Source organism: Hylobates moloch, unplaced genomic scaffold, assembly GCF_009828535.3.
Source record: "Hylobates moloch isolate HMO894 unplaced genomic scaffold, HMol_V3 SCAFFOLD_8, whole genome shotgun sequence".
NCBI lineage: Eukaryota > Metazoa > Chordata > Mammalia > Primates > Hylobatidae > Hylobates > Hylobates moloch.
Genome location: NW_026652283.1, coordinates 34,188,184 through 34,328,477, shown reverse-complemented (window position 1 = coordinate 34,328,477; position 140,294 = coordinate 34,188,184). Strand labels below are relative to the sequence as shown.

The 140,294-nt window shown below is 49.0% G+C and overlaps 6 protein-coding genes, 1 long non-coding RNA gene and 1 pseudogene across 13 annotated transcripts in view; 4 read left to right on the top strand and 4 right to left on the bottom strand.

Moving 5' to 3' along the window:
* ZBTB8B (zinc finger and BTB domain containing 8B) overlaps nt 1–11,243 on the bottom strand; it is a 21,871-nt gene extending 10,628 nt beyond the window's left edge. Inside the window, exons 1-2 of the mRNA XM_032159055.2 lie at nt 11,140–11,243; nt 4,767–5,798 (exon numbers count right to left, since the gene is read on the bottom strand). Of these exons, the coding sequence (XP_032014946.1) occupies nt 4,767–5,757 (991 nt within the window). The 5' untranslated portion in view covers nt 5,758–5,798; nt 11,140–11,243. The remainder of the gene's footprint in view (nt 1–4,766; nt 5,799–11,139) is intronic.
* Nucleotides 11,244–11,681: 438 nt separating this feature from the next.
* LOC131384109 (uncharacterized) lies at nt 11,682–13,989 on the bottom strand. Its single transcript, XR_009214637.1, has 3 exons — nt 13,705–13,989; nt 12,593–12,683; nt 11,682–12,180 (listed from the first exon to the last, which is right to left on the bottom strand). It is a non-coding gene; the product is annotated as an uncharacterized LOC131384109 (long non-coding RNA).
* Nucleotides 13,990–37,322: 23,333 nt separating this feature from the next.
* Nucleotides 37,323–39,825, top strand: LOC116472883 (glyceraldehyde-3-phosphate dehydrogenase-like; annotated as a pseudogene).
* Nucleotides 39,826–47,837: 8,012 nt separating this feature from the next.
* Nucleotides 47,838–76,067, top strand: BSDC1 (BSD domain containing 1). Of its 5 annotated transcripts, none has more exons than XM_032160087.2 (11): nt 48,160–48,197; nt 48,461–48,521; nt 55,663–55,779; nt 58,559–58,726; nt 61,265–61,319; nt 63,671–63,786; nt 64,226–64,294; nt 64,461–64,539; nt 65,776–66,255; nt 72,652–72,755; nt 74,526–76,067. In XM_032160087.2, exons 1-11 carry the CDS (start codon nt 48,187–48,189, stop codon nt 74,556–74,558), a joined length of 1,293 nt encoding a protein of 430 aa, XP_032015978.1. In that variant the 5' UTR covers nt 48,160–48,186; the 3' UTR covers nt 74,559–76,067. The 5 variants fall into 5 exon arrangements, with proteins under 5 accessions (XP_058299256.1, XP_032015978.1, XP_058299255.1 ...); XM_058443272.1 differs by having other exon boundaries at nt 58,508–58,726; XM_058443273.1 differs by lacking the exons at nt 48,160–48,197; nt 74,526–76,067 and adding an exon at nt 47,838–47,920 and having other exon boundaries at nt 58,508–58,726; nt 72,652–74,517.
* Nucleotides 76,068–76,863: 796 nt separating this feature from the next.
* Nucleotides 76,864–78,480, bottom strand: TSSK3 (testis specific serine kinase 3). Its single transcript, XM_058443279.1, has 2 exons — nt 78,323–78,480; nt 76,864–77,581 (listed from the first exon to the last, which is right to left on the bottom strand). Exons 1-2 carry the CDS (start codon nt 78,465–78,467, stop codon nt 76,917–76,919), a joined length of 810 nt encoding a protein of 269 aa, XP_058299262.1. The 5' UTR covers nt 78,468–78,480; the 3' UTR covers nt 76,864–76,916.
* Nucleotides 78,481–78,939: 459 nt separating this feature from the next.
* FAM229A (family with sequence similarity 229 member A) lies at nt 78,940–79,889 on the top strand. The gene is made up of 3 exons (XM_032160085.3): nt 78,940–79,211; nt 79,293–79,439; nt 79,634–79,889. The coding sequence occupies exons 1-3, from the start codon at nt 79,078–79,080 to the stop codon at nt 79,734–79,736; spliced, it is 384 nt and encodes a 127-aa protein (XP_032015976.1). The 5' UTR covers nt 78,940–79,077; the 3' UTR covers nt 79,737–79,889.
* Nucleotides 79,890–104,540: 24,651 nt separating this feature from the next.
* Nucleotides 104,541–106,963, top strand: MARCKSL1 (MARCKS like 1). Its single transcript, XM_032160083.2, has 2 exons — nt 104,541–104,844; nt 105,689–106,963. The coding sequence occupies exons 1-2, from the start codon at nt 104,758–104,760 to the stop codon at nt 106,187–106,189; spliced, it is 588 nt and encodes a 195-aa protein (XP_032015974.1). The 5' UTR covers nt 104,541–104,757; the 3' UTR covers nt 106,190–106,963.
* A 98-nt stretch (nt 106,964–107,061) lies between these two features.
* HDAC1 (histone deacetylase 1) overlaps nt 107,062–140,294 on the bottom strand; it is a 41,991-nt gene continuing 8,758 nt past the window's right edge. For 2 of the 3 annotated variants that reach the window (XM_032160082.2, XM_058442989.1), the window contains exons 2-14: nt 139,278–139,390; nt 124,581–124,698; nt 116,080–116,154; nt 113,622–113,760; nt 113,022–113,163; nt 111,532–111,624; nt 110,005–110,113; nt 109,783–109,923; nt 109,109–109,217; nt 108,885–109,015; nt 108,447–108,599; nt 107,940–107,988; nt 107,062–107,674 (exon numbers count right to left, since the gene is read on the bottom strand). In XM_032160082.2, coding sequence (XP_032015973.1) covers nt 107,647–107,674; nt 107,940–107,988; nt 108,447–108,599; nt 108,885–109,015; nt 109,109–109,217; nt 109,783–109,923; nt 110,005–110,113; nt 111,532–111,624; nt 113,022–113,163; nt 113,622–113,760; nt 116,080–116,154; nt 124,581–124,698; nt 139,278–139,390 — 1,400 coding nt within the window. In that variant the 3' untranslated portion in view covers nt 107,062–107,646. The remainder of the gene's footprint in view (nt 107,675–107,939; nt 107,989–108,446; nt 108,600–108,884; nt 109,016–109,108; nt 109,218–109,782; nt 109,924–110,004; nt 110,114–111,531; nt 111,625–113,021; nt 113,164–113,621; nt 113,761–116,079; nt 116,155–124,580; nt 124,699–139,277; nt 139,391–140,294) is intronic. The other variant, XM_058442990.1, reaches the window with a different exon arrangement.

The following is a 140,294-nucleotide window of genomic DNA, read 5'->3' as shown; positions in this document are numbered from 1 at the left end:
GTCTCGCTCTGTCACCCAGGCTGGAGTGCAGTGGCGCGATCTCGGCTCACTGCAAGCTCCACCTCCCAGGTTCACGCCATTCTCCTGCCTCAGCCTCTCCGAGTAGCTGGGACTACAGGCGCCCGCCACCACGCCCGGCTAATTTTTTGTATTTTTAATAGAGACGGGGTTTCACCCTGGTCTCGATCTCCTGACCTCGTGATCCGCCCGCCTCGGCCTCCCAAAGTGCTGGGATTACAAGCGTGAGCCACCGCGCCCGGCCTTTTTTTTTTTTTTTGAGACAGTCTCGCTTTGTTGCCCAGGCTGGAGTGCAGTGGTGCGATCTTGGCTCGCTGCAACCTCCGCCTCCCGGGTTCAAGCAATTCTCCTGCCTCAGCCTCCTGAGCAGCTGGGATCACAGGCACTCGCCACCACGCCTGGCTAATTTGTTTTTGTATTTTTAGTAGAGATGGGGTTTCACCACGTTGGCCAGGCTAGTCTCGAACTCCTGACCCCAAGTGATCCACCTGCCTCGGTCTCCCAAAGTGCTGTGATTATAGGCGTGAGCGACTGAGCCTGGCCCACATTTGTGTCTTATCTCCTATATGACACCATCAGTTTTTTGAGGGCTGCATCCATGTCCAACTTATCTTTATGTCTTCACACAAAAGGTACTCAAATATTTGAACAAATAAATGAATAACCAAACAAATCAGTCCTACTGTGTGCCTTAGCACTTGGAAAAACTATACCCTGGAGCCATATGAATGAAATAAAAACATGGTAGACAACAGGCATGGCCAGGGGCCAGGGCAGCTGCCTTGCCACACCACAGCACCTTATAGCAAGAACCCTGACTTTCCAGACCAATAAGGACAGAACCTGAATATATTATAAGTGGCACAGAGTCAAATGCCTATTTCATGATACTTCTTGTGCTTACATGCAGAGGGGTTCAAAGAAAAAAATCATTGAACTGAAATCCTCTACCTACTGGTGTTGCTTTCACTGTTTGTTTAATGAATGAAAGAAGCCACTCCAGGTTTCTGGTTTTAGCTGGGCCACTTACTACTGCATTCTTACGAAACTCACTAAACCCTTCTGGGTCGCAGTTTCTCCATATTTCCTCTGCCAAACGCATGGGGCATCATGAGAGTCTTGTGGATGTGAAAGGGTGACCAGTCTGTGAAATGCCATTTACATACAGCAATGAGAATTTCAACAAGTTCCCATGGTGTGTTCATGGAAGCGGCCACTATCTTCCCAATGCTGGTGAAGCCAGTGTCTCTGAGAACCAGAAACAGCATTTTCAAGTGTTTTTTTTTTCTTCTTTTTTTTTTTTTTTGAGACAAGGTCTCACTCTGTCATCAAGGCTGGAGTGCAGTGGCACAATCACAGCTCACAGCAGCCTCGACCTCCCAGGGTCAGGTGATCCTCCCACCTCAGCCTCCTGAGTGACTGGGACTACAGGTGCATGCAACGACGCCTGGCTAGCTTTTCAATTTTTTTTTTTTTTTTTGTAGAGATGGGGTTTTGCCATCTTGCCCGGGCTGGTCTCGAACTCCTGGGCTCAAGTGATCTTCCCACCTTGACCTCTCAAAATGCTGGGATTATAGGTGTGAGCCACTGCACCTGGACATTTTCAAGTTTTTCAAGTCTTGTTTTAATCAGACATACTGAGTGCTCTTGCTTTTAAAAAAATGAAATTTGAAGCCGGGCACAGTGGCTCACCCCTGTAATCATAGCACTTTGGGAGGCCGAGGCAGGGGGATCACCTGAGGTCAGTAGTTCGAGACCAGCCTGGCCAACATGGTGAAACCTCATCTCTACTAAAACTACAAAAACTAGCTGGGCATGGTGGCACGTGCCTGTGATCCCAGCTCCTCGGGAGGCTGAGGCAGGAGACACGCTTGAACCCAGGTGGCAGAGGTTGCAGTGAGCTGAGATCACACCACTGCACTCCAGCCTGGGCAACAGAGTGAGACTCTGCCTCAAAAAAAAAAAAAAAACCCAGAAATCAGAAAGTTTCAAGACAGGCCAGGCACAAGGGCTCACACCTGTAATCCTAGCACTTTGAGAGGCTGAGGTGGGAGGATCGCTTGAGCCCAGGAGTTTGAGACCAACCTGAGCGACATAGGGAGACCTCGTCTCATTATAAATCAAACATACAAAAAATTAGCTGGGTGTGGTGGTGTATGCCCGTAGTCACAGCTACTTGGGATGCTGAAGTGGGAGATCACTTGGGCTTGGGAGGTCAAGGCTGCAGTGAGCTGTGATTATGCCCCTGCACTCTAGTCTGGGCAACAGAGTGAGACCCTGTCTCAAAAAAAAAAAGAAAAAGTCTCAAGACAGCCATTTAGTAATGAATAAAAATAGCTGATCTCCCTTTATTTAAAAGACTTTCACTTCAACCAGAGAATTCGCAGCTAAAAAAAGGAAAAGACTTTCACGACTCAATATTTCACTACTAGACTGCAATTCATTAATTTCTTGGCTTGAGGTTCTGGTTTTTTTTTCCTTTTCTTTTCTTTCTTTCTTTCTTTCTTTTTTTTTTTTTTGAGAAGGAGTCTTGCTCTGTCACCCAGGCTGGAGTGTGGTGGCACGATCTTGGCTCACTGCAAGCTCCGCCTCCTAGGTTCAAGCTATTCTCCTGCCTTAGCCTCCCGAGTAACTGGGATTACAGGCACGTGCCGCTGCGCCCAGCCTTGGCTTGAGGTTCTGGAAGCCACGTTTCGTCAGTAAGTTGACAGCCAAGTTTATTTTTGTCTCCTATAAGACACCTTGCAACACAATTACCTCACCTGTTAAGAGGAGTTAACCATATTAACTCAACTCTCAGAACTGTTCAAAGAAACAATCAGCTTCTCTTAAAACGCAAAAGCCTACCAAAGGATGTAAAAAATTAGCTCACATAAAGTCAAATACTGGCTCTAAAATAGTCTCAAGTCAGCCAGGCGCAGTGGCTCACGCCTATAATCCCAGCACTTTGGGAGGCTGAGGCAGGAGGATCACTTGAGGTCAGGAGTTTGAGACTAGCCTGGCCAACATGGTGAAACCTTGTCTCTACTGAAAATACAAAAATTAGCTGGGCGTGCTGGTATGCGCCTACGGTAATCCCAGCTATTTGGGAGGCTGAGGCAGAGGAATCACTGGAACCTGAGAGGCAGAGGTTGCAGTGAGCCGAGATCGCACCGTTGCACTCCAGCCTGGGTGACAGAGCGAGACTCTGTCTCAATCAATCAATCAATCAAATAGTCTCAAGTAGATGGCATCATCAAGCATGCCAGGCTGGGTGCCTACTCTATGTCAAGCACCTTGGCTGACATAGAGAAGTATAAATCTTTGGAGCGTATATCTCTGGACATCACTTCAATCACATTCTCCCCACACAAAACCGACCTCCCAGAATAAAGGAAATCTAAGATGACATGTGAGAAAAAGTTCTGAAAACTCTCATTTGGTCCCCACAACAAACCTGTGAGAGAGGCAGGGCAGGGATGATTATTCTCATTTTACAGATGACAAAACAGACTCAAAGAGATTCAATGATTTAACCAAAGTCCCACTGCCGGTTAATGGAAGAGAGTGGGTTCCTCTCATGTCTCCAAATTGCCCCCAACACACTTACATTCCAGTTGTAGAGGTAAAACACAAACATGTGAAGAAACAGTGCCCTGCATACAGCAGGTGCTCAATTAATGCATATTGGTGGTGGTGGTGGTGGTGGTGGTGGCAATAATGGTGACTGATGATGATCGTAATGAGATGGTGATACTGGTGATGATGGTAATGATTGTAATGATGATACTGGTGATGATGGTAGTGGTGACGATGGTACTGGTGATGATGGTAATGATGATACTGGTAATGATGGTACTAGTGATGGTAGTGATGATGATGGTACTTTGATGATGGTAATGATGATGGTGATACTGGAGATGATGGTAATGATGATGATGGTACTGGTGATGATGGTAGTGATGATGATGGTACTGGTGATGATGGTAGTGATGATGGTACTGGTGATAGTAATGATGATGGTACTGGTGATGATGGTGGTAATGATGATGATACTGGTGATGATGGTACTGGTGATGATGGTGGTAATGACGATACTGGTGATGATGGTACTGGTGATGATGGTGGTAATGATGATGATACTGGTGATGATGGTACTGGTGATGATGGTGGTAATGATGACGATACTGGTGATGATGGTAGTGATGATGGTACTGGTGATGATAATGATGATGGTACTGGTGATGATGGTGGTAATGATGACGATACCGGTGATGATGGTACTGATGATGATGGTAGTGATGATGATGGTAATGATGATGGTACTGGTGATGATGGTACTAGTGATGGTAGTGATGATGATGGTGATACTGGAGATGATGGTAATGATGATGATGGTACTGGTGATGATGGTAATGATGATGGTACTGGTGATGATGGTGGTAATGATGACGATACTGGTGATGATGGTACTGATGATGATGGTACTGGTGATGATGGTAATGATGATGGTACTGGTGATGATGGTAATGATGATGGTACTGGTGATGATGGTGGTAATGATGACGATACTGGTGATGATGGTACTGATGACGATGGTAGTGATGATGATGGTACTGGTGATGATGGTAATGATGATGGTACTGGTGATGATGGTACTGATAATGTTGGTAGTGACAATGATGATGGTGATAATGATCATGATGATGGGAGAACAGACAGTGTATACTAAATGACTGGCAGGGCTGATGATTGCTACGGGAGCTCACCTGAGTCCTCTCCATACCAGTCAGCCTGGACATCCATCATGGAACTCATAGCTACTCCTGCACCTTCTGGTCTTCCCTCCAAACTCCGAGAAAAGTGATGGTCCGCATCATCCTTGCTCGGGGCAGCGCCGTTGCGCAAGAGCGCCTCCAGGAACTGCTTCACGTGGTAGTTGCTGTAAGCCAAGTCAACCGCCTGGCCGCTTGGCAAGGCCTCCTCCACGTGGGCCAGGTTCAGCGGGGCAGCATACTGCTGCAGCTGTTCACCAACGTCCACCTCCACTTCATCAGCATCAAATTCCACCTTGGGCTCTATCCGTTTGGGTGGAGTAAAGAGGTCGCTGTCAGCCGAGCCACCGCCAAGGTTGTCTTTCACCACCAGTTCCAAGGGGTGGCAGTCTCCGCAGTCACCGCAAGGGGACTCTCTCAGGCAGTCCACGCTCTTTTCTCCCTCGGCTGGAGAGGAGACCAAGCTCTTGGTACCACAGGAGGTCCCCTCCCGGCCTGAACTGGGGCTTGCACTGTCAACCTGATGAGCCGCCGCTGCCGCCGCCGCTGCAGCCGCCGCCGCTGCTGCCGCCACTGCTGCAGCCACAGCAGCCTCCTTCTCCATCTTTCGACAAATGTCGAGGGATGACCTAATGTATGTCTTGCAGAAGTTCACCACGTCATTCATCTGCAGGTAGCTGGCAGCCGACATCACTTCAATCACATTCTCCCCACACAAATCCAACTTCCCAGAATAGAGGAAATCTAAGATGATGGAGAAGGCATCAGAGGTGACAATGTCCAAGGAGGCGGTGCTATGCCGCCCGCTGTCCTGGATATAGTGAATGAGCAGGGCTCGGAAGTAGCCGCTGTTAGCAAACAAAATGTTCCTGTGGGCCTTGAAGATCCGCCCTTCCACAATGATGCTGCAGTCACAGAAAAAGTCCCTCTTCCTCTGTTCATTCAGCTCCCCCAAGAGCTTGGTATAATAGGATTGCATCTCCATTGCTCCGCCAGCTGCTGCTGCTCCAGAGGAAACCTGTATCTCTGCCAAGATTTTTCGTGAGTTAATTCACAAATCCCAACCTTTACAAATAAGATTTATTTTTTATTTTTTATTTTTTTTTGAGTCGGAGTCTCGCTCTGTCTCCCAGGCTGGAGTGCAGTGGCACGATCTCAGCTCACTGAAAGCTCCGCCTCCCGGGTTCACGCCATTCTCCTGCCTCAGCCTCCCGAGTAGCTGGGACTACAGGCGCCCGTCACCATGCCCGGCTAATATTTTGTATATTTAGTAGAGACGGGGTTTCACCGTGTTAGCCAGGATGGTCTCGATCTCCTGACCTCGTCATCTGCCCGCCTCGGCCTCCCAAAGGGCTGGGATTACAGGCGTGAGCCACCGCGCCCGGCCAATAAGATTTCTTTTAAAAATTTTAAACAATTTTTCCAAAACCAGTGGTCCAATAGTGTCTTTAGGATATGGGCTTCCCAGCACTTTGGGAGTGCAGGCAGATCACTTGAAATCAGGAGTTTGAGACCAGCCTGCCCAACATGGTGAAACCCCTTCTCTGCGAAAAATACAAAACTTAGCCGGGCCTGTAATCTCAGCTACTAGGGAAGCTGAGGTGGGAGAATCGCTTGAACCCAGGAGGGTGTAGGCTGCAGTGAAACAAGACTGTGCCACTGCACTCCAGCCTGGGTGACAGAGCAAGATTCTGTGTCAAAATAATAATAATAATATGGTCTGCTTTGGATCTAATAAAAATAAGAGGTTATCCAACTAGGTTAATTTATGAAAAAAAAAACTATAGCTAATTGCATGTGAGCACAGTGCTTACTGTTTTACATGAATTCTTTCAATGAATTTTTATAAAAACGTTGTAAGTAAATATTAATATTGTCTCCCTTGTTCTGATAAGGAAATTGAGGGTAGGAGATGACCCAGTTGTAACAGATCTGGGACTCAAAATCAGGTCTATTGGCCTCCAGAGCCAATGCTCTAATGTACTACATTCTTCTTTCTTCAAGCCTCAAACTATAGAAAATATCCACATCTAAGAATTATAGTTGAGGCCAGGCACGGTGGCTCACACCTGTAATCCTAGCACTCTGGGAGGCTGAGGTGGGCAGATCAGCTGAGGTCTGGAGTTTGAGACCAGCCTGGCCAACAGGGCAAAACCCCGTCTCTACTAAAACTACAAAAATTAGCCAGGCATGGTGGCGGGTACCTGAGTCCCAGCTACTCGGGAGGCTGAGGCAGGAGAATTGCTTGAACCCAGGAGGCAGAGATTGCAGTGAGCTGAGACTGTGCCACTACACTCCAGCCTGGGCAACAGAGTGAGATTCTGTCTCAAAAAAAAAAAAAATTATACTTGAGTCTTTAGTGTATCAATCTGAAACCGGTTTTCTTTTTTAGAGATAGGGTCTTGGTCTGTCGCCCAAGCCAGAGTGCAAATGGTGTGATCATAGCTCTCTACACCCTCAAACTCCTGGGCTCAAGCAACCCTCCTGCTTCAGCCTCCCAAGACCTAGGACTGCATGTGCATACCACTGCCATCCTGCCTCACCACCTAAGTCCTGAGATAAGCACCACACCCCACCTCAGTCCAATTCAAAATTTGAACTGGTCGTTTTTTGAGACAGAGTCTTGCTCTCTTGCCCAGGCTGGAGTGCAATGGCGCGATCTCGGCTCACTGCAACCTCCGCCTCCCAGGTTCAAGCGATTCTCCTGCCTCAGTCTCCCGAGTAGCTGGGATTACAGGTGTAAGCCACCACACCCAGCTAATTTTTTGTATTTTAGTAGAGATGGGGTTTCACCGTGTTACCCAGCTGGTCACGAACGAGGCTGGTCTCCTTTTATCATCATTACACTGAAGTATTTGGTGGATTCTTGGGCTAGCCAGCATGCATTCCCCATTCTTTTGGTTCTAGTGCCTTTTTCTGGCTTTGATGGAAGCGTCCTTCTCCCATTCTTGGCCAACATGCTTTGCATAAAGCTGGTGCCATCCTCAAGCACCAGGTGTGTAAGCTATAATGTAGGCTAATAAAATTAAGGCATCCCACCCTGTGACCACAGTGACAGGCTCGGAGATGGCCATGTAGTTTTCAGAGCCAATGAAAAGCAATGAAACATTTGCTAGAATTTCAAAAAAGAGCACTCTTTGCTCTGTGGGATGCAGGACGTGAGGGATGTTGCTGCCACACCACCAGGGAAGTCAGCCTAACAAAGATGACAGCCCAGCTCAGGCTGATGGAGCCTGGGGACGACATCGGAGCCCCGACTCAAGCAGTGCCAGAAGCCAATTAAGTTCCCTTTTGGTTTAGCTGGTCTGAGTTGGGTTTTCTTTTTTAAATATTTTTTTTTTTTGAGATGGGGGATGGGGTCTCACTCTGTCACCCAGCCTGGAGTGCAGTAGTATGATCTCGGCCCACTCTGACCTCCACCTCCCTGGCTAAAGTAATCTTATCCTACCTCAGCCTCCCAAGTAGCTGGGACTACAGGTACCCACCCCCATGCCAGTCTAATTTTTTTTGTATTTTTGGTAGAGACAGGGTTTTGCCATGTTGCCCAGGCTGGTCGCGAACTCCTGGACTCGAACTCCTGGCCTCAAGTGATCTTCCCCCTTCGGCCTCCTAAAGTGCTGGGGTTACAGGTGTGAGCCACCACAACTGACCTCTGAGTTGGGTTTTCTAGTTCATGCAACTGGGAGACTCCTAACTGACTGATTCCACTACCCTTGGTTAACTCCTGCTTGTTATTTATGTCCTGGCCCTTCTCTGTCAATGAACTACAAGCCCTTTGAAAGCATGCACCATGTCTTCTTCAATTTTATATCCCTTACAGTATCTGGCAGAGTGCTTTGGACAAAATAGATTTGTTAAGCAAAAAAGGAATACTCATTTCTTAATTGCTTAGTAGATAAACTATAAACCAAGTTTAAAATCCACTTGGGGCCGGGTATGGTGGCTCACACTTGTAATTCCAGCACTTAGGGAGGCCGAAGTGGGCAGATCACCTGGGGTCAGGAGTTCGAGACCAGCCTGGCCAACGTAGTGAAACCCTGTCTCTACTGAAAATACAAAAAAAATTAGCTGGGCATGGTGGCGGGCACCTGTAATCCCAGCTACTCAGGAGGCTGAGGCAGGAAAATCACTTGAACCCAGGAGGCAGTGGAGGTGGAGGTTGCAGTGAGCAGAGATTGTGCCACTGCACTCCAGCCTGGGCAATAGTGCGAGACTCCATCTCGAAAAAAAAAAAAAAAAGAAATGTGTGGAGGGATTTTCCTTTCATTTTAAACCTTTCTGATAGAATGTTTTACTATGTGCATGTATTGCTGTTCTTTTCTTTTGAGACAGGGTCTCACTTTGTTACCCAGGCTGGAGTGCAGTGGCATGATCACAGTTCACTGCAGCCTCGACCTCCCAGGCTCAAGCAATCCTCCTGCCTCAGCCTCCCGAGTAACTGTGACTACAGGCATGCAGCACCACACTCAGCTAATTCTGAAAACATTTTTTTGTAGAGATGGGGTCTCACTATGTTGCCCTGGCTGGTCTCAATGGTCTCAAACTCCTGGACTCAAGTGATCCTTCTGCCTTGGCTTTTTTCTTTGTTAACTAAGAAAAAAAGGAGGCAGGGCAGAGGGGTAAGGAGTTGGTAAGCCAGGTAGATAAATATATAAGTATGCACAACACTTCTTCACTTGTAGTATGGTCTGATCTACAGTGGCTCTTCCCAGGGCACTTCTGTCATTCACTGGAAGAGCCTCCTTTCCAGAAATAGCACCTAAAACCAATTTCTTTTGGCTTTCTTAAATTATTTTTTATTCTATTGCAATTATTTTTATTCTACTTCCTGACTTTGCAAAAGTCTATCCATATAGTATTTTTCTTCAAAATTTTCCCCAATCCTGTACTTGGTATGTATTGTGTAAATATTTATTTATATCACCCCCATTTGCCTGAATGTGCTCTGCTGCCCCGGGAAGTGCTGAGGATCACCACTTATCCCAGAAAAGCAGCTCTTAGGGCAGACTTCTCTCAGAAGCACATTTATCCGCACTCTGGCAGGGAACCTCCCAACCATCCCACAGTTCCAACTCAATTCAACGGTTACCGGCTACATACAATGCCTGACACAAGGAAGATGCCAGGAATAGAAACATGAACCAAGTATAGTGCCTGTCCTCCAGGAGACAGCAGATGCCAACACAACTACCTGCAATACAAACTCTCATATACCCTTGAGGGAGTCCTAGCCAGATCACACAACTGTCTCTGTTCAGAGGCCAAAGCAGCCTTGAATTCCACCCCCCCCAGACCCTTTCTGACAAGACTCCTCCAGTCCCACCAACCTGAGAATAACAAAAACCTGCTCCTCAATTTTAGTAAAATATTGAGCACTATTCCTTATAAAACACTGTACAAAGTACAAGAATATTCATTTTACTTTTTAAGTTAAATTTTTTAAAAGGCACGGTCTTGCTCGGTTGCCCAGGCTGGAGTGCACGATCCTACCTCAATGCAGCCTGGAACTCCCGGGCTCAAGAGATCCTCCCCACCTTAGCTTCCCGAGTAGCAGGGACTACAGGTGCGCGCCACCATGCCTGGCTTTTACAAGCACGTTAGTTTTCACCTCACAATAACCCAGTGCGACAGATACTCTAACTACATCCTCCTTTTCAGAGGAGGAACTGAGATTCAAAGATACAGATAACATCACCAAGTTAGGAATAGAAGAGAGAACTGACTCCCGGGTTGACATCCTTAACCACTACGCTAACCGGCCTCCCCAAATCCTCCAGGACACGATGCGACAGGTTGGGGAAGTCACTCCTTTCTTTTAGGCATGGATCGGAGAAGGACACTGGAGAAGTTTCCATTTCCACACGAAGAATTTCAGGGTCAGCTGCATCTAAATTGCTCGCAGGACAGACCCTCTCCTGTCTAGCACCAGACGACCTACAGAGGCCACCAGAACCAGCTACAGGGCACGACCCCGAGGGTGGGGCCCCGAGGCCTAGACCCTCCCATGGCCTCCCGCGGACAAAGTGGCCATCGCTGCCGCTGGCACTTCTCCAGTGTGGCCAAGCCCCCACGCCTGGGCACCATTCACCGTGGAAGTAGTCGGCGCCGCGACCCCCGGCTGGACGACGCGGAGGGCACCCAATGACAGGGAAGCTGGGGGCCCACGGCCGCGCCTGCCCCTCCCCACGCTGGAAGGGCTCGCGGGGCGGAGGTCCCAGGAGTTGCCAGGGCCAAGCGCTCTGAAGGAGGATGACTGAGTGGGAGCAACCCTGCCCGCTAACCCCAATCTCGGGCCAGCCTCCCCGGTGCTCGGAATCCTCCCCAAACCAACGAAAGCGGCAGCGCTAACCCGCTGCTTGGCGCTCACCTTCCAGCGGGTTCCAGCAGCGCAGCCACGGAGCTCCGCGCACCGACACGCCCCCCTTTCATTCACCTGGCGCCCTCCGATGAGAGACGGGGCGGCTGGCCAATCGCGGGAGCGCCTGGCCTCGGGAAGGCGGGCCCTTCGGCCAGCAGGGTGGTCAATGGCGCTGGTGCCCCTCGGAGGATGCGCTCTGAAGGCGCCGGTGCTCGCAGGGTGATGGGAGTTGTGGTCTCAGCGCTGGCTTTTCGGGTAAAGATAGAGTGGACAAAACTACAAGTACCAAGATGCCAAAAGGGGCGAGGACCAGTGCTAGCGAAAGGCTGCAGCTGGGTTCGGTCTTTTGAGTCCCACTTGAGGCACCTGCCAAGTACCGGTCTCTTTGTCTGGAGAGCGAAAAGCACGTCGTGGGTATTAATGCAGCCCAGGGAATAAGAGCTGTGACTCATCAGTCCTCACATATTGCACCTACTGGCGCTCTCCGCAAAAATCTGGAAATAAGTGAAATGGTTTAATCGATTCAACAGGTTTTTATTGCATACCCGCGGTTTCCTTCACTGGGTAGTTGTCACAAAAGATAAAAGATTCAGCTCTTCCCTTGACAGGCTCTCCCCTTCATACATACTAGTGAAACGGTTAAATGGCAGTACTAGGTGCTAAGTGACCGTACAGGCGTGTTCTGGGACAGCTGTGAGCAAGACAAGGCAGCTTACCGCTCCCAGGGAGCTTAGTTCTAATGGGGGTGTATTCGTTTGCTAGGGCTGCTGTACCTAAGTGTCACCAGCCGGGTGGCGTCAATAACAGATCTTATTGTCTCACAGTCTTGGGGGCATCTGAAAGCAAGATGTTGGCAGAGTTCGTTCCTTCTGAGCGCTGTGAGGAAACGGTCTCTTCCAGGCTTCTCTCCTGGGCTTGCATATGGCCATCTTCATGTTCACAGGGCATATTCCCTGTATATGTCTCCATGTCAAAACGTCTCATTTTGATTGCAGTGAGTCGAGATCGCGCCACTGCACTCCAGCCTGGGGCGACAGAGACAGACTCCGTCTCAAAAAAAAAAAAAAAAAAAGTAATTTTATGGCTATCCTCTCCACTGAGAGACCCTAATGAGGAGTAGTGAGCCATGCTAAGATAAAACAGAAAACCGGTTGGTACATATCTAAGAAACAGGAGGATGCCATTCGGTTGAGGAAGTGGATGGCAGGTAGACCAGCTTCATGGGCATGCAACCCATGCGGTGGCACAGGGCCGCACACTCAGAAAGGGCTGGTGCTTCCAGGTGAGGTTTTTTACTTAACAAAACAAAACAAAAAAAGAGCTAGGTGCGGTGGCTCACACCTGTAATCCCAGAACTTTGGGAGGCTGAGGAGGGCGGATCACTTGAGACCAGCCTGGCCAACATGGCAAAACCCAGTGTCTACTAAAAATACAAAAATTAGCTGGGCATGGTGACACATACCTGTAATCCCAGCTACTTGGGAGGCTGAGGCATCAGAATCACTTGAACTTGGAAGGTGGAGGTTGCAGTGAGCTGAGATTGTGCCACTGCACTGTTTCGAGGAGGAGGAGGAGGAGGAGGAGAGAGGGAAGAGGGAAGAAGAAGAAGAGGAAGAAGAGGAAGAGGAAGGAGAGGAAGGAGGAAGAGGAGGAGGAGGAGGAGGAGGAGAAGAAGAAGAAGAAGAAGAAGAAGAAGAAGAAGAAGAAGAAGAAGAAGAAGAAGAAGAAGAAGAAGAAGAAGAAGAAGAAGATGAAACTACTAACAAAAAGAAAATCTAATCTAAATAAAGATTTTTTTTTTTTTTTTTTTTTTTTGAGACGGAGTCTCGCTCTGTCACCCAGGCTGGAGTGCAGTGGCATGATCTCGGCTCACTGCAAGCTCCGCCTCCCGGGTTCACGCCATTCTCCTGCCTCAGCCTCTCCGAGTAGCTGGGACTACAGGCGCCTGCCACCACGCCCGGCTAATTTTTTGTATTTTTAGTAGAAACGGGGTTTCACCGTGGTCTGGATCTCCTGACCTCGTGATCCGCCCGCCTCGGCCTCCCAAAGTGCTGGGATTACAAGCGTGAGCCACCGTGCCCGGCCTTAAATAAAGATTTTAAAAATTAAAAAAAAGAAGAAAGGGCTGATGCCTGGTTTAATGCTCTGCCATTGCCCTCTTAAAATTCTTAATAGTTTTTGAACAAGGAGCTCTGCATTTTCATTTCGCACTGGGCCCCACAAATTATGTAGCCAGTCCTGGTGACAGGAAATATAAATGGAAAGAGAAGCAAAGGCCAGATTATGTAGGAATTTGTAGGCCACCTTAAGGAGTTTGGATTTTTTCTTATAAATGTGAAGGGACACCTTCGAAGGATCTTAAGCAGTGAAGAGATAAGATATGATCTCTCCCCTGCTGATAGATGCTGATAACTGGGGATAGGGTAGAGGTGGTAGAGATGGAGGGGTTTATTTAGGATATATTTTAGAGCTTGTCAAGAATGTAATTGGAGTTCACTCTAAGGTAACTTAATTTTAGGAGGTAAAATGTCAGCCAAACACCAATGTACTATCTATCAAAGAAAAGTAGTTTACCTATTTCTTGTAAAGCTGGATACCCAGAGAGGGACAGCAGCAGTCACATCTTTCCTGTTAGTGTGGCTGTCCTTGCCACCCAGTTTGAAGGCCAGCTCGGGTGCTGAGGACTTTTGATCATCATGGCAGCAGAGAAAGCATCAGAAGTGAGGAGCACCAAGCTTCTCTGGGCTCAGCCTTTTGTATCTTCTCACCTGGGAAGTCACGTCATTGATGCCTTCACCTTAATTATGACTGTACCTGGAACTCACCCTAGTATTCATTCCACATCTCCTGCATCCAGGCTCCAAGTTTCAGGTCCCAAATTTTATGACTATGGCACATGCCACCTGTGCTGGATGACCTAGTAACTTTCCAGACTGCTAACGTAAAAGGGCTTTTTGGGGTGGCCTGTACAGGACATGTGCCAGACAACCAGGCATAGGAAATATCTAGAGGCCTTATGATCTCTAGATCTGATGTGGTCTGCTGTGGGACTTACTCTCTCCACCTAGACCAGCACAACTTTTAGTGTTAGATGCTCTGAACTTCAGTATATTTTTCAAGGTTCAGTTAAAACCAACCTGGCTAGTTTAAGCAGAAAGCACCCTGGCTAGTTTAAACAGAAAAGAATTCATATAAGGAATTAAGTAATACAAATACAGAACGACTCTGCAGGGATGACTCCAAACTGTCCCACCAGGGTAGCTACCCATTTTTGCTGCAATCAGGAAGGTAAGAAATCAGGACATCATCACTGTACCTGTTAAGCTCAACAACGCACTGCCGTGGCTGTGATTCAGGGATTGGAAGTCACCATCACCATTGCTGCCCCTGAAACAGCCTCTCGACCCCTATATGGCTAGTGACTAGACCCTGCAACCTTGCTGCAGACACTCCTCATACCTCTGCTGCCATACTTCAGCAGCAAGCAGCAGGCGGGTGGCCTCCACCTCATTTCCAAATCCTGGCCATGACATTTTAACTGTCCACATTCTGCAGCACAGGAAGGGACACTAGAAGGAGATGGGAATGGATGTTGAGTGCTAATCGACAGTACCCAGCAGCATGAATGGCACAGCAACGTGTCACTGAATCTAAAACTTAGGACCTCCAGAGCAAAAAATAGAGAATTAAAAATTGCTGGCTGGGTGCAGTGGCTTATGCCTATAATCCCAGCACTGGGAGAATGAGGCAGGTGGATCACCTGAGGTCAGTAGTTCGAGACTAGCCTGGCCAACATTGCGAAACTACCGCCCTACTAAAAATACGAAAATTAGGCTAGGCGCGGTGGCTCACGCTTGCAATCCCAGCACTTTGGGAGACCAAGGAAGGCTGATCACCTGAGGTCAGGAGTTTGAGACCAGCCTGGCCAACACGAAACGCCTCTCTAATAAAAATACAAAAAAATTAGCCAGGCATGGTAGCACGCACTTTTAGTCCCAGCTACCCAGGAGGCTGAGGCACGAGAATCGCTTGAACCCAGGAGGCAGAGGTTACAGTGGGCAGAGATGGTGCCACTGCACTCCACCTTGGGTAACAGAGCAAGACTCCATCTCAAAATAATAAGTAAATAAAAATAAAAATACAAAAATTAGCTGGGTGTGGTAGCACACGACTGTAATCCCAGCTACTTGGGAGGCTGAAGCATGAGAATCACTTGAGCCTGGGAGGTGGAGGTTGCAGTGAGCTGAGATGGCACCACTGCACTCCAGCCTGGGTGACAAAGCAAGACTCTGTCAAAAAAAAAAAAAAAAAAATTCCTAAGGGATGACTTCCTGGAAAACAAGCAACCCTATCTTCCCAAAGGGAAATGAGAAAGCATTGCAGCAGGCACTATTTGTTTCCCTTGCCTCTTCCTTAATTGTTTTGATTTAAGATATCATAGAATATTTGGAGCTGTTTATTAGTTTCTACAATGCCAGAGTAATTGATTGAAGTATCAGGGTATAACTCCTTCTTGGTAACTGACACATTTTTGAGTACTGACTGATGTTGGGAGACAGCTTCTGTCAAGAAGTTGACCTTCTGGAGTGCTACAAAGGATATGTTTATGAAAACCTCTAGTGGTTAGGGACAAATTGTGAATACCCACAGGGTGACTTTTGCACTATAAGAAAGCAAAAAACAGGCTGGGTGCAATGGCTCACACCTGTAATACTAGTACTTTGAGAGGCTGAGGCGGGCAGTTCACTTGAGGTCAGGAGTTTGAGGCCACCCTGGCCAACAGGGCAAAACCCCATCTCTACTAAAAATACAAAAAAAAAAAAAAAAAAAAAAAGCCCCGTGTGGTGGTGCGTGTATGTAATCTCAGCTACTCAGGAGGCTGAGGCAGGAGAATTGCTTGAACCTGGGAGATGGAGGTTGCAGTAAGCCGGGATCATGCCACTGCACTCCAGCCTTGGTGACAGAGTGATATCCTGTCTCAAAAAAATAAATAAATAAACAAAAATTAAAAAGCAAAAACCAAGCTCCCTACCCCTAACACCAGGACATGTTCTGGCCTGACAGTGCCCTGTAGAAGCACTTGCTCTAACTAGGTAAAGGGACAGTGTTATGATGCCAGCAGGCTCCAAGTTCCTAATGGTACAAGTACCTGACCCAGGATAGGATACTATTGACTTATTTCTCACCAAACCACAACAGTCCTCCCACTAATATATGCACAGAGCCAAGAGCTGTGCTTGAGTAGGATGGGGAGCATGCTCCCTTTCATGGCAATGCTTTGTATGAAAATATAGCAGGAGAGTGATATGATTTGGCTGTGTGTCCTCACCCAAATTTCATCTTGAATTGTAGCTCCCATAACCCCCACGTGTTGTGAGAGGAACCCGGTGGGAGGTAATTGAATCATGGGAGCAGGGTGCTGTTCTCATGATAGTGATTAGGTCTCAGGAGATCTGATGGTTTTACAAAGAGCAGTTCCCCTTCACGCACCCTCTTGCCTGCTACCATGTAAGACATGCCTTTGCTCCTCCTTCACCTTCTACCATGATTATGAGGCCTCCCCAGTCATGTGGAACTGCAAGTTCATTAAACCTCTTCTTCTTTAAAATTACCCAGTCTTGGGTATGTCTTTATTAGCAGCATGAGGACAGACTAATACAGAGAGAAATGAGTATCGGGGGAACCTGCCCCCAATATTTCAACGTAGGTTCTTTCTATTTTCCTTAAGTGTCGGCCGGTCTGAGAAATAAAGAGAAAGAGTACAAAGAGAGGAATTTTACAGCTGGGCCTCTGGAGCTAACATCACATATTGGTAGGTCCATGATGTTCCCTGAGCCACAAAACCAGCAAGTTTTTATTAGGGATTTAAAAAGGGGGGGGGGGGAGTGTACGAACAGGGAGTAGGTCACAAAGATCACATGCTTCACAGGGCAATAAAGATCACGAGGCAAAGGCAAAATTAGAATTACTGATGAGGGTCTATGTCCCACTGTGCATGTATTGTCTTGATAAACATGTATTGTCTTGATAAACATCTTAACAGAAAACAGGGTTCGAGAGTACAGAACCAGTCTGAGCAAAATTTACCATGCTGGAATTTCCCAACCCTAGTAAGCCTCAGAGTACTGCAGGAGACCAGGGCGTATTTCAGTCCTTATCTCAACCACATAAGACAGACACTCCCAGAGCGGCCGTTTATAGACCTCCCCCAAGGAATGCATTCCTTCCTCAGGGTATTCCTTGCTGGGAAAAGAATTCAGCGATATCTCTCCTACTTGCATGTCCATTTATAGACTCTCTGCAAGAAGAAAAATATGGCTCTATTCTGCCCGACCCCGCAGGCAGTCAGACCTTGTGGTTATCTTCCCTTGTTCCCTGAAAATTGCTGTTATTCTGTTCTTTTTCAGGGTGCACTGATTTCATATTGTTCAAACACACGTTTTACAATCAAATTGTATAATAGTGGTCCTGAGGTGACGTACATTCTCAGCTTATGAAGATAACGGGATTAAGAGATTAAAGACAGGCATAAGAAATTATAAGAGCACTGCTGGGCACGGTGGCTCACGCCTGTAATCCCAGCACTTTGGGAGGCCGAGGCGGGCGGATCACGAGGTCAGGAGATCGAGACCATCCTGGCTAACACGGTGAAACCCCATCTCTACTAAAAATACAAAAAATCAGCCGGGCGTGTTGGCGGGCGCCTGTAATCCCAGCTACTTAGGAGGCTGAGGCAGGAGAATGGCGTGAACCCGGGAGGCAGAGCTTGCAGTGAGCCGAGATCGTGCCACTGCACTCCAGCTGGGGCGACAGAGTGAGACTCCATCTCAAAAAAAAAAAAAAAAAGAAATTATAAGAGTACTATTAGGGAAGTGATAAACGTCCATGAAATCTTCACAATTTACTCCTAGTGAGGAGTACTCAGAACAACAGAGAGCCACTTGAGGAACTACACACAATTCACCTCTTCTCAGGGGTTCCCTAAGTTTCCACTGAGGAGTGCTATATCTTTTGCAGCACCGAAACTTTATTTACAACAATTTGGGGGCTCATCTGGGATTACATTCCCCTCCGGGGGTGGTTTCTGGTTCTCTCTCCTGAGGAGGCGTGCCCCGCCCCCTAGTGGTGGCCTCAGGGGTGAGAAATCGAGACCCACTCAGTGCAAGGAATAACCCGAGCTCTCAGCAACATGGAAAAACAAAATGGCCAGCAACCTATCCTAAAGGATCCTCACACACTGCAGGGATGACTCTGTAGGGTCCAGCCCTAGAGGGCCTTTGGGCTTTCTCTTCATGTGCAGAGCCAAGAGATCATAGAAATAAAGACACAAGACAAAGAGAGAGAGAAAGACAGCTGGGCCTGGGGGCCACTACCACCAAGACACGGAGACTGGTAGTGGCCCCGAATGCCTGGCCGCGCTGCTATTTATTGTATACAAGGCAAGGGGGCAGGGTTAGGAGTGTGAGTCATATCCAAAGATAGGTAAGGTCATGCAAGTCACATGTCCACCGGACATGGGGCCCTTCCCTATTTGGTAGCCGAGGCGGAGAGAGAGAAGGGACCGCTTACGTCATCATTTCTTCTATACATTTCTCAGAAAGATCAGAGACTTTAACACTTTCACTAATTCTGCTACTGGTCTAGAGGGTGGAGCCAGGTGTACAGAGTGGACCAGGAGAGTGACCGCTGAAGCACAGCATCACAGGGAGACGTTTAGGCCTCCGGATGGCTGTGGGCAGGCCTAACTGATGTCAGGCTTTCCACAAGAGGTGGTGGAGAAGAGTGTTCTCTAACTCCCCCAGGGAAAGGGAGACTCCCTTTCCCGGTCTGCTAAGTAACAGGTGCCTTCTCAGGCACTGGCGTTACCACTAGACCAACGAGCCCTCTAGTGGCCCTGTCAAGGCGTGACAGAGGGCTCACACTCGCCTTCTGGTCACTTCTCACAGTGTCCCTTCAGCTCCTAACTCTGTATGGCCTGGGTTTCCTAAGTTATAATTGTAGAACAGAAGTTATTAATAAAAGAGTAATGCTACAAACTAATGATTAATAATATTCATATATAATCATGTCTATATTCTATTTCTAATATAACTATTCTTATTCTAATTATTTATTTTATTATACTGGAACAGTTCGTGCCTTCGGTCTCTTGCCTTGGCACCTGGGTGGCTTGCCGCCCACACAGACCAAGGAAGGAGAAGCCGCGGGAGCCAGTGAAGTATTTCCTTGGTGGTGGGAACTAAGGAAAAGGGCGGTAAAGCATTCCTTGGTTAGGACATACCAAGGAGAGAGAAACTGCAGGGGCGGTAAAGCATTCCTCAGTCAGGACTAGCGAAAGAAAGCTGTGGGGGGCGGTAAAGCATTCCTTAGTTGGGATGTCTTGGAGGTTAAAAAGAGGTGAGAAATCCCCATGAGTGGGGCTTGTACCCCAGAAAGAGGTGAGAAATCCCCATAGGGGGGGGGGGGGGGGTTGAACCTCACACAACCCCCCGCCTTTCCTTTCTTCTCAAGGGAAGAAAAAGTAGCTCCACTTCCACTGGTCCCTCCCCTAGGGGAAGGGGAAGGAGGGGGGAGAACAACAGCATAAGTGGCTGGCAGAGGCAGGGAAAGACCAGCAGAGAGGAAAGAGAGAAAAAGGGACAGAGAGAGGGAGAGATAAAGAGAGAGAGAGAAAGTCAGAGAAAGAAAGAGAGAAAAAGAGATAAAGGTGGTAAAGAGAAAACAGTGTACCCTATTCCTTTAAAAGCCAGGCTAAGTTTAAAACCTATAATTGATAATTAAAGGTCTCCTCCGTGACCCTGTAACACTCCAATATAACCTTGTTCTCAATGATAACAAGGGTGTAGCAGGAAAGCGCTAAGGGTCACTGACAACCTTTAGCCTTCCTATCAAAAATCCTTGGCCAGGCGCGGTGGCTCACGCCTGTAATCCCAGCACTTTGGGAGCCTGAGGTGGGCGGATCACCAGGTCAAGAGATGATTAGATCCCGGCTAACACGGTGAAACCCTATATCTATTAAAATTATCTGGGCATGGTGGCGGGCGCCTGTAGTCCCAGCTGCTTGGGAGGCTGAGGCAGGAGAATTACTTGAACCGGGGAGGCGGAGGTTGCAGTGAGCCGAGATCGTGCCACTGCACCCCAGCCTGATGACAGAGCGAGACTCCGTCTCAAAAAATATATACAAAAAATTAGTCGGGCGCGATGGCGGGCGCCTGTAGTCCCAGCTACTTGGGAGGCTGAGGCAGGAGAATGGCGTGAACCCGGAAGGCGGAGTTTGCAGTGAGCCGAGATCGCGCTACTGCACTCCAGCCTGGGCAACAGAGCAAGACTCGTCTCAAAAATAATAATAAATAAATAAAATAAAATAAAAATCCTTAACCCAGTGCATTCAATCTGTAGAGGCAACTGCTTTGCTAGCAAAAGAAAGTACAAAAATACCTTTTAGAGGAAACCTCATTGTGAGCACACCTCACCAGTTCAGAACTATCCTAAGAAAAAAAAAAAAAAGCAAAAATGTAGCTTACTAACTCAAAAATCTTAAAGTATGGGGCTATTCTGTAAGAAAAAGATGATTTCACATTAACCACTGATAATTCCCTTAAGCCAGCAGGTTTCCTAACAGGGGATCTAAATCTTAATTAATTACCATGCGAAGGCCCTACCAGACCTAGCAGGAACTCCCTTCAGGACAGGATGGTAGTTGGTTCCTCCCAGGTGATTGAGGGGAAAAAAAACACAATGGGTATTCAGTAATTGATAGGGAAACTCTTGTAGAAGCAGAGTTAGGAAAATTGCCTAATAACTGGTCTGCTCAAACGTGGGAGCTGTTTGCACTCAGCCAAGCGTTAAAGTACTTACAGAACCAGGAAGGAACCGTCTAAACCAATTCTAAGTTAATTTGGACTAAACAAGGTCTTATTAATAGCAAAGGATAATTGAAATCCCAAACTTGCAAGGTTTTCAACAAAAGTAAAATCTGCTAAAAGTTAACAATATAACATGTATTGTCCTAACTTCTAATCTTGTGACCTTAGGCAGTCTAGTCCACAGACATGAAGGAAATTTGCTTCGGAGAAAATTAAAAAAAAAAAAAAAAAAAGGAGGGGAAGAATTTACATAAAAAGAATGTTATATGGTAAATCCTTATCCTAAAATAAATTAACTGGCTATTTTAAAAAAAGGGATGTTTGCAACAAGTCAGAAGTTTGAGGCATGTCGAAGATTGTGAAAGTCGTAAAAGAAAAAAAGTTATAAAAGGGAATTTATGCAAGAAATGTTGTGTAATTTAGAAGTAATTAGGCCTCCTGAATGTAAAAATATTGAAGAAACAGTTTATATGCAAGGTGTATAAGGAAACTAAAATATAGTTTTGGTAAAAGGATTATAACGAGGCATAAAAATGTGAATTTTTACCTACATTAAAAGGTTAAAACATTTGTTTTACAGGTTTGAGCAAGTTTTAAAATGTTAATTGTAAAGGAAATTCTGTGTGTAAACATATTGGCTAAAGTTAAGGGAGTATCATCCAGTTTTTCGGTGAACTGGACATTAAAAGCACGACAGGTTTTTTTTTAAAGCACTAACCTGTTCTTTTTTTTTTTTTGAGATGGAGTCTCGCTCTGTCGCCCAGGCTGGAGTGCAGTGGCACAATCTTGGCTCACTGCAAGCTCTGCCTCCCGGGTTCATGCCATTCTCCTGCCTCAGCCTCTCGAGTAGCTGGGACTACAGGTGCCCGCCACCACGCCCAGCTAATTTTTTGTATTTTTAGTAGAGACGGGGTTTCACTGTGTTAGCCAGGATGGTCTCGATCTCCTGACCTTGTGATCCACCCGCCTCTGCCTCCCAAAGTGCTGGGATTACAGGCGTGAGCCACCGCGCCCGGCCCTAACCTGTTCTTTTAACAAAAATTATAAAAGATTTAAAAGAGCCTATAAAAATCTTACCTTATGGTCAGACATTAAAATTGAATAAATGTGTCTACAAGGTTTTATTAAAATTGAGTTTAACATTAATAACACACTAATATAAAGGTGAAATTTAGCTTATCTGGTATAAAAATCATACAGGAAGCATTGTCAAATATAAAATGGTGTTTGGCTTTCTTTGGTCTAAAAACTAATAAAAATAGGTGCTAAAGGAAATTTCTCAGTAAAAAGGCACCAGGGACAATAAAGTCCACTGCTGATGTCCCCACATTTAAAACAAAAGATCAATTTCTTAGAAATTATATTCTTGGTTTATCTTCCACTTTCCTTTCCCTCAAAACTAAAAGTCTTTTAGCACAGGTACCACCCCTAAAATTTCCAGTAAACCAGCACCAGCCTGAGAATCATGTTCTCATCAAAGGGTGAAAAGAAGGACTCTACCTTGTGCTGCTAACCACCGAGACTGCTGTTCGTTCAGCGGAAGGGGGATGGACTCATTACACCCGAGTCAAGAAAGTGCTGCCCCCTCCAGAGTCGTGGGCCATAGTCCCTAGGGAAAACCCTACCAAACTAAAGCTAAGAAAAATTTAACTCTCTTTCATCTAGTCTATTACTCTTTCTCCTTTCCTCGCTCTATTGCTGACCATCTAGTTATTAACATAACCAAGTCAATTTCACCTCAAACTATTGCATTTAATGCTTGCCTTGTTATGCCCTGTGGGGACTTGCCAAGTCAAAGATGGCTCTCTACTTCAGAAAAGTACCTCTGTCCCTCCTGACTCTTCTCAGACTGGGCAGTAGTGAATTGGGACCATTTAATCCGGGGAGATTTCAATAAAGACCCCAGTGTCAACCAGGAGTCTTGCTCCTTGATGTAGAGCTTTTATGCTGTAACTGGTCCAACATTCTGTGGACCACTAAAGAGCAAGGATGGACTTCTCCAACCGGTTTTTGTAATTTTCTAAAACCATACCTTCATTTTACTAGAAGGACAGCCCCCACCCCCCCGCCAAATGTCAGCTAAACCAGTGCAATCCTATAGAGGTTATTATCTCAAACCCTCAAAGTTCTTCCCCTCTTATAAGCCAGTACCCTTCTTTAAGCCGGTTTTATGGTATATGGGGGCTAAGGTTTCAGGGACAGACCCTATTGGATTCTTTGAAATGCATTTCTTTGCTCCCCCGCCACCTGCACCTTCCTCTAAGCCTTCTTCCAAAACCTCTCACAAACGGAACAATTGCTCCTCCTCCATCTAACGACAAGACCAAGTTAGCTATAGTAGAAGTTAAAGACTTAAAACAAACTTTGGCAATTAAGACAGGATACCAAGATGCAAATGCCTGGTTGGAATGGATCAAATATTCCATCCATATGTTAAAGAAAAGCAATTGTTATGCTTGTGCGCACGGCAGGCCAGAGGCCCAGATTGTCCCCTTTGCACTAGGGTGGTCCTCCAGTCGACTGGGCGTGGGCTTCATGGTGGCTCGTTTCCAGGATTCTACAGCTTGGAGTAATAAGTTGTGCCACACTCTCTCTCTGCTATATCCCGAAGTCCAGCACCTTGCGGGTCAGCCCCCGAGGGCCATCCAGCTTTCGTCTCCCAACACTAAGTTCATTTCGTGTCTCTCACAACAGGAAACTTAGCGTTCCTTGGAGACCTGAAGGGATGCAGTGAAGTTAAGAATTTTCAAGAGCTTATCAGTCAGCCCTTGTTCATCCCTTAGCAGATGTGTGGTGGTATTGTGGTGGACCTTTACTGGGCACTCTGCCGAATAACTGGAGTGCTTTAGTCCAATTGGCTATCCTTTTCACCCTGGCATTTCATCAACCAGAGGAAGGAAAAATAAGACATCATAAAGCGAGAGAAGCCCCTTATGGGTCTTTCGACTCTCACGTCTATTTAAACGCAACTGGAGTCCAACGGGTAATACCAAATCAACTTAAAGCCCGAAGTCAAATAGCTGCAGGATTTCAGTCAATATTTTGGTGGGTGGCAATTAATAAAAATGTAGATTGGAGAAACTACATCTACTAAAACCAACAGTGATTTATTAACTACACTAGAGATGCTGTTAAAGGAATAGCTGAGCAATTAAGGGCTACTAGCCAGATGGCTTGGGAAAATAGGATAGCCTTAGACATGATATTAACAGAAAGAGGAGGAGTTTGTGTCATGATTAAAACTCAGTGTTGTACCTTCATCCCAAACAACACTGCCCCTGATGGAAGCATAACAAAGGCATTGCAAGGTCTGACTGCTCTATCCAATTAGTTAGCCAACAACTCAGGGGTAAATGACCCCTTTACAGGATGGCTAGAAAAGTGGCTCAGTAAATGGAAAAGAATAATAGCCTCCATTCTTACTTCCCTCACAGCCGTAATGGGTGTACTTATTCTTGTCGGGTGCTGTGTCACACCATGCATCCACGGGTTAGTGCAGAGTTCATAAAAACAGCACTTACTAAAACCTCCCTTAACTATCCTCCACCTTATCCAGAGAAGCTTCTTCTTTTGGAAAATCAAGCAAAACAACTAAGCCAAGACATGTTAAAAAGAGTTTGAAAAGAAAGAGCTGTAAGGAAATGCAAGAGAAGGGGTTGTTAGATATGAGTTCTAAATTTCTTTTCAAAGAATCAATATGTCAGTACGTTCAATGCTTTGCCTTCTTTTTTTTTGAGATGGAGTCTCACTCTGTCTCCCAGGCTGGAGTGCAGTGGTGCAATCTTGGCTCACTGCAACCTCCGCCTCCCGGGATCAAGTGATTCTCCTGCCTCAGTCTCCCAAGTAGCTGGGACTACAGGCGCCTGCCACCATGCCCAGCTAATTTTTTTGTGTTTTTAGTAGAGACGGGGTTTCACCGTATTAGCCAGGATGGTCTCAATCTCCTGACCTCGTGATCCGCCCGCCTCGGCCTCCCAAAGTGCTGGGATTACAGGCTTGAGCCACCGCGCCCAGCCGCCTTCTACTTTTAAACTTAACTTCCTCATAAAGCAAACTTTTTCGATTACCTGCTCCACCCTGACTCATTCCGATTACCTGCTACCTGGTCCACCCTGACTCATTCGCCACCCTGCATAACCATTTTTCCCGCCAAACCACTCACCCTGTCACTTGCTTCAAATTAGCCAATCGGAATTACTTTAGCCTGTGCAGTCTAACCCCAGCCAATAGGGGAACAACACAGCAGCAGGGGCCATGTGCATCAGGGATAAAAACCCCTTCCCCTCTGTAGTCCAAGTGTGTGCTCACCATTGCTTTATCTGTAAGGCACCCTTCTATAGAAGTAACTTGCCTTGTTGAGAATTAAAAATAAAATTTTATATTCGAGTGCTATTTATTTTGCGGCACCAAAACTTTATTTATAACAAACAAAAAGACAAAAAATTTCGTTTGAAAATGGGCAAAAGACTTGATAGACATTTCTCAAAAGAAGATGTACAAACATCCAATACACATATGAAAAGATGCTCAACATCATTGGCAATTGAGAAAATGTAGGCTGGGCACGGTGGCTCATGCCTGTAATCCCAGCACTTTGGGAGGACAAGGCGGGCAGATCACGAGGTCAAGAGATGGAGACCATCCTGGCCAACATAGTGAAACCCTGTCTCCACTAAAAATACAAAAATTAGCTGGGCATGGTAGCATGCGCCTGTGGTTCCAGCTACTCAGGAGGCTGAGGCAGGAGAATAGTTTGAATCTAGGAGGCAGAGGTTGCAGTGAGCCGAGATCATGCCACTGCACTCCAGCCTGGTGACAGAGCGAGACTCTGTCTCCAAAAAAGAAAAAAAAAGAAAGAAAATGTAAATCAAAACCATAATGAGATACCACTTCACACCTTCACACCCAACAGGAGACCTTCATCAGAAAAACAGATCGGGCTTGATGGTTCATGCCTGTAATCCCAATACTTTGGGAGACCGGGGCAGGCCGATTGCCTGAGCGCAGTACAAGACCAGCCTGGGCAACATGGCGAAACCCTGTCTCTACAAAAAATACAAAAATTAGCCAAGTGCAGTGGCACGCTCCTGTGATCCCAGCTACTCAATAGGCTGAGGTGGGAGGATCACTTGAGCCTAGGAGGTGGAGGTTGCAGTGAACCGAGATTGTGCCAATGCACTCCATCCTGGGTGACAGAGTGAGACTCTGTCTCAAACAAAAACAAAAACATAAAAAGACAATAACAAGTATTGGCAAAGGTAGAGGACAAAGCAATTCTATTCTGGATGTTAATCTACCATGTTGACTTCTGATTAATCTCAGTTCCAGGAAAGCCTCTAAGATTTGTAGTTTATTGTTCCTTGTGTAAGATTACATTCTTCCCATAAATCCTGCCCTTAGGTCAAAATAACCTTCATGTTCTTGTACTTTCCATGAGATCTGCCTGTAAGCAATTGTCCTACACATCCCTTCTGAATTACATATGCCCTTTACCTGTGGTAAATAAGCCCTGGGTTTGGGGGGTAATAGCACAGGTAACAATTATCTCATCTCACTGCTGCTCAAGACACAGACGTGGCTTCTGTTTGTAAGTCCTTATTAAATGTCTTTTTTTTTTTTTTTTTGAGATGGAGTTTCACTCTTTGTTGCCCTAGCTGGAGTGCAGTGGAGTGATCTTGGCTCACTGCAACCTCCACCTCCCGGGTTCAAGTGATTCTCCTGTCTCAGTCTCCCGAGTAGCTGAGATTACAGGCACCTATCACCATGTCCAGCTAATTTTTTTATTTTTAGTAGAGACGGGGTTTCACCATGTTGGCCAGGCTGGTCTCGAACTCCTGACCTCAGGTGATGCACCCACCTCAGCCTCCCAAAGTGCTGGGATTACAGGCATAAGCTACCATGCCCAGCCCATACTTTTTGTCTTAAAAGAAAAAATTAAAATGGGCTGGGCACAGTGGCTCATGCCTGTAATCCCACCACTTTAGGAGGTCAAGGTGGGTGGAATGCTTGAGCTCAGGAGTTCAAGACCAGCCTGGGCAAAATGGTGAAACCCTGTCTCTATAAGAAATACAAAAAGTAGCCAGGCGCAGTAGCATGCACCCGTAGTCCTAGTTACTTGGGAGACAGAGATGGAAGGATCATTTGAGCCTGGGAGGTCAAGACTGCAGTGAGCCATGATCACACCACTGCACTCAAGCCTGGGTGACAGAGTGAGACGTTGTCTCAAAAAAATTAATTAATTAATTAAATAGTGTTGAGGTCTCACTATATTGCCCAAGCTGGTCTCAAACTCTTGAGCTCAAGTGAGCCTCCTGCCTCAGCCTCTGAAAGTGCTGGTATTATAAGTGTAAGCCACCATGCCCAGCCAAAAGGTCACATTTTGTATGATTTCTTTTATGTAATTTATTAGTTGAGATTCTCCAAAAAACAGAACCAAAAGGAGAGAGAAATTGATTTATTATGAGAAATTCCTCATGGTGAAACCACCTTTGCAAAAATTATGTCAGTGAGAAAATGATGACAGTGGGGGCCGGGCGTGGTGGCTCACGCTTGTAATCCCAGCACTTTGGGAGGCCGAGGCGGGTGGATCACGAGGTCAGGAGATCGAGACCACAGTGAAACCCCGTCTCTACTAAAAATACAAAAAGAAAAATTAGCCGGGCGTGGTGGCAGGCGCCTGTAGTCCCAGCTACTCGGAGAGGCTGAGGCAGGAGAATGGCGTGAACCCGGGAGGCGGAGCTTGCAGTGAGCCGAGATTGCGCCACTGCACTCCAGCCTGGGCGACAGAGCGAGACTCTGTCTCAAAAAAAAAAAAAAAAAAAAATGATGACAGTGGGGAAGACCTGATTTAGCCTAGCCAATCCCCTTTTACCTTTAGCCTTGCTTTGGGAGACGTTTAGGTTATAATGTAAATGATAATAGCCCTTCCCCAAAACTTAGCCACCTTTGTAAAGCTAATGAGAGACCACCAGGTTAGGAGGAAGACAGGAGCCTGAATTCTGCTAAGGTGTAGACATAAATGATTGCTAGCTATTATTTCAGAAGTCACAAGATATACAACTTTCCTAATTACTCCTGCAAATAACATCACTATTGTAGAACCCAAGACTGGCCTTGTGAGATATCTTTTCAGATTTTTTGCATGTCTGACACCTAGTTCCACCTGGACCCATCTGCTGATGGCTCCTGTGGCCCTACCCAGAAGCAATTTGGCAGGCAGGAGGATGATTTCCCACACCCCTATAATTACACCCCAACCAATCAGCAGCAAGCACGCATTTCCTAGCCACCCCTACCCCTTACCCCAAACTGCCTTTGAAAAATCCCTAACCTATGAGTTTTAGATGATATTGATTTGAGTAATAACTCCATCTCTTGCGTGACATGACCAGCTGGCATTAATTAAACTCTTTCTCTACTGCAATGGTGTAGTCTTCATTTGTGCAGCAGGCAGGAAGAACCCGTCAGGTTGTTACAATGGAATTATAAAGGCTTAGAAATCCATGATCTGCCATCTGTAAGCTGGAGACACAGAAAATCAATGGTGTAATTCAAGTCAAAGGCAGTAGAACCAGAAGAGATGAAGGTATAAATCCCAATTTAAGTGTAGCATAAAATAAGATGTCCCAGCTCGCGGGGTGCGGTAGCGCACGCCTGTAATCCCAGCACTTTGGGAGGCTGAGCCAGGCAGATCACCTGAGGTCAGAAGTTCGAGACCAGGCTGACCAACATGGAGAAATCCCACCTCTCCTAAAAATACAAAATTAGCCAGGCGTGGTGGCACATGCCTGTAATCCCAGCTACTTGGGAGGCTGAGGCAGGAGAATCGCTTGAACCTAGGAGGCGGGGGTTGCGTTGAGCTGAGATGGCACCATTGCACTCCAGCCTGGGCAACAAGAGGGAAACTCCGTCTCAAAAACAACAACAAAAAAAGATGTCCCAGCTCAAGCAGTAAGACAGAAAAGAAACTGTGGGCTGTGAACAGTGGTTCATGCCTGTAGTACCAGGACTTCAGGGGGCCAAGGTGGAAGGATTGTTTGAGGCCAAGAGTTGGAGACCAGCCTGGGCAATATAGCAAGACCCCTTCTCTACAAAAAATTTGAAAATTAGCTTAGCAAGGTGCTGCACACCTGTAGTCCCAGCTACTTGGAAGGCTCAGGCAGTGAGTTCAAGGTTGCAGTGAACTCTTGTCAATGAAGAGTCAAACTCTGTAAAATATTTGAAGAGATTTATTCTGAGCCAAATACGAGTGACTAATGGCCCATGCCCATGAGACACCCCCAGGAGATCCTGAAAACATGTGCCCAAGGTGGTTGTGCTACAGCTTGGTTTTATACATTTTAGGAAGATGTAAGACACCAGTCAATACATGTAAGATGCAAACTTTCTGGTTTGGTCCAGAAAGATGGGATAACTGGAGGTGGGGTGGTAAAGGGACTTCTAGGTCATAGGTGGATTCAAATATTTTCTTTTTTTTTTAATCCTATTCTGTTGGTCCTGAGGCTCCAAAAATATTCTAATTAGCAATTGGTTGAAAGAGTTTACCTGGAATCAATGGAAAGGAATGTCTGGGTTAAGATAAGGGGTTGTGAAGACCAGAGTTTTATCATGCAGATGAAGCCTCCAGGTAGCAGGCTTCAGAGAGAATCGATTGTGAATGTTTCTCATCAGATTTAGCCTGTTCTGCCAGTCTTAAGGTCTCTGCATTGATGTTAATCTGGCCAGCTGTGCCTGAATTCCAAAAGGGGGGAGGATACACTGAAGCATGTCAGACCCCCACTTCTCATCATGGCCTGAACTAGTTTTTCAGGTTAACTTTGGAATGCCCTTGGCCAAGAGGAGGGCTCACCCATCGGTTGCGGGTTTAGAATTTTATTTTTGGTTTACACTATCATTGTGCTGCTGCACTCCAGCATGGGTAACAGAACAAGACCCTGTCTGTGTTAAAAAAAAAAAAAAAAGAAAAGAAAAAAAGAAAGAAAAGAAGCCCTGACTTCCATGCACGTCCATGTGAAGAGACCACCAAGCAGGCTTGTGTGAGCAACATGGCTGTTTATTCCACCTGGGTGCAGGCGGGCTGAGTCCAAAAAGAGAGTCAGCAAAGGGAGATAAGGGTGGGGCCGTTTTATAGGATTTGGGTAGATAAAGGAAAATTACAGTCAAAAGGGGTTTGTTCTCTGGCGGGCAGGAGTGGGAGTCTCAAGGTGCTCAGTGGGGGCGCTTTTTGAGCCAGGATGAGCCAGGAAAAGGACTTTCACAAGGTAACGTCATCACTTAAGGCAAGGACCGGCCATTTACACTTCTTTTGTGGTGGAATATCACCAGTTAAGGCAAGGAACTGGCCATCTGGATGTGTACCTGCAGGTCACAGGGGATATGATGGCTTAGCTTGGGCTCAGAGGCCTGACACTGACTTCTTCCATCCTCTGACTTTTGTTCTATTTAGGCCCTCAACAAATTAGATTATGCCTACCCACACTGGGGAAGGCAAGCTGCTTGACTGAGTCCAGAGATTCAAATGCTAATCTCATCAGGAAACACCCTCAAAGACACACTCAGAAATAATGTCTAACCAGATGTCTGGGAATCCCCTGATCCAGTCAAGTTGACACATAAAATTAATGTCACACATGATATATCCAGAACAGGCAAATCCATAGAGATGGAAAGATGATTATCAGTTAACAAGGCATGGGAGAGGGGGAAATGAGCAATAATTACTTAATGGGGACGGGGTGTTTTTCTAGGGTAGTAAAAAATGTTGAAATGGGCCAGGCACAGTGGCTCACGCCTGTAATGCCAGCCCTTAGGGGGACTGAGGAGGGCAGATCACCTGAGGTCAAGAGTTTGAGATCAGCCTGGATAACATGATAAAACCCCATCTCTACTAGAAATACAAAAAATCAGCTGGGCATGGTGGCAGGCACCTGTCATCCCCATTACCTGGGAGGCCAAGGCAGGAGAATCGCTTGAACCTGGGAAGTGGATGTTGCAGTAAGCTGAGATTTCACCACTGCACTCCAGCCTGGGTGACCGAGCAAGACTCTGTCTCAAAAAACAAACAAACAAACAAAAAAGTTGAAACTAAGGAAAGTTGCTGGTGTACAACATTGTGAATACACTAAATGCCACTGAATTGTACACTTTAAAATAGTTAATTGTATGTTGCATGACTTTTACTTCAACTTTTTAAAAAAGCATAGAAAACCCTTTCCCTGCCGCTGTGTAGTGACGCGGAGGCAGACGCTTGCGTGCATGCAAGATTTGGCTTCACCTGTAACCCACCACCACAGCCGAGGAAGGCATTGCTGCAGGAGTTGTTGTGGACGTCAATACTGCTTTACGAGAGGCTCTGAAGATTGTCCCCAGCCACAACGTCCTGGCACATGGAATTTGTTTATTTATTTATTTATTTTATTTTTATTTATTTAGACAGGGTCTTACTCTGTTGCCCAGGCTGGAGTGCAGTGGCCCAGTCACGGCTCAGTGCAGCCTGGACCTCCTGGGCTCAAGCGATTCTTCTACTTCAGCCTCCCCAGTAGCCGGGGCTTCAGGTGTACCACCACATCTGGCTAATTTTTATATTTCTTGTAGAGACAAGGTTTTGCCATGTTGCCCAGGCTTGTCTTGTACTCCTGAGCTCAAGCAATCTACCCACCTCAGCCTCTCAAAGTCCTGGGATTACAGATGTGAGCCAATGTGCCCAGCCAAGACTAGGTTAGATTTCTTAGTGAGAATTGTCCACTGAGAGTAGAAATGCAACGAGAGAGTTGTCTACTGAGCCCTAAGAAAGTGTTCCCGGCCGGGTATGGTGGCTCACGCCTGTAATCCCAGCACTTTGGGAGGCCAAGGCAGGTGGATCACCTGAGGTCAGGAGACCGAGACCATCCTGGCTAACACGGTGAAACCCGGTCTCTACTAAAAATACAAAAAATTAGTAGGGTGTGGTGGCAGGCGCCTGTAGTCCCAGCTACTTGGGAGGCTGAGGCAGGAGAATGGCGTGAACCCAGGAGGCAGAGCTTGCAGTGAGCTGAGATGGCGCCACTGCACTCTAGCCTGGGCGACAGAGCGAGACTCCGTCTCAAAAATAAAAAAAGAAAGAAAGAACGTGTTTCCTTCACCTTTGCCTGAAGAATTTGCTGAAGAATTTGATCCTCCTTTAATTGGGAAAATTATCCTAATTGCTGGAGAAAACAGGTCCCTTTTTGCCCCTTAGCCAAACTAAAGTCCACACCTAGCATGTCCTAGGGGTTGAAAAGTAGACAAATACAGGGCAGAATAGGTCTTCCCAAATAAAAAAATTACAGAAATTTGCTACTTTATTTAATGAGAGGGCAGGGGACTATTTAAGGAGGTGGATTTGGAAGGTTCTCAACTAAGGAAAATCTGAATATAATTTTAGATCAAAATGAATTTATCGATTCGAGTGTACTTACTGGCGATTCTGCATCCGATGCTCTCCCACTGACAGCTGGCAACCATTATTGTAGAAATTCGAAGTGTTAGTTTATGCAAACCTGGATATGATTCCGGCCCATCATTAATTTGTACAACAGTGGAAGTCTCTTGACATAAATTAGAGGAAGAAATTTAAAGACCTCAGGAGGCAAGAATGATTTACTGAATCTATATATGTATCTTGCTGAGCAACCCAATAATTATATTCCTTGAAAAGGCCCAGAATTCACCTTCATTACCAAAGCTAGAGGACAATTGATGAAGAAGTGCCAAAATCATTAAAAAGCACTTTCCTGGCCGGGCGCGGTGGCTCACGCTTGTAATCCCAGCACTCTGGGAGGCCGAGGCGGGCGGATCACGAGGTCAGGAGATCGAGACCACGGTGAAACCCCGTCTCTACTAAAAATACAAAAAATTAGCCGGGCGTGGTGGCGGGCGCCTGTAGTCCCAGCTACTCGGAGAGGCTGAGGCAGGAGAATGGCGTGAACCCGGGAGGCGGAGCTTGCAGTGAGCCGAGATCACACCACTGCACTCCAGCCTGGGCGACAGAGCAAGACTCCGTCTCAAAAAAAAAAAAAAAAAAAAAAAAAAAAAAGCACTTTCCTGACCATCCTCTCTAAGCCCAGAATAGTAGTGGATGGGTTCACCATTGAAATGGCTCTGACCTCAAGGAGGATGGGAGGATTCTGGGTTGTTAGACGCCATGTGATGACAGTGAAGCAGCTACATCGTCTGGTGTATATACCCTGGGGTTCATTGTTGTATGCCAGGAAAATTTAGGACACGGACACACACAAGTTTAGGAGTGGAGGTTTAATAGGTAGAAGAGAAGAGAAAGAGAAACAGCTTCCTCCATGGAGGAAGGGGTCTCCAAGCGGAAAGGACTGGCTGTCGGTGAATGCACTGAGTTTTATAGTCCAGTTTGAGGAGGCGGTGTCTGATTTAGGTAGCGCTTAATTGGTTCAATCAGGTATGACATTTACATAGTGCACAGGGAAGACTGGTTGCCTCACCTTAATCTTATTATGCAAATGGGCTTTCCAGTTGATTGGCACCATCGTGTCTGCTCCTTTTACACGTGGCTGGCAGAGAAGGGAAGATGGAGCTGCCATCATTTTTTTTTTTTTTTTCTTGAGACGGAGTCTCGCTCTGTCGCCCAGGCTGGAGTGCAGTGGCGCAGTCTCGGCTCACTGCAAGCTCCGCCTCCCGGGTTCCCGCCATTCTCCTGCCTCAGCCTCTCCGACTAGCTGGGACTACAGGCGCCCGCCACCACGCCCGGCTAATTTTTTTTTTTATATATTTTTAGTAGAGACGGGGTTTCACCGTGGTCTCGATCTCCTGACCTCGTGATCCGCCCGCCTCGGCCTCCCAAAGTGCTGGGATTACAAGCGTGAGCCACCGCGCCCGGCCGGAGCTGCCATCTTAAACATGTCTAGTCCTTAGTTCCTGCCGGCATTCACCCATGCAAGCTCCCAGCTTGCAGGCTGCTCTTTGTTAGAAAATGATTTGGGGGGCCGGGCACAGTGGCTTACGCCTGTAATCCCAGCACTTTGGGAGGCTGAGGCCAGAAGATCACTTGAGGTCAGGAGTTCGAGACCAGCCTGGCCAACATGGTGAAACCCTGACTCTACTAAAATTACAAAAATTAGCCGGGCGCGGTGGCACACACCTGTAGTCCCAGCTACTCAGGAGGCTGAGGCATGAGAATCACTTGAACCTGGGAGGCGGAGGTTGCAGTGAGCTGAGATTGCACCACTGCACTCTAGCCTGGGCCACAGAGCGAGACTCTGTCTCAAAAAAAAAAAAAAAAAAAGGAAGAAAGTGATTTAATGATTTGGGGCTGCTCTTCATTAAAAAGAAAAGCCTTACCGAGGACTCCCATACCCTTACTATCTGCCTAAGTAATTTCTTCTTAACTCCTGTGTCATTCCCCCCTCTGTAGTGGTAACCCTAACTGCTGTTAGGGGGTGTTGGGCAATGACTCTTTCTGGCTACTTCCTTCTGAAAAGGGGCGTCGTGTGGGGAACAGCAGCTAGGACTCCTCTTGGGGTCTATCTAAGGGTCCTTGGAAGAAAGGTGTGCCCATGCATAGTTCAGTCTGCAGCAGCATTTGGAGTTTGATTGCTTCTAGGCAAGAGGAAATAACTTGAGTTAAAATATTGAACAGACGAGGTCACGTGAGCAAGAGAGGGCTTAATAACGGAGCTAACCAGTTCCACAAAGAAAACTGGAATTCATTAAAGAGGGATTGTAGCCATCCAGGGCTGGAGCCTGCATTTTCTCCTAACCTGTCAATGATTCTTACTTGATCTTTAAGCATCTGTAAGTTTTCTTCTACTTGACTAGAGGTGTTTATCCAGAAGCAGCATGTTTCATTTAAGACTGCACAGGGGACAAAAAATCAAACACCGCACGTTCTCACTCATAGGTGGGAATTGAACAATGAGAACGCATGGACACAGGAAGGGGAACATCACACTCCGGGGACTGTTGTGGGGTGGGGGGTGGGGGAGGGACAGCATTAGGAGATACACCTAATGTTAAATGACGAGTTAATGGGTGCAGCACACCAACATGGCACATGGATACATATGTAACAAACCTGCACATTGTGCACATGTACCCTAAAACCTAAAGTACAATTTAAAAAAAAGACTGCACAGGTACCCCACCTTTGCTGTAAGGACATCGAGGGCCAGTCCATTCTGTGTTACTACTGAGGCTAAAGAGTCTATGGATTGGTGTGCTTCCACAGCTCCTAATGTTGCCTTCCATCTTCGTCGCATCGTAAGGGGTGGAAATATTAAGTGCTGACCTTTCAAGGAGAGGAATACCAGCAAACCAGAAGAGGCCTCTGGTTATGGAATTCCCCATCCACGGTCTTTCTAAGATGAGATTGTCACGTGCATACCCTCCCAATCTTCTCTTTCAGTTAAATCTCCACATGAAGGCATGGAAATGATAGGTCTGTTTGTTCGGCGTATTCAAGATAGTGCAGTTTTTTTGTTTTTTTTTTTTGAGAATTACAATAGGTACCTTTTATTGAAAGCTGTTTGCAAAGCAGTGTACATTCATTATCAGATTAAATCATCAAAAAACCCTAAAAGGTAGGTATCAGTATCACCCGCACTTTGTGACTGTGCCAGACACTGAGCAATAAAATAAGTAAGAATGGCTGTGGGGGCAGCCAGCTGGGTTCCAGTTATAGCTGCATTTCAGGAAATTATTTAACATGCTGACTTTAACAACCTAAGCGTCTTCTCCATGTGTGCATATAGGGTAGACCTCTGAAGAGTGGCTGTAGCTTCTGGGGTAAAGGCTGTGTTAAGTCAAGGCAGGATGACAGTTCAGCCTCCTCCCAGGCTAGTGCAAAGGGCTATTCACTCGGATTAAGGCCTTCTCTCTCAGACTGAATTGCCCACCCCCCAAAACCCCTCCTACAGAAAACATGGAGTCCTCGCTTGTTCCCTGGCAGCCTGTACCTAACAGGGCGGTGAATTAATTATCGAACATGCAACAAAAGATATCGAAAGTTTAGCGAAAATGGCAACATTTTGAAATAAATGACCATAATGTGTGTTCTGCCCGCCACCCTAACTGGCGCAGATTTTGCAGGTCAGTTGTTTTCCCTGGAAGCCGTATTGGCCAAGAAGAGGAAGAGTATCTCTCGGATTTCAGCTTGGAGGAGAAAGAATTCAGGCTGCCAGAACTGGACTAGCACTTCTGAATATACCGAGGTGAGGTCCCGTGACTTCCTTGGGAAGCTCTGCCGCGCCTGCACCCCACCCCACCCCACCCCACCACCACCCCACCACCGCAATAGGCTGCCGGAGTCTTGGGACTCCAGCACAATATTGTTTCTGACCATGACAAGGTTTTGCCATGTTGCCCAGGCTAGTCTCGAACTCCTGGCCTCAAGCGATCCATCTGCTTCAGCCTCCCAAAGTGCTGGGATTACAGGTGTGAGCCACTGAGTCCGGCCCACGGTGAAACTTTTTGACGCACTCATAAGTTATTTGCTTCTTGACTGTATGACTGTAGGGAGGGGAGGTACGTTAAAAGCTTTTAGTGTCCAAGGGAGAAATGCCTCCATCAAGTGACACAATTTTTCAACAAATTGGAAGTTGAAATTGCCACTCAACCTTTTTGAGCATCTCCTGCCACTGAACAGACAGGCCAAAAAAAAAAAAAATCAAGATATTTTCTAGAATTTTAAACTCTAGCTACCAAGTGGAAATAGGTTGTTACCACTGAGTGGAGACAGGGAGGTTTAGTGATAGATTTTGGTGTATTTCCTAAGGATCCTACAACTACTGCAATATTCTGTGATCAAAGTCACTGCAAAACTACTGCAATTCTATACAAAAGGATCTTCTAGGCCACAGACAGTCAGGAATGAAGGGGTGGGTCTATCCTGTGGCTAAATAACTTGAACATCTGTTGCTGACCGAAGGCAGATGGAACCTAGAATAGATAGTAAAGAAGGAAAGTCATAAATACAAGATCAGTCTTAGATTGCTTTATGGAGGGGGGATTATAGTCTCTACTTGAATTTCTTTCCTTGATGTAGATATTTACATATTTCAAATACTTTGCTTCTCTTTCTTCTCCCTTTCTGTGACTATGGTCTCTAGGTGGTTTCATAGGGAGATTAACATCACCATTCAGTGACGGATTGCAGATTCCTAAGCAGGAATTCTGAGAGAGCTGGAGGACAGTCGTCAAGGCTTTGGGATGCCTTCTTTGGAGAGTAATTAAAACTGTTTTTAATTACAGAAGAGGTAGCTACTTTATGCTAATTGGGAAGCAAGTGTAAGTTCAAAACACAGAGTATATGTGTTTGGCAGCAAATGGGGAACAGGACAGTTGATGTTCGGGCTCTCTGCATCCAAGCCCAGTCTCCCTTTTGGGAAAAAACCGTCGCTGTTGTAGTAAGAATACTCCACTTCCCGCCTCCCACCTCCCTTATACAAAAGCCAGAGGGAGCTAGATCTTTCCCCACTCCCAGAAATAGCCAAGAAGGAGGCTTACGGTGCGTGACTCCCAAAAACAATGCCGGAGGTGCCCGAAAGAATATTATTATTGACCGAACGCGGTGGCTCACGCCTGTAAGTTTAGCACTTTGAGAGGCTGAGGCGGGTGGACTGCTTAAGCCCAGGAGTTCAAGATCAGCCTAGGCAACACGGCAAAACCCTGTATCTATAAAAATACAAAAATTAGCCAGACATGGTGGCGTGTGCCTGTGGTCCCAACTACTTGGGAGGCTGAAGTGGGAGGGTGGCTTGAGCCCAGGAGGCAGAGGTTGCATTGAGCCGAGATCGTGCCACTACACTCCAGCCTGGAAGACAGAGTGAGACCCTGTCTTAAAATACATATATATTGCCGGGTGTGATGGCGCATGCCTCTAATCCCAGCTACTCAGGAGGCTGAGGCAGGAGAATCGCTTGAACCCAGGAGGCAGACTTTGCAGTGAGCTTAGATCACGCCATTGCACTCCAGCCTGGGCAACAAGGGCAAAACTCCATCACAGAAAATATATATATATATATATATAAAATCTATATAATATATATTACATATTTTGCTATATTTCCTCTGAGCCAGTCCACAGTGCCATCTTTTGGGAACTCTGGTAACAGAGCCACCCTGGAGACAAAGTTCTTTGCTCTTTGGGCTACAATATTCTACCCCTTGGGTAGTTCTAAGAATTCTATGAGACAACAGTGCCTAGCACACAAAGGATGCTCCCCTTTTGTCAATTATAAAGTGATACATAAATATATGGGAGTCTGGGGAGTACAGGGCTTTGCTCAAAATCACATAGGACATTAGGAGTACAATCAGGACCCTTGTATTCTGGTAAAAGTTTAACAACTGGCTTGGCGGAAGAGGGGGCATGATTTGTAGTGTTTGTGGATTTTAATGATTAAACACTCCCACCTTCATCAATTTTAAGGTGCCAATGTGACATCAATCACTGAATGCAGAGTTGAGGAGAGATATCTCCTATTAGGCCGGGCATGCTGGCTCATGCCTGTAATCCCAGCACTTTGGGAGGCTGAGGTCAGGAGTTCAAGACCAGCTTGACCAACATGGTGAAACTCTGTCTCTACTAAAAATACAAAAAAATTAGCCAGGCATGGTGGCGTGCACCTGTAACCCCAGCTACTCGGGAGGGGGAGGCAAAAGAATCGCTTGAACCCGGAAGGCAGAGGTTGCAGTGAACCAAGATAGTGCCACTGCACTCCAGCCTGGGCAACAAAAGTGAAACTCCGTCTCAAAAAAAAAAAAAAAAGTACATTATTATATAGTATTTTCACCATATAGATGCAATAAATGTAAGTTACTTCAAGAACACAGATGAGCCCTCTCCTCTTGCCATACAACATACAGACACATCTTCTCGTGTAGCACCAGCAGCAGCCTTGAGACATCATGGTGTGAGTGAAGGCCAGAGTAAACAGATTGGACCATATTCGAAGCCTGTTTACCAGGGCTGCTTTTAACTCTAGCAAAGTGGATAGTGTCACCATCTATGACCACTTCATTCAGGTCAACTCCATGGTCTACATGTTCCAGCATGATTCCACCCATGACAAGTTCCATGGCACCATTAAGGCTAAGAAAGAGAAGTTTGTCATCAATGGAAATCCCATCACCATCTTCCAGGAACAAAATCCCATCAAAATCAAATGGGCTGGTCCTGACGCTGATTATGTTGTGAAGTCCACTGGCATCTTCACTGCCTTGGAGAAGGCTGGGGCTCACTTAGAGGGTGCAACCAAAAGGGTCATCTCTGCTGTCTCTGTTGATGCCCCCATGTTTGTGATGGGCGTGAACCTTGAGAAGTATGAAAACAACCTGGTGATTGTCAACAATGCTTCCTGTACTACCAACTGCTTAGCTACCCTGCCCAACGTCATCCATGACAACTTTGGCATCATGAAGGGACTCATGGCCACAACTGGTGCCAACACTGCCACCCAGAAGACTGTGGATGGCCTCTCTGGGAAACTGTGGCGTGATGGCCACAGGACTCTCCAGGACATCATCCCTGCATTTACCCACTCTGCCAAAGCTGTGGGCAAGGCCATCCCTGAGCTTAATAGAAAGCCCACTGGCACGGCCTTCCATGTCTCCACTGCCAGCATGTGGGTTGTGGACCTGATCTGCCATCTGGAGAGAGCTGCCAAAGATGATGACATCAAGAAGGTGGTGAAGCTGGCATCGGAGGCCCCCCTCAAGGGCCTCCTGAGCTACACAGAGCACGAGGTTGCCTCCTCCAACTGTAACAGAGACACCCACCTTTTCCACCTTCAATGCTGGGAATGGCACTGCCCTCAAAGACCACTTTGTCAAGCTCATTTCCTGATATAACAATGAATTTCGCTACAGCAATAGAACGATATACCTTATGGTCTACATGGCCTCCTAGGAGTAACAGCCCTCTGAACCACCAGCCCCAGTGACAGCACGAGAGGAAGAGACGCCCTCAGCTGCTGGGGAGTCCCTGCCAAACTCAGTCCCCCACCACACTGAGAATCTCCCTCTCCTGAACACAGTTTCCACGTCAGGCTCCCTGAAGAATGGGAGGGGACTATGAGACCCCACTTTGTCATGTACCATCAATAAAGTCCCCTGTACCCAGCCAAAAAAAGGTGAGCATAAATGATAGTGAAATATATAAAAGTAATTACATAGTGATGAGTTTGGGTTATTTATTACCTTTGTTTTTATTTTATTTATTTATTTTTTAGAAATGAGCTCTTGCTCTGTCACCCAGGCTGGAGTACAACGGAGTAATCATACCTCGCTGTAACCTTGAACTCCTGGGCTCAAGCGATCATCCTGCTTCAGCCGCCTGAAAAGTTGCGATTATAGGTGTGAGCCACCACACCCAGCTCTATAACTTATTTAATGGTAAGTTTATAAAATTTAATTAAATAATGTCCGTGTTCAACAACCAGCTCTTAAAATTCCTTTTTTTCTTTTACTTTTTTTTTTTTTTTTGAGACAGGGTCTCCCTCTGTCACCGAGGGTGGAGTGCAGTGGCTCGATCCCTGCTCACTGCAACCTCTGCCTCTCAGGCTGAAGTGATTCTGCTGCCTCAGCCTCCCAGGTAGCTGAGACTACAGGCGTGAGCCAGCACACCTGGCCAAAATTCCTGAAATGTTAACAATCAGCTCTAGAGGGCTCAACTAGAATCATTCCGCGGGCTTCTGGGCATTCCCTGTGCTGCCTACATCAGCAGCTTAGCCATTTTCATCTTACACTGGCTTCTGCAAATTACGCAGCCAGTCCTCCTGCCAACTCTATGCTGGAATCTGCACAGCCAAACCAAGGGCGGGCTTGGGCCTTGGAAATTTCTGAAAGGCTTGAGTCACCTCCCAGGATTATCCCAGGCCTAGCAGCCTTCCACGGAGGAACGCCACCCTGTCCAGAGGAGCCAGAAGGCCTCTCCTAGGAGCCAGGTAGCCGGGAAGCCGGGGAGCTGGGGGAGCCAGCTTCCCATGAAGAATGAGTCCACAGCACCATCTGGTGGCACCTGGGTGTCAGGGCTCCCTGGGAGCAAAAGCCAGGATCCTGGGATAAGAATCACCTGCCAATTCTAATGGGGTGGGTAGGGGGAGTAGGAAAAAAATCATCTGCCAGAAGGGGTCCAGCAGTGTCAGAGGGGGGATTTGAGTCAAAGGAGGGTCTGAGGGTGCGGGATTTACCTGCATTCACACTTTGCCTAAGAGCTACAAGAGACTGTAGAGGCCCCAAGGACAGTGAAAAAACTGAATTTCAGAGAGAAAAAGTGACAACTGCCCATAAACCAGTATTAAAATCTAGTTCTGCTGAGTCCCAATCCAGTGTTCTTTCAACATACTGTTTAATTCAACAGATGCCCATTAGCCCTCTACCAGCGCCTAGCATTGTATTGGGCTCTGAGGACAGGGGCAAGGAGCTAAGACAATCATAATCCCCACATGAGGACTTTATGCCTTGCAGTGTGCTAGGTGTTTTACTTATTTTCTTCAGTCATCACAACAACCTGAATTAGTATCCCAATGTTAAGGATGAAGACATTGGCCGGGCACAGTGGCTTATGCCTGTAATCCCAACACTTTGGAAGGCCAAAGCAAGTGGATCGCTAGATCCCAGGGGTTCGTAGACCAGCCTAGGCAACATAGCAAGACTCCATCTCTACAAAAAAAAAAAAAAAAATTAAATTAGGCATGGTGGCACATGCCTGTGGTCCCAGCTACTCAGGAGGCTGAGGCGGGAGGCTCACTTGAGCCTAGAATGTTAAGGCTGCAGTGAGCCATGATCATGCCACTGCAGTCCAGCTGGGGTGACAGAGTGAAACCTGCCTCAAAAAAAAAAAAAAAAAAAAAGGATGAATATGTTTGATGCCAGAGGTTATGGCAGTGAAAGGAGCCAAGGGTCAAGGTATTGGGGTGAACAGATAAGGAAGACCAAAGAAACCCAAGCAAAGGGTCCCACTGAATCCACAGTCACTAGGGACATCACGGGCGAGCACTCTGCTGGGCCTGGGGGGTGAGGAATAAGATAAGGTGAAGATAATGAAGGACAGGATGCCTTCAGCTATCGTCTGGGTGGGGAGGCAGGACATAAGGTTGGAAGAAGTTAAGACTAGCATGAAATGCAAAGAAGCTTGATTTTATTAGACAGCCTTGGGTTCAAATCCGAGTTCTGCCATTTCCTAGCTGTGTTACCTTGAGAAAGTCACCCCATATCTCAGAATCTTCGCTTTTTCACTTTTATTTAAAAAAAAATTAGGCCGGGCGCAGTGGCTCATGCCTGTAATCCCAGCACTCTGGGAGGCTGAGGCGGGCGGATCACGAGGTCAGGAGATCGAGACCATCCTGGCTAACACGGTGAAACCCTGTCTCTACTAAAAATACAAAAAATTAGCCGGGCGTGGTGGCGGGGGCCTGTAGTCCCAGCTACTCAGGAGGCTGAGACAGGAGAATGGCATGAACCCGGGAGGCGGAGCTTGCAGTGAGCCAAGATCGCACCACTGCACTCCAGCCTGGGCGACAGAGTGAGACTCCGTCTCAAAAAAAAAATTAATAGAGGCTGGGCACAGTGGCTCATGCCTGTAATCCCAGCACTTTGGGAGGCTGAGGCAGGCAGATCACCTGAGGTCAGCAGTTCGAGACCAGCCAGGCCAACGTGGCGAAATCCTGTCTCTACTAAAAATACAAAAATTAGCTGGGTGTGGTGGTGCATGCCTGTAATCCCAGCTACTCAGGAGGTTGAGGCAGGAGAATCGCTTGAACCTGGGAGGCTGAGGTCGCAGTAAGCCAAGATTGTGCCACTGCACTCCAGCCTGGGCGACACAGTGAAACTGTCTCAAAATAATAATAATAATAATAGAGATAGGGTGTCATTAAGTTGCCCAGACTGGTCTCAAACTTCTGGGATCAAGCAATCCTTCTATCTCAGCCTCCCAAAATGCTGAGATTACATGAGTCACCATGCCTGGTCACCTTCTTCATTTATAAAATGTAGATTAAAAATAGTTCCCACTTCATTGAGCTTTTAGGAAGGTACACTGTATAAAGTGCTCACCCCACTGGCATCGGTAGACCTGTTAACAGTAGCATTCAATCATTGGATCACATTATCTTCACAACACAAGTCATTTCCTTATTCAAAACCTTTGGTGACTCTCCTCTGTCCATGAATTTTAGGTCCTGCAATCAAGGCTCTCAAGAATGGAGATGTTAATGACCTTTACAGCCTCACCTCCATCCTCTCTTTTCCTTTTTCTTTTTAGCTACTCCAGATTGCTCCAAATTAGTCCTGTCTTTGTTCTCACTCTCCTTGCATTTATTCTTTCATTCACTGAACAAATATTGAGTGTCTATTATGTACCAAACACTGTTGTAGGTGCTAGCCGTAGACAGGTGAACAAGACAGACAAAAATCCTGCCTTCACGGAGGTTGCATTTCTAGTCTGAAGGAGGCAAACATTTTTTTAAACAAAGCATAACATATAATATGTCAGAGAAGAGAAATGGGGGTGCTTGTATGCAACTTGTGATTTTAAATAATGTGGTCAGGGTGAGTAAGAATATTATATTTGAGTAAAGATCTGAATGAGGTGAAAGTTAGAAGCACGTAAATATCCGGAGGTAAGTGCAGTCTAAACAAAAGGAACAGCAAGTTGAAAGGCCCCAAGTCAGGAAAGTACCGGGAATTTTCAGGGAATATCAAAGTAGCCAATGTGTCTGGAGCAGAGTGACTAAGGGGGCCAGTAATGTGAGGTGAGATCAACTATACAGGGCCTTAAAGGAGACTGTGAGGACTTATTGGCTTTTTCTCTGAGTGAAATAAGAGGGCATTGCAGAACTTTGGGCAGAGGAAGGCTGTAATCTGGCATGTATATACATATATATATATATACACGTTTTTGTTTTAAAGACAAGGTCTCACTCCATTGCACAGGCAGTAATGTAGTGGCATGGTCACGGCTCACTGCAGCCTCAACCTCAAAAAATTAGCCAGGGCTGGGTATGGTAGCTCATACCTGTAATCCTAGCACTTTGGGAGGACGAGGTGGGTGGACTGCCCGAGGTCAGGAGTTCAAGACCAGCCTGACTAACATGGTGAAAACCTGTCTCCACTAAAAATACAAAAATTAGCTGGGCATGGTGGTGGGCACTTGTCATCCCAGCTACTTGGGAGGCTGAGGCAGGAGAATCGCTTGAACCCGGGAGGTGGAGGTTGCAGTGAGCCAAGATTGCTTGTCACTCCAGCTTGGGTGACAAGAGAGAAACTCCGTCTCAAAAAAAAAAATTAGCTGGGTGTGGTGGCACGTGCCTGTAGTTTCAGCTACTAGGGAGGCTAAGGCAGGAGAACCGCTTGAACCCGGGAGGGGGAGGTTGCAGTGAGCTGGGATCGTGCCATTGCACTCCAGCCTGGGTGACAAGAGCAAAACTCCATCTCAAAACAAACAAGCAAACAAACAAACAAACAAACACCAAATATCTGTTTGAGTACTTGCCTTCTGTTCTTTTGGATATATACTCAGAAGTGGAATGCTGGATGATATGGTAATTCTGTTTAATTTTTTTGAGGAAATGGCATATTGTATTCCATACCAGTTGCATTCCCAGTGACGTATGTCTTTTAAAAGATTACTTTCAGGCGAATGAAGACTAGACTTAAGGAAGGCAAGAGTGGATGCAGAAGTATTTGTTAAGAGGCTCTTGTAATTAACCATGAGATTGATTATGGTAGCTTGTATCTACATAGTAACAGTGGAGGTGGTGAGAAGCCACTAGGTTCTGGTTTTGTTTGAAAGGCAGAGCAAACTGGATTTGCTGACGGGATTAGTTTGGGAGTAGGAAAGAAAGCGAGAAAGCAAGGATGACTCCTAGGTTTTTGGCTTGAACACCTGGAATAATGAGGTTTCCATTTACAAATGTGGGAAAGTTTGCAGGAAGATGAGGTGGATAAATCAAAAGTTTGTTTTGGGACATGTTAAAAATAATACACCTATTATACATCCAAACAGACAAAATGAGCCTGATGTTCAGAGAAAATGTATGGGTTGGAGAGGAAATTTGAGAGCCATCAGCATATACATGGCATTTAAAAGCATGAGATTTGTAAGATGGCTCACGCCTGTAATCTCAGCACTTTAGGAAGCCAAGGTGGGTAGATCACTAGAGGTCAGGAGTTCGAGACCAGCCTGGGCAACATAGTGAAGCATTGCTAAAGAAAAATTAAAAGCAAGGCAACACAGGGAGACCTCATCCTTATTTAAGAAAATAATAATAGCTGGGCTTGATGGTGCATGCCTGTAGTCCCAGCTACTCAGGAGACTGAGGCAGGAGGATTGCTTGAGTCCAGGAAGTCAAGGCTGCAGTGAGCCATGATCGTGCCACTGCACTCCAGCCTGGGCAACTGATATGGTTTGGCTCTGTGTTCCCACCCAAGTCTCATCTTGTAGCTCCCATAATTCCCACATGTTGTGGAAGGGACCTGGTGAGAGATGATTGAATCATGGTGGGGGCGGGTCTTTCCCGTGCTTTTCTCCTGATAGTGAATGGTTCTCATGAGATCTGATGGTTTTAGAATCGGGAGTTTCCCTGCACAAGCTCTCTTCTCTTATCTGCCACCATGTGAGATGTGCCTTTCACCTTCTTCCATCATTGTGAGGTCTCCCTGGCCATGTGGAAACGTGAGTCTAGTAAAACTCTTTCTTTTGTAAATTGCCCCGTCTCAGGTATGTCTTTATTAGCAGTGTGAAAATGGACTAATATGGCAACAGAGTAAGATCCTGTCTTAAAAATAAAATAAAATGGGCCAGGCGCAGTGGCTCACGCCTGTACTCCCAGCACTTTCGGAGGCCGAGGTGGGTGGATCACCTGAGGCCAGGAGTTCAAGACCAGCCTGGCCAACATGGTGAAACCCCATCTCTACTAAAAATACAAAATTAGCTGGGCGTGGTGGTGGGCACTTATAATCCTAGCTACTCGGGAGGCTGAGGCAGGAGAGTCGTTTGAACCCAGGAGGCAGAGGTTGCAGTGAGCCAAGATCGTGCCACTGAACTCCAGCCTGGGCTGGAGACTCCATCTCAAAAAATTATTTTTGGCCGGGCGCGGTGGCTCACGCTTGTAATCCCAGCACTTTGGGAGGCCGAGGCGGGCGGATCACGAGGTCAGGAGATCGAGACCACGGTGAAACCCCGTCTCTACTAAAAATACAAAAAAATTAGCCGGGCGTGATGGCGGGCGCCTGTAGTCCCAGCTACTCGGAGAGGCTGAGGCAGGAGAATGGCGTGAACCCGGGAGGCGGAGCTTGCAGTGAGCCGAGATTGCGCCACTGCACTCCAGCCTGGGCGACAGAGCAAGACTCCGTCTCAAAAAAAAAAAAAAAAAAAAATTATTTTTTGAGTTCCACTGCGACCCACTGAGACTCCATCTCAAAAAATAATAATAAATAAAATCATGAGACTTTATGAGAATATCTGACGAATGACTATAAACATCAAAAAGGAGGAGGACACCAAGGGCTGAGCCCTCTCCCAGGGAATGTCCCATTCCAGCAACAAGAAGGCGGTGAGAAAACAGCAAAGAATACTGAAGAGATGCCAATGAACGGGGAAGAAGGTCAAGAGGGCGTGATGTCCTGGAAGCCAAATGAAGAAAATGGTCAACTATGTCAAATAAGATGCGGATGTAAAACAAGAACTGAAAAGTGGCCATTCCTCTTGGCGACCTTAAGAAAGTTATGTCAGGCTGGGCGCAGTGGTTCATGCCTATAATCCCAGCACATGGGGAGGCAGAGGCGGGCAGATCATCTGAAGTCAGGGGTTCGAGACTAGCCGGCCAACATAGTGAAACCCCGTCTCTACTAAATATACAAAAATTAGTCGGGCGTGGTGGTGCACAACTGTAATCCCAGATACTCGGGAGGCTGAGGCAGGAGAATCGCTTGAACCCGGGAGGCAGAGGTTGCAGTGAGCCGAGATCGCACCACTGCACTCCAGCCCGGGCGACAGAGCAAGACTCTGCCTCAAAAATAAATAAATAAAAAAAATAGATGTTTCTGTCTTCCACAGGGAGGACCTAAATAAATAAATAAATAAAAGAGATGTGTCCGTCTTCCACACGGAGGACGTGGGATGGTGGCGGAGCTGGCCGCAGCAGAGCTACAAATAAATATAAAATAAATAAATAAAAGAAAGTTATTTCAAAGGATTGTCTGAGAGGCAAAAACCTAACTGCAGTGAGTTCAAGAGAGAATGGGAGGAGAGGGGAGTTGCAGACTGTGAGTAGGCAACGCTTTTGCTGTAAAGGGGAGTAGAGAAACGGTGAGGGATCTAGAGAGGGTTGGTTTTTGTTTGCCTTTGAGATGGGAGAAACAGCAGTACGGATGATGACCAGGATAATGCAGTCATCAGAGGGAAAAGAGATGAAGGGGGGATTACTAGATCTATGTCCTTAAGCAAACAAGAGGCGATGGGATCTACCGCACACTTGGAGGGGTTGACCTTAACTAAGGTCCAAAGTATGTGGGCTGTGGAATCTCCCTTCCAATCGCAGTGGAACTCAATCCAGGCGGTCTCCGGATTTCTCCAGACCACCTCCAACTGGCGTTGTTCTGAGCTGGGCCACCGGAAGTTGAGATTACTGAATGTGTGTGTCTCCCATTAACCCGGGAGCCCTCCAAAGGCTACATCTAAGTCGCCTCTGAATTCTTCACATAAACTCTGGGCCACAGCCCCGCAATATGGGCTTATTGAATTAGCCCAAAGAGACACAAAGCAGCCTCTACGCTGCTGGTTTCACAAAGGGGGGCGGTCCTACCCTGCGCTCTGGGATCCTGACGTTCGAGCTATCTCTCCTCCTCCCCTCTGCTCCCAGCTCTCCGCAGTCCAGCTGGTCGGCTGATCATCGTCCATAGAGGCCACCGTACCCGACGTTTGCGGACAGTGACAAAGAGTGAGGCTCGGTGGAGGTGGAGCCTGAGGACAGGACTGAATGACGATTGAAGGGAGAGTTCAGGGGCGGAGTTTGAGGGAGAACTTGGGACGGAGACTGGACAGAGTTCAGGGAGGCGGGGCCTAATGATGGAGCAGGGAGGGGATTGGGCTGAGGGCGGTGCCGGCGCGAGGATTGGGCCGAGCGCCTCGGGGGCGGTCCTTGAGGGGGCGGTGCCGTGTCGGAAGTCAAAGGTCAGTAAATAGTGGTGATGTCATGCAGGCAAGATGGCGGAAGGGTGAGCCCGTCGTTTTGCTCCTAGGCGTTGGGGCCTGAATTCTCCCAGGGTTGGGGTGCTGGGCGAGAGTCCTGGTGGGGAACATGAGATCAGCGCGGGCGTGGACTGATCTAAAAGGGCAGAGTGGAGTCGCATTGTGAGGGGGTGGGCAAGCGGTCTGCGAAGCCTCGGCCCGCAGGGTACATCTGAGGGGGAAACAAACCGGATCCTTGGGCGGGCAGGAGTCGCACCGCGGTGCTGCCAGATGTGTCTGTCTTCCACAGGGAGGACGTGGGTTGGTGGCGGAGCTGGCTGCAGCAGAGCTACCAAGCAGTCAAAGAGAAGGTAAGCCGGGCCCGTGCCCTTCTTCCCTCACCAGGGCCCTGCGCCGCCTCAATGCAACCTGGTCCAACCAGCCCCGCCCAACTTTTGCGGGCGCTAAGTCTCAAGGATGAGGCTGACCTGGGCCTTTCTTTTAGCCTCTACCGGTCCACGGGAAGACAGACCTCGACGCAAACCAGTGTGATACTAGCCACAGTGAAATAAAGATGGTTTTAAAGGCTGGAGTTAACGAACGTTTTGTAGGAATCCATAGGAAGGAGCAATTTATTTCAGCTCAGGAAATTCAGTTTCTTCGTGAAAGAGAGAACATTTGATACAGGTCTTGAAGGAAAAGATTCTAGCAATAAAAAAAACTTACTCGTATAGTCATTCAAATATTAGAGTATATGCGACAACCAGCACTCTGATAGGTCTTCAGGATACAGACTTCAGCCAAACAGATATAATCCTGGGCCTTACAAAGCTCACAGTCTAGTGGGGAGACAGCCATTAACCGAGTAGCCAAATAGTTGTTTAGTTACCGTTGTGGTAAGTTCTGTGAAAGGAAAGTACAGGGGCACCATGTCTATTCTGGGTAGTCAGTAATTCACCAGGGAAGGCCTCTGTGGAGAAGGAACCTCATCAAGGCCAACCCTGCCTAGACAGGATGAAAAGCAAGAACCCAAGCCAGAGATGAGCATGAGCCATACACACTGGTGCCTGATAAGTTCTACGTAGGGGCTATGCAACGGGCAGTAGAGAGAGAGAGATTAATCACTAGAGGGTGGAAGGCCTTCTTGCTGAACAATCTCTGTGGGATGAGTGATATTTGGCTGTGCCAGTGGGTAATTTGCCAATGTGTATTCCTGTTTCATTTCATGCTTATTTGTCAAAATCAGCCCAACTGAATTGTGGGAAAAGTTGATTACTATTTACCTCAAGCAATTGGGATGAGTCCTGCTTCAGGGCCAACTCCAGGAAGCTTCTGACCTCACCTAAATAAGTCCCCTACTCTGGGAGTATTTTTGTTTTGTTTTGAGACAGAGTCTCTGTCACCTAGGCTGGAGTGCACAGGTGTGGTCTCAGCTCACTGCAACCTCTGCCTCCCAGGTTGAAGTGATTCTTGTGCCTCAGCCTCCCAAGTAGCTGGGATTACAGGCGTGTGCCACTACTCCTGGCTAATTTTTGTATTTTTAGTAGAGACAGGGTTTCACCATGTTGGCCAGGCTGGTCTTGAACTCCTCACCTCAGGTGAGCCACTTGCCTTGGCCTCCCAAAGTGCTGGGATTATAGGCGTGAGCCACCACACCCAGACATCTGGGAGCATTTTTATTCCTCCCGTATCCTGGGTACTCCTGGACAGCCTCTCAGCAGTAGCCCAGCAAATCTGAGAATGCCCTGAGCTGTTTATGTTGTTGATGAGGACTGAGAGGCTTGCACCCTAACATTTGATAGACCTGAAAGTAGCATGTTTCCTGTTGGGTAATTTCCAAGCAGGAAAGTCTGACATTCATTCAGCAGATGTTGCATGAGGGCCTTCTGTGTTTCTCTCAAGGTTGGTCTTATCATAACTTATGAAAAATAGATAGTTGGCCAACCTTCCATCTTCATTCTTGGAATTCCCAGTTAAAAGCTGGGGTGGGGGTGGAGGTGGGACTTGTTTATGCCTTTTTGGAAAGAAAAGACGTAATTTCCCTTTTTTTACTTTCTTACTCTTACATGTACTTGGGCAAGTGTTTTTTGTTTGTTTGTTTTTGAGACCGAGTCTGGCTCTGTTACCAGGCTGGAGTGCAGTGGCTCAATCTCGGCTCTGCAACTTCTGCCTCCCGAGTTCAAGTGATTTTCCTGCCTCGGCGCCCTGAGTAGCTGGGATTACAGGTGCGCGCCACCATGCCCAGCTAATTTTTGTATTTTCAGTAGAGACAGAGTTTCACCATGTTGGCCAGGCTGGTCTTGAACTCCTGACCTCAGGTGATCTGCCTGCCTCGGCCTCCCAAAGTGCTAGGATTATAGGCGTGAGCCACCACGCCTGTCCTCTTGGGCAAGTTTTTAACCTCTCTAGGCCTTAGTTCCTCATCTATAAAATGGGAATACTAACAATACCTACTTGATGAAATTGTGGTGATGGTTAAATGTTAATATATGTAAAACACTAAGAACAGTACCTAGCATACCGTAAGTGCTATATAAGCATTAGCTGTTATTAAGTGCTGAGGCTGATGGGAAAACCTCTTAGATACCACCCCCAGTTCGTTTTTCTTTCCATTTTTTTTCTTGGTCTTTTGGTGCTTTCCTATCTTTATGTCCCATTCTGGCTCCATCTGGACCACTCACTTCTCAGCACTCCTTAGAACACATTGCCCTGAAGACCACAGCTATGAGATGGTGCTATCATCTGCTTTCCTCTGCTGCTTACCTCCTCCTGTCCTGTCTTCCTGTGTGTTGTCAAGGGCAATATGACTGACAACAAATACTTGTGCATACACGTTGATAGAGAAGGGCATATCGTTGCTCTACATACTTACCAAAAAGAAGAAATTCAAAAGAGAAAGGCACCAAATGCTTTTTGGTTCCATCACAGATTCCCCAACCTCATCTGGGCCCACATACTCTTCAGTCTCCAATTTGCTTCTCCTCCCCTTAACTTCAGAAACTTTCCCAAAACGCAACTCTTCCCTTGGGTCCCCTATTCAGCCACTTTATCCCTTTCACTTCCCAGGAGACAACCTCATCTACTTTTTGAAACTTCAGGTCAACAAACAGCATCTTTAACTCCCTCCCCACCCTCAAAGCCACCACCTATAAACTTATCTTTACTCACAGCCAGCTTCACCTACCGCTTGCCAAATCCAGTGGGTGGTTTTCAGCCTTTTATCTTCCTGGACCATTCTGCTGCATTTGACACTAGTGATCACTCACTCTCTTGAAACACTACTCTCGGCTTTTGTGACATGATTCTTAAGTCTCCACTTACTTCTCCAGACGTTGCTTTTGTAACTGTCTCATGAGTTCCTCTTCCTCTGCTTGCCCCCTACAGGTAGTGTCTGAGGACACTTGTCCTCAGCCCATTGCTCTGTCCACTTTCCAAACTCTTCCTGGGTCACCTTCTCCACTTTCCTGTTAGGGCGACTCTTAGACCTTTTCCCTGAACTTTAGTGTTGTGTTTTGCTTTGTTTTGTGATGGGCTCTCGCTTTGTCACCCAAGCTGAAGTGCAGTGATGCAAACATGGTTCTCTGCAACCTCCACTTCCTGGATTCAAGCAATCCTCCCACCTCGGGCCCCCAAGTAGCTGGGACTATAGACGTGTACCACCACGCCCAACTAATTTTTGTATTTTTTGTAGAGGTGAGATCTCGCCATGTTGCCCAGGCTGATCTCAAACCCCTGGGCTCAAGCAATCTGCCCACCTTGGTCTCCCAAAGTGCTGGGACTACAGGCATGAGCCACCATGCCCAGCCAGCTTTAGTGTTTGAGGATAGCTATTGCTGGACAGCTGTCCTAGACAGCCCACAGTCATCTCAAGTTCTACGTGCCCAAAGTCATTGTTACCACCTTCTCTCTAGAACTGCTCCTCCTCCAGGATTTTCTCACTTAGCTGGCAGTACTGCATCTACACAGTCACCTATTTTAGCCGCCTGTGGTGCTTCCATGATTCTTTCCTAGCCCTCAGTCAACATACCTGTTCAGTCACCAAATCCACCTTCTTCTGCTTCCTGTATCTTGAACCAGTCTTATCCTCTCCATCTTTACTAGCTTTGTCCTTACTCACATTTTTCTATTTTCTTTCCTGGATTATTGCAGCAGCCTCCTGACTGGTCTTCCTTCTTCTTCTAATCTTCTCGCCTCTGGACCTTTCCTCCATCCCAGGCACTGGATTAATTTAGTGAAAAGGCAAATCTCATGTCCCACCCACTTCGAACCTTTGGTGGCTCCCCATCATCCATAGGGCTGACCAGGCTCTCCCTGGTTGCCCTTGGCAACCTCTCCAGCTTTATCCCTTACCACTGTCACTTCACATTTTATGTCCATCAGGACTGTAATGCTTGTAGACGTCACTAAACCCCATGTCAACACTTCTTAGCTGACTCCTGTTCTTTTTTTTTTGAGACAGGGTCTCACTCTGCTACCCATGACTGGAGTGCAGTGGCGTGATCACAGCCCACTACAGCCTCAAACCCCCGGGCTCAGGTGATTCTCCCACCTCAGCCTCCTGGGTAGCTGGGACTACAGGCGTGTGCCACCACCTCTGGCTAATTTTTTGTATTTTTGTGTGTGTGTGTGGAGACGGTTTTGCCATAGTGTCCAAACTGGTCTCAAATTCCTGGGCTCAAGCAATCCTCCTGCCTCGGCTTCCCAAAGTGCTGGGATTACAGGTGTCAGCCACCACACCTGGCCCACATCAATACGTCTTAATCAATTCCTGTTCATTCTTTAAGGGCCCATTCCAGGCTTCCGGTCACCACATCTTCCCAACCTCCCCATAGTACAGCAGCTACTGCTCTGCCCTTGCACATCAGCACTATCATGGGACCATTTTCCCCAGTAGACTGTGACCTGCTTGAGGGCAACGTATGCTCATGTTTGTCTGCTCAGAGCCCACAGTCTAGTGGGAAGACAACTGTTTAGTCACGCAAGTGGTTACATAATTGAAATTTCAGTGGTCCATGTAAATTTAACAAGCAAACATTTTTTGAGCACCTACTGTATGCTCTGTGTCAGATACTGGGGAACCATCAGGGAACAAAACACATAGGACCTGTGTTCACGCAACTCAGAGTTTATCCAGGAAGACAGATATTGAACAGGTCATCTTAAGACTAAAGTATGTTCAATGTTAAAAAAGAGAAAAATTGAGAGGCCGAGGCGGGCAAATCATGAGGTCAGGAGATTGAGACCATCCTGGCTAACACGGTGAAACCCTGTCTCTACTAAAAATACAAAAACTTAGCCGGGCATGGTGGCGGGCACCTGTAGTCCCAGCTACTCAGGAGGCTGAGGCAGGAGAATGGCGTGAACCGGGGAGGCAGAGGTTGCAGTGAGCACAGATCGCGCCACTGCCCTCCAGCCTGGGTAACAGAGGGAAACGCCATCTCAAAAAAAAAAAAAAAAAAAGAGATAAAGCAGGGAGAGCCAGCTGAGCCTGAAAAGGCAGCAGGAAGCTCCTCTAGGGAAATGAAGCATAGACTTTGAGGATGAACAAGAGTTTTCCAGATAAGAGGGTTCCTTCATTGTGTTTACAGGCTTGCTTGTTTTGAAGAGTTAGAACTCTGTATCAGGGAGAGGAAGCAATGCATTCAGATACCCTGAGGCAGGACAGATGCTAGGGCATTTTAGAAACTTGAGGACGGCCAGCTGGAGCTCAGTGAAGGGCACAGTGGTAGGGGATACCAGTCTGCCAGAGGCCAAGTTGTAAGGCCTTGTAAGTAAAGGTGGATTTTCAATTTGCTCTTAGGATAGTGTGTAAACTTAAAGAATGTAAAGCAGCACGGTCTGCCCTAACAGACAAAGTACCCACTGGGTGTCATAAGGAGAATGAAGTAAAGGTGGCTGAGACAACCTGGGAGGAATCCAGATGAAAGAATAAGTTGGCCTGGACTAAGGTGGTGGCAGTGTGGATAGAAAGAGTGAATCGGTAAATGACCCGGGGCACAATTTCATGGTGCCGTGAAATATTTTTTAAAATTTTAATAAAAGTAAATAAGTAAATGACCCCCTCCACCCCCAATTAAGGAGTCCTGAGTCGATACGGAGGCATGATTACCACCCCCAGAGAAGCCTGTAGCTGATATGTGAGACTGTGCCATTCAGAATCTTCCCAAGCTAATGAAAAGTGGGCAGGCCCTTCCAAGAAGAACAAACCACAGGAGTGCTCAAAAACATGCTTTAAAAAATGCAGGTGATTATCCCCATATAAAATGAAAGGGCTTGCAAGGGGAGTGGCCACTGAGATACTCCAGGAAGGCATCCTAGAGTTGGTGAGTCTGAAGCAAGACAGGGCAAGACCTAGAAGTGAGCTGAGGGTCTGCTTTCTCCAGTGAGGTCTGGGTGCAGGCTGAGACACAGATTGGTTTAGCAGGAGCAAATTTGCATTCTGCCCAAAGGAGCTTTGTATATGAATAGAACCTCGGGATGGTAGAACCAAGAAAGCCTCCGAGAGAAGCTGATCTAGTCTTTCTCTTGACCGCTTCCTCCTCTGTTGAATGTAAAAATCACATGCCTTTTTACTGATATTAAATTGTTAAGAATTACTCATGAAATAGTTTTCCAAGCTATTGCTGTTACTAATACAATTAGTAATTACTAATTTTTAAACCTGAAGGCAAATAACTTCACATACTGCCTCACGTTTCAACTCAATTTCCCTGTAGCAAAAAAAGTAAAAATAGAAACACTTTCCTTTGATAAAAAAATCACATGCCTTAGGCTGGATGGCTCATGTCTATAATCCCAACACTTTGGGAGGCCAGGGTGGGCGGATCACCTTAGGTTGGGAGTTCGAGACCAGCCTGACCAACATGGAGAAACCCCATCTCTACTAAAAATACAAAATTAGCTGGGCGTGGTGGCGCAGGCCTGTAATCCCAGCTACTCCAGAGGCTGAGGCAGAAGAACCGCTTGAACCCAGGAGGCGGAGGTTGTGGTGAGCCGAGATCGTGCCATTGCACTCCAGCCTGGGCAACAAGAGTGAAACTCTGTCTCAAGAAAAAAAAAAAAAAAAATCACATATCCTTTTTTCATGTTATTTGAAACTTGGTATGAATATCGTGATTTAAAGCATATCAGAGCAATTCATTAAAGTCAGTATTTTTTTCAGACTGTGCCGCCTCTTTTCCTGTTTGCTCTTGAGAATCTCTGATCTAGATCACCTCATTTTACAGGAGAAAACTGAGAACTAGATGAGACTTACTCATGGCCACATAGCTTGTGAGGGCCTAGGCTGAGACTCAGTCCTCATGCTCAGAGTAGCAAGAAATTCCCCTGCACTCTCTGCTCTCAGGTAATCCCAGATCATGGAATTGGGACAAATGAGCGTTGTTTCTGAGCCCAAGCTCCCCTGCCATTTGAGATTTCCATGTGTCTGTCTGGTACTGAAGAAACACAGGGAACAGGAACAAGGGGTGGTGGGGCCAGCTGGCCCTGGCATCCCTCTCTGTCTTCCCACAGTCCTCTGAAGCCTTGGAGTTTATGAAGCGGGACCTGACAGAGTTTACCCAGGTGGTGCAGCATGACACGGCCTGTACCATCGCAGCCACGGCCAGCGTGGTCAAGGAGAAGCTGGCTGTGAGTACCACCCAAATCCTCCCAAGTTACTGCCCCTCGCAACCTGTCCTGTCCTGGGCTCCCAACCTTTCTACCATTAAGTGATTATTTTTCCCTATGGGGAAAAATATGTGGATTATTTTTCCTCCCATTTTGAAAGAATTGTGTCTGGCAACCAAACAAGCTACATATTTTAAGTAATAATTAGTTTTCCCACTTCTGTATTGTTTTAGCAAATGCTTTCCATTAGCAAAGTATTCATGTTGACAATTTAGAAAATACAGACAAGTGAAAGAAAAGAGAAAGTGAAAGAAGGAAGAGAGCGCGAGAGAGAGAGAAAGACCTAGAGACATCCGTAACTCCATCTTCCAAAGATAGCTACTGTTAATATTTTGGGGATGTATCCCTTATGTACACTTCTTTTTCAAAACGGGTCAATTGAATACCATGTTTTGTAACCTATTTTTTTTGTTTTGTTTTGTTTTTTTTTGAGATGGAGTCTCCATCTGTCGCCCAGGCTTGAGTGCAGCGGCGCCATCTCGGCTCACTGCAAGCTCCGCCTCCCGGGTTCATGCTATTCTCCTGCCTCCGCCTTCCAAGTAGCTGGGACTACAGGCGCCCGCCACCACACCTGGCTAATTTTTTGTATTTTTTAGTAGAGACGGGGTTTCACCGTGTTAGCCAGGATGGTCTCGATCTCCTGACCTCGTGATCTGCCCGCCTCGATCTCCCAAAGTGCTGGGATTACGGGCGTGAGCCACTGCACCCAGCCCCCGTTTTTTTACTTAAACTGCAAACCTTGTTCTAGAGTGTAGTAAGTGGCATGGTATTCCACTACGTGGATTTAACCAGTTGCTGCTTTCCTATTTCAGTTTTTTTCCAATATTGTACACAGAGCTACAGTAAACATTCTGCTGAACTTTTACCCAGTGCCATAATACTTGCTTTATAATAAAATTGTGGAAGGTATCACAGAGTGGTTAGTTTAAGCCTTTTACTATCTACTCAAAACTGCCCTCCAGAAATGTTGTACCAACTTATTTTCTTACTGGTCCTGTTCTTTGTTGGGGGTGGTGGTTGTTTTGAGACGGGGTCTCACTCTTGTCACCCAGGCTGGAATGCAGTGGCATGATCTCAGCTCATTGCAACCTTTGCCTCCTGGGCTCAAGTGATTCCCCCACCTCAGCCTCCCGAATAGCTGGGACCACAGGTGCATGCCACCACACCCAGCTAATTTTTGTATTTTTTGTAGAGAGAGGGTTTCACTCTGTTGCCCAGGCTGGTCTCAAACTCCTGAGCTTAAGGCATCCACCCGCTTTGGCCTCCCGAAGTGTTGGGATTACAGGCGTGAGCCACTGTGCCTGGCTTGTTTATTGTTTTCTAATTTTAGATTCAGGGGATACATGCACAGGTTTGTTACGTGGGTATATTGTGTATATGCTGAGGTTTGGGCGTTTTAATGAACCCATCACTGACTAGTACCCCATAGGTAGTTTTTCAATCCTTGTCCCCCTCCCCCAATACTGTTTTTATTAATCATAAATGTACAGTGGGAACCTCTTATAAGATGGAAGTTAGATTCTAAAGTCAGTGTGAGAAGGAAAAATTGTGGTCAAAGATATCCCCGCAAAGTTCTGAAGTTTCCAGTGAGGTAAAGCATACTGTTTTTTATATTACAATTTTTCCTTTAGCATTGGAACAGATTGCAGCTTCTTAATTTAATCACCAGCTGAATCAATTATCTTGTAATTACTCATGTTATGAAAAATGAATTTTGGAATTTTTTTAGTCAAGCTTATTTTGCCAAATCCTCTTGTAAAATACCATCCACCTGCTAACCACAGCTACTGATGAGCATGAATGACAGGTTGTAACCCTGCTAAACTGCTATAAGTCTAGTCAGTAGCAGAGATATCACTTGTTTATTGCATTCATTTATTCTTTTTTCATTCAACAAATATTGTTACCTGTAACAATATGTGCCAGGCACTATGATAAGTTCTAGGTTTAAAATGCTTCAGCAGCTTAATCAAGAGTAAATATAATTTTCCATGAGGTTTTTAGACCCTGTTCTCAGCACCCTGCTGGATGGCATTCTGACCAGTGTGGTCTGTGTAGTGACCCTCAGTTGGTCCCAGGCAAGGCAAGGCTATCTGTTCTAATCCTGCCCATATGTTTCCAACCTTCTGTACAAAGTATTCTACTTCCTGAGCAATGATGATGATGAAATTGCGATATTACAATGCTGCAGTTTATTAAGTGTATGCTGTGTGCCAGGCATTGTACATGCCCTATCTTTTAATCTTCATGGTAACCCTATGAAGGATGTATACTTAACCCCATTTTATAATAAGGAAACTGAGGTTCAGAAAGGGTTTTGGTCTCATGACCAACAAGTGGTAGAGCAAGGATTCAAACTAGCTTTGTCTAACTCCAAAGCTAGTACCCTTTCCACCACTCTACCCATAGGCCCTCTTCCCCGCTGATATGTCTATGGCATGGACCTTCTCTGGCCAAGTTTTGACCAGCCTGACTGACCTTAAAATTTTGATGAAACAGCCAATCAAAGATCTCTGATCTACACAGGCCTACCATGGCCCTGTTCTGCAGCCCCACTTGGGGGATGGAGGACCCTTGCCTCCTCCCTCTCTTTCTGCAGCCCCAGAGATGGGTGAAGGGTCGTGAGCGCTTCCCTGGTCCCCCAACACACGGTACACCTTTGCCCCAATGTTTTACCCCCATACCCCAGATTGCAGCCTGTTCCCGGGGCGCTTGCTTCCTCTGCCCATTCTCTATACAGACGGAAGGCTCCTCAGGAGCAACGGAGAAGATGAAGAAAGGGTTATCTGACTTCCTAGGGGTGATCTCAGACACCTTTGCCCCCTCGCCAGACAAAACCATCGACTGCGATGTCATCACCCTGATGGGCACACCGTCTGGCACAGCTGAGCCCTATGATGGCACCAAGGTATTCACTGACAGTCTCCCCTGCAGATGCCTAACGTCTGTAACCTGGGCTTTAACTTCCAACCTGTACTCACAAAAGCAGCCCATGTTCAGGCCAAAAAATAAATACGGGTATATTATTAATAGTAAATCAGAAAATATCAGTAAGCAAGGACAAGATAATTATTTTTAAACTCGTAATTGCATCACCCAAAGAGAACCCCTGATTTCTTATTGGTATATAACCTTATATTTGTTTTTGTTTATAAACATAGGTAAAGATAGTTTGGTTTTTTCTTTTGAACAAAAAAGACATTTTATACATGCAGTTTTATAACCTACTTTTAAAAAACCAACAAACGTAGCATCTTTCCTAATCATCTTTTTTTTTTTTTTTTTTTAAATGAATCAGGCTCTCACTCTGTCACCCAAGCTCTCTCTGGGGCTCAGTGGCATCATCACGGCCCATTGCAGCCTCGACTTTCCAGGCTCAAGGGTCCTTCCACCTCAGTCTCCTGAGTAGCTGGGACCACCGGTGTGAACCACCACACCCAACTAATTTAAAAAAATTTTTTTGGTAGAAACGTGGTCTCACTATGTTGCCCAAGCTGGTCTCAAATGCCTGGGCTCAAGTAACTCCCAGCTTGGTCTCCCAAAGTGCTAGGATTAAAGGCGTGAGCTACTGTGCCCAGCCAGCCATAATTTTTAATGTCTTTAAATTCTTACAAGTGAATATGGCATTATTTATTCCATTATTTCCGTCATGTTGCATATTTGGATTCCTTTCAGCTTTCCAGCATAATAAGGAACGCTGTGGAGAGCATTTTTAGAGGCATAATCTCCACATTTGGGTTATTTAGACTAATTTCTAGTAATATATATATAGGTAAGGGGAGAGAGGTGTCTTCAATGCACTTAAAGCAACAGCCACAGCAACGTATTTTTGCTGCATTTTCTTTTCTTCTTTTTTTTTTTGAGACAGGGTCTCACTCTGTCACCCAGGCTGGAGTGCAGTGCCATGATCCCAGCTCACTGCAGCTTCAACTTCCTGAGCTCAAGTGTTCCTCCCACCTCAACCTCCCTAGTATCCCTAGTAGCGGGGACCACAGGCGTGCACCACCACGCCTGGCCTTTTTTTTTTTTTTTTTTTTGTGGAGATGAGGTCTCCGTATTCTGCTTAGGCTGGTCTCAAACCCCTGGGCTCAAGTGATCCTCCTACCTCAGCCGCCTAAAGTACTGAGATTACAGGCGTAAGCCACCGTGCCTGGCCACGTTGTATTTTCTATTTCGTGGAGTGTTTTCTTCTAAATTCACAATATAATGTCATGGCAGTTGGGCCCTCTTCGTAGTTTGTTTTTTGTTTTATTTTGTTTTAGAAATAGGGTCTCACTCTGTCCCCCAGGCTGGAGTGCAGTGGTGCGATCACAGCTCACGGCAGCCTCGATCTCCTAAGGTGCTCCTCCCACCTCAGCCTCCTGAGCAGCTGGGACTATAGGCACACATCACCACGCCCAGCTAATTTTTATGCTTGTAGAAACAGGGTTTCCCCATGTTGCCTAGGCTGGCTTCATAGCATTTTATCACATTGACCTTTTTTTTTTTGAGATGGAGTCTCTCTTTGTCGCCCAGACTGGAGTACAGTGGAGCGATCTCGGCTCACTGCAACCTCCACCTCCTGGGTGCAAGCGATTCTCCTGCCTCAGCATCTTGAGTAGCTGGGATTATAGGCGCGCACCACCGTGCCCGGCTAATTTTTGTATTTTTAGTAGAGACGGGGTTTCACCATGTTGGCCAGGCTGGTTTTGAACTCCAGACCTCCAGAGATCCACCTACCTCGGCCTCCCAGAGTGCTGGGATTACAGGCGTGAGCCACCGCACCCGGCCCACATTGAACTTCTGTTCCAAAAGTACTGATTTTTCAAGTATGTGTTTTAGCACTAGCATTAGCGCCACCACTTAGTGAACATGTGAGTGGAATTGTGAAAATGTTTGATAAGATTTTGAGCTATAACGACAGTGAATTATCACCAGACTGCTTACAGACAGCCCATGCATCCTCCAGTACTGAGGAAGAAAGGTGGACTTTGTCTTTGCCAGCTAAGTTTGCCACCCTGTGATCCTAGTGGGAACGTAACTTGGTAGAGACTGGCTATACAATTAATAAATTCTTGAATGGTTTTAATTTGAGGGAAATTGTGTTATTTTAAAATTTGTCCCTAAATTTTGACTTTATTAATATATTGGCACTAACATTTTTCAAATTTCACTTACTACGAAGCATTTTATACAAATAATTTTGTAGCCTGCTTATGCTGTATTTTCTTAGTTCCTGGGGTAGAATACTGGGTGAAAGGCCATTTTTCTGGGAACCCCAGTTTTGGATGCCTAGCCTAGTGCCCCACTCTCTGTGCCACAGTGCTAATTAACAAATGCCCTGGGGAGTATCCCAGCCAACAAGGGAGAAGCTGGGTTGTGGTTGACTGAGTATCCTGGCAGAGAAAGGGTGCTTTCTATGCCCAGTATCTCAGAATTTCTGTTTCCTCTTCTCCATTTCTTACAGGCTCGCCTCTATAGCCTGCAGTCGGACCCAGCAACCTACTGCAATGAACCAGATGGTGAGAGGGTAGCATTGAGGGGGTGGGCTTGTAGGGCAAGTAGACTAAGGGGGTCTGGGTTGTAGACTCTGTTTGTCTCAGGTAGCAGAGGCCAGGCATCCCCTATGTAGGGGGACCAGAGTGAGACTAGTGTGTACCTTATACTTTGTGGGGTGGGTCGATGTTCTCTTTTCTTTCCTGAACCTGAGCTGTCCTGCCCACCCTGCAGGGACTTGGCCCCTCTCATCCCTCATCCTCAGCTCAGCCTCCCTCCCAGCCCTGCTGCCCCCCTTGCCTTCTCTTCAGCTCCTGTTAGCTAAGCCCCTGCCATGCAGCAAACCCCGTTATGGGAACTGGAGATCAGAAATGAGCCAAACCCTCCACCTAGTCCAACCCTTCAGGAACTGGCAGTTAAGAGGGGGAAAGCAGAAACAGTCAGTAAAGTAGAAATACTTGAGAGCAGCATGACTGCTTCTGCAGAGCAGTGGGGCAGCAGGAGCCAGAGGAATGGCACCCCTCCTGGCCTGGGAACCAAGCGCGTGATGCTGGAGTTGGGTTTTGTTTGTTTGTTTTTCAGATGGAGTCTCACCCTGTCCCCCAGTCTGGAGTGCAATGGTGCAATCTCGGCTCACTGCAACCTCTGCCTCCCGGGTTCTAGCAATTCTCTTGCCTCAGCCTCCCGAGTAGCTGGGCTTACAGGCACCCGCCACCACATCTGGCTAATTTTTGTATTTTTAGTAGAGACAGGGTTTCACCATGTTGGTCAGGCTGGTCTCAAACTCCTGACCTCAGGTGATCCACCCGCCTCAGCCTCCTGAAATGCAGGGATTACAGGCATGAGCCACCGCGCCTGGATGGAGTTGGGGTTTTAAGGTTAAATTAGAAGTCAAGTAGTTTCACTATGAGAAGTGGGGAAGGGCATTCAGGCAAAGAGAGTGGGTAGAGAGAGCAGGGAGCACCCGCCTTTTAGTAACGCCGGGTTAAAGGGTGCGTATGAGGAAGTGAAGGCAGTGAGAGCAGCTGGTGGGAGCCAGATTGTGAAGGCCTTTGTGTGCCAGACCAGGCAGTTGGAATTTTGGCCTAAAAGGCTCACAGTAGTAGCTCTAGACCTCTTTTTAGTCACAAAGGCCTTTAAAAATCTATTGAAAATGGCAAGCCCTCTCTCCACAAAACTTTTTGTGCAATATGGGAATTCTTTGACCCTTTGAAGCCCATCTTGGACTCCAGCTTAAAAAGCCCTCCCATAGAGAGCCAATGAAAGGTTTTGAGGCCTGCGGTGATCAGAGTTTGCATTTTGTAAAGCAGCCCTCGGGGCAGCATTGTGAAGAATGAAATAGAAAGACAGAAGACAGGAAGACCAGTTAGGAGGCTAGGTAGGAATCCCGTGTCAGAGGTAAGGCCAGAACCTAGGAAGAGTCAGTTGGCATGAAGAGGACAGCGTGCGTTTAAAAGACACAAGTTAGCCAGGCGTGATGGCGTGCCCGTAGCCTCAGCTATTTGGAAGGTTGAGACAGGAGGATCACTTAGGCCCAGAAGTTAAAGCTTGCAGTGAGCCACAGTTGTGCCACCGCACTCCAGCCTGGTGATAGAGCGAGCCTCTATCTCTAAAAAATAAAAAAGAGACACTGAGGAAGTGTGATCCAGAGTGATTGGATAAGGGAGGAGATAGGATGGCCCCCAGGTTGGATAACCCTGTCAGATAACCAGATGGGAAGGAAAATGAGCGCACCGTGTGTTTGCAGGTGGAAGTATCAGGGGTACCTGGACCTCTGGATCTGGGGCCGAGAGAGTAGCCTGGGCTGCAAAGAGACACAGGAATTATCAGTGGGAGGATGAGGTTGAAACTTGTGGTTTAGTGGCAGTTATTTTGGGAAAAAAAATAAAAAGCCAGAGAGATATGGAAAGGAAAGGAAAACAAACCCACAGAGACTCAGATGGACTGACCAGAGAAGTGGAGGAAAATAACAAAGGAGTGAGAAACCAGGAGAGACGAGGGCTTCAGGAGAAAGGCAATGGCCCCCAGAGTCAGAGATGGTCACGCGAGGGAAGACAGAGAAATAGATGTGGGCTCTGGCAGCTGGGGTCATGTGACCTGAGAACAGCTGTTTCAGAGATGAGGAGATTCAGCAGCCAGGTGCCATGGGCTAAAAAGCCAGCAGGGATATGAGAAAATGGAGACTGCAGCCCCTTCTGGAGATCACTCAGGTGTGGCACCCGCCCCTTCACCCTGCCTGACCCCCTACCCTTGGCTAAGTGGCTTTGAACACTCAAGCTCTCTTCATTTTCCATGTCCAGCCTTAGGTATGTTCTGTAGGCCCAGTGTTCTTTTCCCAGACCAAGGCAACTGACCGTCAGCATCTGTCCCTCTGCAGGGCCCCCGGAATTATTTGATGCCTGGCTTTCCCAGTTCTGCTTGGAGGAGAAGAAGGGGGAGATCTCAGAGCTCCTTGTAGGCAGCCCCTCCATCCGGGCCCTCTACACCAAGATGGTGAGGACCCAACCTGCAGGGCCTCAGCCAGCTCCAGGCTTGAGGTGTCGGGAGGTGGGAGGGACATGTTCAGAGTCACTGCGGAGTCATCTGGCCCAGAGAGCACTGGGAGGCTCCATAGAGCCAGACCAGCCATGTCCTGAGCCAAGAACCCACATGAGAGAAGCTGGTTTGCCAGGCTTCTGGCAATTAGAGAATGGTGAGAAATGGAAGGGCCAGCAAAGCCTGATGGGAGTTCTTTTCTCCCTCCTTGGCCAACTCGACTAGGAAGGTGGGTCTGGCTGAAACTTTGGTGGGGGTGGAAGTACTCTGACTATCACTGCTAAGCCACTTACTGGGTCTGAAATCCAGACTGGCTGGGAATAGACTGATAAGGCTGGGGACACAGACCCCACACAAACACTCCCAAAGTCTCACCTCCATTTTCTCCTCCCTCCAGGTTCCAGCAGCTGTTTCCCATTCAGAATTCTGGCATCGGTATTTCTATAAAGTCCATCAGTTAGAGCAGGTATGCTGGTCTAGCATGGGGAGGTCCCCACTCAACCCTGGGGGAAGCAGGCTGGATTTATTGAGAGAAGAAAGGGATACAGGGTGCCAAGAGTTGTGGGATCAGGACCAGGGTCTAGGAAGAGGGTGCCCTGACTGCCTGTGGCCATCTGCTCCCCCACATTCAGGAGCAGGCCCGGAGGGACGCCCTGAAGCAGCGGGCGGAACAGAGCATCTCTGAAGAGCCCGGCTGGGAGGAGGAGGAAGGTAAGAGGCGTTGAGAGGTGAGGGGCAAGTGACACATCTGTGCGGGACACTGGGCTGGGCCATGCTCTGTGAAGCCTGGAGAGACTTGGTGCCCATCAGGGAAGAGTAGGGAACAAGCACATTGTATGTGTGAGGAGAGGCGGAGCTAACAAGGGGATATTGAACAAGGCTAGTGGAATTCCAATTTAGCTACAGGAATCATATGTGTCAGTTGGTATAGATTCCCCTGCCAGCCCATGAACCAGCTGCCGCTTAGTCACTGGGGAGCTTCTTGAAAATCCAGATTCCTTTCCCCACCTTCTAAAGAAGACTGTAAAGATGCGGCCAGACATGTATTTTAAACAAGCTCCCTGGCAATATTAATGCCCAGGCTGGTTTGGGAACCATTGAGTGAGGGAGGGAGCTGAGCATCTTCTACGTGTAGCTCAGCTTAGAACCACATGTTGAAGCTTTCTGGATGATATAATATTAACACATTTCTTAAGTGTTTACACCATATGTCCAGGCTGCCCTAAGAGCTCTACACAGAGTCCTTACCACAACCCCATTACCCCTCTTAAGGATAAAAGTAAGTTACGAGTAAGTTAAAAGTTAGGTGGCTTGCCCAATCATACACCTAGGACGTAGCAGAGCCCAACCTGAACCCAAAACTGACTCACTTCTGAGCCTTGGCTTTCTAATCCATAACAGCCCCTTGGACTGCATTGCTGGAAGCCCACCAGGCATTAGGCCCCAGGGCTAAGCAGGACTTTGACTAGCAGGGAGTGTCTGCAGAAGCGTTGTGATGGCGAAGGGGTGAGCTAAATGACACTATTGAGTCTTTTTTTTTTTTTTTTCGTTTTGAGACAGAGTCTCACTCTGTCATCCAGGCTGGAGTGCAGTGGCGCAATCTCTGCCCACTGCAACCACCGCCTCCTGGGTTCAAGTGATTCTCCTGCTTCAGCCTCCTGAGTAGCTGGGATTACAGGCACGTGCCACCACACCCAGCTAATATTTTTTGTATTTTTAGTAGAGATGGGGTTTCACCGTGTTGGCCAGGCTGGTCTCAAAAACTCCTGACCTCAGGTGATCCACCCGCCTCATCCTCCCAAAATGCTGGGATTACAGGCGTGAGCCACCATGCCCGGCTTGAGTCTTGATCAGAGTAAACTTTGGCAGGAACTTGAGAGCTCCAAGGTTGTCTTATGGCTGGCCGGGTTACATTTCCCTCTTGCCCCTGCCTTTCTCTCTCTACAGAGGAGCTCACGGGCATTTCACCCACATCTCCAAAAGAGGCAAAGGTTCCTGTGGCCAAAACTTCTACATTCCCTGAAGGAGGACCTGGCCCCCAGAGCCCCTGTGAAGAGAATCTGGTGACCTCAGTTGAGCCCCCAGCAGAGGTGACTCCATCAGAGAGCAGTGAGAGCATCTCCCTCGTGACACAGATCGCCAACCCGGCCACTGCACCTGAGGCACGAGTGCTGCCCAAGGACCTGTCCCAAAAGCTGCTAGAGGCATCTTTGGAGGAACAGGGCCTGGCTGTGGATGTGGGCGAGACTGGACCCCCACCCCCTATTCACTCCAAGCCCCTAACCCCTGCTGGCCACCCCAGCGGCCCAGAGCCCAGGCCTCCAGCCAGAGTAGAGACTCTGAGGGAGGAGGCGCCCACAGACTTACGGGTGTTTGAGCTGAACTCGGACAGTGGGAAGTCTACACCCTCTAACAATGGAAAGAAAGGTAGGTCTGGAGGTCCATGCCCAGAGGGTTGTGTGGGGTCAGGGCCACCTCCCAAGGCAGATTTGTCTCCTTGTCCCTTGTTAGGATACTACGAGCAGATTTTTTTCGTTTCTGATAATGATGACAGCTGCTATATATTGACTATTTGCTAACGTTTCATTAATTGTAAGTTGCACATAGTCTCTGAAATAAGAATGCATCTTTAATTGTTGGCATCTTAAGAGTCAACAAAACAAGTTTGATGCCAGATCCCATGCTAAATATGTTATATGGCACCTCATTTCTCAGTGTTATTGTCCTCATTTTACAAATGAAAAAAGTGAGGCCCAAAAATATTAAGTAACTTGCCCAAGTTCACATGGCCAGGAGGCCCAGATTCAGACCCAGGGCTGTCTGACTCCAAGCCCATGCCCTTAACTAGCACACTGTGCCAATTTCTATCTTTTTGGACAATTTAACCTTACCCTGGCTTGGGAATCCCAATGACATTGATGTTAAGGGTCTTCTTCCTGTGTAACCTTAGGAAAGTCATTCAGCTTCCCCAAGCCTTCATTATTATGAAATATATAAACAAAACTCGTACCTACAGTTTAAAGAAGAAATAATGAACACCCATGAACTTACAGTGACCCAGCTTGAGTAATGGAGCTTCAGTTTCTTATCTGTATAATGGAATTTTAGACTGGAGACTCTGAGTTTATGTCAAAGAGCAACCTCTGTAACTGCAGGAATTAAAGGGCAAGGATAGCCTTGGTGTCAGCCTTTTTGCCACATCCAAAACACCACTTCAGGGATGGCTGATTATCACTAAGAACCCCCCCGCCCCCAGTCCCCCCACCACCTGCACACTTCACGCACACATCCTCCTGTCTTTGCTAACACTCAGCACCAGCCACAGCCACAAAGCTTGCCCAGCCGGTAAGGCCTGGCCTGCAGGTGCAGTAAGGGACTGGTTTGCCACAGTGGATGGGAAATGGACCCCACCCCACCTCTAACCTATTCCCTGATGGAAACCATGGAGTTTCCAGTCTCCAACCCAGTGCCTCCCTTCTGACTCTGATGAGTGAGGTCATCCACTGGGCTCCTACCTGTTTTGTTTTTTGTTTGTTTATTTGTTTGTTTGTTTTTTTGAGGCAGAGTCTCACTCTCACCTAGGCTGGAGTGCAGTGGTGTGATCTCAGCTCACTGCAACCTCCACCTCCCGGGTTCGTGCCATTCTCCTGCCTCAGCCTCCCGAGTAGCTGGGACTATAGGCGCATGCTGCCACGCCTGGCTAATTTTTTGTATTTTTAGTAGAGACGGGGTTTCACTGTGTTAGCCAGGATGGTCTCGATCTCCTGACCTTGTGATATGCCTGCCTCGGCCTCCCAAAGTGCTGTGATTACAGGCGTGAGCCACCGTGCCCGGCCTGAGCTCCTACCTGTTCTTTATGAGACACTGAGTGGGAGAGGGGCAGAAGCCGCAGCCTTTGTGGGGAAGCATAAAGCAGGATGGGCCAGTCTGGTACTGGAGGAGTTCAGAGAAAAAAGGAATCTCTGGACATCTGCGGTGCTTCGCTGAGGAGACAAGCCTTGTATAGGAGAGTTGGCGAGTTCGGGGCGGGTGCAGGGGAGTGGTAGTCTAAGCTGAGGAGGCCTACAAAGACCAGCTGGCAAAGGGCATGGGGCATGTTTAAGGGGCGGTGACCTAAACCCACTCTTCTGTATTCTCTCCCAGGAGAAGGAGGTACAAGAAGGGTGAGTGGGTTGACTCAGAAATAGAACTTCAGAATGTAAAACCTTAAGCTGGATTCAGAAGGTTGGCCTTGGGGCCATAAAGCAGCAGAGCATGGATGCTAAGGGTGTGGGTTCTGGAGTTCAGACAGTTCTGGGTTCAAATCCCAACTTTGTTCATAAGTCATGTGACTTCAGAAAGATTACTAATCTTCTCTAAGCTTTTGTTTGCTCCTCCATAAACGGGATAATTGTTTCATGATAGATCCTCAATCAGAGCAGAATTCAAGTAGAGCCCTGCTTTGGGGAAATGATAATAGAGGTGACATTCTCTGAGCACTTCCTGTGTGTCTAGATCTGTGCTAAGCACTTGATGTGCATATTACTCAATCCTTACAAAAGCCCTGTGAGATCTGTGTACTTTCTCTCCTATTTCTAGAACCTGAGATCAGTGACCCACCCAGTAAATATTTCAGAGTGTGTGAAATAGTCCTGTAGGAGAGGGAAGAGTAGGTGATGGGCTTGACAGGTGTAATAGGGTTGCTGGGTGGATGGTCCCAGGGCCCACTGAGGTTGTGATTGTAGATTTTAAGTGAGACCATCAACCTGTTGTATTTTCGTTCAGCCACATTCAGTTGCTCAGGTGCAGGAACAGAGCAGATGGGGAGTTGGATCTAATTAGGTTCAAGTTTAGCCAGGTAAAATCAGTGGATGAAAAGAAGAAAGTCTGCTGGGCACAGTGGCTCACACCTATAATTGCAGTACTTAAGGGAGGCTGAGGCAGGTGGATCGCTTGAGCCCAGGAGTTTAAGACCAGCCCTGGCATTGTGGTGAAACCCCATCTCTACAGAAAATCCAAAAAATTAGCCAGATGTGGTGGCACGTGCCTGTAGTCCCAGCTACTTGGGAGGCTGAGGTGGGAGGATCACCTGAGTGGGGAGGTTGAGGCTGCAGTGAGTTGAGATCACTGCACTGCCCTCCAGCCTGGGTGACAGAGCTCAGACCCTGTCTCAAAAAAATAAAAAGGAGAGAAAAGAAAGTGTATGCAAGAAGCGATAAGAATGATGCCTCATGGAATCTGAGCTGAGTAAGGGAGAGAATGAGGGATAGTGAAACAGTTGGAAGGTTACAAATTATAGGTTTCATTTGGAATTGGGCTACAAAGGTGATCAGAAAAAATCAGTAGTGGTTGGAGACTGGACGGAATTGAAATTATAGGAGAGGTAAACATAAGCTCTTAACCACTCTGCTATGCTGCCTCTGCTGCCCTCGGGGCCTGTGAAAGGAGAGGCTGAGGATGTGCTACAGAAGACCCACAAGAAACAACTGTAGTCAGGTGGGAGGAAGCCAGAGTCTTGGACTAGGCTGGAACAGTGGGAACAGAGTAGAGGAAATAAATCTTAAAAGGAAGAATGGGGGCTTGGAGACAAAGTGACTCCTTTTTCCTATTGGGCCCACGTCCTAGGGTGACATAAGGCTTGGTCTCTGGGTATAGCAGAGTCTCTTGGGGTACCCTAGCCAAAGGGTTTTACTGGGTTCCAGGGTGATCCCTGTCATCGCAGAACTGCTTTCCACCTATGTTTTGTCACAGGATTCGTCTGTTCTGAGAGACTGGACTTCTTTCTGCAGAGGAGGGGAGGAGAGATTGGGGCAGGCCTGTGGCCTGGAAGGAGGCTGGAGGTTAAGACCTCACTTCATGACTGTGTGACCTAAGAGCAGTTTTGCCTCTATTTCTTAACTGGGGAAGCAGAGAGCTGATTAAACAGAATAAAATGAGCTGTGAGTGACAGCACTACAAAGTTAGCAATCACCTGAAAACTTCCATTTTCAAAACCAAACCAGTAGAACTCCATCCTGAAGTCTTGAATTGTAGCATAGGCCACCTCTCTGCCACATGCACATTGTAATGGAGATCTTAGTGCTCTCCTGTGTGACAGGACAGGACGGTGGAAGGAGGCAGATGGTAGGGAGAGCCCAGCTTCACAACTCCCTGCACCACCTGAAGCCTTCATTTCCTCATCTGTGTACTGGGACTATTAATACCCACCCAAGAGGTAGATGTGGAATATTCCAGAAATGTTAGTGGATACTCTGTTCTCTACCCTTGAAAGGGTCTGCCATAGCATTTAAGCCTGAAGAGACGGTTTCAAGTCCCTAGAGGGCAACCGGAGGTTAGGGAAAGCTGTCATGGCCACAACCAAAGCCCTGAAGTGAGGAAGCAGCCAAGAGTCCGGCTAACCCACAGGAAGCCTGTGGTGACAGCCAGATGAATGTTACCTAAGTGTCCTGAAGGAACAGAGAGATGTAGGTGCAGAGTCAGAAGAACTGGGTCTTGGCTGCCCTGACTTGCTGAGGTACCGTGTACAGAATGACTTAACTCTGAGACAAGGCCCTTAGAAGAAAGGCAGCAGCATTCATTACATAGCCATGTGTATATATGTAGTAGGCACTTTACATTCATACCTCTAATTCTAACACCGTTGTTTCTCAAACGGCAGGCCCAGGTCTACACAGAATCACACAGGTACCTGCTTATAATGCAGCCTTCCCAGCCACCAGCTAGCCCTGCTGAGTCTTAGTTGGGACTGGGGGTGGGCAGGGTAGGAGTCTGCATTTTAATACGCTTCTCCAGTGGTTCTTTGCAGAGGGTGCTTTTATCCATATTTTATAAATAGACTGAAGCCCACAATAATTTGCCCAAGACTACACAGTAAAGGAGTAGGTATTCAACCCAGGTCTGCCGGCCCCAGAGACCATGCTCTGGCTAGAAGAGAGGATGATGCAGGATACCATAGAAGGAACGTGGGAGCGGGGCTGAGGGGTAGGTCTCAGCACGGAGGCATCTGGTGAGGAGTAGGTCGGAGAAGAAAAAACGGAGATGTTTACTGGTCATGCCGTTGGAGGATCAGGGACACACTCTTTTTAAAGGTACTTTAAAAAAAAAAGACTACAGGCCGGGTGCGGTGGCTCACGCCCATAATCTCAGCACTTTGGGAGGTCGAAGCGGGCGGATCAACTAAGGTCAGGAGTTTGAGACCAGCCTGGCCAACATGGTGAAACCCCGTTTCTACTAAAAATACAAAAATTAGCCAGGCATGGTGGCGTGCACCTGTAATCTCAGCTACTAAGGAGGCTGAGGCAGGAGAATCACTTGAACCTGCGAGGCGGAGGTTGCAGTGAGCCAGGATCGCGCCACTGCACTCCAGCCTGGGCGACAGAGCGAGACTCCGTCTCAAATAATAAGTAAATAAGTAAAAATACAAAAAGTAGCTGGATGTGGTGGCAGGTGCCTGTAATCCCAGCTACTCAGGAGGCTGAGGCAAGAGAATCTCTTGAACCCAGGAGGCGGAGGTTGCAGTCAGCTGAGATTGTGCCACTGCACTCCAGCCTGGGTGACAGAGCGAGACTCTGTCTCAGAAAAAAAAAAAAAAAACTAGAGCAGAGTGAGGGTGATGATGGGTTGCTCTTTAAACTAGGATAGTCAGTGTAGGCCACATCTAGAAGGTACGATTTGAGCAGTGGCATGAAGGAGGTGAAAAGTTGGTCCTGTAGATATCTGAGGAGACGAGTTCCAGGTGCAGGGAACAGCCCATGAAAAGCCCTAAGTTGGGAATGCGCCTGGTGTGTTTCTGGAGGAACAAGATTAGTAATGGGCAGAATAGAGTGAGGAAGAAGAGGTCCACTGTTTGGGGGTTTGAGGGGAGGTTTTTTGTTTTCTTTAGAGACAGGGTTTTGCACTGTCCACAGGCTGGACTGCAGTGGCATGATCATAGCTCACTGCAGCCTTGAACTCCTGGGCTCAAGTGATTATCTCACCTCAGCCTCCTGAGTCGCTGGGACTCCTCAGGTGTGTCCTACCATGCCTGGCTAATTTTTAAATTTTTTTCTAGAGACAAGGTCTCAGTTCACTGTTGATTTCCTCTGGAAGATTTCTGTGACTCTCTTGGAGCCTCTGGGCCAAAGCGCTTCTCCATTGTTTAGTAACCTGCCTTTTCTGAGGTAATAGTTTAAGGCTGTTTGGCATGGATGTGAAGTCCTTCTCCAGCCTAACCTCTAACAGCCTACAGTGTTCCACCGTGTAACTCACCATTTACTTGTCTAATTCCCTGTCAGTGGACTTTGAGATTGTTTCTAGGTTTCCATCACTATGACAGCACTGCAGTGAACACTCTTTGCTAAATTTCTGACTGAATCCAAGATTTTTCCTTAGAATAGATTCTTAGAAGTGGGGACCAGGTGCGGTGGCTCACAACTATAATCCCAGCACCTTGGGAGGCCGAGGTGGCCAGATCATTGAGGTCAGGAGTTTGAAACCAGCCTGGCCAACATGGTGAAACCCCGTCTCTACTAAAAATACAAAAATTAGCCAGGTGTGGGGCTGGGAGCCTGTAGTCCCAGCTACTTGGGAGGCTGAGGCAGGAGAATCGCTTGAACCTGGGAAGCAGAGGTTGCAGTGGGCCAAGATCACACCGCTGCACTCCGGCCTGGGTGACAGAGCGAGACTCCATCTAAGAAAACAAAACAAAACAACAAAGTGGGATTGCTGCGCCAGAGTGAACACAGAATGTAAAGACTTGTGTATTTGTGAGACTCTTGTGAACCGTGCTATCTCCCCAGCTACACCCTCTTCAGGTGCCCCTTCCCTGCCTCCTCCTGCTTTTCACACTGTGGCTCATGGTTCTAGGCTCAAGCACGGACATCAGTGAGGACTGGGAGAAAGACTTTGACTTGGACATGACTGAAGAGGAGGTGCAGATGGCACTCTCCAAAGTGGATGCCTCCGGGGAGGTGAGTGGGCCTGGCGGGTCAGAGGGAAGCGAGCCTAATGGTCCTGGGTGTGAGCGCTCTCCCCAGCCAGCCCAGCTGTCCCCTCAGGAGGGTCCCTGCTCCTGTCTGAGGTGACAGGTTGTGGGAAAGGAGCTGGAGCTTCCTGCTCAGACCCACAACAGTGGTCATCAGCAGGCTGCACTTCCCCTCAGTTCCAGGGTGGATAGAGGGGAGAGTTCTTGACCTTAGCTGTGTATCAAAATTGCCTGAGAAACTGCTTAAGAAAACAGATGTCATGCTGAGTGCGGTAGCTCACACCTGTAATCCCAACACTTTGGGAGGCCAAGGTGGGAGGATTGCTTCAGACCAGGAGTTCAAGACCAGCCTGGCCAATATAGTGAGACCCCATTTCTATTTTTGCGAAAAAAAAAGAGAGAAAACAGACATCAAACCCTGCCTGACCTTCTGAGTTGTGGTCCCCAGGTATGAGGCTTGAGTATATACTTGGCCTTGGAGACAAAAGACCAGTGTGATCAAGGGCAAGTTACTTAACCTGAGCCCCTGGTTCCTCATCTAAAACATGGAACTGATCATTATAAGACCTGGCTTATAAGCTGTAATGAGGTGATCCATGTAGACACCTTAGGGCTATTGCCTGAGACATGGTGGCACTCAGGAGACATTAGTGATAAACCCCACAAAACCCATTCCAGTTATTAAACTCAAAGAGGCCTTAGTACTGTTATTCTTCACTACCTCTCAGAATCAAAAGTGGCTCATTTAATTGAGAGGTTGGAGCAGTCCAAAGCTCTCCCAGCTAATAAGTGACAGGATTGAGGCTGCAGCCCAGACATCTGATTCATGTCAGCGTTAGTTCCACTGTCACATAAGAACCACATGAGTCCTTCCATCGTGTAACTCATGAGCCTGTTAGAGGTGGACAGATGAGAGAGACATGTGAAGGGCCTCCTTTTTCATGATGGGAAACCGAAGCCTTGGTGGAGTATTTTACCTACTCAGGAGTATTTTGCACTTGTGACTACCTCACTATACCCAGGACAGAGAAGGCCTATAGTTCCCTGTCAGGCCACAGGGGCTTGCTGGCTTTTTGTGTCTTTGCAGCCCCCTTTAAAACCTGACGTGCAGTACACCTGAGCATTCTAGAACCTGCTATACCAGGGCTTAGCCAACAGCAGGCCAAGAGTAGGAACAAAGCAAGAAAAGGTTCCGTGGGGAGACTTGAGCTGGGAATTAGGGTGTTGGCGCCCCTAGTGAAGACCTAGTGGGCATCTGTAGGCCACTGCCACCCCTGCTTTTGACCACAGTGCCACTCAGGCAGTGGCCCCCATTCACCCAAAGACTAAGTAACTTGCCCTTGATTACACTGGTCTTTTGTGTCCAGGGCCAAGTATCTGCTCAGGCCTCCTAAGTTCTCTGCATCTCAGAGCCATGGCATTATCTGCTCAGCAGGAGGCAAGTTCTCCTTAACGGACTGAGGCTGACTTGGTTCCTGTAGGCAGCTATCACCTTGTGGTGTCTGGTGTTGATTGGGGGAAGTGTTTCCTTTAGGTCTGAAATAATCAGAGCAGCAGGCCCACCCCTCAGGCAGAGGGCAGCTCTGCCCCTCAGACACATTCCTTAAGACTAGAGGTTCACTCTCAGTGGGACCTCAGAGTATGGCCTAGGGTAGGGGATAGGAGGTGGCTCTGCTCAGCAAAGGGAGGTTAGGTCTGGGCCTGACTCAGGAGTAACTATGTGTTTGTGATCTCCATTGCCCCCTCCCATTTGCAGCTGGAAGATGTAGAGTGGGAGGACTGGGAGTGAGGGAGCCAGAGGGAGCAGCTCCCCAACCCATGGCATCTCTCGCCTCCCTCGCTCGTCTCAGCCCAGCCCTGGAAGACTGAGAATGTTCCCCCAAATCTCCTCTGCCAACCAGAGCTCTCGGCACAGATTCTGGTGGCTCCCTGCTGGCCCTCTGGGCCTCTGCTCACGCCTGGGAAGGGGCTCTCTAAATCCCGGCCAGGAACTCTGACTTGTGCCAACAATAGGATGACCCAAGGGAGAGGAAACCTATCCCCCTCACCAGAAGAGCCTGTGTTTTTCTGCTGAACACCCACTGTTCCTGAGGACTCCTGCTGGGAAGTCCCAAGGGATAGTTCTAGCCCCTCTGCCTGTGTAGACAGAAGCTAAACCACCAGTCTCTCGGAGGAAGCTGAGACAACATACTCTGTCCATACATCAGCAGCCAGGGAGGGCCATGCCACCTACCCTTGGCTAAATAGGGACAGCGAACACATTTTGGTTCCTATCCCAGTAGGTAAGAGGCACTTATCTCTGGGAAATTTGCCTCTCTTGGGAATCTCCCCCTCCCAGGCATTTTCCATTCCTGGAAAGGCTCCTTTGGGGTTCAGAATCCAGAGACCAAACCCTGACCCACCTCCTTCCTTTCCTCCAGCCCACGCTGGTCTGTCCCCATGCCTTCCCAGGGCTTCTTCATGTCAGATGCACCCAAGTCCTTAGCCCAGCTGTGCCACCTGCAGGAGTTCGCTCTTGCGTTTCTTCCCCTCCCCAAGAAGGGAGGGGGCCACTTCAGGCCCTTCTGTGTGTTGCCTGGCAGGATACCTTGTCCAACCAGCTACCCACCTCAACTCCCCTGTAGCTTAGGACACAAAACAGCTACCAGCGGTACAGAGCGGTGATCAAAGCCGAGTACTTACAACTCCGGTAAGCCTAGCTTCTCTGCCTCAGCCCTTCTGCTTCTGGAAGGGCTATCCTGGGGGTGAACTTGAAACTCTCATCAGGCTTCTGCAAAAGCTCTTCTTCCTGAAGACAGACCCAGCCTTTGTGCTCTCACCCTCCCCTCTGGTAAAGCTGCACCTCTGGGGGAATGAGGGGCTGCAGGAATTTCTGGAGAGCCTGGTGCTTCACGATGCTGCTCTGGTGATTCTTGTACCTAATCTGGTGTGCTCACCAATGAGTGAAAGGGATCGTGGGTCAGGGACACCGAGAGGGTGAGGTCACTTCCACTTCAAACCTTCAGTGAGGGGGTGGGATGGAGAGAATGCTGAATCTTTTTTTTGACGGGATGGGGTTTTTCTCTTTGTAATTATTTCTTTAGTTTAATTAACCTTTTGGTTGTTTGTGCAATATTATATATTTTAAATTATAATGCATCTCCCCAGAGTATTTTGTAGCTGGGAAAAGAAAAAAGGAAAAAAAGAAAAACAGATTCTAACAGCTGTTAGTTTTATAATTAAAAAAGAAAGAAAAAAGAACTTTGTCCTGAACCTTTTACAGACTTGCCGTTAACAGCATTAAAGTGATTCAACCGAAGCTGGAAGGTGTCTGGGGGTCTGTTTTCGTCCCCTTGGCAGCTGCACTGGGCCAGGGCAGGACTGGTTCCCACTTGGAGCCAGAGACAGGGTAGGGGGATAGCCTGGGTCCAGAGGACGTCCCTTGTCCTCATCCCAGATTCAGCTTTGCCTTTGGGATGAGAAAGGGTCAGGGCTCCCAGCAGGCCTCTCACTGGGACAAGGAGTCTGGAGGCCATCTCTGCACTCCCAGCGCCTCTGCTTTCCTTTGGAAAGGAAGTTGCAACCACAATGGCTTCAGTTGCTCTTGGTCATTTTTCTCCCGTCTTGCCCCTGTTTGTATATGATTCTTGGGTCTGTTTTAATTAACTTTAGTATGAAAATCACTTGTCAGGCCAAGCACGGTGGCTCACGCCTGTAATCCCAACATTTTGGGAGGCCAAGGTGGGTGGATCACTGAAGGTCAGGAGTTCCAGACCAGCCTGGCCAACATGGTGAAACCCCATCTCTACTAAAAATACATAAATAGCCAGGCGTGGTGGTAGGTGCCTGTAATCCCAGCTACTGGGGAGGCTGAGGCAGGAGAATCGCTTGAACCTGGGAAGCAGAGTTGCAGAGAGCTGGAATCGTGCCACTGCACTCCAGCCTGGGCGACAGAGCAAGACTCTTAAAAAAAAAAAGGAAGTCTGAATGAGGCCCTTTGATTCCATGAAGATCTCTAAAAGGAAAGAGTAGTAGTAAGGCTGGGGTAGATGTAGGTAAGTTTTAGGATAAGTAAACTTAAAGCGTAAAATATATATCACCATTTTAGAAGCGGGTTTTTGGGTTTGCTTTCTCCCCCTACTTTATTGGGGAGCACTTGCCATTGCTTTTATCGAGTGCTTGCTAGCCATGGATGCCAACTAACTTCTTCAATTGAAGGCCGGAGGGTCATGTCGGGTTCCAGGAGCCTCCTGAGCAGGTCCTGGCAATCGGCCGAGATGCTCAGATGAGTGGGGAAGGACACCCCCTTCTGCTGCTGCCACAGCATCTTAGGGATGTCTGTGTCGTCAAAAGGTAGGCTGGCACAGAGCATGACATACAGGACCACACCCATGCTCCAGACATCACCTTTCTTGCTATCGTGGGGAATACCCTGCAGCACCTCGGGGGCAGCATAGGCTGTACTGCCGCAGAAGGTCTGGCTCAGCTCCCGGCGTGACTTGGGCAACACCTTGGCAAAGCCAAAGTCAGTCAGCTTCAGGTTGAAGCCCTGCAACAAGGCGTTCTCGCACTTGAGGTCCCGGTGGGCCACACCACAGCCATGGCAGTAGCGGATGGCCTCAACCATCTGACGGAAGAGGGCCTTGGCCTGGCTTTCAGGCAGTGGCCCCCCATTCAGCACGCAGTCAAAGACATCCCCTCCCTCAGCCAGCTCCATCACCAGGTAGACTTTGCCGTCGGCAGACTCCAGCATCTCATACACCTGGATGATGTTCTTGTGGTCCAGGGTACGGACAATTTGGAGCTCCCGAGGCAGGAATCTCTGGATAAACTCTGAGGAAGTAAGGGGAGGAGAGATGGGCTGACAGATCAGAAAGGCTCACCTCCCCATGCCTGTCTCCTGCCTTCCAACTTCTGCCCACCTTGTCTGGGTCTTATTTCTTGGCTCCCTTAATGGTCTTAAATGTGTCTAGCTGCTTGGACTTTGCAAAGAATGTTCACTTCTGTTATTTTTGTTGTTAGTATATCATTCAAAAGAAGCACTCCCCACCAGCCTTGTGGACTGTTTTGAGCAGTCTGTGAGACTGGGTATCAGGTGCTTTAGGGACTTTTAGACAAAGCCACAGAATCACAAATTATAAGACCTGATTTGTCCACAGGGTGGTGAGCCAGCTCCTCCCGCCGCTGTCCCGACCCCACAATTCTTTCCGTGAGTCCTGTCTTCCTTTTTCCTATCTCCACAGGCCTCGGCACCAGCCCCTGTTCTCTACTAGCCCTGGCTGTGGCCTCTGCCAGTCTCTGTTTCCCTGCCGGAAAGGAAAGCCTGGCTCAGGTTTTGCCTCTGAGGATCCTTCACCTCATGCCACTTTCATCTTGCATTCTGGGGGCTGTAATGTTCCTGGACTCCCAGAACCCCTGTGTTCCCCGCTGACCCACTCCAGAGCTGCCATCGGGCTTGCTTGGTTCCAGGCTAGCGGGAGCAGGGAATGATCGAATGATCTTTCCAACAGGAGGAAGCACCCACCCACCTCAGCCAGCCCTCCCTCCTTCCCTCCAAAGGGGGCCCCGGCTTACCTTCTGGCCCTCCCATCTTGTCTATAACTTTAATTGCCACTTTTCTTTGGTGTTTTTTGGAAAATGCTTCTTTGACTTTTGAGTAGGTCCCTTCCCCAATGGTCTTGCCCAGCTGGTACCCATTGGAGAGCAGAAAGTCCTCCATGCTGTCTAGCGCTGCCTTCCTATCACCCTCTCAGCTCATGCTGCCTCTGCAAGGCAGCTCTACTCCACCATCGCCCTTGGCCTGCTCCTTTTCTCCCCAAGGACTTCATCCGCAGCCACCCCCAGCGTTAAAACATTTTCTGTCTGGACACAGCGGCGGGTGGTGGGGAGGGACAGGGCCAGACATTTTTAAACTCCGGTGCAATTGTGATGTAGATGCTGTGTGACCCTTGGCCAAAATGGGCAGTGCCCCTACCTGCCCTCACTACCACCACCAAACCGAGCCCGGATTAAGTCACCGCCGAGCCCGCCCCTGCGCCAGGCACTGAGTCGTAGCCCCGCCTGGGAGGGCGCTCCGCGGCGTCTGTGTGGGCCAGGAATGCCCGGCTCCTCGGCGTGGACGCCGCCTCGCGGCGGGTTGCCCTGGCCTGCTGCGCCCCCCTCGGGTGGCCCGGGTCTGCGCGACCCCGTCTCCAGGCGCCATGGCCAGAGCCCTCCAGTCCCCGGTTCTGGTCCGCGCTGAGTGCCAGGGGCGGCAGGGGGCACCGTTAGGGGTTCTCCACTGGGAGGAACGTGCTCTGTGAGGTCAGCGCGCCGCGGCCCAAGTCACAATGCTGCCCTCCTCGACGCCCGGGCCCGGGCACGCCGCAGAGACCTGCCCGGCTCCGCCTGGACCAGAGCGTTCTCCCGCGGCCAGGGCTCGGGCAGCTGCTTCTAGCCTGGGACCGGTCTCAGCCTCCGGGAGGTGAGCGACGGCCCAGGTGGCGGGCGCGAGGCGGCGGCGCACGGCGGCCCGGGAGAGGCCTGACCGCCACTCCCCGCGCAGAGCGCCCCGGGGCCTGGACATGAGCGCCCAGGAGCCCCCGCAGGGTCGGAGATTCCCCATTGAGGCCGGAGATTCCCGTGGCCTTGCCGCTGCCCCCGAGTCCCAGGACAGCCCGGAGGCGGTAGCGACGGAGCACAACCGCATCAGGTAAGCCCCGCGCCCCACGCCCCACTCTGGCCTTCCCGCGGCCCCGCCCTCCGTCCCACTTGGCGCCACCAGCAGTCATGTCCCCGCATCCACGTCCGGACCCCCGGGGACCCCAGGTGCACTCCCTGGATGCGCCCCACAGGATGGGCCAAGCCCCTGCCTCAGCGCCCCCTGTCGCGCCCCGCTTTCCCCAGGCCGCTTCGTCGCTGCCCTGGATGCCACTGCCTGACGCTGCCGCACGTGCCCATCGATGTCTACCGGGCCATGGGCGGGAGCCCCCGGGCCCGCGCCACGTGAGTGCGCCTGCTCCCTGCGGCTCCGCGGGAGCTGGGCGGGAACGAGGCCCCCTGCGGGCCACCACGCTGAGGTCGCATGCGCCGAGCACGAGACGATGCACATTTTAAAATAAAAGAATGATGCACATTTTAATAAAGCACAGCATAAACCGTTCTTTCCACTCTGGGCTGGCAATGTATGTCTATCCGTCGGGCCCACCGGCTGCTCTGCCCAGTCCAATAACACTTTCGCTTCCGCGGCCTCCTCGTTGGGACCCAGCCCTTCCGCCTTTCAACCTATGCCACTTCACTCCTCCCATATCTTGCTGGTCCTGACCCCTCCTGGGCAGCCTTTCCCTGTGGCCCTGCCCTGGTCCATCTCTCTAACCCTCTCGTGGTTCTCCGGTGAAATTCACATCACTGTGCTGGACCCTGGCAACCCACAGAAGCGGGGAACAGGAGGGAGAGGTGGACCAACAAGTAACATGGAATACAGCCAGTGGCCACCCACACCAGGCCCTTTATTTTATTTATTTATTTTTTATTTATTTATTTATTTATTTATTTATTTATTTATTTATTTATTTATTTATTTATTTATTTATTTATTTTATTTATGAGATGGAGTCTCGCTCTGTTTCCCAGGCTGGACTACAGTGGCACGATCTCTGTTCACTGCAACCTCCGCCTCCCAGGTTCAAACAATTCTGCCTCAGCCTCAGCTGGGACTACAGGCGCCCGACCAGGCCCATTTTAATCCTCTTGCGCGAGAAGTTCTGCGACAAAGTTCTGCGACTTGCTCTTTGCGGCCCTAGGCGCCTGGGGCCTTCCTTATTGGAAGGATTTGGAGCTGCCCCAGTCCATCCTGAGCCTTGGTTTCTCCCAGGACTGAAGGGATCATAAAAAGATTGGGGAGGCCGGGCACAGTGGCTCACGCCTGTAATCCCAGCACTTTGGGAGGCCGAGGCGGGCGGATCACGAGGTCAGGAGATCGAGACCATCCTGGCTAACACAGTGAAACTCCGTCTCTACTAAAATACAAAAAATTAGCCAGGCGAGGTGGCGGGCGCCTGTAGTCCCAGCTACTCGGGAGGTTGAGGCAGGAGAATGGCGTGAAGCCCGGGGGGGCGGAGCCTGCAGTGAGCCGAGATCGCGCCACTGCACTCCAGCCTGGGCGACAGCGAGACTCTGTCTCCAAAAAAAAAAAAAAGAAAAAAAAAAAGATTGAGGAAGAGGCCATTTGAAAAATGTTGGCTTGCCAGGCGCGGTGGCTCACGCCTGTAATCCCAGCACTTTGGGAGGCCGAGGCGTGTGGATCACAAGGTCAGGAGTTTGAGACCAGCTTGGCCAACATGGTGAAACCCCATCTCTACTAAAAATATAAAAATTAGCTGGGTGTGGTGGTACGCACCTGTAATCCCAGCCACTTGGGAGGCTGAGGCAGGAGAATCGCTTGAACCCAGGAGGCAGAGGTTGCAGTGAGCTGAGATCACGCCACTGCACTCCAGCCTGGGCAACAGAGCAAGACTCTATCCAAAAAAAGAAAGAAAGAAAGAAAGATGTTGGTTTAACTTCCTATTTTACAGATGAGTGAACTGAGCCTTTGAGACTTACTCAAGGTCCCCCAATGAGAGTCTAGCACACTCCTCGGCATCCTGAGACCACATGCCCTAAGATCTACCCTTGGAGGGGCCCATGACAGGAAGCCTGCCCGGAAGTGCTAGTATTTAAGCTAAACAACTATTTTCTACTTTCCAATTTTGCTTTAATGATCTCGTATATTCTACTTTCCAATTTTGTATGGGGGGAGTGTAACCTAAAGGTCAGGTTCAGTCTCCTGTCCCCTGAGATCTAAGGACAATTGATTCAACACCCTCCTCTAATCCTCATGGGGTAGAGAAGTCCAAGCTTTCCCTAGAGCACCTTAGAATTCCACGTCACCCAAAAGGGATACCCTTCTCAGTTTCCACATAAAATGCTCTCCCAGGCAGTCCCCATGTAGGAGGCTTACTAAAAGGGCCTATTTCCTCACTGGTTTAATTAAAAAAAAAAAGGCATCAGCTGGTCTCTTTGGACTCTGTCAGCCCCCAAATAGTGAATCCTTCTCATTCTTCCTTTTTTTTTTTCATCTCTCCCACTTCCTTTCTCCTCTCTTCTCAACCCTCCTTTCCTTAAAAAAAAAAAAAAAAAAAAAAAGGCCAGGCATGGTGGCTCAGGCCTGTAATCCCAGCACTTTGGGAGGCTGAGGCAGGAGGATCACTTGAGCCCAGCAGTTCAAGACCAGCCTGTAAACAGCAAGATCCCATCTCTAAAAACAAAACAAAACAACCAGGTATGGAGGCATGTGCCTGTAGTCCTAGCTACTGGGGAGCCCGAGGCAGGAGGATTGCTTGAGCCCAGGAGTTTGAGGCTGCAATGAGCCAAGGTCACACCGCTGCACTCCAGCCTGAGCAACAGAGTGAGATCCTGTCTCTAAAAAAAATTAGGCCGGGCACGGTGGTTCACGCCTATAATCCCAGCACTTTGGGAGGCCGAGGCAGGCGGATCATAAGGTCAGGAGTTCAAGACCATCCTGGCTAACATGGTGAAACCCCGTCTCTACTAAAAATACAAAAAAATTAGCCAGGCGTGGTGGCGGGCACCTGTAGTCTCACCTACTCGGGAGGCTGAGGCAGGAGAATGGTGTGAACCCGGGAGGTGGAGCTTGCAGTGAGCCGAGATCACACCACTGCACTCCAGCCTGGGCGACAGAGTGAGACTCCATCTCAAAAAAAAAAAAAAATTTAGAAACCAGTTACTGCCACGTCCCACGTACCTGATTTGTGAGGGATACAAAGATTCTAGACGCAGTCCTTGCCAGTGGGGCTAGTTAGCTCTAGAATGTCCATGAGCAAGGGGAAGGGCATTCCCTTTGGGGAGGAAGCATTGTGGGTAAAAGCCTGGAGGCAGGAAAGTGAAGGACAATTTCAAGAAACTCGGTTCATCAATTTTCATCAACACCTTCCTGGGCCATGCCTGGTACTGAGACCCCAGGCCTGAATCTCACATCATTTTCCCTTTCAGAGCATAGAATGCAGGGGATCCAGGAATGGGTTAACAAAAGAGAAGCTGGATCAAGGAGGCCTTTGCGTACCAGGTGAAGGAGTTTGAACTTTGTTCTGCAGGCAGGCAGAGTACGACAGGCTCCTACCTGGGTCACTTCACTCTCCTATTTCTCTTCTCTTCCATTCTGTTCTCTGTTTCTTCTTACTCCTTTCCGCTGGAAAAGCCACTGGCCGAAACTAGTGCTGAGTTCAAGTCCTGACTCTGCTGTTTTTCTAACTGTGCAGTCTTGAGCTAGTTACTTAGCCCCTCTGAGCCTCCATCTTCAAATCTGTAAAATGGGGCTAATTGACACCTGGTAGAGTTTCAGTAAGGACCTGTATGTATAGCACCATGCAGGAATCACTGCCACAGCTACCACTTGATAAGCAAGAGAGACTGCTACGGCTGCTGCTCCTACCTTTGGCTTCAAGGGGCAGCAGAGAGCCAGACAGCCAAAGACACTGTCCCCAGGGGTTGGGTGCTGTCCAGCCCTGAAGAGGGCTGAGGAAACCCTCTTGCCTGCCTCTGCCAACTTCCTAGCAGTTCTGTTCAGGAGCCTAAGAACTTGGTGGGGGGATTGGGGGCAGGGGAATTTCCAGGGGAATCCCCAGGTAGAAAAGACAGAGCTGCCTCCCTCACCCTAAAGGGTACCTCTGTCCCTGGACCCCAGTGCAGGACCCAATGCAGATCCCAGCCTTACTCTCTGGGCCTGAGGAATGGGGAGGGGCCAGGCAAAGGGGGATGCTCAAATCACTGCCTTCCCTGACTTCTTTCCCAGACACCTTATTAGCCAGCCCCTCCCTAAGGGACCCCCTTTTAGAAGGAGGGGGCGAAGTACAGATGGACCCCCCAGGTTACCATGGAGACAGCAGGGAAAGGGTTGCTGTATCACCATGGCAATAACTGACGTCAGCGCTACCCTTTCCCATCGCTTGATATGAGAGGGGGACAGCCACCCCAACCACAAGCAAATCCCCCACAAATCATCCTCCTCTTACTGAGGCAATCAACCAGGGGGGTCGCCAGACTTAATATAGCACAGGAGTTAAAAGCACACACTCTGATGTCAGTCAAGCCTTGGTTCAAATCCTCACTCCGCCTCATCCTAGCCATGCGAATTTGAGCAAGTTCCTTAACCCTTTGAAGTCTCATAGGTGCCATGGGAATAAATAAACTATGTGCCTCCAAGGATTACATGAGGATGACATAGGATCATGCAGCTAACAGGCGCGGGGTGTGCCTCGCCCGAAGTGCACATTGGCATTAGGGACGGTCAAGAATCCTACTCACCACCTTGGGACTTGTCAGGGGATGCGGACCTCCAGATAGACTCACACCCCCTAGAGGGCCCCCAGGACTTACAAGGACTGGGCCTCAGGGTTTGAGCGTCTCAGGATTTGGGGGTCTCAGAGCGGTCCCGGAAACAGTGGAATTTCCAGACTCCGAGGAAACCCCAGACGCCACTTTCCCTGAAACCTCATCACATCCGGACTCAGACCCAACTTCCCCTTCTCCTCCCCTCTGCCTTGTCCTAGGCCTTATTAGCAGCCTTCTACCTCTTAGGGGCCTCCATCTGCTCCTCTAAGAAAAAAGATGGGGTGCCCAGGCATGGTGGTTTATGCCTGTAATCCCAGCACTTTGGGAGGCTGAGGTGGGCAGACCTCTTGAGGCCAGGAGTTTGAGACCAGCCTGGGCAACGTGGCAAAACCCTGTCTCTACAAAAAAAAAAAAAAAAATAGCCAGGCATGGTAGCACATGCCTATAGTCCCAACTATTTGGGAGGCTGAGGCAGAAGGATCACTTGAGTTCAGGAGGTCGAGGTTGCCATGAGCCAAGATCATGCCGCTGCCCTCCAGGCTGGGCAACAAAGTGAGACTGTCTCAAAAATAAAAAAGAAAAAGAGAGAAAGAAAGGGAAAAAGAGAGAAAGAAAGAAAAGAGAGAGAAAGGAAGGAAGGAAGGAGAGAAAGAAAAAGGAAAGTAAGGAAGGGAGGAAGGGAGGAAAGGAGGGAAGGAAAAAGGAAAGGGAAAGGAAGGAAAGAAAGAAAAGAAAAAGGATGAGGCCAGTGCGGTGGCTCACACCTGTAATCCCAGCACTCTGGGAGGCTGAGGCGGGTGTATCTTTTGAACACAGGAGTTCAAGACCAGCCTGGAAAACATGGCGTCTCTACAAATTAAAAAATATTAGCCAGGTGTGGTAGCATGTGCTTGTAGTCCCAGCTACTCAGGAGGCTGAGCTAGGAGGCTCGCTTGAGCCTGGAAGGTCAAGGCTACAGTGAGCTGAGATCATGTCACTGCATGAATAAAAGAAAAAAAGACGGCCAGGCACAGTGGTTCATACCTGTAATCCCAGCACTTTGAGAGACCGAGGCAGGCAGATCACAAGGTCAGGAGTTCAAGACCAGCCTGACCAAAATGGTGAAGCCCCATCTCTACTAAAAATACAAAACTTAGCCAGGCATGGTGGCGTGTGCTTGTAATCCCAGCTACTCAGGAGGCTGAGGCAGGAGAATCACTTGTACCTGGGAGGTGGACGTTGCAGTGAGCTGAGATGGTGCCACTGCACTCCAGCCTGGGTGACAAAGCGAGACTCTGTCTCAAAAAAAAAAAAAAGAAAAAAGACAAAGGATGGATGAGGGACTGCAGGTATGGTCACCACGGGGATATGGGTGGTCCAGCTCCCACTGCCCTCTCCCACCCACCATTAGGGTAGGAAGACCAGAATCATTCTCATTCCCCCCTCTTCCCTGACTCCAGTACAGGCAACCACAGTTTAGGCTGCCCCAAATCCACTGCCACTGCCCTGAGTCAGGCCCCCCTTACTACTCACCCAATTATTCCGGCAGCTCCCTGCCAGGTCTCCCTCCTTCCTTCCTCGCTTGATTCCTCCAATCCAGAATTATTTTATAAAGACCACAAACGCAGCTGGGTCAGTTTCCTATTTAAACCTCATCAATGGCTTCTTCACATCACTTGTGCAGCCACACCGGACACCTTTCAAATCATCACAAAACATTCCTCCCACCTTAAGTACACCATCCTTCTGCATGGAATAGCTTCCCCTGACCCCCCAGATCGCCCTCAAAGACGGTTCCCCTGACCACCATCCTTAGGGCCTGCGTGGCCACTGTGTTGCCTTCAGCATCCGTATCGATTCCTGAGCTCAGCTTAATGCCTGTCTTCCCCATTACACGACAGGGGCCGGGGGCTGGACTGTCCTCCTCCTGACATCCCCAGGATCTAGAACAGGAGGGCTCAGGAATCCGCAGATTAGATAGTTTGTGAATGACTGCTTGCAATGTCCACAGAGGAGAGGCCTTGGTGCTGTGAGGAGAAGAAACAGCAGAGCGACCTGCCTGGCTGGGAGTTTGGAAATGGCTCTCATGAGGAACGGACGCTTGAACTGAAGGATGAGAAGCTGTTACCCAAAGACTGAGGAACGCCCCAACACTGGGGTTGGCACGGGCACGGGTTGCGTGAACCTGATGCTAAAGACATGGTGCAGGGAGGCATATTCCCATTTTGGAAAGACACACCCAGCTGCCCTATAGGAACAGACCAAATAGGGGATCGAGAGTGGCAGCAGGGAGACAGGTCAGGAGGCTGCTGCAGCCTCTCTGGTGAAAGGTGATGGGCCCTTGGCTCAAGCGTTGGTGGCAGAAATGGAGAGAAGCTATGGGATTTTAGGTACGTCCTGAAAGGACAGGTTTTCACAGCTGCTTGAGGATGAAAAGGGTGAGAGAAGCTGGGCGCGGTGGCTCACACCTGTAATCCCAGCACTGGGAGGCCGAGGAGGGAGGATCACGAGGTCAGGAGTTCAAGACCAGCCTGGCCAACATGGTGAAACCCCATCTCTACTAAAAATATAAAAATTAGCCAGGCATGGTGGTGCACGCCTATAGTCCCAGCTACTCGGGAAGCTGAGGCAGGAGAATCGCTTGAACCCGGGAGGCAGAGGTTGCAGGGAGCCGAGATTGCACCACTGCACTCCAGCCTGGGTGACAGAGCAAGACTCTGTCTCAAAAAAAAAAAAAAAAAAATGGCGAGAGAGGACAGAATCTAGAACCAAGTCCAGATTTCAGGTCCAGACAACTGGGAGATAGCTAAGCTGGGGGACATGGAGGGAGGGCAGGTATGCAGCCTGTTTCCTGAGAGGTGGGACATCCAGCAGGAGGGGACCAGGAGGCAGGTGTGGGGTTGGGGAGAGGGCTGGACTGAGAAAGAGACATGAGTTTCTGACATGGGCTGGACGCTGAAGGCATGGAAGCTGATGAGAGTCCCCAGGGACAGACTGTAGCAGGCCTGGGAACAACCATGATTAGGCAGTGAGCAAAGGATAAGAAATTTGCCATGTGGCAGCAACCCATAAGATAGCAAGAAAATCAAAAGTGCACAGTGTCCAGAAATACAAGGGCCTAAAAGTATCTGAAAGAGGAAGGAGTATTTGTGTCAAAGCTGGCCACTGCTAAGGGGTCAAGGCAGATAAAGACTTGTAAGCATCCCTTGGATTTAGCAACAAGGAGGTCAGCAGTGACCTTGGCAGGCTGTTCCTGTGGAATGGTGGGGGAGGAAGCCAGATTGCAGGGGCTGAGTAAGGAAGTAGAAACAACGTGTGTATACAACTCCTTCAAGAATGTTGGCTGCAGAGGGGAGCTGGCGAAGGATGTGGAGTTGAGGGAGGGCTTTCTTTTTTTTCAAAGATATGAAAGACTAGAGCCTGTTTGTCTGCCTATGGAAAGAAGCCATCAGGGAGGGTGAGGCTGAAGATATGGAAAAATGGTTGAAGACAGGGAAAAAAGGAAGGGATTAAGGGAAGGAGAGTCCCCAAGGAGGAAAAACAGGTTAAATTCCCAAATATGGCTGCGGAACTTGGGGGGCAAGTCAGGGCCTGTACTGGGCTCTGGGGGCTCAGAACAGCTGCCCACTCTCCCCGGCAGCCAGTGTGAGTCACTGGGGGGGAAATAGCCCAAACTGGCAGTGTGGGAAGGGGAGCTGGGCCAGCATATTACTTAGGATCCCCAGGGGTCAGGGAGAAGCAGGGCCCAGCCTGGGCTCTGAGCCCTGAACCACATGCCAAGCTGGACAAGGACACACAGAAGGGTTGTCTCACCTTTTGTAGGAGCAGGCAGAGTTGTAGAAAGCCTAGGTTTTACTTTTGGCTTTTCACTGCCCGATTGTGAACCTGTTTCCTCTTCTGCAAAAAGAGAGGGTTAAACAGATCAAGGGCTTTTCAGTTTTGGGGAAGGAAAGTGTCAGGACTTTGCTGACAGTTTAGGGAGTCCTGGAGCCCCAGCAGCCTCCTGAACTAGAGTTGGCTGAGGAGCTAACATTTAAGCATAGAATTAGGGAGAAGGCTCACATGAAAGCCATGGGGAGCAGGTCAGGGTGCGCCTAAGCCTGGGAGAAGAGGAGGCCCTTTGAGGCGTGATTTGTGCCTGAGCACACCATCAGGAGTGTGTGAGGCCAGCCAGGAGTGGTGGCTCATGCCTGTAATCCCAGCACTTTTGGGAAGCTGATTGGGAGGGGGGCAGATTGCTTGATCCCAGGAGTTTGAGACCAGCCTAGACAACATGGCAAAACTGTCTCTACAAAACAAAACAAAACACACACACACACACACACACACACACACACACACACACACACACAACACACACACACACACACACACACACACACACACACACACACACACACAGATTAGCTGTACTTGGTGGCGCAGACCTGTGGTCCCAGCTGCTGCAATCCCAGCAATCCTCCAGCTAATGCAGGAGGACTGCTAGGGCCCTAGGAGGTCGAGGATGCAGTGAGCAGTGATTATGCCACTGCACTCCAGCCTGGGTGCCAGAGTTGGGACCCTGTCTCAAAAAAAGAAAAGAAAAAAGAAAATAAAAAAAGGCTGGGCATGGTGGCTCACCTGTAATTCTAGACTTGAGAGGCCAAGGCCGGTGATTCACTTGAGCTCAGGAATTCAAGACTAGCCTTGGCAACATAGTGAAACCTTGTACCTACAAAAAACATACAAAAAATTAGCCAGGTGTGGTGGTGAGTGGCTGTAGTCCCAGTTACTTGGGGGGCTGAGGCAGGAGGATCGTTAGAGCCTAGGAGCCCGAGGCTGCAGTGAGCTATGATCGTCCCACTGCACTCCAGCCTGGATGACAAAGTGAGATCCTGTCTCAAAAAAAAAGTGTGTGAGCAGGGGTTGGAAGCCTGGGTGGGAGGAGGAAGGGTTTCTCCAATAGGCAGCTGACCTTCCTGTCCCTGGCCCCCTCCTGCTGCCTCTGTCCTTGCACTTCTGTCCTTGACCCTGGGGAGGAGTGTCTCTGGGGAACTTGGAGATCTGGTGACCAACCCCCTCCCACTGAAGCGGCTAGTGGGGGCGGACTAGACTAGACCTCACGAGAGAGACCAGCTCTGCCCCCAACCCCTCTGCCAGCTGACGCCTACTGGCCTTCTGCTAAAAACAGCCGAGCCCGGGGGGAATATGGGTTTTCAGGCCTCCCCCTCCTCGCCCAGGCCGGTATTAAAGAGGCCGAAGTCGGGCCAGACCGGCTGGACACCATGCTATTCACCCAGACTGCTCACTTCGTGGTGAATTTTCTTCTGTCCCGGTGAGGGGGCCCGAGGGAGGGCGCCAGCTGGATAAAGTGCCCCGGTCTGGCAGCTGGGGGAGGAGGCACTCAGGTCCTCGGGAAGGCGCCAGTGGGGGCCTCCAGTCCCTTTCCACGTCCCTCTAAATCGACCAGGAGTGACCCCGGCCCGTGCCCTGCCTCGTCCGATCCGAGGCAGCTTCCTCCTCCCCGCCTGTCGTGTTCTCCTGGGGTGACCGCTGTCCCGTCTCCCCCGCAGGCGGCCCCGGGCCACGGCCCCGCACCGCCTGGACCAGGAGTTGTGTTTCTGGGGCAGCCGGGGCCCGGTCTTGCCGGCGCCCGCCGCCCGCCGCAGCCTGGGCGACTACTGGCTGAGCCCGCAGCGCCGCCACCCTCCGGGTGCCGCCTGGCGCTGGCCCGCACGCAACCTGTTACTGCTGCCCCCGGCCACCTGCCTGGCCGACGCGCCCTCGGCGCGCTGGCCCAGCTGCTACAGCGCGCGCCCGAGACTAACGTGAGCGCGCCGGGAGGGGCGGGCTGAGGGCCCGGGGAGTAGACGGGGTGACGGGGGCCTGTGCGAAGGGGCGAGGTCTAAGGAAGGGGCGGATCCCCAGAGCCGAGGATCCGGGCCTGGGAGCGAGGGGAGGGGGCGGCACTGAGTGGGAAGGGCGGGGTCTGAGGGCGACCGGGAGCGGAAGGAAGGGGCGGGGCTAGGCGGAGCGGGCGCAGACCCGGAGGGAGGGAAGACTTGCCCCAACTGCGTCTTCCCGATTTCCCCTCCCTCCAGGTGGAAGCACCGGTGGCAGAATATTAACTACTATTTCCTGGGCAAAAGGAAGCGACATCTAGTTCCCTTGCGCCCGTGAGAGCCGGTGAGGGGCGGGGCCACGGGGGGGGGGGGTGCTGTCGGTGGGCGGGGCCTTGCGGAGGGGCGGGTCTTGGGCGGGGCCTAGCTGGAGGCGTGGGGGAGGGGCGAGGCCCGAGCACGAGGTCGGCCCGCTGCAGTCGCGGCCTGCGAGGCTGCAGCAGCCTGTGCAGATGAGCCGCAGTCAGAGGGGCCCCGAGCGCAGGGCGTGGTCTTTGTAGGGTTATTTTTCCCCACTTTTCTTGGGCTGACACAAACATACTTTTAAAAAGTTGGACAAATTTGACTATGTTGAAATTTCTGTTTGTCAGAAGACACCCCCAGAAAAGTAGAGGAGCCCCAAATAGGACTCCTCTAACATAATACCAGCTCTGTGCCCGGCGCAGGGAGTCGGGGACCAGGAAAGTGGTGCACTTGGGTGGGCACCAACTGGGTCAGCCCCAGAGCAAAGGTGACTCCAGCCCTGGGCCTAGAGGCGAAGCTGAATGACCAAGGGAAGGGAAGCTCGGGGTCAGTTTGAAGGGCCCTGTCGTGGTGATCATCCTGTGTGTCTGTGTTCACATTTCGGTGCATCTCTGAAAGTCTGTACCACCTCTGAGTGTGCTTCTGTTTCTGTGTGTTAGATCTCTGATCCATGTGTCTATTTAGTCAACGAATATATATCAAGGGCTTGGCCGGGTGTGGTGGCTCACGCCTGTAATCCCAGCACTTTGAGAGGCTGAAGGGGGCAGATTGCTTGAGGCCAGGAGTTCTAGACCAGCCTGGGCAACATGGCGAAACCCCGTCTCTACTAAAAATGCGAAAAATTAGCCAGGCGTGGTGGCGTGTGCTTGTAGTCCCAACTACTCAGGAGACTTAGGTGGGAGGATCACTTGAGCCCAGGAGGCAGAGGTTGCAGTGAGCCAAGATCGCACTACTGCACTCCAGCCTGGGCAATAGAGCAGACCTTGTCTCAAAAAAAACAAAAACAAAACAAATATTTATCAAGGGCGTATTTTAGTGATTTGCGACAGGTTTATACACTGAGTTAATCACTGGGTTTACACTGGTGAAGCAAACAGTTGAGGTCCCTGCCCTCATGGAACATACATTCTGGTGGGGAGACAGGCCATAAACTGGAGAGAGAAACAGTGTGTTATGTTTGAGAAGAACAGGGCTGGGTCAGGTGCTACTTGATATGGGATGGGCAGGGACTTGGTCTTTTTTTGGGGGGGGCAGGGGGACGGAGTCTTGCTCTATCGCCCAGGCTGGAGTGCAGTGGCGCAATCTCGGCTCACTGCAAGCTCCGCCTCCCGGGTTCACGTCATTCTCCTGCCTCAGTCTCCCAAGTAGCTGGGACTACAGGCGCCCGCCACCACGCCTCGCTAATTTTTTGTATTTTTAGTAGAGACGGGGTTTCACCACGTTAGCCAGGATGGTCTTGATCTCCTGACCTCGTGATCCGCCCGCCTGGGCCTCCCAAAGTGCTGGGATTACAGGCGTGAGCCACCACGCCCGGCCAGGAGTTGGTCTTGTTCACAGGTCTAGAACAGTGCCTAACACATAGCTGGGGCACAGTAAATGCTGAGAGAATGCATGCATTGTTGGGAGGTCACTTCTGAGGAGGCGAGTCTTAAACAAGGCTAGCAAGGATGGTCAGCCGCTTCCAGAGCTTGGGAAGAGTGTTCTTGGTGGACGGAACAGTGTAGTCTTGTTGGTAACCACTTGCCTCTGGCTCTCTGTGCCTGGAGAATAGTGTTTCTGTGTCTTTTTTGTCTGTAGTCTCTGTGATCCTGGGAGCCCTGGGGCCAGTTTAAACAGGGCCCCATCAGGGTTTCTGGAAGTGAGGTCACTGCCCAGCAGATTCACCCCACTGGCTAACTCTGGCTTAACTGGCTGGGCCTGGCCATTCCCCTGGAAGCAACTCCTCCCCCCAATGGCATCAGTCCCACGACCTCTGGCTCCTTCCCAGGGCAGCACCCTGCAGTCCGGAAGGAAGTTCTTCGTCCTGTCTAACCACAGTCCCGCTGAGGCAACCCCAGCCTTTTCCTCTCATTCTGCCTTGTGGGCAGAAGGGAGGAGATGGGCAGAAGGGAGATGGGCTGGCCCTTCAGCAACAGGTCCTGCCTAGACGGAGAGCCCAGTAAAGACCTGATAGAGTGGGGGTGACGACACCCTGCAGCCTCGGGGAAGTGAACTTCAAAGGGCAGAAATAATCATTCATCTCAGAAGCTTCTTTGGCATCCATTATCTCATTTAATCAATTAACACCTACTTTATAGACGGAAACTCAAGCAGGCCCAGGGAGGGAAAACAGTGGCAGAACTGGGACCAGAATCCAGGCCTCTTGATAAAATAGTAATAATATTATTGCACATTTACTCACTGCCAGGTACTGTGCTAAAACTTTGCATGCATTTTCTTCTTTAAGCCCCATCACATCCCCATGAGGTGGGTACCCTCATTATTCCCGTTGTCCTCAGATGAGAAGGCAGAGGCTCAGACCTGTCAAATGACTTGTCCAAAGACACCCAGGCAGTTCATGGCAGGACAGAATTTGAGCCCAGGCAGTCTGGCGTGCTCAGCCATGCTCCCTGTGCCCTGGGATTCCGGAGGAGTGTCACAGATGTCTATTTTCCAGGGACTTGGGGAGACAGGCTTCAGGCTCTATCACATGATGATCCTGGGGCCGACTTGTGCCACGGCTGGGCTGAGAGGGAAGATGGCCTGGACACTCAGCGTGATCCCGAGTCCCCTCTCTGTGGATGACAATGAGTTACCTTTGCTTTCCCTCCTGAGATCTCTGTGCTTCTGCCCTTCATTCTCCAAATAAAATCGCTGTGGCCTCACTCTGGCTATCTCTACTTTGAGGGGATGATCTCGGTTTTTCCCATTGACACACACTGAGTTGACCAAACCTACAGGGCTGGAAGAGCTTCTGCCATCACCCCTTGACCTTCCCACCATGCCTGCCCCACCCATGAGCTCCTTGAGGGGATACTGGATGAAAAAGGCCTGGTTCCTACTCTCCTGACTCTGAAAGTGCCACAGAAAGAGGAGACATGCACCAGCTGAGTACAGTGTCACAGGAGGGTGACATTAGTTTGGAGCACAGTGGGTCATCTGGTGGGTCAGGAAAGCCTTCTGGAGGGGTCCCTGGAGCTGGATCTTGACAGGTGGGCGGGCACTGGGGTGGACATGCCCGGGGAGCCGTATTCCAGGCAGAGGGCACAGTGTGGAGAAAGGTTTGGGGATTTGTGAGACTGGCAGCCAAGCGGGCTGTCCCTAAAATGACGCCAGCCAGGGCATAGCTTCAAAGACCTTGAAAGCCAGTACAAGGGGGTATCCAGGCAGAAACAGGGAGCCATGAACAGGTTTAAAGCAGGGGAGGGGCTGGGTGCGGTGGCTCACGCCTGTAATCCCAGCACTTTGAGAGGCCGAGGTGGGTGGATCTCGAGGTCAGGAGTTCGAGACCAGCCTGGCCAACACGGTGAAACCCCATCTCTACTAAAAATACAAAATAGCTGGGCGTGGTGGCATGCACCTGTAATTCCAGCTACTCGGGAGGCTGAGGCAGGAGAATCACTTGAACCCAGGAGGTGGAGGTTGTAGTGAGCCAAGATCACGCCACTGCGTTCTAGCCTGGGTGACAGAGCGAGACTCTGTCTCAAAAAATAATAATAGGGCCGGGTGCGGTGGCTCACGCTTGTAATCCCAGCACTTTGGGAGGCCGAGGCGGGTGGATCACGAGGTCAGGAGATCGAGACCACAGTGAAACCCCGTCTCTACTAAAAATACAAAAAATTAGCCGGGCGTGGTGGCGGGCGCCTGTAGTCCCAGCTACTCAGAGAGGCTGAGGCAGGAGAATGGCGTGAACCTGGGAGGCGGAGCTTGCAGTGAGCCGAAACTGCGCCACTGCACTCCAGCCTGGGCGACAGAGCGAGACTCCATCTCAAAAAAATAAATAAATAAATAAATAATAATAATAATAATAATAATAAATAAATAAATAAAGCAGGGGAGGGGTGCGGTCTGGCAATTGGTCCCTGGCCCTCAGCTAGGTCCGAGGCCTCAGGCACCTGTCCTTGCACCATCTCTTACCCACTCTCCCAGGTCCTGTCCAGGACTGTGGCCTGAAGGGGTTTCCCCCAAGTCTCCGTGCAAAGGTCTGGCAGAGGTTGCTGATGGCTAGAGAAAAGAGCTGCCCTGACTCATCCACTCACTGCTCAACAGGAGCCCCCCTCCCTCACCCACATAAGACCCCCCCTATGGGCCGGGCACAGTGGCTGACGCCTATAATCCCAGCACTTTGCGAGGCCGAGGCAGGCAGATCGCCTGAGGTCAGGAGTTTGAGACCAGTCTGGCCAACGTGGCAAAACCCTGTCTTAACTAAAAATACAAAAATTAGTGGTGTCAGGCGCCTGTAATCCCAGCTACTTGGGAGGCTGAGGCAGAATCACTGGAACCCGGGAGGCGGAGGTTGCAGTGAGCCGAGATCACACCACTGCAATCCAGCCTGGGCAACAAGAGCAAAACTCTGTCAAAACAAAAGAAACAAAAAAACCCCATGACCCATCCCCTGCCCTTTGCGGGGCTGTCCGTCAAAGAAACAGGTGAGACTGGCAGCCAGGTGGGCTCCGCCTCAAATGAGGCCAGCTCAGGGCAGCCCCATACCCAGCTCTCCGGAGCAGCAGCCATGTCCCTCCCTCCTGCAGCTCCTCTCCCTTCACGCAGAACTCAGTCCCCATCTCTGGGGCTCTCTGCTCCCGCACCGTCTCTAGACTTCATCCTCTCCTCCTCTACCCTCTTCCCTTGCCTAGTTCAGGCCACCATTGCCTTTGTCTGGATGAGTCCAGTTGACTTTTCCCTGGGTTTCCTGCCTCCAACTCTGTCCTCTCTGATCTGTGTCCACTGGGGCCTGTTTGTCTGTTTTACAGGTCCCTATGGGACATCCAGGGTGACCTCCAAGGTCACCGGGAGTTCTGGACAGAGATCTAGGCTGGAGATAGAGACTTCAGAGTAGCATATAGATGAGCTTATAGGAGAGAAAAGAGAGAGAGAGGGTGGTTGGTGGTCTCATTTTTTCTGTCTCTCCAACATAGATTTCTCTCCAGGCCATAGATCTAATGACATCCCAAAGCCACTTCAGTTTAGCCTGGCCCAAACCGACCCCTCTTTTTCCATGCACAGGCCGCTGCTCTTCCCCAGGCTTCCTCCGTGGCGCTTGGCACACCCTTCTGCCCATTTTCCCAAGCCAGACCTTCGGTCCCCCTCAGACCTCCGGTCCCCCTCAGACCTCCGACCTCCCCACTCCCACGTTGAGTCCTTCCCTGAGTCCTGCGGCTGCTGCTCCTGAACGTCCCCTGTGCTCCTGTCCCTCTCCTTTCCTCTGCCTTTCAGCGGCATTTCACATGGTGGATCACTCACTCCTTCCGGAAGCTGTTTCTTCCCCCAGCCTTGAGGACACCCCCTGCTCCTGGCTCACTGGCCACCAGCTGATCCCCTGACGGGAGTCTAAATGTCCTCTGCCCTTTTTTTTTTTTTTTTTTAGAGATGGGGGGGTCTCACTACATTGCCCAGGCTGGTCTCGAACTCCTGGGCTCAAGCAATCCGCCCGCCTCAGCCTCCCAAAGTGCTGGGATCACAGGCGTGAGCCATCGCACCCAGCCTGGCTCTGCCTTCCCTTCTTGAGCCACTCTTTCTCTCTAGTGGATCCCATTGAGCCCTTTGGCTTCAAATTTGGGATCACCCCTGAACTATTACCTGGAGGTGGGGCTTCTCCTCTGTAGTCCAGACTCATATATCCATTAACTGCCAGCCTGATGTCTCCATGGGGACTCTAACAGGCACCTGGAACTTCAACTCCAAGGCTACCCTCTTAAGCCCCAGCACTGAGAGCAGGGAGAACCCTGAGCTCAAGGCACATGGGTGCTGGCCAACTCTCCCTTCCGCCTTGAGTTCAGGCCCCACCGTCTCTGGCCTCGATTACTGCAATAGCAGGGAAAGACAGCCAGGCAGAGGGGACTGCCTGTGCAAAGGCAGGAAGGAGAGCAAGGTTATGGCTTGGCCAGAAGCCCAGAGCGTGTTGTGGGGCTCAGATAGCAAATACCTTAAATGTAAGGCTCGGGCTTGGTCCTGAGAGCAATAGGGGGCCACTGAAAGGTTAGAATCCAAGGGGAGCACATTTGTTTTTACACTTCTGTCACGCCTTCGTTCATTCCTCCCCTCGTTTAACTTTGTCTGTCAACAAATAGCTGCTGAGCACCCTCTATTAGAAAGTGACCCTGAGACAGTGGAGAATGTCTGGAGGGGCAGGACTGGTTGGCAGAGAGATCAGTGAGAAGCTGATGACATTGCCCAGCCCAGGTGAATGAAGGGTCTTCCGCAGGGCGATGGGCATGGAGAGGAGCAATGAGCTGAGATCGGTCCAGGTTCCTGGCTTGGGCAGTGGAGGACGTAAGGAAGGTGTGAGAGGTGCCGAGCCCAAAGCCCAGAGCGAAGGAGTCTGTGGTGGGAAGAGCCAGCCCTTCCTCCTGGGGACTCTGGAAAGCTCCTTGGGAGTGGCTTGATCTGGGTTTTAAAAGAAGGGTAGGCCAGGCGCAGTGGCTCACGCCTGTAATCCCAACACTTTGGGAGGCCGAAGTGGGAGGATCACTTAAGTCCAGGAGTTCGAAGGCCAGCTTGGGCAACATGGCGAGACCTTGTCTCTATGGAAAAAAAAAAAAAAAGCTGGGCATGATGGTGTGCACCTGTAGTCCCAGCTACTTGGGAGGCTAAGGTGAAAGGATCACCTAAGCCCAGGGAGGTCGAGGCTGCAATGAGCTATGATTGCACCATTGCACTCCAGCCTGGGTGACAGAGCAAGACCCTGTTTAAAAAAAAAAAAAGAAAGAAAGAAAAAGAGAAGAAGAGAAAGAAGGAAATAAGGAAATTTATGGAAGCCAAATAAATTCCCCCCTGAACAATTCCGGTCCTTGGAACAGCCCAGTCAGTGCCTTCACTGCCTGCCCCAGAGGAAAGATGATGAAGGGGCCACAGGGCTGACTCAGGGCAATCCTAGGCTCCCAGCTCCCCTCCCCAGGGCAGAAAGAGAGGAGAGAGAGAGAGGACAAGAATGGGAAACTGTTGGGCACCAAGTTTGTGTCTGGCGCCTGCCCTGGAATTTTACATAACAGCCCTAAGGAACGTTATTGAAATCCTCCAGTGTTCCAGTGTGGTCTGCACCTCAAATGCACGGGGTTTTTGGGGTGTGTGTGTGTGTGTGTGTGTGTGTGTTTTGTTTTTTTGAGACAGAATCTCCCTCTGTCACCAGGCTGGAGTACAGTGGCGGGATCTCAGCTGACTGCAACCTCTGCCTTCCCGGTTCAAGCGATTCTCCTGCCTCAGCCTCCCAAGTAGCTGGGACTACAGGTGCACGCCACCACGCCCAGCTAATTTTTGTATTTTTAGTAGAGATGGGGTTTCACCATGTTGGACAGGATGGTCTCGATCTCTTGACTTCAGGTGATCCGCCCGCCTCAGCCTCCCAAAGTGCTGGTATTACAGGCGTTAGCGACCGCGCCCAGCCAGGATGCTCTGTTTTAAGGGCTTTCCTTGATGCTTCCAACTCATTTATTTCACAATAACCTCACAGAATGAGTACTATTATCATTCCCATTTTATCGATGAGGATACTGAGGCTCAGAGAGGGCCTAAAGTCACACAGTGGTGATGGAGCCAGCTCTTCACCATGAACACCACCTCAACACAACAATACCTCACCCAACCCTCACAACCACCTGAAGGGGTTCCCAGTGTCTTCATTTTAGAGTGGGCGAGTGGGGCTAGCAAGGGGAAGGGACCTCTCTGGGGCTGCAAAGCTGGAAGGCAGCAGTAGTGTGGGCTCGGATCGTCTCGGGGAAGAGGCGGAATAGGAGAGGTGGTGGGGTGGGGTTGGAGTGATGTTGAAAGGGGCGGGATTGGGGACTAGGCTAGGAGGGAGTTTCAGTTTCTCTTTTTGTTGTTGCTGTTTTGAGACAGAGTTTTGCTCTTATCGCCCAGGCTGGAGTGCAATGGAGCGATCTTGGCTCACTGCAACCTCCGCCTCCCGGGTTCAAGCGATTCTCCTGCCTCAGCCTCCAAAGTAGCTGGGATTACAGGAACATGCCACCATGCCTGGCTAGTTTTGTATTTTTAGCAGAGACAAGGTTTCACCATGTTGGCCAGGCTGGTCTCAAACTCCTGACCTCAGGTGATCCGCCTGCCTCAGCCTCCCAAAATGCTGGGATTACAAGCATGAGCCACCATGCCCGGCCCAGTTTCTCTTTTGAAGGGACTTCCCCTAAGTGGGGGATTTTGGTTGGAAAGTTGTAAGGAACCCACATTCCACTGGTTTGGCCACTGCTTTCCCAAAGGTACCCAGGATCTGTAAAGAAACTGAAAGTCAGGAAGAGGTGAGGAGAAGTGGGAGAGGGTAGGCTCTGGGCAGCCCAGATAAACTGGGTTGAATTTCTGGTGACCTCATCAAGCCTGGGGGAGGTCAGCATACGAGCTGGAATTACAGGCTTCTTTGCTATTGGGGAAACTGAGCCCCAGAGACAGCTCTATCATATAGTGGCTGGGCCTCATCCAGTCTATGCAACCACCACACATACACGTGTGTGCCCGTGTGCGCACACACACACACGCACACACACACACACACACGCACAACCAGGGGAAGGGGGAGGGGAAGGGAGAAATGAAAGGTCTGGGTGGCCTAGAATTCTGAAAGGGAACTTTCGAAACCCCTGTCCTTATGATTTGGTCACTGTCTGGATGGCAGGTCCCAGTGAAAGGCCCCTGAGGTGCCCCGGTATCCAGAGCAGGGTTCAAGGCCTGTCACTGGCAGGGACGCAGCACACCTGGGTCTTGCTGACAACCAAGCCGGGAGCCAGGGAGCCCAGGCACATGAGAAGCAGCGCTGGTTCTGCGGCGTCCAGCCCCTGGGGCAGGCCCTGCAGCTGCCTCGGCTCTCCTTGGCAGCTCCTCTCAGCCTGGAGCTCAGAACCCTCTCTGGATGCCTCCAGCTGACCCTAGCACCACACACGCCTCAGAGCTCTTGAAAACCACCTTCCCCTAGTCCTGGCCTTGTTTCCTCCTCTGGAAATGGGGACGATGGTGGTGCACATCTCACAGGGCCAGAGGGAACATATGGAAAGCAGGCGGCACAAGGCTTGCCATACAACAGGCACGCAACCAACGCTGGCAGCAATGACGGTGATTACTCTGTTCTTCCTGCCTTTAAAAACATTTATTTATTTATTTACTTACTTATTTTTGAGACAGTCTCACTCTGTTGCCCACACTGGAGCGCAGTGGCGCAATCTCGGCTCACTGCAACCCCTACCACCACGCCATCCCCCAGCCTCCCAAGTAGCTAGGATTACAGGCACACACCACCACACCCAGCTAATTTTTGTATTTTTAGTAGAGATGGGGATTTACCGTGCTGGCCATGGCTGGTCTTGAACTTCTGGCCTCAAGTGATCCGCCTGCCTCGGCCTCCCAAAGTGCTGGGATTACAGACATGAGCCACTGTACCCGACCTATCTTCTTTTTTGTAGAGATAGGTCCTTGCTGTGTTATAACCCAGGCTGGTCTTAGACTTCTGGGCTCAATCAATCCTTCTGCCTCGGCCTCCCAAAGTGCTGGAATTACAGGTGTGAGCCACCGCACCCTGCCCCTATTCCTGCCTTTTGTCTATTTTTTTTTTAAGACAGATTCTCATTCTGTCACCCAGGCTAGAGTGCAATGGTGCAATCTCTGCTCACTGCAACCTCTGCCTCCCAGGTTCAATCGGTTCTCCAGCCTCAGCCTCCCGAGTAGCTAGGACTACAGGCATGCGCCACCACACTCAGCTAATTTTTGTATTTTTTGATAGAGGTGGGGTTTCACCATGTTGGGCAGGCTGGTCTCGAACTCCTGGCCTCAAGCGACCTGCCCACCTCGGCCTCCCAAAGTGCTGGGACGCGCCCTGCCCCCTTTCTGCCTTTTAAAGATTCTTCCCATTGGTCTGCACTCTGTGCTTTCTCCTGCCCCTAGTCAGCTGCTGGCTTCTTCCCGGAGCCCTCTCCTGCTGCTGCCCACCAGTGCAGTGCTCCTGCCATCCAGGCACCTCCTGGGCGTCTGATGCACGACTTGGCTGCCGTTACCCTCTTATTGGCAGCAATCAGAGGCCTAGATTTCCAGGGGTCAGTCCTGACTTAAAACCTTCTGTCCATTGTCCCTGTAAAGTCACTAGCCAGCCTGTAGGAACTAGCCTTTGGCGCAGGAAATGTGACCGCATGTCTATGTGAAGTATACAGACTTCAGGCTGCCTTCTGCACACCCCCCTGAATCTTCCTTGGACGTCGCAAACGCAACAAGGCTAGATTCAGCAACTCCCTCCTACGTTCTTTTTCCCTTTGATGGCCTATCTCAGTTGACAGGTCCACTTCACCCGCTGTCACCCCAAACAGAAAGGTGGGCAGCATTAGTATCTGGTCCCTGCACCCAGCCAGTTACCAAATCCTAGGGATCCCACCTCCCAAACCTTGCTCCAGAAAAGGCCTCTGCCTCCCTCTGCACCCTCACACCTACCATTCCTATTCCCGTTTTGTCCTGCTCTGAGCTCTTCTTCATGTTCTTCTTCCTCCAGGCAGCCCACAGGTCCTTCATCTAATGCTAGGTCTGGCTTTCTTCACCCTAAGATATGGCCTGTCTCTTTTCTCCCTCCCCTCATGGGAAACCCCTGAGGGCTGGGACCCTGCCTGACTCACCACTTACTCTTAGATGTGTAAGTGTGAGCAGAAAGAGGAACTCCAGTCAGTATCTGCAACTATGAATCACAGAGCCCAGCCTCTCACTGTACAGATGAGCAAACTGAGGCCAAAGAGGAGAGAGGACTGGCTGATGGTGACAGCAAGAAGTGCCCAACCTGGGGCAAGAACCACGGTCTCCAGGCCCAGCTGATGCTCCCCAGAAGGAGATGGGGACTGGGGCTGTGCCAAGTCGCCGTTCCCCAGGGCCTCCGTTGGCACCTCTGATGATGTCTCTTCCCATCTCAAGGCCTTTACATATGCCGGTCCCGCCGCTAGGAAGGCCCACGCCTCCATCTCTGACTACATATTGCCCATTCACACCTCCCCTGGCATCTAATCCAGTCCTCAGCACAAGGCTCCCGGGCCTGACAGGCCTCAAAGTATCCCCCAACCTCCTTCATGGGGCATTGGTTTCTGCTGCCCCCTCCCATCTTCACCCCTGCCCTGCGTCTCTCCAGAGGCCCCAGGTTGCCTGCCAGGGAAATTCATCCCCTGCTGTCCGTGCCTGATTCACGGTGGGGCCGGGAGCATCTCAGGCCAGGGCCAGGGCCAGAGCCCTTACTAGGAGAACTGGGACAGATAAGGAGTTGTATGAACGTGGGGTCTCTGGTCTCTGCAGCTTCCCTTCCCCCATCCATCCCAGAGTCACCCCGTCCTTCTTATTCCTCCTTTCCCTGTCACTCCATCCTGGCAAATGCCCACATCTCAAAGGTTCTGACCACCACAGCCACAGCCTCAGTGACACACTGAGGCACACACAGGCACCCCCCTGCCACAGGAACACTCACCCAGACATAAAGGAGCCGCTCTTTGCTCCACACACTCAGATATTCCCGAACTCTGGGCTTAAGCAATCTTCCCGCCCCAGCCTCCCAAAGCAGCGGGATGACAGGCGAGAGCCACCACGCCCGGCCCATCCATATTCTCTCATACAGCCACACACTCAGAGTTTCACACCCAGTCAGACACAGTCACCAACAGTCTCAAGGAAGGGCAGGCACATACGCAGCAAGTCTCAGTGACCAGGATCACCAGGCTCTCTCCTTCACCCTTGAATATACAGGGCCACACAAAGATCCAGACACACGCAACCACAAACGTGCACACCTGGGCACACGCGCACACACACACACAGAGCCAGAAAGTCTCACACACACAGACACAGAGCAATACACACAGTCACACACAGAGAGAAACAGATACACGCAGTTGCACACAGGCTCCCGGAGACGTAGAACAATGGGCGCATTGTCTGGGTTGGCAGCAGCTGGGGAGGAAGGAGCCGCAGTGTGGACTGAGGAGGCCGTGGGGCTGCTGTACCCTCCCACCCCCACCCTAAAGCATCCTAAACCTCTTGCCTCTTCCAGAAGTCAGATTCTGCTGGGACCTGGATTTGCTGAGGGATCAGGCTCCCAGGCGCCCCCTCCCCAGCCTCCTGGGATGTCTGGTGGGGATGCAGGGCATCCCCTGGGGACCAGGCTCCCTCTGGGGCTCTGGGGACCCAGGGTCTTTCACCCTGATGCTCTTCGATGCTCCTCCTGGGATCCTTGGGAAAATTTGCCCCTCATCCCCGCCAGGCAGTGCCTGGGGATCAGAAGCCTTAGGTTCTGTTCTTAACCTCTGACCCCAACCCCTCCAAGACTCACACACCCTCCCTCCATCTGAGCCCAGCCAGCTGGTGCGGGCAGCGCCTGGCAGCATTGTGGGTTCCCTATTGTGGCTCAGACAGACAGCAGCAGGTCATGACATCCGTCCCTTAGTGGCAAGTTGTGGAGAAGTCACGGTACTTTCAGTGAGCTGCAGTGGGGGCACGGTGCCTCTCCCTGTCCCAAAGCTAGCCCTTGCCTCCTACTCTGACCAGGCAGCCCCAGATCTCAACAGAAAATTCTGCCAGGGGATTCCTTACAGTCCTTGGCCCATGTCATCAAACCTCTCCAAGCCTTTTCTCACCCTCAGCTACTGATAGCTGCTGTGTGCCCTTGGGCATGTCACTTTCTCTTCCTGAACCTCAGGGTACCAGTCTGTGAAATGGGGCGGGGGTGGGGGGCGAGTGAAGCTGAGATAGCTGAGGGTATTCTGTAGTCTCAGGGTGGGGGTGGGGATGGAGGATACAGGAGTGAGTGCAGAATGTAGAAGCCACCTCAGCCCTCCCCGCCCCTCTGTGGTCAGATCTCTGGGGAGTTCCCAATTTCTCAGGCCCCGGGGTGTCTCCACACTTCACAGCCTCAGGCCTCCCAGGAGGCTTCACCGTAGGAGGGAGGGGAGGGACTTGCTGAGCTGGCTGGGACACAGCCTTGCATTTGCAACACTTTGCTTCCTTCCAGCCCCCATCCCTTTCCTCCTGGGGGCTGAGGGCTGGCAGCCAGACACAGACATCCGGGGCCCGCCAGGACTCTGGGGTTCCCACCAGCCTATCCAGGTCAGCAGAAGGAGAGGTGGCAGAGGACCAGAGCTGGGGAGTCTCCAGCCCGGAGCACCTCCGGGCTCCCTTGCTCTCAGGCAGGGTGGGAAGCTGGGCTGGGCAGCTTTGAGGGCTGTCCTCAAGGGGCTGTCCCTCGGAGGGACCCTTGGTGGTATCCTATCCCTCCCCTTCAGAAACTGGGGTGTTTTGAGGTTTGTTGAGTCGCCGGCTGGGGTTCCTCTGCCGGCCTGGGGCACCCTGATGTAGGGGAGCAGAGTTGTGTGTGGAGGTAAAGAGAAAGGACCAGAGCCAAGTCAGACAGGTTGTCGATGCCTCTGAGTCTTGGCCTTTCAACGGGGATGGAGATGCCCTTCAAGGTCACAAAATCCCCCACGTGGGACTTTGCAGTGGGTCCAGGCTGAGGGCAGGAGGGGCTGAAGGCGAATCTGTCTGTCCCCACTCAGAATGACTGGCCACCAAGGGACTGAAAGGAGGAATGAGGGAAAGGCCTCACTAGTCTGACCAGAGTGACCCCGAGGCACGTCAGAGCCCTCCGCTCCCCGGCTGGCCACGGCAGGCAGGCAGGCAGGCAGGGACGTGGGTGGGACCTCTGACCGCTCTCCAGGCCGGAGCGGGTGCCGAGCCCAGCGCAGGGGCCCTGCGGCTTCTATGACCACATTTCTAGAGTATAATTCAGGACCAGCCATCTGACGAGTCTGGTCGTGTGAGCCCTTCGAAGGGTTCAAGCGGGAGACTGACAGCGGCTGCAGGACCAAGGCGTTGGGGGCCGCTCCAGGCTGCGGGGGCGCCCACCGGAGAGGTGGAGCGGAGAGGACGGAATGACTGCCCGTCTCCTTCCTCTAGGCCCCCGCCCCGCCCCGCCCAGCTGGCGGGAGGACCGGCCTCGCTCCTGCCCACACCGGACTCTACCTGCCCCTGGGATTCGGGTGGGGTGGGGGGTACCCGACCGCCAGCGTCGCCTGCTGCGCAAGCGGGGCGTGCGAGCCAACCCCGCCTCCGCCCCTCCATTGGGCGCGCATTTAAATGTCCGGCCCCGCCCCGAGCTCCGGGCGCTTATATATAGGCAGCTCGGCGGGCGGCGGGCGGCATTCTGGCGCGGAGCGGAGCGGCGGCGGGCGCAGCTAGCGGGTCGGCCGCGGAGCGGAGGTGCAGCTCGGCTTCCCCCGGCACCCCTCCCCCTCGGGCGCCAGCCCCACCCCTCCGCCGGCCGGGCCGACCCCGCCGTACTATCCACTGCGGCGCGAGCCCGGGGCGGCTCCGAGCGCCCCCCAGCAGACCCCCATCATGGGCAGCCAGAGCTCCAAGGCTCCCCGGGGCGACGTGACCGCCGAGGAGGCAGCAGGCGCTTCCCCCGCGAAGGCCAACGGCCAGGTGGGTACGCTTGGCCCGGCCGGCCCCAGCCCCTCCTCTCGCACCTCGCCCCTTCTGGGGGCCGGGGCCGGGGCCGCGCGCTTTGTCCGCCCCGGGACACGCGGCGCCCCCTCCCCCGCCCGTCCCTTTGTTCTCGGCGCCGCAGCCCCCGCGGGCGAAGCGAGGGGAGGGGCGGGGAGGGGGCGCCGGCCGGGCCCCGCCGCCTTCTTTGTTCGCGGCCCCGGCCCCCGGCGCTGCCCCCCGGCCGCCCCGAGTGCCGCGCGGGGAACAAAGGCGCTGCTGGGCCACGCCAAGGGGGCGCCCAGGGGCCGCGGAGCTGGGGCCCGGCGGGGAGCGCACTCCACCCGCAGACCCGACCTCGGTGGCCCACGGTCTTTCTTTTTTTTTAAGGGGGAGCCGAGATGTGGGAGAGCCTGGGGTGGGTGGGGGCCACTTACACAAAGCGGGAGGCTGGGAAAATAGGCCGTCCAGGTGCAGAGAGACAGCGCCCCGGGGCGGCTTCCCGCCCAATGTCGCCTAAAGCGGCTCGCCCGCCTGCCCGGGATCCGCGCAGCAGATCCGGAGCGGTTCCGCGCGGAATAGAGAGCGCGCCCCGGGGGACGGGGGTGGGGGCCACGGGACCCCAGCGCCTCCTGCCGGTCGCGCCCTCTGCGCGCTCGGTCCCTGCGCGCCCGTGAGGGGCGAGAGGGAGGTGTTTGACGGGATCCTGGGTGTGGGTGAGGCTGAAGCCAGACTTTCGGGTTGCAGTAGAATCGAATCGGGGACCCCGTCCTCTAGAAGGGACCAGAAGCGGGCTGGGGGAGGGGGAGCCCCTGCCCTCATTGCTGTCCCCTCTGCCCTGCAGGAGAATGGCCACGTGAAAAGCAATGGAGACTTATCCCCCAAGGGTGAAGGGGAGTCGCCCCCCGTGAACGGAACAGATGAGGCAGCCGGGGCCACTGGCGATGCCATCGAGCCAGCACCCCCTAGCCAGGGTGCTGAGGCCAAGGGGGAGGTCCCCCCCAAGGAGACCCCCAAGAAGAAGAAGAAATTCTCTTTCAAGAAGCCTTTCAAATTAAGCGGCCTGTCCTTCAAAAGAAATCGGAAGGAGGGTGGGGGTGATTCTTCTGCCTCCTCACCCACAGAGGAAGAGCAGGAGCAGGGGGAGATCGGTGCCTGCAGCGACGAGGGCACTGCCCAGGAAGGGAAGGCCGCAGCCACCCCTGAGAGCCAGGAACCCCAGGCCAAGGGGGCAGAGGCTAGTGCAGCCTCAGAAGAAGAGGCAGGGCCCCAGGCTACAGAGCCATCCACTCCCTCGGGGCCGGAGAGTGGCCCTACACCAGCCAGCAATGAGCAGAATGAGTAGCTAGGTGGGGGCAGGTGGGTGATCTCTAAGCTGCAAAAACTGTGCTGTCCTTGTGAGGTCACTGCCTGGACCTGATGCCCTGGCTGCCTTCCTGTGCCCAGAAAGGAAGGGGCTATTGCCTCCTCCCAGCCACGTTCCCTTTCCTCCTCTCCCTCCTGTGGATTCTCCCATCAGCCATCTGGTTCTCCTCTTAAGGCCAGTTGAAGATGGTCCCGTACAGCTTCCCAAGTTAGGTTAGTGATGTGAAATGCTCCTGTCCCTGGCCCTACCTCCTTCCCTGTCCCCACCCCTGCATAAGGCAGTTGTTGGTTTTCTTCCCCAGTTCTTTTCCAAGTAGGTTTTGTTTACCCTACTCCCCAAATCCCCGAGCCAGAAGTGGGGTGCTTATACTCCCAAACCTTGAGTGTCCAGCCTTCCCCTGTTGTTTTTAGTCTCTTGTGCTGTGCCTAGTGGCACCTGGGCTGGGGAGGACACTGCCCCGTCTAGGTTTTTATAAATGTCTTACTCAAGTTCAAACCTCCAGCTTGTGAATCAACTGTGTCTCTTTTTTGACTTGGTAAGCGAGTATTAGGCTTTGGGGTGGGGGGAGGTCTGTAATGTGAAACAACTTCTTGTTGTCTTTTTTTCTCCCACTGTTGTAAATAACTTTTAATGGCCAAACCCCAGATTTGTACTTCTTTTTTTTTTTTTTTTTCTAACTGCTAAAACCATTCTCTTCCACCTGGTTTTACTGTAACATTTGGAAAAGGAATAAATGTCGTCCCTTTAGTGGTGCTTGAATGAGTGGTCTTCTGGGGGAATACTCATGGACACCAGAAGGGCAGGGAAGTAGAGTTGAAACCAACCCAGGGACACAAAGGAAACAAGCTCAGGAGGATATAGAAATGTACCATTTTATTACAAAGAGGCTCACAAAAATGAAAATAGTATCTCAAAAAGGAAACTAGACTAGCAACCTCCACCTGCAGAATTAGGAGAAGACAGAGGGCAGGCAGTGTTTCTTGGCTCACTTGAGGCCAGTGGGAAGGTACGAAAACAGAACCAATCTAAAAATGGCTGATGTTACCTTAGGAGCCTGAAAAGAACAGGAGATCCTTGAAGACCCAGCCACCCCTTCTAGAATGTTCAATAAGGGCACCTTTCCAAAGCTACTAAGCAGGCACTTGGCATTTCAGGATTTTGTCTTATGGTTGCATAAAAGTATCCCTTTCACCCAGACCTGGCACCCTTTATGGTTCAAAGTTAAGAACTGGGGAAGAATAGGTGGCAAGGCGGCTCCTGGAAGAGCTCACCCAGCACAGCTGCCCTGGGCTCAGGGCCTTGGTTTCTGTCCCTGGGGATATTTATATTTAATAAATTTCTATATAAATACACAGAGAAATAGAAAATATAAAATCTGAGGGGTTGGGGAAGAAACGTGAGGGACTCGGCAGGAAGCCAGAGCTGGAGAGGTCGGTTCAGGCCAACTTGACCTCCTCCTTGACCCTGTGGAGAGAGTAGAGACGCATGAGATGACCCAGCCCAGAGCCTTGGGGCAAAAGTGCAGACAGTGACTTCTACAGGATCCCAGGTGACTACTGGGGGCTGGGGCTCCTAGCTCTGCCTAGAACTGCAGGGCCGGACAGACTGGTCCCTGAAAGAGGCCTTTGTAAGCTGGACCAGCTGTCCCTGTGCCTTTCCTCAGAGTGGTGGGACAAAGGGGCTGGTGCTCCAATGCCAGGGAGATGGCCGCAGGCAGCTCCTTCCTCACCCTTTGGCTTCTGGCTTCTCCTCCTTGGTTTTCTCCTCTTCTGTGACTTCTAGAACACAAGAGTACAGGGATGGCCAAGGGCAGCACCTCTGGAAAGACCCATGAGGTCTTCATTTACCCTGAGACCCCTTCCCCAACACTACAGCTCACTGGACATACAAGAGAGAAAAGCCCATCCCTGGTCCTCCCAGTGAGCCCTGTTGAGAACAGGTTGGACCGGTTTCCCAGCCTGCTACAGCCAGAACCTGGTGGGCGGAGGCAGCCCCCTGAAAAACTGGGGTGCAGTGCTGGGAAAAGGGCTTGGGTGGGATGTGAGAGCCGTCTTGGGCGGTGGAGGTTCATTGTTTTGTGGGTCCTGCCACTTCCGGGAGCCACTGAAAGGCTGAAGGAACTGAGGAAGAGCCCCACAGGGGCTGGCAGGGCCTGAGTCACTCCCTCCTCCCACTGCCCTAAATAGATTCATTCTCTCAGGCTCAAGACCCAAGTCCCAGCTGAACCCAAACCCACCTTTCTTCTCCTCTGAGTCTTTCTCTTTTTCATCCTCTGTTTTGACTCTCTTGGCTTTTTTGAAGTTGGAAGAGTTCTTGCGGCCCCCCTCTCCCTCCTCTTCAGAATCGGAGAACTCTTCCTCACAGGCAATTCGTTTGTCAGAGGAGCAGACTGGGAGGGAGTGGGAAGCATGGGTGAGAGGGCAGGCAGGTGCTGATCTAGCTCAGCATCTATGCCCAGCACTTCCCTGCGTGTCCTCCGAGAGACACCAAGGGAAAGCGAGCCAGAGAAGAGGGAGGAACTCGGGCTCCCTAACCTGTTCCTACAGGCACCGAAGCGTGAAAACAGATTTCTCTACAGGTGGGGAGCTTGGAGGGAGTGTGCGGCCAGGAACGGTGGTGGACGTGGGAGCTGCCTATTGAATGGAAGGCACAGGGCTCTGGGTCTAGGTCTTACTCGAGATGCGCTTGTCAGGGTCTTCTTCGTCCTCATCGCCGCTCTCCTCAGGGATGGCGTCCTCAGGAATCGCCTGCATCTGGACCCCGGGTGCGTGCGGCAGCATTCTAAGGTTCTCAAACAGTCGCTGTCTGTGGCCAGTGGGAGAGAGTAGCAGGGCTCTGGTCAGGGACAAACCAAAGTCAGGAATGTTCAACCAAGGGATGGCCGGAGGATATACTCACTTGATCTTCTCCAGGTACTCATTCGTGTTCTGGTTAGTCATATTGGAAGGACTGATGTGGAGCTTGAAATCTGGTCCAAAGTATTCAAAGTAGTCGTTGTATGGAAGCTCTGATTGGGGCAGGAGAGAAGACCGTCAAGAGACCTGGCCACCGCACCCTAACCATTTGCACGTAAGCACCCTAAAGCATTTGTAGGTTTCTCTGGGCCTACTTATCCAAACAGAGGAGAATGCCTCCAAGACACTGTGAGACACGGCTGCCTATGGGATTTCCATCTTTTTAACATCACTCTCCTATGTCTACACCAGTGGTGTATATGTTGCTAGGAGAAGGCCCGTGTCCCTGGTTTAGGACACTGGAGGCCATGCTCATTATGAGTGCTCCCTTCACTCGCTACTCCAGTTACTCTACAGAGTAGAAATTCCAAAGCTGTAAATTACCACTGAGAACTCTGTCCAGACCAAAAGCAGGAGGGAGAGGGGAGAGAGCTAAAAAGGACTCGGGAAAAAGTGATGGTTATGGTCTGCTGATCACAAGAGGACAGGCGGGAGACTCAGTGACTAGTATCAGAAGAGGAGCGGTCACATGACCAACGGGGAAGGGGTTATAAACTTAAGGACAGATGAGCTCCAGCTCCCACCCAGCCCAGCCGAACCTGGCCCTGCAGCTATTACCATTAGGGATCTCCGTATCCAGGGCCACAGCTGTCTCGTATGTCCAGCACCGGGCAACATTACGAATGGTGTAACCACCGCCTCCCAGCATCAGCATAGGCAGGTTAAAGCTCTTGACAAATTCCACACACTTGGCATGCCCTTTGGTGGGAGAAGGGGTGCTGAGTTACAGGAGCACCAAGCAGGACCCCACCCACCCATCCTCGTGCTACCTGGTCTCACCTTTGATAGTTAGATTGAAGCAACCTAACCGATCCCCAGACAGGGAGTCTGAGCCACACTGTAAGACCACCGCGCTAGGCTGGAACATCTCCATTACTTTGGACATGACCTAAAATGATACATCCTGGTCACCACCAACCTCAAGAAAGCAATACAAGGTTTGGGGTGGAAAGGCTGGGGGCACCACTTTCCCACCCACTCCTGCCTTTCCACTCTCCCTCATGCTACGTGGGAGAGAAAAGGGAGTGCTAGGCTGGAGCTTTTGCTTGCCCACTTGGGATTTCAGTTTTCCAATTTAAAAAGTTCTCTAAGACCCTTCTAACACTCTAGTAACACTGAACCTAGAATGGCCTCCCTGTCAGCTCCCTAAATCTCTTCTTCTGTTGCCCAAGCGCTAGTGCCACTTCCTCCAGGAAGCCTTCCTGACCCTTAGCTGCATCTACTCTACTCATTCGGTCTTACAGACTTGAAGCCTTACATTATGAGCAAGCACTTTTAGTTTATCTTATTCTCACAAGCAGAGTCTAACATTACTGAGACCGAGACCACAACTCCCACTTCTGCAGCCCTTATTAAATACTACGCATAGTAGGCAGTCAGTGTTTGCTGAATGACTACCTGACCTTATTAGGTTAAGCAGTTTCTTACTGTTTATAAGTGAAGATTTAACTCCTCGGCATGGCATTCAAGGCTCCCTTTGAAATACTGAGCCCAGCATACACTTCCCACCGCCTCCTTCAGCACTCCTCCCATATACCACACTGGCCTACATGCTGCCACACTGGCACCTCTGCACTTCTGCTGGTGCTGTTCCTTCTACTAAATGCCACCCTTACTGCCGTCACCTCCTTCTTCACATGGGCACCTCCTCGTTTTTCAAAGTCCAGCTTAAACATCAGGACCTCTGTGAAATCACCCCTGGCTGCCGTCCTGCCAGCCCAGGCAGTAGTTTGTCTCTCATTCCTCTGATCATCCCTCAAAAACACAGGCACTAGGCCAGCCTGCCCATGGAACATGCCAAACAGCCTTTCCAGAATCTCTGGATGGGCTGACTGGTGAAGGGCTTTCCCAGACAAAGCCAGTCTGCAAAGACTGGAGTAAGTCCCTACTTCTTCAAATGTGCAGACATCAATGTAAGGCAATGAGGAACACAAAAAACAAAGGAGACATACCACTACCAAAAGAACACAATCATCTCCCAGCAGCCCAAAGAAACGGAGATCTAAAAACAGTACTAATCATAGACTACTGGGTATGTGCCTGCCTTCCCCACCATAGTCCGTGAGGGCAAAGATCATGTCTTAGATATTTTTGTATCCAGCAGAAGACCTGACCCATAGAAGGAACCAACAAATATGGGTGTTTGTTCCCCTAACTGACCACACAACAATCCAGGGTTCAAACACTTCTATCTCCCCACCAGCTTTAGTAAGGAGAGATTCCTGAGGTATGGTGGGGGTGCTTTGCTCCCCTCCACCGCCGACCAATCCCCTGTTTGTAGCCCAAGGGGTGGATAAAGCCACTTACCGGCTTGAAAATGGCCTCATAGGACTCGTCATCAATCCCGTCTCGGAGCGGGTAGTTAACAGCATAATACTTGCCTTTGCCAGCCCCGATATCCTAATTAAAAAGGACATTAAAGTAAAACTGAAGGATGAAGCTTGAAGGGAGGTCAAGGACAGGGGCTGGAGTGATAAACGAAGAGGTTCAAGAGAGACAAGCTAGGCCCATGACGTGGGCCAGGACAGAACAGGGGTACCTTGTTAGTACCATTCTCTTCACTGGCAAATCTAGCTTCACTGGCAAAACATCTCTGGACATAGCATTAAGCCTACACCCAGGCTGAGAGCTGTTGATGGGACCAGAGATGGAATATCCTACCCTATAGCAGAAGATTTCTACCTTAGGATTGGGTTAGAGCTGGCTGGCAGGTGGGTCACAGAAGTGACAGCCACCCTTGACAACCCCTTCCACTCCAGAGAGCTCTAATGCTCACTCCTCTTCCCCCATGCTCCCTCTCTAGGGTGTTGTGGAGGGAAGGAGAGAGTTAAGAAAGTCCTTCCCAGTAACCTCAAAATAGTGAGTGCGCCTATTTAAGTCCAGCACGTTGGGAGGCTGAGGCGGGTGAATAACTTGAGGTCAGGAGTTCGAGATCAGCCTGGCCAACATGGCAAAACACCATCTCTATTAAAAATACAAAAATTAGCCGGACATAGTTGCACGCACTTATAATCCCAGCTAAATCCCATCTATTTGGAGGCTGAGGCACAAGATCGCCTGGAGGTGGGAGGCGGAGGCTGCAGTGAGCCGAGATCACGCCACCGCACTCCAGGCTGGGCGACAGAGAGAGACTGTCTCAAAAAAAAAAAAAAAAAAAAGTGAATGCTCATTTATTCTAACGTTTGCCATGGCAAACAACTGAATTAGTGCCACTTTTTTACCCAAGGGCCACTGGGTTTGGCAACACAGCTGATTTCACCGCATTCACGCTAATAGAAGCAGATGGAACAGTTCAAGGAAGTAGCTTCCAAGGATTCTTATCCTAAGGTTCATGGATGGGCTTCAGTAAGGCGACTTGTCTATTAACTATTCTATATCAGATGTAAAATCTCATGTACTTTTCTGGAGAGACAGTCCATAGTTTTCAGTCAAAAGGCTAAAGGGGAAAGTGACCCAAAAACATGAAGAACACTTGAGATGTCCTTCAGAGTTCCAATTCCTACCCCCAAACTCAAGGCTTATGAGACATAAGAATAGTGTGACACAACCCAGCTGTGGCCAGGAGGGAAGTACAGTGAGTCAGGAGACCCCTCTTCTTTCTCTGGCCCTTGATGTCCCATCATTCCGTTTCTCCAGAATAAGGAAGGGAAAGAGATCAGGGCAAGTGCATCAGATTGGGATGTGGTATTCTGAATGGCAGAAGAGGCAGGAAGCAGTTTTTAGTGACATGAGATAGGAGAGAGAAGTAGAGCTGCCAGCTGAGGGTGAGCTGGTTGGCTCCTAAAGGGCATTCTCACCCGTAGGTCCCCAGTTCCTGGGAAGTACTCTCCATACTTATGAAAAGACACAGTCATGACCCGGTCTGTGGTATAGAAGGCCTCTTCCACGCCGTCGCCATGGTGAATATCAATGTCAATATACAGCACCCTCTGGTGATACCTAGGATCAGAAGGGGGTCAGGGGTCTGGGGGCTCTTTGGGGATGGGACGCGCCAAGGGCGCCAGCTCCCAGCTTACCGGGCTGGCTGCCTCCCTCAGGTATCTCTAAGCACCAGAGACGTGGAAACTGGCTGAAGGAAGGTGGAAGAGCGGCCGAGTGTCTCCAGAGGCCTGACCAAGCCGACCAAGTCCGATCTTCCTACTCTACAGCCAGGGTCAACTCCAGCCACACAGGGACACTCTGGAGGCAGGATCTGAGCAGCACCTGCCCCTGATCATGCTGTGGCTCAGATCAAACCAAGACCCCATCAAGGAGATGACGGCCAGAGACACTCACCGAGCACATCCTAGCCAGCACATCGGTAGGAAAAGCAAACTAGGGAGGCAAGCCCCGGGGGAGAGGGAAATGGGAACCTGGCCTAAGGTGCTCTTCCAAGAGTCAAGGCCAGGCAGGCATACTTCAGCAGTTCCAGGATAGCCAAGACGATATCATTGACGTAACAGAAGCCAGATGCCTCGGACTTCTTTGCATGGTGCAGGCCCCCAGCCCAATTCACAGCGATGTCCGTCTGCTGCTTATTAAGTTTCACAGCACTTGCTGGGCATGAGAAGAGAGAACATAAGCCCGTTACTAAGCCACTCTCCCCTTCCTCCAAGAAGCCCAGGGAGCCTAGTGAGAGGTTAAGACCTGCCTATTCAACAGCTGCATTGTACAATTCAGAGACCAGTCCCCTCCCTCCCACCCTACTCCAGCAGGGAATAAACATGATACTGGCTACTCTTAAAAAACGATTTTCCAAACTGAGGGTAGTAACCCATTAGCAGGCCTTAAAATTGATTTAGTGCATCATGATTAGTGTGTGTGTGTGTATATATAGATATCAAAGTGAGTGAGTATGTGCATGCATGCATATGTGTTATATGTATCCTGGATTGCATGTGTAAATTAATTTCTCACTATGGCTCATGGTCAAGGAACTCTGAAAAAATACCAAAGATAGGCCGCGCGCGGTGGCTCACGCCTGTAATCCCAGAACTTTGGGAGGCCGAGGCGGGTAGATCACCTGAGGTCAAGAATTTGAGACCAGCCTGGCCAACATGGTGAAACCTCGTCTCTACTAAAAATACAAAAAAATTTAGCTGGGCATAGTGACACACACTTGTAGTCCCAGCTACTTGGGGAGGCTGAGGCAGGAGAATCGCTTGAACCCAGGAGGTAGAGGTTGCAGTGAGCCAAGATCACGCCACTGCACTCCAGCCTAGGTGATGGAGGAAGACTATATTTCAAAAAAAAAGAAAAAGAAAAATTACCAAAGATAGTGCTTACTTACACACTAGGTCAAAAAGCACTAGCACAAATAGGTCCCAGAAGAAGTAAATGAGAAATACACACCCATGTGTGCAAGTGCATTTGTGGCAGTGTTAATTTCTTGTTGTTGTTTTTTGAGATGGAGTCTCACTCTGTCACCCAGGCTGGAGTGCAGTGGTGCGATCTGGGCTCACTGCAACCTCCGCCTCCCAGGTTCAAGCAATTCTCCTGCCTCAGCCTCCCAAGTAGCTGGGATTACAGGCATGCACTACCACGCCTGGCTAATTTTTGTATTTTTTAGTAGAGATGGGGTTTCACCATGTTGGTCAGGCCGGTCTCGAACTCCTGACCTCAGGTGATCCACCCTTCTCGGCCTCCCAAAGTGCTGAGATTACAGGCGTGCACCACCGTGTCCAGCTGCAGTGTTGATTTTAACAGCAATAAAAGCATAGATTGATCCAAATTATCAAGAAGAGGGACAGATTCTATCAACTCAAGTAAATCCACAACATGGAATAATCATAGAGCCACAAGCAAGCAAGCTGTAGAAAACTACAGACAATTTCGTTAAGTAGGAAATGCAGGCATAAAACCATATATATGCGATATGTATATAACCCACTTTTGTAAAATATAGATGTTGTATACGTGTGATACAGATATAAACACACACACAAAAGAATGGCCATACACACACCAACATGGTAACAGGTTATCCACCAACCCTGTGACTGTGGGTGATTGTGTTTTTTCTGTGCACTTCTTTGTTTTCTGTGATTATATTGGTGGGGCAGCGGGGGTGGACATAATGATTATATTGGTGGGGGATCACAGGAAAATAAATATTTGTTAAGAAAGGGTTTAGTTAATCCTGGAGATAACCCAAAGGTTGCAAATGGAAGTGGGAGACACGTGGGGAGTATTTCTGACCTCTAAAGGTAATTACCATAACTTTTCATAGGACAGATTCACAGATGATGACACTTCCATTTTTATAGCACTTTGCAGTTCACAAATTGCTTTTACGTACAGCATCTTAACAACCCCAGGAGGTCTGCGGGGAACTCCTGTACATAAGATCTCTCAGTAGGAGAGGACAGTCAAGGACACCTGTCAGTACCATGTCGGAGATTGAACCTGGGCTGGGACTGAACCAGGACATTTTAGAGGCTTTTTAAACTTTTTTTTTTTTTTGGAGGCAGGGTCTTGCTCTATTGCCCAGGCTAGAGTATAGTGGTGTGACCACAACTCACTGCAGCCTCAACCTACTGGGTTTAAGCCTCAGCCTCCTGAGTAGCTAGGACTACAGGCACGAGCCACCATGCCCGGGTAATTGTTTTTACTTATTTTATTTTTTTGTAGAGGGGAGGGTCTCACTATGTTGCCTGGGCTGGTCTTGAACTCCTGACCTCAAGCAATCCTCCTCAGCCTCTCAAAGTGCTGAGATTACAGGTGTGAGACACTACACCAGCCATTTTAGAGACTTAAGTAAAAACCACAGGACCATTCTACATGGTTTCAGATCAGCCAACTAGGATAGCAGCCTAAAAGGCAGACCTCACTAGAACAATCCAGTCTACCCCTGGGGAGAAGATGAATATTCCTTACCCACAGAACCACCAGTAGACAACTGACAGAACTCAAACAGGCCATCGAATACTGGACAGTCCTCACCAACGTTGACTTGAAAGAAATAAGCAAAAGGTTAGTTTCCACAATTTCCTTTAGTTTACTATTTATGAGCTGCTGGAAAAAAACACAGAATTTAAACTCAGGAGTTGTGGGTTCTAGTCCAGGCTCTACTACTTACTGGCTGTATGACTGCATCAAGTTGTTTAACATCTTTGAGCTTTAGCCCATTATTATTTTTTCTTTTTTAGAGCCAGGGGCTTGCTCTGTTGCCCAGGCTGGAGTGCAGTGGCGCAAACATGGCTCACATGCAGCAGCTTTGACCTTCACCTCCTGGGCTCAAGCAATCCTTCCACCTCAGTCTCCCAAGTACTTTGGACAACAGGTGCATGCCACTATACCCAGCTAATTTTTTTTTTTTTTTTTTTTTTAGAGACAGAGTCTCACTATGTTCCCTAGGCCTCATGCAGTCTTCTTGCCTTGGCCTCCCGATAGGCATGTGCCATCACACCTGGTCTTAGCCCATTATCTATAACAAGCAAAACTGATATCCCACCTCACCCACTAGTCAGAAAATTAACAAAAATCTAATATGGAGAAGCAGTTAGCAACTTGGAAAATGTTGGTTCGTTTCTCGAGGGAGAAAAACTTATCCTCTGGACCTCACGCCAGCTGACAAACAAGGGGCAAGAACAGAGACTCAGAACTATCGTTCACTGCGCACTTACAAGACGCCACACACTGCGCTACATGTGTTAAATACCCGAGATCATCCATCTTCACACAAGCTTCTGAGGTAAGATTTGTTCCCATCTTATAAGTAGGGAAACAGGGCCTGGCACAGTGGCTCACACCTGTAATTCCAGCACTTTGGGAGGCTAAGGAAGGAGGATCACTTGAGGCCAGGAGTTCAAGACCAGCCTGGGCAACATGGAGAAACCCCATCTCTACCAAAAACATAAAAATTAGCCAGGTGTGGTGGCAGGCACCTGTAATCCTGGCTACTTGGGAGGCTGAGGCACAAGAACCACTTGAACCCGGGAGGCGGAGGTTGCAGTGAGCTGAGATCGCACAACTGCACTCCAGCCTGGGCGAGACAGGAGTGAGACCCTGTCTCAAAAAAAAAATAATAATAATAATAATAAGTAGGGAAACAGGATCAGAGAGGTGAGCTGTTAGTAAATGGCAGAAGCAGTATGCAAGCCTCAAGCTTTGATTTGTCTTTTTTTTTTTTTTTTTTTTTGAGACGGAGTTTTGCTCTTGTTGCCCAGGCTGGAGTATAGTGAAGCGATCTTGGCTCACTGCAATCTCCGCCCTCCAGTTTCAAGCGATTCTCCTGCTTCAGCCTCCCGAGTAGCTGGGATTACAGGTACCCGCCACCACACCTGGCTGATTTCCGCATTCTTAGTAGAGACGGGGTTTCACCATGTTGGCCAGGCTGGTCTTGAACTCCTGACCCTGTGATCCGCCCACCTCGGCCTCCCAAAGTGCTGGGATTACAGGCATGAGCCATTGCGCCCAGCCAGTCTGTCTGTCTTAAAAGCCTGTGAAAATATATCCTGGCCCTTTTCCAAGTCCTTTCACTTACACAACCTCATTTGATCCTCACAACAACTCTATGAGCTGGACAAGACAGACACCAACCCCACCGTGCGGAGGAACAAACAGATACCGAGAAGTTAAGTGATTTGCCCAAGGTTGTAAAACCAGGCAGTAGCAGAACCAGAATCAGGGTCCCGGTGTCTTGACTCCCGTAGTCCAGTGTCTTACTGCTACTTTCACAGTGACAAGTGGAGTAAAGTTATTTCGGGCCTAATGGGGTAAAAGTACCAAGTAGTACATAATGTGGAAACATATGCAAACAATAAGGCAAATTAAATGGAAACAGGAAGGAAAGCACACCTGGAAGCTGGAGACACACAAACCTAGAGGAACCTTATAGCTCCAAATCTCCTCTTACAGAAAAGGTAGCTGCTGGCCGGGCGCGGTGGCTCACACCTGTAATCCCAGCACTTTGGGAGGCCAAGGCAGTTGGATCACTTGAGGTCAGGAGTTCGAGACTAGCCTGGCCAACATGGAGAAACCCCGTCTCTACTAAAAATACAAAAATTAGCCGGGCGCGGTGGCTCACGCCTGTAATCCCAGCACTTTGGGAGGCCGAGGCAGGTGGATCACGAGGTCAGGAGATCGAGACCATGGTGAAACCCCATCTCTACTAAAAATACAAAAAAAAAAAATTAGCCGGGCGCGGTGGCGGGCGCCTGTAGTCCCAGCTACTCCGGAGGCTGAGGCAGGAGAATGGCATGAACCCGGGAGGCGGAGCTTGCAGTGAGCCAAGATCGCGCCACTGCACTCCAGCCTGGGCGACAGAGCGAGACTCCGTCTCAAAAAAAAAAAAATTAATTAATTAAAAAATAAATAAATAAAAATACAAAAATTAGCCAGGCATGTGCCTGTAATCCCAGCTACTCGGGAGGCTGAGGCAGGAGAATCGCTTGAACCCAAAACACAGAGGTTGCAGTGAGCCAAGATTGCACCCCTGCATTCCAGCCTGGGTGACAGGGCGAGACTCCGTCTCAGAAAAAAAAAAAAAGTAACTGCCAAGACATCAATGAGCTACAGGAAGTCAGAGGCAGGAGGTATGGGGCTGCATACTTATTCTCTTGCCCAGCCTTCTACTGTACCCACTGTCATAACAAGATTTCCAAAAGTAGAGGAAGGAGCAGCCCTGGGGTGAGAGCAGAAGAGCTGGTAAAATCTCAAGACACAGTTGAAGCTCAAGATCTACAATAACCACAAGAGTTACCAGCTCTGGTTCTGCACTAAACTTGGAGGGTGCCAAGACCCGGTGCTCTGAGGAAGCATGGCTGCATGAGGGAGTGTGCAGCGGGGGGGCCTCTTCCTCACTTCCTGGGTAAACACTGGGAGGCTGTGTAAATAAGAACTTTGGTCCCTGGGCCCCGGCTGTTTATCCATTGGCAACTGATTTCCCTCTCTGGCCACTTCCTCCTGCACAGGGTTTGGCCTGCCTGCGTTTCCAAAGCTTTGTTTATACTCTTATTTGGGATATGGAGCCTCCATGGGAAGGAATGGGTGTTTTGGACGTGAGAAAAAAAAAATATTTTTCTTCAGGCCCCAAACCAACATGTGGCTCAAATGACCAGCCCTTTTATTCCCAGTCAATAAGCTATGTGATTAGAGATGGAAAGGGGGCAAATGGAAGAGCAGATACTCACGTGAGCTAATCTGTGGGCTAGGGAGGACTTTTCTATGGGTTTTCTCTCTTTCTGCTTTATTAAACGCTTTTCTCATTCTCATGCTAGCTTTAGACTAAAGGGAAGCAATACTGGGTGAGAGGTGGAAGCAGAGGTAGGCAGAGAAGGCAGTCAAATGCTCATTGCAAAGAGACGGGGAGATTAAACACTAACCTCAGGATAGTGCTTATACCTTGGCAGTGCTGGTAATGGGGTGAGGGGCTGGGGGAGTGGGAGAGAAAGGGTATGTGATCAAGGAAAGATGCCCAAGGGGGCGTCAACTGTATTGATAATGTTTTCTTTCTCAGGCTGGGTACTGGGCACACATGGATGTTCATTATATTATTATTTTTTTATTTTTTTGAGACGGAGTCTCGCTCTGTTGCCCAGGCTGGAGTGCAGTGGCGCGATCTCGGCTCACTGTAAGCTCCGTCTCCCGGGTTCACACCATTTTCCTGCCTCAGCCTCCCAAGTAGCTGGGACTACAAGCACCTGCCACCACATCCGGCTGATTTTTTGTATTTTTAGTAGAGACGGGGTTTCACCGTGTTAGCCAGGATGGTCTTGATCTTCTGACCTCGTGATCTGCCGGCCTCGGCCTCCCAAAGTGCATTATAATTTTTTTATGCTTTTTGTGTGTGTCTAAAATATGTTTTTTTCTTTTTCTGTGTTTTTGTTTGTTTGTTTGTTTCTTTTTTATTTTTTTTTAAATTTTTTTAGATGGAGTCTTGCTCTGTTGCCCAGGCTGGAGTGCAGTAGCGCAATCTTGGCTCACTGCAACCTCTGCCCTCCAGGTTCAAACAATTCTCATGCCTCAGCCTCCCGGGTAGCTGGGATTACAGGCATATGCCACCACACATGGCTAATTTTTGTACTTTTGGTGGAGACAGGGTTTCACCATGCTGGCCAGGCTGGTCTCAAACTCCTGGCCTCAAGTGATCCACCTGCCTCAGCTTCCCAAAGTGCTGGGATTACAGGCATGAGCTACCCTGCCTGGCCTGTGTGTCTAAAATATTTATATACACTATATTTTTTAAAACTACAGAATTGGGGGACTAGAGTTCCATTCTGCATTCTACCATCACCTTGCTGTGTGACTGGGAAAGTTTACCTATCTGTAAAATGGATGAGAATGTCTCTCAATTTTTTACCAATCCCTTTTATCATGTTTTCACCAAAAGCCCCCTAAATGCATTTATTTGTGTTCCCATTTTCACTTGCTAAATATTAGGTCAGAACTTCTGGTCAAGGCTCTCAAAGTGACCAGAAAGGGTTTATTACATTACAGCCACAAGCAAGGAAACCTGATTTACTCGATCTTATCACAAGCATAACTTCCTAGGTTAGGTGTGTGGGATGTTTTTGTGTGTGTGTGTGGTTTTTTTTTTTTTTTTTTTTTTTGAGACGGAGTTTTGCTCTGTCTCCCAGGCTGGAGTGCAGTGGCGCGATCTCGGCTCACTGCAAGCTACGCCTCCCGGGTTCACGCCATTCTCCTGCCTCAGCCTCCCGAGTAGCTGGGATTACAGGCGCCCGCCACTGCGCCCGGCTAATTTTTTGTATTTTTAGTAGAGACGGGGTTTCACCGTGTTAGCCAGGATGATCTCGATCTCCTGACCTCGTGATCCACCCGCCTCGGCCTCCCAAAGTGCTGGGATTACAGGCGTGAGCCACCGCGCCCGGCCTTTTTTTTTTTTTTTCTTTTTGAGAAGGAGTCTCGCTCTGTCGCCCAGGCTGGAGTACAGTGGTGAGATCTCGGCTCACTGCAAGCTCCGCCTGTCAGATTCACACCATTCTGCTGCCTCAGCCTCCCGAGTAGCTGGGACCACAAGCGCCTGCCACCACGCCCGGCTAATTTTTTGTGAATTTTTAGTGGAGATGGGGTTTCACTGTGTTAGCCAGGATGGTGTCTCGATCTCCTGACCTCGTCATCCGCCCGCCTCAGCCTCCCAAGGCCAAGGGATTACAGGCTTGCTGGGATTACAGGCAAGAGCCACCGCGCCTGGCCATGTGTGTTGTTTTTTTATTGAGACGAGTTCTTGCTATGTTGTCCAGGCTGGAGTGTGGTGGCGAAATGAGACCTCAATGCAGCCCTGGACTGGGCTCAAGGGATCCTCCTGCCTCAGGCTCCTGAGTCGCCAGAATCACAGGCATGTGCCACCATACACAACTAATTTGTTAATTTTTTTTTAAGAGATGGGGTCTCACTATGCTGCCCAGGCTGGTCTTGAACTCCTGGCCTCAAGCTATCCCTCCTGCCTTGCCCTTCAAAGCACTGGCATTACAGGTGCATGCTACTATGTCCAGCGCCTAGGTTAGATATTGGCACATATTCTAAAAGGGCAAGTTAAGGAATAAGGAATTTGAGGCTGCAGTGATCTATGATCTTGCCACTGTACCGTACCCTCGATGACAAAGCAAGACCCCATCTCTAAAAACAAGAATAAAAATAAAAATAATTCTTTTTTTAAAAAGGGCTCATTACTGTCTTGGTAGATACCCCAGGTTATAAAGCACTGTGTTAAGTGACATCTAAAGTCTCTGTCTACTCTGACCCTCCATAACCCTACGAATCAACTCAGTGAGGTACTCTGAAGTCCTCAGAGAGGCTTATTCTTCCTACCCCCATTTCTGATGACAGAAAAATCCAAGACCTAATTATTTTAATTAGAAAAAATTTTTTTGGAGACCAGGTCTCACTATATTGCCTAGACTAGCCTTGAACTCCTAGGCTCAAGAAATCTTCCTGCTTCAGCCTCCTAAGTAGCTGGGACTATAGGCGCCCAGACTGAATTTTTTTTTTTTTTTTGAGATGGAGTCTCGCTCTGTCGCCCAGGCTAGAGTGCAGTGGCGCGATCTCAGCTCACTGCAACCTCTGCCTCCTGGGTTCAAGCAATTCTCCTGCCTCAGCCTCCTGAGTAGCTGGGATTACAGGCATGTACCACCAAACCAAGCTAATTTTTATATTTTTAGTAGAGACGGGGTTTCACTATGTTGGCCAGGCTGGTCTCATCGAACTCCCGACCCCAGGTGATCTGCTTGCCTCAGCCTCCCAAACTGCTGGGATTACAGGCGTAAGCCACGACACCCAGCCAGACTGAATTTTTTAATGTACAACTTTAGAATGCTGGATTCTGAAAAATTGGCGCACCAGAGCAGAACCTGCACACTCCTCAGGGCATAGTATTTTAGACAAAATACTTGATAAATTTGTAAATAATAAAAATAGTAAGTCATAATAGCAAAAGCGATTATGCAATAGCAAAAATAGCAAAAGCAATTCATTGAGGGTAGATATATTTATTCATTGAGGGTAGATATATTTAAATATATATTATATTTAAATATATATTTATTAAATATATTATATTTAAATATATGTAAATATATATTAAATTTAAATATATTATCTTCACTTATTCCTCCATCCTTGACTATGAAATAGGCACTAATGTCTTTTTTTTTTTTTGGTCTCACTCTGTTACCCAGGCTGGAGTGCAGTAGTACAATCATGGCTCAGTGCAGCCTCGACCTTCCAGGCTCAAAAGATCCTCCTTCCTCAGCCTCCTGAGTAGCTGGGACCACAGGTGTGCACCACCATGCCCAGCTAATTTTTTTATTTTTTTGTAGAGATGAGGGTCTTACTATGTTGCCCAGGCTGGGCTCAAGCAATCCTCCCACCTTAGGCTCCCAAAATGCTAGGATTACAGGCATGAACCGCTGTGTCTGTCCTGTCTTCCTCTTAAAGAGGGAAAACAGGTCGGGCACGGTGGCCCAGGCCTATAATCCCAGCACTTTGGGAAGCCGAGGCCGGCGGATCACCTGAGGTCAGGAGTTCGAGACCAGCCTGACTAACATGGAGGAACCTAAAAATATAAAATTAGCCAGGCGTGGTGGCACATCCCTGTAATCCCAGCTACTCAGGAGGCTGAGGCAGGATAATCGTTTGAAGCCGGGAGACGGAGATTGTGGTGAGCAGAGATTGCCCGTTGCACTCCAGCCTGGGCAACAAGAGCGAAACTCTGTCTCAAAAAAGAGTGGCGGGGGCGAGGGCGGGAAATAACACCAGAGGGGCTAGGAGACCAAGGATTCAAACTAAGACATGAAAGCTTATTTTCTTACTTTAATAGCAAGCTGCTCCTCTAGTGAGAGCCCACGCTGCTGAGAGTAGAGCCTGATCCTTGGCCTAAATGGGTTATGGAAACCTCTAAAGCCATCTACAGGAAAGGCATGAATTTGCTTCACCTTGGAGGTAAAGAAGACCCTGCAATTCAGAGAGCAAACACCTCACTCACAGCGGCTGGCAGCTCCTGGAGTTGTCGGTAGCAAAGAAGCTTAATGCTTCAAGGAAGGTCTCTGTGGTTCTGCCATCAATACCACTATACAGTTATTATTAGTTGTAATAGTAGTTATAAATAACTTTCTTCCTTGGGAGTAAGACTACCTTGTGGTCAGCAGCAATAAACAAGTGCTGCATATTTTCTGACACTTCCATATAAGCTATCATAAGTTAATCAAAACTTCTTCTGGACAATGCTGTTACACTATATCAAGTCTTAGGTGCTAAGAGATAATTTCTAAAATAACACAAGGGGGAAGTCAGGTATGATAGTTTTGTCCCAAATTTGAATACTTTTTTTTTCCCCCTCACAGCTAAAATAATTCCCCCGATTCCTACAAACTAAGCGTGGCTTCCAAGATGGGACCTGCTCTGAAGTTCAAGTCCAAGGGGTCAGGGGCAGAATCACCTCATCTCAAAGATTACACCATCTAGAATCTGTCCTGAGTGGCCTCTAAATTCTCAATTAACACCCACTAAGTCAAAACAGTTACAGTTGGACAGAAATCAGAGATCACGTGGCCCAGCCCACTTTACAAAAGAAGAATCTGAGGGGAAGTGACTTGCCCACTCAGCTGAGAGTTAGAGTTAAATTTTACTGTATCGATTGTCTCCGCGTCCCGGGTCAGTGCTTTTTCCACTACAATAATTACAGTACTCTTGGGACAGTGTTGTGAACATAACCAGAAAAAGTACTACCTCTATCATTTACAAATCAGGAAACATGAAAAATCCGACTTGAGGGGAAAAAGCACTCTGGCACCTTTAGGAGGTAGGGGAAATCAGGTGTCCACTGAATGGGAGGTGCAAGGATGGCAGAACGGGCCTCTGCAGTGGAAAGGGAGATGCAACTGGGGGCTTGAGAGTGTGAGGGAACAGAATGGACTTACATCTCTGCATCTGCTTGCTGTACTCCGACATGTTATCTGGACGGATGGAGCGCAAGAATTTAATGTAGTCATCGCTGTGGTACTTGGTCATCTCCTCAGCATTGGCTTTGTGAGGGCGCTAGAGGGCAGAAGGGAGAAAGGGCAAGTTATTTTTGATCACGGCCAGTCCACTCAATCTAGTTTGAATATTTATATTTCCTGCGCAGCATGGAGCTAGGTGCTATAAAGAATAACAAGAAATAACTGGTTAGATTCAGGCTTCAAGAAATTTACAATCTAACTAGGCAAACAAGATTATCAAAGGAGACAGAGTATCAGAAGACCTACAGCAGCTCAAGCTCTGTTGCTTAGGCAAGTTACTGTCTCTTGAACCTCCATTTCCTCATTTACTAAACAGGGACAACATGGACCACACAGGGAAGTTGAGAGAATTGGAAGAGGTTGCTAAATCTCTTTGTAAACTGTAAGGTGCTTTACAAAATTATTACTTTTTTTTTTTTTTTTGAGACGGAGTCTCGCTCTGTCTCCCAGGCTAGAGTGCAGTGCTGCGATCTCGGCTCACTGCAAGCTCCGCCATTCTCCTGCCTCAGCCTTCCAAGTAGCTGGGACTACAGGTGCCCACCACCACGCCCGGCTAATTTTTTTTGTACTTTTAGTAGAGACAGGGTTTCACCGTGTTAGCCAGGATGGTCTTGATCTCCTGACCTCGTGATCCGCCCGCCTCAGCCTCCCAAAGTGTTGAGATTACAGGCATGAGCTACCGCGCCCGACCTTGTTTTTCGTTTTTTGTTTGTTTGTTTGTTTGTTCTGAGGCGGAGTCTCACTCTGTCACCCAGGCTGGAATGCAATGGCATGATATCAGCTCCCTGCAACCTTCGCCTCCCGGGTTCAAGCGATTCTCCTGCCTCAGCCTCCCGAGTAGTTGGGATTACAGGTGCCCACCATGACGCTGGCTAATTTTTGTATTTTTAGTAGAGATGGGGTTTTACCATGTTGGTCAGGATGGTCTCAAACTCCTGACCTCAGGTGATCCGCCCTCCTCGGCCTCCCAAAGTGCTGGATTACAGGCATGAGCCACCGCGCCTGGCCTACAAAATTATTACTTATTATTAAATATTATAAAAACTGGCTGAGTGCAGTGGCTCACGCCTGTAATCCCAGCACTTTGGGAGGCCGAGGCGGGTGGATCACCTGAGGTTAGAAGTTCGAGACCAGCCTGACCAATACGATGAAACCCGGTCTCTACTAAAAATACAAAAATTAGCTGGACGTGGTGGCATGCACCTGTAATCTCAACTACTCGGGAGGCTGAGACAGGAGAATCGCTTGAACCTGGGAGGTGGAGGTTGCAGTGAGCTGAGATTGTGCCACTGCACTCCATCCTGGGCAACAAGAGTGAAACTCCCTCTCAAAAAAAAAATTTTTAAATATATATATGTATATATATGTATTATAAAATTATGGACAAAATGGCTCCAAGAGTTCACGAAAAAAGGGTATCTAATGAAAACTGAAACAGATGGGAAATCCTTTATAAGTCATCACATCAACAATTTTGATCACATCCTCCCCACTAACACTTCCTTGACAAGTTAATTTCCTGGTTATCCCAACATTCTGACTCCTCCTTCCCTCTTTTTAAAATTTTTCTTTTCCTCCCATCCCTTAAAGGTAGGTCTTCTTCAAACATGACCCTCTGCCTCTCCAATTACCAATACAACAAAAGTCTTCACTTAATGTCATCCACAGGTTCTTGGAAATTGTGACTGTAGGCAAAACAATGTACAAAGAAACCAATTTTACCATAGGCTAATTGACATAAACAAGAACTTAAGCTCCTACAGCATATTTCTGTCACAAAAACATCACTAAAATTCTAAATAAAGACCCAAAACACTTCAAACATTAAATACTGAAATAAATGTGAAATATCCCTTTTTTTTTTTTTTTTTAGACGGAGTCTTGCTCTGTCGCCCAGGCCGAAGTGCAGTGGCGTGATCTCGGCTCACTGCAGGCTCCGTCTCCTGGGTTCACATCATTCTCCTGCCTCAGCCTCCCGAGTAGCTGGGACTACAGGCGCCCGCCATCACGCCCGGCTACTTTTCTGTACATTTAGTAGAGACGGGGTTTCACCATGTTAGCCAAGATGGTCTCGATCTCCTGACCTCGTGATCCACCTGCCTCAGCCTCCCAAAATGCTGGGATTACAGGCATGGGCCACCGCGTCCGGCGAAATATCCCTATATTTAAGAAATATGTATAAAAATAAGGAAGATCATTATTGGGCTGGGTGCAGTGGCTCATGCCTACAATCCCAGTACTTCGGGAGGCTGAGGCAGGTGGATCACTTGAACCCAGGAGTTTGAGACCAGCCTGGGCAACATGGTGAAACCCTGTCTCTACAAAAATACAAAAAATTAGCCGGCTGTGGTGGCACTTGTCTATAGTCCCAACTACTCAAGAGGCTAAGGTGGGAGGATCACCTGAGCCTAGGGAAGTCCAGGCTGCAGTGAGCTGTGATCTTGCCACTGCACTACAGTCTGGGCAACAGAGCAAGACCCCATCTCAAAAAAATATATACATTATTATTTACCCAATTTTTGGTGAATCAGTGAGTGATGGCGGTTGTTGTGGTGGTGGGTTAAATCAAGTAATAAATGTATGCAAAGTTAAAATTGCAAGGAGAACCTTCTACCATCATGCAGTTCAAAAACGAACCATAACAAATATGGCAGTCTCACTGAGTGTTTCTGTATCACATCTTTTATTGTTGTGCATCTGTATGATTATTGTCTACTTTATGCATTTTTATTTGACAATAATTTGAATTCAATCATTCATTTCCAAGGGTGGCCAGAGCCTGTCCCTGCAGCTCAGCACAAGGAAGCAACCTTGGACAGGATGCCATTTCCATCACAGGGTACACTCACACCCATATCCACACTTGCTCAGACTAGGACCATGGAAACATGCCAGCTCACCTCACATGCACATCTTTGGGATGTGGGAGAAAAATGGAGTACCCGGAAAAAAGCTACACAGACATGGGGAGAATGTGCAAACGCCATACAGATAGTGGCCACGCCAGGAATCAGCTATTTTTCTCCTCAACGTTATAACTAAATGATGCTGAGCGAAGTGATGTTATTTGAGAACCTGCCGTATTTTCTGTAGTTTGTAAAGCATTTTCAATACACAGCCAACATTTATTGTTTCCTCTATGACAGTCACTCTTTCAGGCACTTTAAACGCTATCTCATATGATTCTTTTTTTTTTTTTTTTTTTGAGACTGAGTCTCGCTCTGTCACCCAGGCTGGTGTGCAGTGGCGCATTCTCGGCTCACTGCAAGCTCCGCCTCCCGGGTTCCCGCCATTCTCCTGCCTCAGCCTCTCTGAGTAGCTGGGACTACAGGCACCCGCCACCACGCCCGGCTAATTTTGTGTATTTTTAGTAGAGACGGGGTTTCACCGTGGTCTCGATCTCCTGACCTCATGATCCGCCCGCCTCAGCCTCCCAAAGTGCTGGGATTACAGGCGTGAGCCACCACGCCCGGCCTCTCATGTGATTCTTACAACAACCTTTTAAAGATCTAAGCCCTGGAGGATTGCTTGAGCCTAGGACTTCAAGTCTAGCCTGGACAACATAGTGAGACCCTGTCTTTTTCTCTTTTTTAAAATAATTATAGGGGCCAGGCACAGTGGCTCACACCTGTAATCCCAGCACTTTGGGAGGCCGAGGTGGGAGGCTCACCTGAGGCCAGGAGTTCGAGACCACCCTGGCCAACATAGCGAAACCCCATCTCCAATAAAAATACAAAAATTAGCCGGGTGTCGTGGCAGGTGCCTGGAATCCCAGCTACTCAGGAGGCTGAGGCAGGAGAATTGCTTGAACTCGGAGGCAGAGGCCGCAGTGAGCTGACATCATGCCACTGTGTTCCAGCCTGGGCAACAAAGCGAGACTCCATCTCAAAAAAATAAATTAATTAATTAAATAAAATAAATTATTGGGCAACCTCTCCGGGCCAGAATACGTTCAGACTCCCAAGACCCCATCTCTGAAAAACAAAACAAAACAAAAAAAACACCTTTTAAAGTTCATGGCCAGGTGCGGTGGCTCACGCCTATAATCCCAGCATTTTGGGAGGCTGAGACGGGAGGATCGCTTTGAGGCCAGGAGTTTGAAACCAGCCTGGCCAACATGGCGAAATCCCATCTCTGCAAAAAATACAAAAATTAGCTGGGCGTGGTGGCAGGCTTCTGTAATCCCAGCTGCTCAGGAGGCTGCAGCATGAGAATCACTTGAACTCAGGAGGCAGAGGTTGCAGTGAGCCCAGATGGTGCCACTGCAGTCCAGCCTGGGCGACAGAGCAAGACTCCGTCTCGAAAAACAAAAACAAAAACAAAAAAAGTTCATAGCCAGGCACAGTGGCTCATGCCTGTAATCCCAGCACTTTGAGAGGCTGCGCGGGGCAGATCATTTGAGGTCAGGAGTTCGAGACCAGTCTGGCCAACAGGGTAAAACCCCATCTCTACTAAAAATATAAAAAATTAGCTGAGCGTGGTAGTGGGCGCCTGTAAACCCCGCTACTCGGGAGGCTGAGGCAGAGAATCACTTGAATCCAGGAGGCAGAGGTTGCAATGAGCTTAGATCACGCCACTGCACTCCAGCCTGGGCAACACAGTGAAACTCCATCACAAAGAAAAAAAAAAATTCATACTATTATTTTCCTCATTTCACAGGGAGGAAACTACAGAAGAGAGAGGTTAAGTACTTTGCCTGGGGTTACACAGCTGGTAAACTGGAAGGAATCCAGAGATCTGGCTCCGGGTACTTTGACTCTCATTTAATCCTCACTTAATTTAATGAGACATAATAAGACTGAACGACAGATACTGTTTTATCAAAAACAGCCATAGTGAAGCCAGGTGCGGTGGCATGCACCGTGGTCCCAGCTGCTCAGGAATCTAAGATGTAAGGATCACTTGAGCCCAGGAGTTCAAGGCCAGCCTGGGCAAACATAGTGAGACCCTGTCTCTAAAAAGGCACCCACAGTGAAAGAAAAAAGACTTGGCTCCAAATACCAAGTCGTTTTTTACTATACTAAGCCCTTTACTCTCTTCCTAATGTCATCAAAACTCTGGTCTGGCTATCCCTTCTACACAGATGACTGCACAAACTCCATTTTTATCTTAGTTCTGAGCTCCAGATTCACGGTTCAAATAGCTTCTCAGTCTGCTCCACCCACAAATCCTAAAGGCACTTCAAATTCAACTGGACTCAACAATTCGTTGTTGAGAGCCTAGAAGCACTCAAATTCCACTTAACTTCCAGAAGTTCTCTTTCACTATTTTTGTTAATGATACCAACGTCCACTCAGGCTGAAAACGTGTCATTTTAAACTCTGTCCTTTTTTGCCTTCCTGTTTGAATCCATTGCCAATCTCTCTCATTATGCCTCCATAATCTTGATTGCATCTACTACCCTATTTTTCCTGTGTCCTTCTTTCCCAGGTTTCCTGTTCTCAGCACCAACCACCTAGTTGTTCAAGATCGAAGCCAGGGTATCATCTGTGTTTTTTTTTTTCGAGACAGAGTCTCACTCTGTCGCCCAGGCTGGAGTGTAATGGCACGATCTCGGCTCATTGCAACTTCTGCTGCCCAAGTTCAGCGATTCTCCTGTCTCAGACTCCTGAGTAGCTGGGATTACAGGCACCCGCCACCACACCCGGCTAATTTTTGTATTTTTAGTAGAGATAGGGTTTCACCATGTTGGCCAGGCTAGTCTCAAACTCCTGACCTCAGGTGATCTGCTGGCCTTGGCTTCCCAAAGCGCCAGGATTACAGGCATGAGCCACCACACCACACCAGGCAAGAATCATCTTTGAAGGCCAGGTGCTGTGGCTCATGCCTGTAATCCCAGCACTGTGGGAGGCCGAGGTGGGCGGATCACGAGGTCAGGAGATCGAGACCATCCTGGCTAACACAGTGAAACCCCGTCTCTACTAAAAAATACAAAAAAGTAGCTGGACGTGGTGGCAGACGCCTGTAGTCCCAGCTACTTGGGAGGCTGAGGCAGAAGAATGGTGTGAACCCAGGAGGTGGAGCTTGCAGTGAGCCGAGATCGCGCCACTGCACTCTAGCCTGGGCGACAGAGCGAGACTCTGTCTCAAAAAAAAAAAAAAAAAAAAAAAAAAGAATCATCTTTGATTCTTCTTTTTTCATCTGCTACATTCAACTTCTCTTGAAACTACCACCAATGTATTATCTGTCAAATCTGTCCACTTCCATCCTGGGCTACCACTTTTTTTGACTTGGATTCTGGCAACAATCTCCTAACTGGTATCCTAGCCTCCCTCTTAACCATTGTTAATTTATGTTCAATACTACAGGCAGAGTTTTCTGTCTCTCTTTCTTTTTTTTCTTTTCTTTCTTCTTTCCTTCCTTCCTTCCTTCCTTCCTTCCTTCCTTCCTTCTTTCTTTGTCTTTCTCTCTCTCCCTCCCTCTCCCTCTTTCTTTCTTTCTCTCTGTCTTTTTTTTTTCTTTTTTTCACCAAGTTTCACTCTTGTCACCCAGCTGCATGCAGTGCAATGGCACAATCTTGGTTCACTGCAACCTCCGCCTCCCAGCTTCAAGCAATTCTCTTGCCCCAGCCTCCCGAGTAGCTGGGATTACAGGCGCCCACCACCACTCCCGGCTAATTTTTGTATTTTTAGTAGAGACGGGGTTTCACCATGTTGGCCAGGCTGGTCTCAAACTGCTGACCTCAGGTGATCCATCCGCCTCAGCCTCCCAAAGTGCTGGGATTACAAGCGTGAGCCACTGTGCCCGGCCTGTCTTTTTCTTTTTTATTTAGAGACAGACTCTCCCTGTGTTGCCCAGGCTGGTCTCGAACTCCTGGGCTCACGTGATCTTCTTGTCTCAGCCTTGCTAGTAGCTGGGATTACAAGCGTGTGTCACTGTGCCTGTTACAGAGTCATCAGTCTTAAAATGCAAACTGAATCATGTCACTCCCTCCTAAAAACACTTCGAAGGCTTCATTACTCAAAATATCACGTTCAAACTCTTTAACCTGGCTTGGAAAACCAGAATAATCTGATCCCTGCTTACCCCTCTTACACTCACCTAAATATTTTGTGGTGTATCCCAGGGAACACCAAACTCAAAGCACTCCTAAGGGCCAGTTTAGCTAGCTTAAAACAAACATAAGCAAAACACTGGGGAGCAGAGGACAATCTTTATTGACACAGCTCTAGCTGATGGCTGCCATGAGGGAATCTGGGCCCAACTGCCAGATCCTTTCTGGACAATTTCATTTTTTAAAGGTTGGCCACTAACCTAAAGCCCTTAAAATACTTTGAGTTAAATAAAACACGTTTGAGAGATTGAATTGATCTCATTCACTGTGCCAATCTGCCAAGCACCATTTTGCTTGCACTTCCCCAAGGGCCATCTCTCTCACATTTAGGCCTTTATACATGCTATGACCTACAACACTGTTCTCTTCACACCCTCTACTCAACCTTTAGGTTGCAAATGAAAAGTCAACCCAGGCACACACTTGTAGTCTCAACTACTTGGGAGGCTGAGGCAGGAGAATCACTTGAGCACAGACAGGAGTTTGAGGCTATAGTGCATTATAATCTCACCTAGGAATAGCCACTGCATTCCACCCTGGGCAACAGAACAAGGCTTTTTTTTTTTGAGAGTCGCTCTGTTGCCCAGGCTGGAGTATAGTGGCGCGACCTCAGCTCACTGCAATCTCCGCCACCCAGGTTCAAGCGATTTTCCTGCCTCAGACTCCCGAGTAGCTGGGATTACAGGCATCCACCACCATGCCCAGCTAATTTTTGTATTTTTAGTAGAGACAGGGTTTCACCATGTTGGCCAGGTTCATCTTGAACTCCTGACCTCAGGTGATCCACCTGCCTTGGCCTCCCAAAGTGCTGGGATTGCAGGTGTGAGCCACCGCACCTGGCCAAGGCTGTCTCTTAAAAAAGAGAGAGAGAGAAAGAGAAGAAAAGCCAATTCCCCCAAAAAGCTGTCCTTGACCTCTCAGAATCTCAGTTAAGTAACTCTCTGAAATGCTACCCTGAGAAGCCTGTACTTCCCTTATCATTATACTCACCAAACTGCATAGAAATTGCATGTTTGCTTGGTCTACTCTGGGAGGCCAGGAGCAGGTTCTACCTTTATTTGAAGCAACAAGCATGGTGCCTGACATATAGCAGCTGCTCAATGAATAACTGTTGACCTAACAAATTAACTCTTGGCTGGGCATGGTGGCTCATGCCTATAATCCTAACACTTTGGGAGGCCAAGCGGGGCAGACTGCTTAAGCCCAGCACTTTGAGACCAGCTTGCGCAACAAGGTGAAACCCCATCTCTACAAAAAATACAAAAATTAGCCAGGTATAGTAGTACACAGTGTAGTCCCAGCTACTCCTCAGGAGGCTGAGGTGGGAGGATCACTTGAGCCCAGGAGGGTGAGGCTGCAGTGAGCTGTGATCACATCACTGCACTCCAGCCTGGATGACAAAGCAACACCCTATCTAAAAAAATGAAACAGGCTGGGCGCAGTGGCTCACGCCTGTAATCCCAGCACTTTGGGAGGCTGAGGCAGGCAGATCACGAGGTCAGGAGATCGAGACCATCCTGACTAACACGGTGAAACCCTGTCTCTACTAAAAATACAAAAAATTAGCCAGGCGTGGTGGCAGGTGCCTGTAGTCCCAGCTACTCGGGAGGCAAGCGTGGTGGCGGGTGCCTGTAGTCCCAGCTACTCGGGAGGCTGAGGCAGGAGAATGGCATGAACCCAAGAGGCGGCGCTTGCAGTGAGCTGAGATTGCGCCACTGCACTCCAGCCTGGGTGACAGAGCAAGACTCCGTCTCAAAAAAATAAATAAGTAAAAATTGAAAAAAATAAAACAAAACAAAACCCATCACAAATTAAATCTCACTTGGAGTATTTTTGGCCTCCTAATTGGTCCTATTTCTATCCAGCCTTATCATCTTCTATCTTCCATACTGGTATCACAAAAATCTTAAAATATTAATGTACTGCTCTCATTCGATGACACCCTGTTGACGAAGTAAAGATTCTTTTTTTTTTTTTTTTTTGAGATGGAGTTTCACTCTTGTTGCCCAGGCTGGAGTGCAATGGCACGATCTCGGTTCACTGCAACCTCTGCACCTCCCAGGTTCAAGCGATTCTTCTGCCTCAGCCTCCCTAGTAGCTGGGATTATAGGCATGTGCCACCATGCCTAGCTAATTTTGTATTTTTAGTAGAGATGGGATTTCTCCATGTTGGTCAAGCTGGTCTCGAACTCCTGACCTCAGGTGATCCACCCGCCTTGGCCTCCCAAAGTGCTGGGATTACAGGCGTGAGCCACTGCACCCGGCCCAAAGTAAAGATTCTAAGCTCTTTGATATAGCAATCAAGAAACTTCACAGGGTTCCTTTCCCAATTTAATTGCCCCTGCGCTCTTTCACAAATATTATACTCCAAACAACTCTTCCTTAAGATCGAGAGAGCTATAGAGCTTTTCAACAGTGTCTGTGCTTATGTTCTTCCTATTATTTGAAATGCATCCCTTATCCCAAATCTCTTAAGGAAAGGGCCCATCTCAAATGCCACCTCTTTTACAAAATAAAAGCAAGTCACCTTCTAACAACCCATCTTCATCCCAGGACTCAAAGTTCCAAAGAATACAGCAGTGCCCTCTTATCCTCAGTTTTGGTTTCTACAGTTCCAGTTACACACAATCATTGTCCAAAAATATTACATGAAAAATGCCAGAAATAAACAATTCCTAAGTTTCAAATTGTGAGCCATTCGTGATGACATTTTGTAACATCCAGCTCTGTCCCCTGGGTGTGAATCATCCCTTTATCGGGCATATCCACACTGTATACTGCCCACCTGTGAATCACTTAGCCCTCTCAGTAATCAGATCAATTATCAAAGTATCACAGTGTTTGTGTTCAAGAAGCCCTTATTTTACTTAATAATGGCCCCAAAGTCCAAGAGTAGTGATGTTGGCAATTTTGATATGCCAAAGAGAAGCTGTGCTGTGCTTCCTTTACATGAAAAGCTTAAAGTTCTCAATATAATAAGGAAAGAAAAAAATGCTGTGCTGAAGTCGCTAAGAGCTAAGATCTACAGTAGGAATGAATCTTCTTTTTTTTTTATTTTTGGGAAGGAGTTTCACTCTTGTTGCCCAGGCTAGAGTGCAATGGTGAGATCTCAGCTCACTGCAACCTCTGCCTCCCAGGTTCAAATGATTCTCCTGTCTCAGCCTCCTGAGTAGCTGGGATTACAGGTATGCACCACCACGTCTGGCTAATTTTGTATTTTTAGTAGAGACGGGGTTTCACCATGTTAATCAAGGTGGTCTCGAACTCCTGACCTCAGATGATCCACTGGCTTTGGCCTCCCAAAGTGCTGGGATTACAGACATGAGCCACCACGCCCAGCCAGGAATGAATCTTCTATGCATGAAACTGTAAACAGCTTATTGCTATAATTGTCCTAGTTTATTATTATTGTTAATTTCTTACTGTACCTAATTTATAAATTAAACTTTATCAGAGGTATGTATGAATTAGAAAAAATATAACATATATAGGGTATAGTACTATCCATGGTTTCAGGAATCTACTGGGCGTACTAGAAAGTATCCCCCCTCAGATAAGAGTGGGCTACTGCATTATCCCACAGTCAAAAATCACAAAATACACAGGAAACACAGTCCAGGATCCTACAGAAACAACAACAAACAACAGAATCAGATCTACATAGACGTGAAATGTATATCAAAATCACAATTAAATTAAAAAGAAGTGCTACTCAGGAGGCCGAGGAGGGAGGATTACTTGATTCTAGGGGCTTGAGGCTGCAATGAGCTATGACTGTGCCACTGCACTCTAGCCCAGGCAACAGAGTAAAACCCTGTCTCTAAAAGAGAGAAAAAGAGGCCAGGCACCAGGGCTCACACCTGTAATCCCAGGACTTTGCGAGGCCAAGGCGGGTGGATCACCTGAGGTTGGGAGTTCGAGACCAGCCTGACCAACGTGGAGAAACCCCATCTCTACTAAAAATACAAAATTAGCTGGCCGTGGTGGCGCGTGCCTATAATCCCAGCTACTCGAGAGGCAGAGATTGTGGTGAGCCAAGATCGTGCCATTGCACTCCAGCCTGGGCAACAAGAGCAAAACTCTGTCTCAAAAAACAAACAAACAAACAAACAAACAAAAAATTAGAAAAAGAAAAAAAAAGGAAAGGGCAAATAGCCAAATCACTTTTTCAGAAGAACAAAGTGGGAGGACTGTGCTACCAGATAACAAGACTTACTATAATATAAAGCTACTGTAATTAAGCCACTGTGGTATTGGCATATGGGTCAATAAACAGACCAAGTCAACCCAACACAGAGCCCAAAACCAGACACATGCATATTGCCTGGCACAAAGTAGGTGCTTGATGAGTATATATGCAATGAATGAATAAAAATGGACATTTAATATATAAAAGAAATGGGTCAGGCACTATTGCTCATGCCTGTAATCTCAGCACTTAGGGAGGTCAAGGTGGGCAGATCACTTGAGCCTAGGAGTCTGAGACCAGCATGGTTAACACGGCAAAACCCCATCTCTACAAAAATATAAAAATTAGCCGAGTGTGGTGACATGCACCTGTGGTCCCAGCTACTCAGGAGGCTGAGGTGGAAAGATGGCTTGAGCCTGGGAGGCGGAGGTTGCAGTGAGCCGAGATCGCACCACTGCACTGCAGCCTGAGTGCCAGAGTGAGACACTGTCTCAGAAAAAAAAAAGACAACCAAATAGGAACATGGGCAAAAAGGTTGAATGGGAATTTCAATAGGGGAATATAAATTAAAATAATAGTAAGATACCATTTCATGTCTACCTAAATTAGCAACAAAATTGAAATCTGACAAAATCAAGTGTTGGCAAGGACTCAGAGCAACTGCAGTTCTCCTACATAGCTGGCAATTGGAAACCATTTTGGCTTTATCTAACACAGGTGAATATGTGCATATGTCCTGACCCAATTCTACTCCTAGTATATCCTTTAGTGAAACTTTAGCATATATGCATCAAGAGACATGTTCAAGAAAGTTCATAGCAGCAGTATTTGCAATAGTCAAATCCCAGAAGCAAATCAAATGCTCATCAATGAGATAACAGACTAGAATACATTTATTTCAATGAAATACAGTAAAAATAAATACAGCTACATGTATCAACATGGGTGAGTCTCAAGAACATGTTTAGCAAAAAAAGTCAGTCACGTAATAAATACTGTATGGCTCCATCTATATAACAATCAAACATGTAAAGCTAAAACACACTGTGCTTGGAACTGCAGGTAAAAAATAAAAATCATTTTTATAATTTTTTAAAAAGAATACAGGCATGGTGGCTGATGCTTATAATCTCAGCACTTTAGGAGACCAAAGTAGGAAGATCTCTTGAGGCCAGGGGTTTGACACAGCCTGGACAAAATAGCAAAACCCTGTTTCTACCAAAAAAATTTTCTGAATTAGCCAAGAGAGGCTGGGTATGGTGGCTCACGCCTGTAATCCCAGCACTTTGGAAGGCCAAGGCAGGCGGATTGCTTTGAGCTCAGGAATTCAAGACCAGCCTGGGCAAAATGGTGAAATCCCATTTCTACCAAAAAATTAGCCAGGCATGGTGGCTTACACCTTTAATCCCAGCTACTTGGCAGGCTGAGGCTGGAGAATCACTTGAGCCCAGAAAGCAGAGGTTGCAGTGAGCCAAGATTACACCACTGCACTCTAGTCTGGGTGACAGAATGAGACCCTGTCTCAAAAAAAAGAAAAAAGAAAAAAAAAAAGCCAGGCATGGTGGTGCCTGCCTGTAGTCCTAGCTACTTGGGAGGCTGAGGTGGGAAGATAACTTGAGCCCAGGAGTTCAAGGCTGTAGTGAGCTGTGATCACGCCACTGCACTCCAGCCTGCAGGGAGCAGAGCTCTAGGGAGCAGAGAGAGTCTGCTCCCTAGAGTACCTAAAAATATCTTCTGCCTTTTCTGTTTTCCATTCCCAGCTGCCTTCACACCTAAAAAAGCTCTGTAGTCCCAAGGTCTGTCTACTCCTCTGCTTTCCTTCCTTGCTTCCCCAGTTGCCTCCACTGGCTCCAGAGACATGACAAGGCCATCTAGGAAAGAACACTCATCTCCTTTCAGTCTCTGGAATGGTGACAAAAATACCACTGTTGGTAGGTTACTCAAACTGTAGAAACAGACTTTAACCACAGATTCTTACGTAGTAAGGCAACATCACCTCCAGCCCCTCTTTTTCGCATTTGGACTCTTGTAACAGCCACTTACCTAGCCTCCCTGCTTCTAAAATGCATGCCTGTTCCTATCTCTCTTTCATTTAAAACCCTTCACTTGTTCCTCCTCACTGTCTCCAGAGAGGTTAAAACTGGGAACCACTGGACCTATTTGGTCTACAGATGTACTAATGTGTTTGGTTTGTATACATGCTTAAAATAAAAACCAAAAAGCAAAACTCCGGGTTAACTTTTTTTTGAGACAAAATCTCATTCTGTCACCTAGGCTGGAGTGCAGTGGTGCAATCACGGCTCACCGCAGCCTTGACCTCCCAGGCTCAAGTGATCCTCCCACCCTCAGCCTCCCAGATAGCTGGGACTACAGGTGCAGGCCAGGATACCAGCTAATTTTTTTCGTATTTTTTGTACAGACAAGGTTTCTTGGGATAACATTTTAAACCTAGGAGATTTTACACAATAATCTGGATTTCTAGCTTCTCTTTAAAAACTCAAAGATCAGTGAAAAATCACCTGTAGCTGAATCTACAGGTTAGACCGTCTATACTCTCTAATAACTAGAGATTTGGAATCTACTTCAACATGGTCCCAATCACTCTTATTTAGGCATTAAATTTTTGGTTTTTTGGTTTTGTTTTGTTTTTTGAGACAGGGCCTCACTCTGTCGCTCAGGCTGGAGCACAGTGGTGCAATCATGGCTCACTGTAACCTCTGCTTCCCAGACTCAAAATGATCCTCCTACCTTAGGCTCCTAAGTAGCCGGGACTACAGGCATGTGCCACCATGCCTGGCTAATTTTTTGTAGAGATGAGGTCTTGCCATGTTGACCAGGATGGTCTCGAACTCCTGGGCTCAAGCAATCTGCCCATCTCAGCCTCCCAAAGTGCTAGGATGACAGGCATGAGCCACTGCACCTGGCTTTGTTTTTTTAAGACAGAGTCTTGCTCTGTCCCCCAGGCTGAATGCAGTGGCACAATCATAGCTCACTACAGCCTCGACCTCCTAGCTCAAGCAGTCTTCCCACCTTAGCCTCCCAAGTATCTGGGACCACAGGCACACACCACCATGGCCAGCTAATTTTTACATTTTGTTGTAGAGACAGGGTCTCCCTATGTTGCCCAGGCTGGCCTAGAACTCCTAGGCTCAAGTGATCCTCTTGCCTCCACCTCCTGAAGTGCTGTGACTACAGGCGTGAGCCACCATGCCCAGCCAAAAATCCTTATCATTTACAGTACCTGCCTTATAACAGCAGTCAACATGCATTTGATGAATGAGTGAATGAGTGGTGGAGAAAATGAGACAATGAATGGCATATGGGGAAACACAGCAGATGAGGTTAGGGAGCGGTAGCACTTCTGGTAACTCACATAGATTTCCATCTTTCGGTAGAGACCATAGTTGAGCAGCAAATTATGAGTCATGCGGATTCGGTGAGGCTTCATTGGGTGGCCTTGTCCATAATAGTAATTTCCAACATCCCCTGAGGAAGAGAGAGTGGTAGCTTCACTAACACCGTTAGACACACACTTCCAGGAGAAGCCAGGAGTTTTTACAGCGAACTCCCAATCAAATTCTTTCTGGCTCATTTCTAGTTTCCAAGATTCTCTCCCACCTTTTGAAGGGTAACTCCAAAAGAAAAAAAAAAAAAAAAAAGCAGGGACCCTGGTGAGGTCAACATTTAAGGTTCAGTCTAGCTCATTTTCTTCTGGAACCCACAGGCAGTACATAGCAAGAGGGGTTCATTCCAAAGCTACTGGGGAACAACAGCCAGGGAAGTGATTCACCTCACTATACCTCCAAGGAATTCCCTCCCACAACAGAAAAAATAACCATCGCTACTCAGAATTATTAGAAGCCACAGTTCACCTCTTACATATTGTAACACTTATGGTGTCAAAGTACATTCACTTCGTTCTCTTACTGGATACTCACAGTAACATGGGTAGGACAGGGGGTATTATTATTCTCACCTTACATATAAGAAAACTAAAACTTATCATGTGCTTAATCTATAACACTAGCCTTCTAATTGGTCCCTCTACCTTCAATTCACACTACCTGCCACACTGTCACCAGAATCCACAATTCTGATAACATCACTCCTTTGCTCAAAAAATCCTTATGGCTCCCCATCCCCTACAGGATAAAGAGTAAAGAATAACTTTAATAGAGGTAGGCATGGTGGCATGAGCCTGTAATCCCAGCTACTCTGGAGGCTGAGGCAGGAAAATCACTTGAGCCCAGGAGTTCGAGACCAGCCTGGGTCTCAAAATTTAATAATAACAACTTCAGAAGACTAGCATTCAAGGACTTTCTGTTTTTTTGAGACGAATCTCGATCTGTTGCCCAAGCTGGAGTGCAGTGGTGCAATCTCAGCTCACTGC

Excerpts from the sequence above, each read along its gene's own strand:
- BSDC1 (XM_058443271.1), top strand. Across the intron at positions 55,780-58,507 it reads TGGTCAAGGAGAAGCTGGCT|ATTGCAGCCTGTTCCCGGGG; the intron begins GTGAGTACCACC and ends CCCATACCCCAG. Across the intron at positions 64,295-64,460 it reads AAGTCCATCAGTTAGAGCAG|GAGCAGGCCCGGAGGGACGC; the intron begins GTATGCTGGTCT and ends CCCCACATTCAG.
- TSSK3 (XM_058443279.1), bottom strand. The coding sequence starts at position 78,467 with ATGGAGGACTTTCTGCTCTCCAATGGGTACCAGCTGGGCAAGACCATT. Across the intron at positions 77,582-78,322 it reads CAAGATGGGAGGGCCAGAAG|AGTTTATCCAGAGATTCCTG; the intron begins GTAAGCCGGGGC and ends TTACTTCCTCAG.
- FAM229A (XM_032160085.3), top strand. The coding sequence starts at position 79,078 with ATGCTGCCCTCCTCGACGCCCGGGCCCGGGCACGCCGCAGAGACCTGC. Across the intron at positions 79,212-79,292 it reads CCGGTCTCAGCCTCCGGGAG|AGCGCCCCGGGGCCTGGACA; the intron begins GTGAGCGACGGC and ends CTCCCCGCGCAG. Across the intron at positions 79,440-79,633 it reads ACGGAGCACAACCGCATCAG|GCCGCTTCGTCGCTGCCCTG; the intron begins GTAAGCCCCGCG and ends CGCTTTCCCCAG.
- MARCKSL1 (XM_032160083.2), top strand. The coding sequence starts at position 104,758 with ATGGGCAGCCAGAGCTCCAAGGCTCCCCGGGGCGACGTGACCGCCGAG. Across the intron at positions 104,845-105,688 it reads CCGCGAAGGCCAACGGCCAG|GAGAATGGCCACGTGAAAAG; the intron begins GTGGGTACGCTT and ends TCTGCCCTGCAG.